Raw genomic sequence first — 144,179 nt, forward strand, 5'->3', positions numbered from 1 at the left:
ATATGCCAAGTTTTCTTTACCCATTCATCCATTGGTAGACACTTAGGTTGTTTGCATATCTTGGCTGTTGTAAATAATGCTGCAGTGAACTGGGGTGCATATTCTTTTTGAGTTAATGTTTGCATTTTCTTGAGGTAAACACTTGGAAGCAGGATTGCTGGGTCATATGGTAGTTCTAGTTTTATTTTTTTGTGAAACCTCCATACTGTTTTCTGCGGTGGTTGCACCAATTTATATTGTCACCAATGGGATGCGAGGATCCCCTTTCTCCACATTCTCACCAACACTTGTTCTTGTTTTTTTGAAAACAGCCATTCTAATAGGTGTGGAGTGACATCTCATTGTGGTCTTCATTTGCATTTCCCTGATGATTAGTGATGTTGAGCGTCTTTTCAAGTACCCGTTGGCCATCTGTATGTCTTCTTTGGAAAAATATCTATTCAGATCCTCTGCCCATTGTTAAAATCAGATTATTGTTGTTTTTTTTGCTATCAAGTTGTGTGAGTTTTTTTATATATTTTGGATATTAGCCCATTATCAGATAGTATTTGAAAATATTTTCTCTCAGTAGGTTGCCTTTTTATTTCACTGATGGTTTTCTTTGCGGTGCAGAAGTTTTTAGTTTGATGTAGTAACCCTTGTTTAGTTTGACTTTTGTTGCCTTTGCTTTTGGAGTTAAATTTTTTAAAACTATCTCTAAGACCACTGTCAAGGAGCTTACCCCTATATTTTCTTCTGGTTTTATAGTTGCAGATCTTTACACCCAGTTCTTTAAATCATTTTTGAGTTAATTTTTGTGTATGGTGTAAAAAAGTGGTCCAGTTTGATTTTTTTTTCTTGCATATGGCTGTCCAGTTTTCCCAAATACCATTTATTAAAGAGAGTGTCTTTACACCATTGTGTATTACTGACTCCTTTGTTATAAATTAACTATATATGCATAGGTATATTTCTGAGCTCTCTATTCTGTTCCACTGATCTGTGTGTGTGTTTTATGCCAATACCCTACTGTTTTGATTACTAGAGCTTTTTTTTTTTTTAAATTAAATCTTTATTGTTCAGATTATTACATTTGTTCCTCTTTTTTCCCCCCCATAACTCCCCTCCTCCCAGTTCCCACCCCACCCTCCGCCCTCACTCCCCACCCACTGTCCTCATCCATAGGTGCACGATTTTTGTCCAGTCTCTTCCCGCATCTCCCACACCCCTTTCCCCCCAAGAATAGTCGGTCCATTCCCTTTCTATGTCCCTGATTCTATTATAATCACCAGTTCATTCTGTTCATCAGATTATTTATTCACTTGATTCTTAGATTCACTTGTTGATAGATGCATATTTGTTGTTCATGTTCATAATTTGTATCATTACCTTTTTCTTCCTCTTCCTCTTCTTAAAGGATACCTTTCAGCATTTCATATAATCCTGGTTTGGTGGTGATGAACTCCTTTAGCTTTTCCTTATCTGTGAAGCTCTTTATCTGACCTTCGATTCTGAATGATAGCTTTGCTGGATAAAGTAATCTTGGTTGTAGGTCCTTGCTATTCATCACTTTGAATATTTCTTGCCACTCCCTTCTGGCCTGCAAAGTTTCTGTTGAGAAATCAGCTGACAGTCGTATGGGTATTCCCTTGTAGGTAACTGAGTTTCTTTCTCTTGCTGTTTTTAAGATTCTCTCTTTATCTTTTGCTCTTGGCATTTTAATTATGATGTGTCTTGGTGTGGTCCTCTTTGGATTCCTTTTGTTTGGGGTTCTCCGCGCTTCTTGGACCTGTAAGTCCATTTCTTTCACCAGGTGGGGGAAGTTTTCTGTCATTATTTCTTCAAATAGGTTTTCAATATGTTGCTCTCTCTCATCTTCTGGCACCCCTATAATTCTGATATTGGTGCGCTTGAAGCTGTCCCAGAGGCTCCTTACACTATCCTCGCATTTTTGGATTCTTTTTTCATTTTGCTTTTCCGGTTGGGTGTTTTTTTCTTCCTCGCATTTCAAATCATTGACTTGATTCTTGCGCTCCTCTGGTCTGCAGTTGGGAGTCTGTATAATATTCGTTATTTCAGTCCGTGTATGCTTAATTTCTAGTTGGTTCCCCAATATAAGATCGAGGGTCTCATTAGTTTTCTTGTAGATCTCATTAAGTTTATCGGCGGCTTCTAAACAGTTCTTGAGAGACCTTAAAAGTGTGGTTCTGAACTCTATATCTTCCATTGACAATTTTGTCCTGTTTCTTTGTCTCCGCAATTTGTTATGCTTCCTTGGTGCACCCCCTAGTGGTCTTTGTTCGCAGTCTTATAGTTAAACCTTGATTGTTGTAGCTAATACCAGGGAGGGTTTGACCTCCAGGCCAAGTGGCTATGAGAATCAGCTGTGTCTGCAGAGAGAGAACTTCTGTCCTCTAGGGAGGTGCTAATCTGGTGCTAATCAGGGGCTCTGCCTCTCTGAGTCCCAGCACCCGCTGCGAAGCTCGGGGAGAAAGCTGCACTCGCTCTGACCGAAGCCAGACAGTCCCGCTTCTCCCATTTGAGTCTGGGTCCCTAAAGACTCGCCTGTATCTGGAGCTCAGAGTCTGCGACTCCCTCCCGATTGAAAACGCCAACCGCCGCCAGCCCGCTCCGCGCACTCCGCACCTCAGAATTTGACTTCAGCACTGCGCCTCCTCTGAGTGTCCGTATGCGTTTCTCTTTCCTCCTAGTTGTAGGACTTCCACTCAGCCAGCGTTCCTGTGGTTCTGGGTGATGTCCGTTCAGTCTTTTAGTTTCACTTTTGAAGTAGTTGTTCAAGGCAGCAAACTCCGGCGTTAACCTATGCCGCCATCTTGGTTCTCCCCCTGATTACTAGAGCTTTTAATATAGTTTGAAATCAGGGAGCAAGATGCCTCCATTTTTGTTCTTCTTTCTCAAGATTGCTTTGGCTATTTGGGGTTGTTTGTGGTTTCATACAAATTTTAGGATTGGTTTTTCTCTTTCTATAGGAAAAGCCATTGGAATTTTGATAGGTATTGCATTAAATCTGTAGATTACTTTGGGTAGTATGGACATTTTAACAATATCAATTCTTCCAATCCACAAGCATGGGATATCTTTTCATTTATTTTTATGTTCTTCCATTTCTTTCATTAATGTCTTATAGTTTTCAATGTACTGGTCTTTCATCACCTTGGTTAAATTTATTCCTAGGTATTTCCTTCCTTCCTTCCTTCCTTCCTTCCTTCCTTCCTTCCTTCCTTCCTTCCTTCCTTCCTTTCCTTCCTTCCTTCCTTCCTTCCTTCCTTCCTTCCTTCCTTCCTTCCTTCCTTCCTTCCTTCCTTCCTTCTTTATTTATTTTTATTATTTTTTTAAATCCTCACCCAAGGATATTTTTCCATTGATTTTTAGGGAGAGTGAAAGAGAGAGAGAAAGACAGAGAGAAACATCGATGTGAGAGAAACACATCAATTGCTTGCCTCCTGCATGTTCCCTGACCAGGGCCTGGGTCAGGAGAGGAGCCTGCGACCGAGGTACGTGCCCTTGACTGGAATCTAACCTAGGACCCTTTGGGCAGGCCAACGCTCTATCCACTGAGCAAAACCAGCTAGAGCGGTATTTTATTCTTTTAGATGCAATCGCAAATAGAATTGTTTTCTTATTTTCTATTTCTGATTGTTTAGTATTAGTGTATAGAAACACTACAACTTTTTGTAAATTGATTTTGTATCTAGCATCTTTACTGAATTTGTTTATTGATTTTAAAAGTTTTTTTGTTGAGGTCTTTAGGGTTTGCTCTATATAATATATCATCTGCAAATAGTGGCAGTTTTATTCATGCCTTTCTGATTTAGATGATTCTCATTTCTTTTCTTGCCTAAAAGCTTTGGCTAGGACTTTCAATACTATATTGAATAAAAGTGGTGAGAGTATACATTTTTTTCTGATTCCTGATCTTAGAGAAAAGGCTTTCAGCTTTTTGCCATTAAGTATGAAGCTGGCTGTGGGTTTGTCATATCTAGTTTTATTATGTTGAGGTATGTTTCCTCTATACCCACTTTGTTGAGAGTTTTTATTATGAAATAAGGTTGAATTTTATCAAGTGTTTTCTCTGTATCCGAGAAGATTGTATGATGGTTACCCTTCATTTTTGTTAAGGTGGTGTATCACATTGATCCTTGCAGCCCTGGAATAAAACCCACTTGATTGTGGTATATGACCCTTTGAAAGTATTGTTAAATTTGTTCTGCTAATATTTTATTGAAGATTTTTACATCTATGTTCATTGGGGATATTGAACAATAACTTTCTTTTCTTGGGGCATCCTGGTCTGGATTGGGTAGCAGGGTAATGCTGGCCTTATAAAATGAGTATGGAAGTGTTTTCCCCTCTTTTATTTTTTTGGAGAAGTTTCAGAAGTATTAATATTAATTCTTTGAATGTTTGCCAGGATTCACCAGTGACGCTGTCTTGTCCTGGAAATTGGTTTGTTGGGAGGTTTTTGATTACCAGTTGAATTTTCTTACAAGTAATTAATCTGTTCAGATTTTCTTTTTCTTCGTGATTTAGTCTTGGAAAGTTACATGTTTCTAAGAATTTACCCATTTCTTCTATGCTGTCAGATTTTTGGTGTTTACTAGTTCATCGTAATCTCTTATTATCCTTTGTGTTTCTGTGATGTCTCTTCTTTCATTTCTGAATTTATTTGAGTCCTTTCTCTTTTTTTTCTTGGCGAGTATAGCTAAAGGTTTGTTAATTTTGATTACTTTTTCAAAAACAATTCTTAGTTTCATTGATCTTTACCATTGACTTTCTAGTCTCAATTTCATTTATTTCTGTTCTGATCTTTATTTCCTTCCTTCTGCTAACTTTGGCCTTCATTTGTTCTTTATCTCGGTGTAAAGTTAGGCTGTTCATTTGAGATATTTCTTGTTTCTTGAAGGAAGCTATGAACTTCCTTCTTAGAGCTGTTTTTGCTGCGTTCTGTAAGTTTCCCTTCTTTGTATTTCAATTTTGATTTGTCTTAAGGTATTTTAAATTTCTTTTAGTTTTTCTTTCACCCATGTTTAGTAGGTAGCATATTGTTTGATCGCCACATTATTTTCCAGTTTGCTTCGTGTAACTGATTTCTAGTTTCATAACTTTGTAATCAGAAAAGATGCTTGTTAATGATTTTAACCTACTTGAGCTTATTAAGACTTGTTTTGCGGCCTAGCAGGTGAGCTACCTGCAGAATGTTTCATGTGTGCTTGAGAAGAATATGGGAAATGTTGCACTGGATGGAATGTTCTATAGACGTTTGTTAAATCAATCTCTTCTGATGTGTAGTTTAAGACCAATGTTTCCTTATTGATTATTCAGGGGTGGGGAACATTTTTTTCTGCCAAGGGCCATTTGGATATTTATAACATCATACACGGGCCATACAAAATTATCAACTTAAAAATTAGCCTGCTATGTATGGTCAAACATTTAATTAACCCCTAATGCCCTGGCAGGGCCAGATCAAATCATTTTGAGGGCCATATATGGCCCATGGGCTGGACGCTCCCCACCTCTGATTCTAGATGATCTGTCCGTTGATGTAAGTGGGTACTAAAGTCCCCTACAATTATTGTACTGCTATCTGCTTTTTTCTTTAGGTCTGTTAAGACTGGCTTTACATATTCAGGTGCTCCTATGTTAGGTGCATAAATATTTACAAGTTCTAATATGTTATAAAATTCACATATGCCCTGTACAACTCTTATTATCTTCTTGTTGGATTAACCTCTTGATCATTATGCAGAGCCCTTCTCTCTCTCCTGTTACAGTGCTTCTTTTAAAGTCTGTTTCTTTCTCATCGTCATATAGCTGGCCCAGGTTTCTTTTGATTCTCATTTGCGTGAAATATCTTTTTCCATCCCTTCACTTTCAGTCTCTGTGTGTCCTTACATAGATGGATCAGGATTGCAATTTTAAATGGAGTGGGGGGGGGGCCTTATTGAAAAAGTGGTATTTGAACAAAGATGTAATTGGGGTAATTTCAGACTGGTAACGTAATTTGCTTTGATATTAATATTATTTTTTTAAACATGCTTACTTAACAGGTACACATCATTCTTATGAATGAGTATAATTTTATTTAATCTTATGGTTGGACATTTATATCAACTCCACTTATTTATTCTATAGTAGAAATTCTTACATATAATATTTGTGGCAAGTATTGCAAATAATAAGATAAAGGTAAGATTTAGCTCAGAAAAGATGAGGCAATACCAAGACAAGAATGTTAACTTTCTGTTAAATATGTTGCAATAGTTTTCCCAATCCTCATTTAACTTTAATCAGTTTGTATGTGTTTTTAAAAGAACATTTGTTAAGATTTGGGTTAAAATCTATATATTAATTTAAAAATTTTAAAACACAGGAAAGCAAAAGAAAAATTTAAATACATATAATTACATCTTTCAGAGTTAATTTATTTTGTCAAAATATACACTTAAAGTTTGTTATAATTTTTTTTTAAAATATATTTTATTGATTTTTGACAGAGAGGAAGGGAGAGGGATAGAGAGCCAGAAACATCGATGAGAGAGAAACATCAATCAGCTGCCTCCCGCACACCCCCCACTGGGGATGTGCCTGCAACCAAGGTACATGCCCTTGACCGGAATCGAACCCGGGACCCCTCAGTCCGCAGGCCGACGCTCTATCCACTGAGCCAAACCGGTGCTGGCAAGTTTGTTATAATTTTCATTAAATTAGAAGTGGATGTTTTCTAAGTATTTAAGTATTTAATTTATAAGTATATTTTGAGGGTAGTATTTTTAAAGTATTAATTCACAACCTAATTTTGTAATAAGTGTATGCTATTCGTTTTTGGTCATTCCATAAACTTTCCCCGTTTTATAAACTGAATTGTCTAACATCACTATTATAAAATTCACATTCGCCCTGGCACACAACTCTTATTTCTTTTTATAATAAAGACATAAATCTGTCATTTGTGTTGCAAATATTTTCCCTAATTTGTTGCTTTCATTTTAATTTTACTTACGTTGTTTTTGACATAAAGAAATTAAATTTATCAATCCTTTCCTTAAGGGATTCTTCCTTCACCTTTATGTTTTAGAAGACCGTTAGCACCCTGAGTTACTGTTTTTAAACTCTTTTCCCCGGTGGGAATTCTTTTGGCCTAAGGTATGACATTTACTGAACCAACTTTATTTCTTTTGGAATAGTTAGGGTTTAGCTAACCTTTTCTAGGCCTTTTTTTCTTTATTATTCTGTCAGTCAGGACTGATTTTAATACTACTTCAAACCATGTGTAAAAGCATAAGTGGTGCTTCTATTGACATTCCAAGTGTTGACATATTGAGCATAGGAAATGGATGGGTTGGAAAAGGCCAAGGCACTGTAACAGGCTCTTCACATGTGGTATGTTATTTACTCCTCACAAGGCCCTAGAAGGAAGGTGCCATTAGGATCCCTCCTTTACAGATGAGGAAATGGAGGCCTAGCGGAGTAGAAGAAACATCCATGGTTGTGTAAGAGGACTTCTCAACATTTTCCCAGCGAAATTCAGTCAATGCGATAGAAAATAAGGATAAGGCCCTAGCTGGGTTGGCTCAGTGGATAGAGCATTGGCCGTTGAAATGAAGGGTCCTGGGTTCAATTCTGGTCAAAGGCACATACTTCGGTTGCAGGCTTGACCCCCGGCCCCAGTTGGGGTACGTGCGGCAGGCAACCAATCAATGTGTCTCTCTCACATGGATGTTTCTCTCTGTCTCTCCCCCTCCCTTCCACTCTCTAAAATCAATGAAAAAGTATCTTCAGGTGAGGATTAACCAATAATAATAAGAAGAAGAAGAATACTTATTGGATACATCATATGGCATCTTTAACTTCTCTTCTCTAAGCTAGTTTAAGTCACAACTGACTAGTAACAACCACATTTTATGATGATACTAGTGACCCAGGGCACGGATTCATGCACATTGAAAGGAAATTAATTAGAAGATGGCTGGTGGGGCAGGACTGGACGAGACAGGCTGGACATGCCTTGGAGCCAACCTCCTGCGGCCCCTCCCCGGCATCTATGGAGTGAGCAAGGTCCCTCTGGCAGGTGGGGTCCCTCGGCCTGGCCTGCGGGATTGGGCCCAAACTGGCTCTCCGACATCCCCTGAGGGGTCCTGGAGTGCAAGAGGGCACTCTACAAAGTTGCTGTCATACAAGATATGGAACACAAACACAGGTGTGCAGTAAACTAGATTCGGGGCCGACAGTAAACAACATAATCCATGGCCGAAGGTGGAATTGCACAGCTCTGTGAAGAATAAGGCTCCTTCCTCTCTGGTTTCGGGGTGCGTCACCAGAGAACTGTTGCTGCCAAGTCACTGCAGCTCAGCAGCTCCTGCATTGAGCATCTGCCCCCTGGTGGTCAGTGCACATCATAGCGACCAGTTGGATGGGCAGAGGGACACTTAGCATATTAGCCTTTTATATATATAGATGTATTGTATAAATCACATTCACCCAACAACTGATGCTTGCTTACAGCATAATCCTTTGAGAGAGGCACGGTCCAGGTCATTGCCATTGGGACAGCTGAGAAAGCAGAGGTGCTGAGGTTAAGTAAGTGGCAGAACTGGGATTTAAAACCATAACTTCTATCTCTGCCATCAGTGCCTCCCCTGAGCTACACGTTGCAAGTTTGGTGTTTCTCTTTGGGATTGTATTTTATTCAAACCTCAAAGTATGATGACGTTATTACTGCTGCTATCTGACCATCTCTGACCTTTTCAGCAATGAATATGCTACATTTTAAATTCTCATTACTGTAATGATCTGGGCCATCTGATACTTTATTACACATATTGAACATGAAATATGATAGGTGTTCTTTCATCTAGTAGTCCATCTTTTAGTGAGTGAGTTATATAGTTTGGACTCTTCCATTTAATGTGTCCCTTGAGAAGACATAAAATTATATTATGGCAATAAATGTATCATTACAGATATGATTCTTTAACACTTCATTAAAACTACCTTCATCTTTTGGTAGTGCATATAATTACCCCAAAATGGCTTCTCTTTATGTAGAAAAGTAGAATAATTTCAACAACGGCATTAAAACAACTCCTGAGCATTTCCCAGAGAAGAGCAGTAATTTTAAGGGGAATAATTAATATAAGGGCAGTTTTACAGTTTTCATCTTTGATGTCCTATTCAAATGCTGCCTCTCCTTTGACCTTCCACTCTGAAATAGTTTTCTCCTCTGAGCACCATGGTAAGAGTCTTTAACGTTCTGTTAGAGCACTAATCCCACAATGTACCTTATATAGCAGCTATTTGTGCACACGTCTATTTAGATTACAACCCCCTTCAGGGGGGGATCCATATCTTAGTCTTTCTCCCGTCATATTTAGTCAGTTGCCTGGTACACAATGTTGAATTGAATAAGAGGTCATCAAAGTTAAAATAGTGAATAAACATTAATTTAAGGGCTTTGGGTGGATACAGGCAGTCCTCGGGTTACGTCGGACTATAGTATGTCATTTCGTGGTTACGTCGCCACCTCCCATTTATTTATTAAAAAAAAAAAAGTTCTGTCATTTCAACGTATGTACATATGTGCATTATGTTTTTTATTATTTATTTGCCACAAAGAAAGGTCAGGAATTGTTATCTTTCTTTTAAATTTTTTTTACTGTTTCACTTCATTACTGCTGTGTATGTGCTCCATGTGAGTGACTTATGTAGGTGCTTATGTAGGTGGGTTCCGACTTACGGCAAAAGTTGCGTTCCGTCGTGCATAGGAACGGATCTCCCGCGTAACCCGAGGACCTACTGGATATAGTTATGTACGGAGCATGCCAAGTCAGATGCAAGCTAACCTGAAAGCTAGTTCTGAAATAGAAAGGATACTTTAAGTATTTTTAAATAAACAAAATATTAAGAACAGAATATTGAATATGTTATGGTAGAAACAGGATATGTGTAATAACATGAAATATCTGTAAGTAAATTAATACACATTTTCCACTATTTTAAGATTTCTGTGATACCAAAGTATCTACAGAATCCAATGCAATGGCAACAAAATGTGTATTTTTTCATATTCAGTAACTTTAAAATTGACTGTTAATACATGCATAATGCTGGCTAAAGGGTCAAGGTGATATTTATGCTTCTCCCTTCAGGTAATTTTAATAAAATGTTACAAGTGAAAATATGTGTGATGCAAAATTGTATCTTCAAACCTTAGAAGAAAGTCCTTTCGGAAAGCTCTATCCTATGATAGCATATCAAACCTGTGAATACCTTAGAGATCACATCATCTAAGCGACTCATTTAATTATATTATTAATAAATAACACTGAAAGGAAATATTTATTACCAAAGGTTAGACAGTGAAGTTAGGTTTTTCCTATTCTAGAGGCAATGATGAATAACAGTTTCTTGAGTGTTCTAAAATTTTTCTATTCACAAACACCCAGTTAAGCTATTTAATAACACCAAAGCAAACGAGCTATAAAATTATGATGGCTTGCAGTAAGTCTTTGAGATAATTTTCTGTTAATATATAAAGGCCTATATCACTTTGCTTTCTAATATGAAATATTTTAGACAATGGTAACAGCATAAACATATAATAAACACTCTTAAATAAGAGTAAATCAACCCCATAGGTTTAACAAATATTAACATTTAAAAAAATATTTGTCTTTTAAGAAAAAAATAAAGTTGAAGACCTTTGTTATTCCTCTTAATCCCATTGGCCACCCCCCTCCTTTCCTTTCCCTTTCTGACCATTCTCCTAAATGTTTACTACATTGTTCACATTCCTGTTCTTTTTTTTAAAAAAAAAAAACTTTTATTACATATGTATGTTCCATAAGCAACTTGCAGTACCATTTGATGTGTAACTGAATGTCACATAATGAAATTGTAACTGGTTTGTTGATCTGTCTCTATTCCAGAAGATATAAGCACAACTTCATTTCATTTTCTTCACTCACTTCTTTTACTCTGTTAAATCATTCCTAGACTTAATTATATTCTGGACAGATGTCAGAACTTTTCAGTCATTTCAGCTTATTAAAAATTCTTTTAAAAAATCTTAATTTTACCCTTTTTAAATCATAGCTCTTATATTTTATTAAGAAATAATTTTTATATAGTAAAATCCACAAGTATTAAGAATAATACTAAGGATATTAAGAATTCCACTGCAATGGAATACACAATACAGAGTGTAAATTGTAAAAGTATATTTCTACATATGTATCCATCTATGTGATCACCACTCAGGTCAAGACAAAAAGCATTCTGACCGCTCCCAGAAAGGTCGCTTGTGTATCTTATGTGGTACTATCCGCTGCCCTCCCCACAAACAAAAAGTAAACACTATTCGGACTTTGGTCATCATAGCGTAGTTTTGCCTATTCTTATATTTCAGATAAATGGACTCCAGTCCATATAATGTCTGACTTCTTTCACTCACATAATGTTTTTGAAATTCATCCATGTTGTTATATATGTCAGCAGTTCTTTTTCTTTTTAGTATTATTTCGTGGTATTTTGTTGTGTAAATTTCAAGTGTAGAATAGAGTATTAAATATAGTCACCATACTGTGCATTAGATCCCCAGAATTTATTCATCTTATAACTAAAATTTTGTACACATTGACCAACATCTCCCTGTGTCCCCACCCTTAGCAATCACTATTTTACTCTCTGTTTGAGTTCAGTTGTTGTTGTTTTTAAGATCTTACATATAAGTGATGCCATTCAGTGTTGTGCTTCCTATGGCTGAATAATATTCTGTTATATTCATACTACTGCCCCAGTGCATGGACTTGTGCACATTGAAAGGAAATTAATTAGAAGGTGGCTGGTGGGGCGGGACTGAGCAAGATGGGCCAGACACGCCCTGGAGCCAACCTCCCACAATCCCTCTTGGCCGGCTGCACCTGGGGGGTGCCGCAGCTTGAAGGGTGTCTGTGGAGTGAGCGGGGTCCCTCTGGCAGGTGGGGTCCCTCTGGCAGGTGGGGTCCCTTGGCCTGGCCTGTGGGAATTGGGCCAAAACTGGTTCTTTGACATCCCCCAAGGGGTCCTAGATTGCAAGAGGGTGGTTCTCAGGTGACGCACCCCGGAATTGGGCTCCCTCCTCTCTGGTTCTGGGATGCATCACCCAAGAACCGCCACTGCCAAGTCACCACAGATCAGCAGCTCCTGCATTGAGCATCTTCCCCCTGGTGGTCAGTGCACATCATAGCTACCAGTCAGATGGTCAGATGGTCGCTTAGCCTTTTATATATATAGATATCCCAGTTACTTTATCCATTCATCTGTTGACAGACACTTAGGTTGTCTTGGCTAATGTGAAGAATGATGCAATGCACATGGGAATGCAGATATCTCTTCAGGATACTGATTTTATTCCCTTTGGTTATATACTCAGAAGTGGGATTGCTAGATCATATGGTAGTTCTATTTTTTAAAGACTATTGTGATGATCATATGAGTTTTACCCTTCATTCTGGTAATGTAGTATATCACATTTATTGACTTGCATGTGTTGAACCATCCTTGCATTCAGGGGATAAATCCCACTTGATATTGGTATATGATCCTTTTAATGTGCTCTTAATTTGGTTTGCCAGTGTTTTGTTGAGGATTTTTGCATCTATGTTCATCAGGGATATTGGCCCGTAGTTTCTTGTAGTGCCGTTATTTGACTTTGGTATCAGGATACATGCTGGACTCATAAAATGAGTTTAGAAGTGTTCCATTATTAATTTTTTGGAAGAATTTAAAAAGGATTAGTGTTGATTCTTCTTTCAATGTTTGGTAGCATTCACTAGTGAAATCATCTGGCCTTGGACTTTGTTTTTTTGGGAGGCTTTTGGTTATTAATTTAGTCTCCCTTGGTAGGAACCAGTCTGTTCAGATTTTCTATTTCCTCCTGATTCAATATTAGAAGGTTATATTCTTCCTAGAAATTTATCAGTTTTTTCAAGGTTGTCCTTATTTGTTGGCATATATTTGTTCATAGCAGTCTTTTATGATCCTTTGCATCTGTTTAGTATCAGTTGTAATGTCTTCTTTTTCATTTCTGATTTTATTTGTGTTTTCTCTTTTGTTTTTCTTACTCTAGCTAAGGATTGGTCAGTTTCATCGTTTAAAAAACCAGCTCTTAGTTTCACTGATTGTTTCTTTTGTCCTTTTAGCCTCTATTACACTTATTTCTACGCTGATCTTTATTTCCTTCCTTCTGCTAACTTTGGGCTACTTTGTTCTTATCTTTTTAGTTTCTTCAGATGTAAGTTAGGTTGTTTACTTTAGATGTTCTTTTTTTTCTTAATGTACATATTTATCACTATAAATTTTCCTCTTAGAAATACATTTGCTGGTACCATAACTTTTGATATGTTGTATATCCATTTTTGTGTGTCTCATAATATTTTTTATTTCCCTTTTTATTTTTTATTTCTTCTTTGACCCATTGGTTGTTCAAAAGTGTGTTGTTTAATTTCTATATACTTGTGAATTTTCCAGCTTTCTTCATGATACTTGATTTATAGTTTCATATTATTGAGGTCAGAAAAGATACTTGATATGATTTCAGACTTCATAAATTTATTAAGACTTATTTTGTGACCTAACATATGACATCCTAGAGAATGTTCCACATATACTTGAGAAGAATGTATATTCAGCTGTTGTTGATGGAATGTCTATAATATCTGTTAGATACATTTGCTCTAAGGTGCAGTTCAAGTGCAATGTTTCCTTATTCATTTTCTGTCTGGGTGATTCATCCATTGCTGAAAGTGGAATATTGAAGTCCCCTACAATTATTCTGTGGCTGTCTATTTCTGCCTTTAGATCTGTTAATATTTGCTTAATATATTTAGCTGAACTAATGATGGTGCCTGCATGTACTACTGTTATATCCTCTTGATTAATTGACCCCTGTATCATTATACAGTGACCGTCTTTGTACCTTGTTGCAGTATTTAACTTACAGTCTGGATTTTTGTTTTGTTTTGTTTTTGGTTTTTTTCTGATATAAGTTTAGCTACCCCTGTTCTCTTTTGGTTTACATTTGAATGGAATATCTTCTTCTATCCCTTCATTTTCAGCCTCTGTGTATCCTTAAAACTGCAGAGCCTTTTGACAGCAGCATATAATTAGGTCTTGTTTCTTTTTTTTCCCCATTTAGTTATGTCTTTTGATCAGAAAATTTAATCCATTTACCTTTAAAGTAATTATTGATAGGTAAGAACTTACTATTGCCATCTTGTTAATTTTTTCTGACTCTTTTATAGTTCCCTTGTTCCTTTGTTGCCCTTTGGTTGTCTTCCTTTGTAATTTGATAGTTTTCTGTAGTGATATCCCTCCAGTCCTCTCTCTGTATCTTTTATGTATCACCTGAAGGTTTGTGCTTGGTGGTTATGATGAGGCCTACATAAAATATCTTATAAGTCTATAATCAGTTGATAACAACTTTAATTACATACAAATACTCTGCCCTTCTACTCCCCCATTTTGTTTTTGATGTTATGATTTATATCTTTTAATATTGTATATACATTAACCAATTATTGTAGCTACAATTATTTTTAACACTTTTGTCTAGTGTTCAGTGATTTATACACCACCATTATAATATTAGAATATTTTGAATTTGTGTATTTACCTGTACCAGTGAGTTTTGTACTTTAATATGTTCTCATGTTACTAGTGTCCTCTTGTTTCAGTGTGAAAACTCACTGTAGATTTCTTGTAAGACAGGAATCCTTACAAGATTCCTTGTTATAATGAATCCTCAGCTTTTGTTTCCTTGGGAAAGTATCTCTTTCTCTTTCATTTCTGAAGGATAACTTTGTTAAATATTCTTGGTTGGCAGTTTTATTTTGTTTGTTTTTTTCAGCACTTTGAATATCTTATCCAACTTTCTCTTGAGCAATCTGCTTATAGCTTTAGGGGGCGGGAGTTGGGGGGGGGGGGTGGCCACGACATTTCCACTGTATGAAATGACTTTTTCTTTTCTATTTTCAAAATTCTCTCTGATTTTTGAGATTCTATTATAATATGTTTTGGTGAAATCCTCTTTGGATTGAATCTGTGTGGGAACCTGTGAGCTTCATGTACCTGGATGTCCATTTATCTTCCCCGATTTGGGAACTTTACAACCATTATTCCTTTAAATAAACTTCCTGCCTTTCTCTCTTCTTTGGATTCCTGTAGTGCAAATATTGTTTCACTTGATGGTGTCCCTTAATTCACATAAGCTTTATCCATTCTTTTTCATTCTTTTTTCTCCATTGATTGGATAATTTCCAATAGCCTATCTTATAGTTCACAGATTCCTTTTTCTCTATGATCAAATCTATTGATACTCTCTATTGCATTTTAAAATTTCTATTATTATGATCTTAAACTCCAGAATATGTTTCCTTTTTTTAAATGCTTTATATATCTCGGTTGAACTTTTCATTTTGTTCATGTACTGTTTTTCTGATTTTGTGTTATCTGTGTTCTCTTGTAACTCATTAGGTTGCCTTAAAAACAATTATTTTGAATTCTCTGTCATTTAATAGTTCTTTATTTCTTTGATGTCAATTACTGGAAAATTATTGCATTTCTTTGACAGTCATGTTTGTTTTTTAATTTTTCATGTTACTTGTAGCTTTGTGTTGATGTGTGTGCATTTGATGGAGCAGTCACCCCTTCCAGATCATAGACTGGTTTGGGGAAGAACGGTTATTGTGGGCGGGTGCCAGGGTGCTGGCTGAGTGGGGTGTGGTGGTTCCAGGGAAGTCCGAGTGGTATAGTCTCCGTGCAGCTCTGTCAGCTCAGATCTCTGAGGCCAAGACCGTGGTTGTCAAGACTATTGGTGAGGTCTGTGGGGTCTTTGGTGGTAAAAGCCCCTGAGGACCTCCTGACCTTTTTGTCTCCCACTGGCAATGTCATGGCTGAGGGGATCCTCTTGGCTTCAGGTCTGCTCACAGGTGCCCTTGTGGTGGAGGTGGCATTGTGTCTGGTGCACAGGTGCCCATCAACTGGCCATGGAGTCGAGCTCTAGAGCATGGGTGCTTGCAGAGCAACAGTAGCTCTGGGGTCTGGGGCACTGGCTGGCTCACAGCACTGGTTGCTCTGGTGTCTGAGATGCAGGGTCATGCCAAGCAGCCATGAAGCTGGGGGCTAGAATGAGGCACATTCATAGAGAGCAGTTCTGAAGTCCGGGGCCCTCCCTTGCTCTTAGTGGCATTGGCTCTGGTGTCTGATACGCGGATGCATGCAAAGCAGCTATAGTCAGGTCTGAGGTTTGGGTGCATGTGGAGCAGCTGTGGCTCTGGGGTGTGGAGCATGTGTGGGCTCTGGTCCCAGCGTGTGAAACAACAGTTCCTTCTGGAAGGAAGCAGACCCTGTCTGAAGGGTCCTTGTGATGATGATCATTGGCTACCTCAGTGGAGAAAGCTGCCCATGTCTCTGTGGAGGCCTCTGGGGATCCTACCCATGAACACTACAGTGGGGTCTCTGGCTGTCATGGGGGCTGTCAAGGTCCTCAGTGGTTGCCAGGCTCCACAGAGCAGGCCATGGGGGATGTGGTGGCGTTCACCTTGTGGCTGATGCTTTTGTTCCCAGCTGTCTCTAGTTGCCTCAGCTTTGCTGGTTTCCCCGGAGATCTTTTCTGTGTGGTCAGAGTCCACTTTTGCTACACAGTATTGCTCTAGGTTCTTAATTGCTCTTCACTCTTTCCAGGGCTGTTTTCATTCATGGATAGCTGTCTACTTGTTGTTTTTTGTTGGGGGAGAAAGATATCTCCGACCCACTATCTTGTTCTTTTCTGCTTTATTTCACTGGCTATGCACCTCCCATGCAATGTTGAGTAGAGACAGTATTGTGTTGTTCTTGATCTCTAGGGAAAGTCCTGGCTCTTTTACCATGAGGTATGTTAGCTGCAGGGTTTGTATAGATGTCCTTTATCAGGCTGAACATGTTGCCTCCTATTCTCAATTTGCTGGGAGTGTTTATCTAGAATGGAAATGTTTTCTTCTCATTGGTCCACTATTATTACTTTTAACCAAAATTGGTTATTGCTGCATTATTTAGAATGCTTTGGATCCTATGGATTTTCAGGCCATTCCAGATGAGTTTACCTACACACACAATCACACCCAACCTTTGTTAGCCAACATTTTGGAGCACAGACTTATAAACAGATTGATTTCTTCACTTTCCTCATATGTTTACCTCTGAAGTTTCAATGGGACTGGCAGCTCATCTCATGTAGTTTATGACATAAATTGTTCCTCTGGTTCAAACAGGTTTTAATACTTTTAGTAACCAAACATTCTTACTGAATCTGAGAGAAGTCTATTTTAACATAACTAACATGTATTATCAGAGCTTTTATTCACAATGCTGTGATTGGAAACTTTTTTACTTATTCTGTATCATAGCATCTGAGGCTATCATAGGCAAGATAGAACAACGGGCATAAAGGATGACAAGAAGGAAATGTAAAAATGCTGTTTTGTTTATTCTTTGCTGTTGACTACATGAATAGATTGGGGAGTCCAATTCACCTACACTGTCCACTAATACCCAAGAAGGGTATAATCTCTCTTCAATATATCATAATAGGAAGATTATTAACTTTATAAGTAACTACATACAATTTTATACTGAACAAAGTACTGCCACATAGTGTGTGTGTGTGTGTGTGTGTGTGTGTGGTGTAGTGTGTGTGTGTGTGGTGTGTATAGTGGTGTGTGTTTTGGTGTAGTGTGTGTGTGTGGTGTAGTGTGTGTGTGTGTGGTGTAGTGTGTGTGTGTGTGGTGTAGTGTGTGTGTATGTGTGGTGTAGTGTGTGTGTGTGTGTGTGTGTGGTGTAGTGTGTGTTTGTGTGTGTGGTTGTGGTGTGTGTGTGGTGTGTGTGTGTGTGTTGTGTGTGTGTGTGTGTGTGTGTGTGTTTGTGTGTGTGGTGTAGTGTGTGTGTGGTGTAGTGTGTGTGTATGTGTGGTGTAGTGTGTGTGTGTGTTTGTGTGTGTGTGTGTGTAGTGTGTGTGTGGTGTGTAGTGTGTGTGTGTTTGTGTGTGTGTGGTGTAGTGTGTGTGTGGTGTAGTGTGTGTGTGTGTGTGTGTGTGTGTGTGTGTGTGGTAGTGTGTGTGTGTGTGTGTGGTGAGTGTGGTGTGTGTGTTGTGTGTGTGGTGTAGTGTGTGTGTTTGTGTGTGTGGTGTAGTGTGTGTGTTGTTGTGTGTGTGTGTGTGTGGTGTAGTGTGTGTGTATGTGGTGTGTATGTGTGGTGTATGTGTGGTGTCGTGTAGGTGTTGTGTAGTTTGTGTGTGTGGTTTCGTGTGTGTGTGGTGTAGTGTGTGTGTGGTGTAGGTGTGTGTAGTGTGGTGAGTGTGTGTGTAGTGTGTGTGTAGTGTGTGTGTGTAGTGTGTGTGTGGCTGTAGGTGTGTGTGTGTGGTGGTTGTGTAGTGTGTGTGTGGTGTAGTGTGTGTGTGTGGTGTAGTGTGTGTGTATGTGGTGTAGTGTGTGTGTATGTGTGTGTAGTGTGTGTGTGTGTGTTTGTGTGTGTGGTGTTAGTAGTGTGTGTGTGTGTGGTTGTGTGGGTGTGTGTGTGTGTGGTGTTGTGTGTGTGTGGTGTAGTGTGTGTGTGTAGTGTGGTGTAGTGTGTGTGTGTGTTTGTGTGTGTGGTGTAGTGTGTGTGTTTGTGTGTGTGGTGTAGTGTGTGTGTGTGTAGTGTGTGTGTGTGGTGTAGTGTGTGTGTGTGTGTGTGTAGTGTGTGTGTGTCGTGTGTGTGTGGTGTGTGTGGTGTAGTGTGTGTGTGTGTGTGTGTGTGTGTGTGTGTGTGTGTGTGTGTGTGGTGTAGTGTGTATACAGCTATGTGCTGCTTCCTGATGGAGATCTGAGAGATGCGTTGCTAGGTGAGTTCATCATTGTGTGAACACCATGGAGCGCACTCACACAGACCTGGATGGCACAGCCTATTGCCCCTAGGCTGCAAGCCTGTACAGCATGTTACTGTACAAAACAACACAAGATAAGGCAGGTGCAAAAGGAAGTGGTGATACAGTTAAGAGACGCAATAAACAAAGATGTATGAGGCTGTTGCCAACACGGCACACTGTTTCACCCCAAACTTGTTTTTTGGGTAGAAAGAGTACACTCTACAATTATAAAAAATATAGTATAGTAAATACATAAACCAGTAACATAGACATTTATTTTCATTATCAAGCATTGTGCACTGGACATAACTGTATGTGCTATGCTTTTATCCAGCTGGCAGCATAATGAGTTTGTTCACCCAACATCACCACAAACGTATATGTGCTGTGCTGACATCACTCGGTGATAGGAATTTTTCAGTTCATTACAGTATACATAGGGTGTCCCAAAAAAATGTATAAACAACTTTGATTATAAAGTCAGTATTAACATACAGGTTCATTCTCAAAATTTAAAAGAATCTACAGAAATGCAAAATCATTTTTGTCAACACCTGTTTTCAAACTGATGACCGTCGGGTCCAGGCACTGCTGATAATGCGAAGCCATGGAATTGCAAACATCAGAATCATTTTGTATTTTTGCACCCTCAATTCTTCAACTGTTGCCAGTTTTGTACCATAAACTTTATCTTATGTATCCCTATACAATTCTTGTGGATACATTTTCTTTGTTCAAAGCTTAGTTTGGTTTCATCCATTATTTCAAATAAAACCTGAAAAGGATGAAAACTAAGCGAGTTATCAGCTGTTAAAGTGTGTGTACATTTTGGGGGGAACACCTGTTCAAAATGTACACACACTTTGAATAACTATAAAGGTAGCATTTGTATTTCAACTGCATTTTCAAAATTCCAGTAGCACTTTAAGGTGAATTTCCTTTGTTCAAAGCTTAGTCTGGCTAAAAAGAAATATCAGCCCTAACTGGTTTGGCTCAGTGGATAGAGTGTCGGCCTGCGGATGCAAGGGTCCCAGGTTCAATTCCAGGCAAGGGCATGTACCTTGGTTGCGGGCACATCCCCAGTGGGGCGTGTGCAGGAGGCAGCTGATTGATGTTTCTCTCTCATCGATGTTTCTAGCTCTCTATCCCTCTCCCTTCCTCTCTGTAAAAAATCAATAAAATATATTTTTTTAAAAAGAAACATCAAATGAGCTATCTGCTATTAAAGTGTGTATACATGTTTTTTGGGACACTCTGTAAGTATGTGTGTGTGTGTGTGTGTATATATATATATGATTAATTCCTTAATTTAAACTCCTTCATTTAGTAGAAGGGCACACCATTGGGAATTGCAACATATGTACATTTAAAGTTTGGATTTGTGCCAAACATACCAGATTGACATTGCTTCTCCTGTGTATGTGCACTGCTGCAATCATAGACATGTTCAGATAGATCCACACAGTAACACTGAAGTTCAAGTGGTAATATAAGAGGCAAAGGATAATAGCAGAGCCAGTGAAACCACCTGGCAACTCTATAGACTTTAGTAAATAAACGGTAGCCCTAGTCGATTTTTCTCAGTGGTGAGAGCATCGGCCCTCGGACTGAAGGGTTGCAGGTTCGATTCTGGTCAGGGCGCATGCAGGAAGCAACCAACTGACGTGCCTCTCTCACATTGATGTTTCTCTCTGTCTCTCCCTCTCCCTAAAAATCAATGAAGTTTTTCTAAAGAATCTTTCAAAGACAAATTGTAGATGTCATTTGTTCCAGGCAAACATCCATTCACAGGGAGGTAAGAGAAAGGGGTGTGCATTGATAATAGAGGAAGAGATGGTAGGCCAAATGTGGACTGGCAAATACAACTTTCATTGGTGAAAAAAAGACTGTGGGCTAAATTATTTCTGAAGACTATTTATAAAATTAATATCCTTTATGCAAATTTATCAAATTTCAGTTAGTTACCTAAAAATCTTGTTAGTAACCAAGGCAAGACCATTAACCTCATCTGCCAACAATGAAGCTAACTCGGGAATTGAAATTTCCTTCTTCAAGGCAATGATCAAATGAATACACAGTCAGCTATACCATCTCATTCAGTCTAAACAGGATGACAGTGATATATACTGGACAATGCCTCTAATTCACTAATTGACATACCACCTCAGGGCATCACTTTCAAACTGCACTCATACATTCTGAACTGAATTCAAGTAATGCAAATATAGTCCTGCTGGAAATTCAGAATTTCTCAAAAACAAAACAAAAACCCCTGAAATGTTTAGTAAGCAAATCTTTCTCCATTTTTCAGATTACAGAAAGAAGGTGTAGAAATGAAACCAGTTCTTTAATGCCTAATCCTGCTCACTCTATTCACTAATCTGGTAATTTGCTAAAGAATTGAGTAATACATTGCAAACCTATAAGGCATAGACCAGTGATGGCGAACCTATGACACACGTGTCAGAGGTGACACGCGAACTCATTTTTTTGGTTGATTTTTCTTTGTTAAATGGCATTTAAATATACAAAATAAATATCAAAAAAATAAGTCTTTGTTTTACTATGGTTGCAAATATCAAAAAATTTCTCTATGTGACACGGCACCAGAGTTAAGTTAGGGTTTTTCAAAATGCTGACACGCCGAGCTCAAAAGGTTCGCCATCACTGGCATAGACTCTCTCACTATTAAGCTGGCATTCACTAAAATTTACAATAATGTGAAAGTAGGATTTTGCAGTAATATTTCATTTGCTCTAGCCAAGTTTTACTCTAAAATATTGAGGAAAATTCAGCACTTGTCTAACATGTCTGTATGCTTTTGACTGGTTAACATGTTAATCAAGAAAAGGGCTGTGCTGTCCAACTATTAGATAAGCTATTTGGAAAAGAAAAAATATTTGTCTATGAATTTGTGGATGAAATGTTTCCAAGAAGAAATTACCAATGGGCCCTATTTTAGTTCTTTCCTATTTTGAATGACAGACCTAACATTCTCAGGAACCTTAAGAATATAATGACTATATCTTTCAAAGCCTCCAGGGATTATTGTACATTAACGTATCAGAGTCAGCAAATTATTTATCTGTAAGTTAATCTAATTTCCACCCCCTTCCATTTGAAAGCTAAACTTCTGAGTCTCCACTTCAGCAACTTTATATCTGAAGCGCCTACATCTGTAAAAACATTTCTAATGAAAACACAAAGACAACCCCCCGAGAAGCAAATAAAATGAGATTTAAGTATATAGCAGCCTTCCTACAATTACATTCCTAACAGTGGATTCTAATTGGATGCCAAATAGAGGTTATATAACAGAATCAGTGGGCACTCTAGTTCTTTTGGTTTCAGTGAAAAAATGTAGATGCTCACACAAATCTGCATTTCCCCATTCACACCAGGCTAGGTATGACATCTTTCTCTGAGTAATGGAAGCGGAGGGCCCACTGGAGAGGAAGAAGCGGAATTTGTGCTCTAGGGCAGGCGGCAGGAAAGTCCATGCTGAGAAGTCTGGGCTCCAAGGCCTATGTCACAGTTGCCAAAACACAAATATCAAAGACAGATTGAAATTTCAAGTCATAACATATTAAAATTATTCAACCAGACTTTATTCAGCATCCCCACAAAAATCATTTTATCAGTTAATAAGACCATCAGACAACAATAAGACGATAGCCAACAAAAAGATACTAAGGGATCTAGTAATTCATTGTGAAAAAGTCTAACTTATATGCATGGTCTGGGCCAGAGGTCCTCAAACTTTTTAAACAGGGGGCCAGTTCACTGTCCCCCAGGCATTCCACACATGCGCACTGCGGGCCCGGGACGAGTCGCTGCTAAGCAGGACAGGCAGCAGCGGCAAAAACACCCGGCGGGCCGGATAAATGTTTTCAGCGGGCCAGATAAATGTTTTCGGCGGGCCGCATGTGGCCGTAGTTTGAGGACCCCTGGTCTGGGCTATCTGCTATATTAAGCAATCAGTGGTTTTGTTCTTTTTTGAAAGGTTAACAAGACCTTGATTTTATAAACCTGAAAGCAGTACAGTTCCACATTTCAAGGTCCTCCAGTTTCCTTTAGAGGACAGGATGAAAATGTCGCCATTAATTTTCACTTATTTCATATTTTGTTCACAAAGGTGCTACAAACATATAATGAAGTGTCTAAGCCATTCATTCCTGCATTGAGGACTGAGAAGATAACTATCTTCAAAAATGGATTGACAGGCAACTCGTCACAGAAAACTTTTAGCATAAGAATAGTGGGTAGCAGATTTGAGGCAGAGTTTGAAGCAAACTTTTCTTTTTGTGGTAAAAGAATATATATGACATAAAATGTTAACCATTTTAAGTGAATAATTTAGTGGCATTAAATATATTTACAATGCTGCAGAACTATTTCCGCTATCCATAATCCAGACAATATACAAGCTTTTGTTCATTTAATTTTTCCATCACCATTTATCCCCTCTATGTCCTCTTCTACCTCCACCCACCCTTCTCCCCCTCACAATCCCCACACTGTTGTCCATGTCCATGAGTTTTTTTTTCTCTCAATCCCTACACCCGCACCTCCACCCCCAGACCTGTCTGCCTGCTATCTATGAGTCTGTCTCTTATTTTCCTTGGCAGTTCAATTTGTTCATTAAATTCCACATATGAGTGAAATCATATGGTACTTGTTCTTTATGAATGCAGCAAATAATGAGTGCCTACACGAGGCAGGCACTATTTTATTTTAGTCTTGTCATATAGCAGAAAGTAAGAGACCTCACTTCTGTCCTCAGGAACCTTCTGTTCTGGTCAACTATGCTTCTCAGTATCCCCAAACTCTATGAAACATGTGGGAAAGTATACCATTTTGATAAGAAACCAATGGCGCATATCTGGTGTCAGTAACCCATTTTCAACATTACAGGACTGCTCAGAGATGTTGCAGCAGAACATTATCTTCTTTCACTATTATTTTTGGTCACTGCTTTATTAGGTAGCAGATGGTAGAAGAGTTGGGCTATATTCTTACCTGATGGACAAACGTTATATCCTTATGTCAGCCTCCTGCATCTCTATTATTTAGTTCAACATCTGATAAAATGTTGTATACCTTAGAAACTTGTCATAAAAATACTTTGTTTTCTAATATTTCCCATTTTAAATACCAATTTGAGATTTCATATATATGAAATGTCTGGAATAAGCAAATCCATGGAGTCATGAAGTAGATTAGTGGTTGTTGGGGGTGGGAAGGGGGAGAATGGGGAGTGATTGCTAATGAGTATGGGGCTTATTTTGGGGATGATGACAATGTTCCCGAATCAGATAATAGTGATGGTTGTACAACTGTATGAATATACTAAAAACTACTGAACTGTGTATTTTAAAATGGTGAGTTTTATTTTTGGTATGTGGCTTTATTTTTTAAAAATCAAGTATTCAGTCAAGCTGGACATAATAGTAGTGAGAGGTCAAATTTCAAAAGTCCACACATCCTAGCAGAGGACCCTTCCTATAGAATGCAAGAACCAGAGCAGTCCATTCTGAGGTGGCTGAGGACATGCAGTATGCATTGGGATTATCTGAGAACTCAGATTCAGGCAGGGCAGTATCTGGACAGAGCGGTGAGTGAACAAGAAAGTCATCTGATCACACTAGATGATCTACTCTTAAGATGTTCTGGGCCCCAATACATCCTTAAGTCATCCTCAAACTCCCACATCTGCTAGAAGCAACAGGAATCGGCTGTCGATAGAAAGTCCTGGATATACCTATATAGGAACTCTTCAAGTTTATACAGACATGGCACCACGCATACCTGGTAGACATGGTACACCCCTCCCATACAGTGTGTGCCAACCTTAGACGTGGAAACTAGACTTTCTCCATGAAAAGGGAATCATATTTTAAGGATGAATTTTATTTCACATTAAAATAGTTGATGAAAGATCTGCAGTTATATGTAGTAATGAGGAAATTTATACATTCACCACTCACTTGCTCAATTCATTCATCTGCTGTGGTCATACTCGACTCCCAGGGAGTCACTACTTTTAAAGCAATCAGTATAAATATGTTCAATACCACATCCAAATGAAGTGGCTGTTGCTGAAGGTGTTAAAATTTCACACTTCCAATTTTAAAAAAAGACTTAAACATATACAATGTAAGCACTTACAAACCAAAGATACAAAATGACTTGATAGGGGAAGTGTCAAGCACTGGCCCACTTGATTTAGAACAAAAGTAACAGACTGCTCAGAAACTCAAACATGCATACGATTACCATTTTATTTGTTAAAATACATAGCCAAAAGATAGCTTTACAGCAAGCAAAATAAACCACACATCCATTTTAGCAAAGTCCTTTTTGTTTCTTTAAATCTAAGGCCCCCTCTAGTGTTTGAGAAGAGTCACACACAGTACACAATGCAATTGAAGGCAGTCACTGTATTTTACCCGAGACTTTCCGAAACAAAAAGAATACTCTGTTCAATTCACGTGGCACGGAATTCGGTAAGAGATAATGCCTAACCATAATTAATGTTTCAAATTCTTGTTATGATTCACATATTCATTATTTTCTCATTCAGTAATTTCTTTCTCTGTTATTTACTGCTGGGTTGTTTTCAGATTAATACTTTGTTAATAAAGAAAAAACCATATAATGCATGCAGGGACTTTAATTTCCCAAACAAGAAACATACCTCCTTGGAAAGCAACAGAAAATTAATTTAGTGTTACCAAATGGCCTATTCTGCTTTTACAGAAGTTATCAGTAAATAGTATGTATCCCACCTGAAGTACATACTTAAATTTATTATATTTGGGAATCAGAAATTTCAAACTATATATATTTAAAGACTCACCAAATTGGGAAATTTCTAATAAGCCTTTTCAGTACCCTTTAAAAGGACGTGGGAAGTGCTCTGAGGACAAATGTTGGCTCTGAAGAATATGTAAAGGAATTCTTAAGTTTATACAAACATGGCACTATGTAAATCCAATGATTTAATCTCATGTACTTTTTAAAAAGACTGATTAAAATTAGAGGGAGAAAAAATTTTTTTTCATTCTACTTTTCCAGCTAAAGTCTTTTTTTAAAAAGTACCTATTTCTATATTACAGAGTTAACTAGTCATACTATTACTGAAAAACAAAAAGAAATCTCTATTTTCAACAAAAGAAAATGATGCAATCTTGAGCAAGAGGCTGACAAAGACCTTATTAAGCTGCTACTTCACATTCTTAAAAGTTAAGAGCACACTGAAAATTCGAAAATTCAATAGGGCTTGAAACAAGTTTAATCTGTGTGAACTTTAAATAAAGGACTAACTTGTCTCTCAATATTACCATATGGCTTCTTTGCATTTATCCTGTTTCCTGTTTTCAAACGTGTCACTTGCTAATGTTAGAAGTAAAAAAGACAGGACATCTAAAACAAGTTAAATAAAATTGTTTACATTTGCAATTGGTCTAAACAATTAAGATATCTATATTCAAAATGAATAGGACACATTTTTAAAGTGCAACATGTACTCTTTTGGCTCAACATGAAAATATATAACTGCAGTCATTTCTCCTAGGACAAATTTATGAAAAGCTATTTTGAAATCTCAGCCATGAAATTATAAATTACAAGGAACACTGACTGAAAAGGCATTTAAAATGAGTATATAAAATGCAATTACAAATAAAACCAGAATGGGAGAGGTAGCACAAAGTAAATAAAATCAAATAAATACTATACAATAGCATATAAAATTTTTGCTTATAAAAAAACTGAAAATTGCATCTTAAAACATCCATTTTGCCCTTCATTTAAGGGTTTTACAATGAAATTAAAATTTAGACCTGAAGTCTGTAAAGATTTTCCAAATGTTATTAATTACTGGTATTGCTTTTTGCCAAAACCTCTCTGATCTGTCGGTCAAGTTCACTTATTATTCGATCCTCGTGATTATACACACCCGTCCTCATCAAAGTATCCCTCTCTTCTATTAGGCGAGTCAAATAATCATCCAAACCTTCTTCCAGGGCATCGCCATGTGGACCATCCACTTTTCCACTTGCAATCTCTCTGGAATCCTGGCACTGTTTTTGTTCTTGTTGCCTTAACCTGAGAAGTCAAGAACAAACACTACTCTAGTAGGCAACAAATATTGTTTTGGTTTTCTTAACAATGCCATTTAAAACAAAATGATTTAATGGTAAAACACGTTTTTAGTCATATTTTCAGGAAGAAAACGAAAACCAGTGTTACACTTGGCAAGTCAGAGTTAGCACACTTATAAAAGACAGTTTTAAAAACAATACTTGTTTTTCTAATAATAAAATACATGAAAACTGTAGGAATTTTGAAAATGTTAAAAAGAAAATAAAATCATCATAATCTTATCCAGGGATAACCAATCTGAGCAATAATTTTTTCAATAAAAAAATGCATATATATTTTAAATACATATTTTTCTGAAAAAAGTATTACATGCAGTGATGTACACTATTTTTTTTCACTTATTAATATAATGAATGTTTTTGCCAGGGCATCATTAAGTGTTCTTCTAAATGGCTTCATAACATCCCATCATTTAGATGCCCCATTATTTAACCATCCTTTATTGTTGACCTTTAGCTTGTTAAACCTCTGATATTATTACTATTCTGACATAACATTTCCTTCTAAATTCACTCAAGAAAACTTTTATATGTACCAAACAGTGCTGGTTTTGGGGGATACTGCAATGAATCAAGAAGAAAAGACCTTACTGTTATAAAGTTTATTTCACTAATTACTATAGGAAGTGAAATTCTATAGATGTGAATGCCTGATTCAAAGGGATTGTACATTTTAAGACTTTTACAGTTATCTTCAAATAATGTTTGTGATGGCACAATTTGTAAAGGCCAGGATCATGTTCTAATTAATTTGTAACATCTTCCAAGTCTGCAACATAGCAAATAAATATTTGCTGAGTTAAAAAGCCTTATAGCATGGCCCTGTAGACCTTGACCTTTTCCAAATGATACTTATATATTAATACTAGAGGCCCGGTGCACAAAATTTGTGCACTCAGGGGGGCCCTCAGCCTGGCCTGCTCCCACTCGCAGTTCGGAAACCCTCAGGGGATGTCTGACTGACTGTTCAACTGCTGGTTTAGGCCCGCTCCTCCTAAGCCAGCAGTTGGACATCCTTAGCGCTGCTGTGGAGGTGGGAGGCTCCCGCCACCGCTGCTGCGCTCGCCAGCCATGAGCCCACTTCTGGCTGAACGATGCTCCCCCTGTGAGAATACACTGACCACCAGGGGGCAGCTCCTGTGTTGTCTGCCCCCTGGTGGTCAGTGCACATCATAGCGACCAGTCATTCTGCCATTCAGTCAATTTGCACATTAGCCTTTTATTATATAGGATACTAAATGTAGCTATTTAATTCAGCTATAAACCTACCTAATATAGGCCTGAGTTTTCCCTGCATCATGGAGCTGTCATGGGATATTTCATCAAATTTGGAGGAATACAAATGAACTCAATTGTATTCCCCCCAATTAATATGCCAAGCCCTATTCCCCAATGTGATGGTCTCTGGCTTTGGAAGATGATCAGAATGATCAGGTTTAGATGAGATGATGATGATGGGATTAGTGCCACTGTGAAAAGAAGCACCACAGAGCTTGCTCACTCTCTTCCCACCAGGTGAGGACAGTGGGAAAGCAGTTGCTTGCAAGGCAGGGAGAGTCCTCACCAGAAAACAACCATGCTGACCTTGAATTCTGTCCTCCAGAACTGCGAGACAATACATTACTGTTGTTTAAGCCACTCAATCTATGGTACTGTATGGCACCCCAAGCTAAAACAGTATGCTTTCCTGAAACAAAAATACTATCTCTTGAAAAACTAAGTTAAAATGTCTTCCCCCAAACTCATCTCCAAAAAGATTATAATTTGTTCTTATGCTGCTTCCTAAAGATGATTTTTCTAACATGAAATACCACTGAAATTCAAACTCAGATGAGCAGGCCTCAGAGAGAAGAGCAGTGTAACATAGTATTTAAAAATACAACCTCTGGAATCAGATTTGAACTCTGGCTCCAATGACTTACTAGCTGTGTGACCTTGGAAAGGGTACTTAACTTTCTTTAATTCTTGGGTGTCCTAATCTCTAGAATGGGGATAATATCTTTCTCAGAAAGTTACACTGAAGATCAAAGAAAATGAGACAGGCATGTGAGGCATTTAAAATAGCTGCTGCCATATGGTTAGGGCTCAATAAATAAGAGCTATTACTTACATTAATACTATAAATCTGAAATGTCATATACTTTTGTAATTAAAAAATCAGTATAATCAATTACCTTGAAATAGTAGCAATAATCCTGAACTAGTGACACAAAAATAAAATTTAAGACACCAATTCTATGAATGTAAATGAAAAAGCTCAATAGATTTAGTATAGCTTTATTCGTGACAAAAATTTTGAGTATAATAATGGTCTTTGGCATAAGTGTTCTATTGTACAAATCAGCTACATTTTATAGTATATGATCTACTTTATTCTTGAAAGACCTGACATAATTTCCCTGGACCAATGACCAATTAAAAGGTTGCTATTAGAACTTTCCTTTTGTGTGAAAAAGCAATGTAATGTCCTAGTTACTATACCTGTTTAATTCATTTCTTATATCCAACAATTCTTGTCGCTCGGTTTTTACTGTATCTTTTTCCTCAGAAGCCAAGTAACGCAGTCTCATCTGTTCCAATTCTTCTTGCTGTTTTTTAAGACGAGCCATTTGACTTTCTTGCTCCCGCTGGAAAGAAACAAACAAGCCAGAACCCAAATATTAGGAATAAATATACTTCATATGACTTTAACTTGTGATTATAATCCTACTTGACAGTACCCATGATATAACCACACACTGACAATTCTATGACACACATATTATCCAGAAATGACCAGTTTTAAAAAACCCCCACCTCTTTCCATTCCTTTTCTTTCTGTTATAAGCCATAATCTTTAAAGGCCCAATCAATGAAGTTAGCTGAATAGCATAAGATAAAAGAAGTTGAAGGCAAGAAAAGAGTCTGCTGACAACACAATAAATTGCTACAAGGATCAGTGGCAAGAGCAGCATCTAAGAAATGGTTAATTATACAAAGATGTACCAAGAAAAATTCAGTAACTGTCACTATTTCCATTGTCACTAATTCCACTATCTTAGGTAACAATACGCCTTTTCACTCTTTTCTCCAGGCTCATACAAAAATCTATGCATTTGACATAATTTCTTTAAAATACATGTGTAACATTCCACAGAATGAATATTCCATGATTTTTTCAACCACGCTCTCAGTAACAGACTTTTGGTACAATAAGCAATGCTGGAATAAAACACCCTATCATCTAGTATCACTCACAAATATTTCTATATATATATTTTTTAGGGATGGGTGCTTTTCTTTCTTTAGGACACAACCCCAAAATGGGAGAGGTATGTGTCAAAGTAAACATTAAAACCAACCACTCAACTACCATCCAGATAAGAAACAAAAAATTATCAGAATCTCAGATGTCCCTGTTTCCATCCTTTCGCAAACATAACCACTACCTACTTTCTAACACCACACATTTTGACTGCTTCGAACTTATATAAATGGAATTGGACAGTATGTACTACTTTATGTCTGGCTTCTTTCACTTAACATTATTTTTAAATTCATTACTATTACGTGTAGTTGATGATTCGTATTACTATTTGGCATTCCACTGGATATACAAATTATCCATTCGACTGCTGAGGAACATTTTAGTTAGTTTTGTATTATAAAGCTGATAGAAACAATATTATACATGCCCTTTGGCACATATTTGTATGCAGTTCTATTGGGTATATAATCTAGGATTCAAACAAAGGGTATGAAAATTTCAGTAGTAGTATATACTGTCAAACAGTTTTCAAAGTAGTAGTACAAATTAATACTTCCATGTGAGCATTTCAGTGTTCAATGTTCTTGCCAACACTTGGTACTATCAATTTTTTTTTTTTTCATTTAAGCCGTTCTTATAGATTATGTAGTAGTATCTCATTGTGATTTTATTTTGCATTTTTTCAAAGACAACTGAGGCTGAACATGTTTTAATATTTTTATTTTATTTTATATATTTTATTGATTTTTTTTACAGAGGGAAGGGGGAGAGATAGAGAGTTAGAAACATCGATCAGCTGCCTCCTGCACACTCTCTACTGGGGATGTGCCCGCAACCAAGGTACATGCCCTTGACTGGAATCGAACCTGGGACCCTTGAGTCTGCAGGCTGACGCTTTATCCACTGAGCCAAACTGGTTAGGGCATGTTTTAATATTTTTAATTGTCATTTGGGTATCTTCTTTTACAAAGTTCCTGTTCAACCATTTGGCACTTTGCTCTACTTTGCTATCCATCTTTCTTTATTAATATGTTTGTAGTTCTTTATATACAGGGTAGGGGAAAAATAGGTTGTTTGTGTGGGAAATAGTACAATAACTAATAAATAATATAAGAATAAACTCTATGTCCAGTACTTACAACTGTAAACCTACTTTTGTCCCACCCTGTAAACTAGATAAGTCCTTTATCATTTATTTAAATTCCAGATATTTTCCACTAGTGTTTGTCTTGTCTTTTCACTGCTGTAATGGTATTTTTGACTTAATTTTAATACAGCCCAAATTTATCTATTTTATTTTGACTAGTGCCTCTATGTCCAAGTTTTTGCCTGCCTCAGTCTTAAAAATACTCTTATGTTACCCTTTTAAGTATTCATTTAGATCAGTAATTCATATGCAATTGGTTTTGTGTGTGGTATCAGATCAAGTTTCCTCTTCTACCCATATAGAGCTCAAAATGACCTAGCAATATTTACTAAAAGACACCCCTTGCTTGGCAATATCACCTGCCATATGTCATCTCTGTCCATTATATGTATAGGTTTGTTTCTGGACCCTGTAACCTGATTTATTTCTCCATCCTTTCATTAAAAGTACACTGTCTGTTACTATAACTCATATAATAATAAATCTTAATATTTGAAAAAGTCTTCTACCTTTGGCTATTCTTCAAAATTCTTAGTTATTGTTGACTCCTGCATTTTCATATAAATATGTTTCTAGGCCTGGAGGAAAAAAAAAGTCCTGCTGGGATTTGATTATGCTGAATCTACAGATCAATTTGGCTAAAACCATTGATTCTTTAATCATTGAACACGGTTTATTACCTCTCCCATTATTTAGGTCTTCTTTAATTTTGTTTAATACTTTATCCTTTTCTATAAACTAAGAGTAATTGTGTTTCAAGATGCTATGGAAGAGTTTTAAAAATTTCCTTCTCTAATTGTGTCTGTATAGAGAACTGAAATTGATCTTTTCATATGGACCTTGTTTCCGACAAACTTACTAATAAATTCATTAATTTTGGTAGGTCATAGACCCTTGGTTTTCTGAGTATATAACAATGTCATCTGTAAATAGTAGCACCTTTACTTTTTCCTTTGCAACTGATACACCCTTTCTTTCTCTTGTCTAATTATACTGGCTAGAACCTCTAATACAGTGTTGCTAATGGTGATAGAGGGCATCTTTCTCTCATTCCTGATCTCAAGGAAAAACTTTCCTTAATTTAATTGGAGAAAGATAAATATCACATGATCTCACTCATTTGTGGAATATAATGAACAACATAAACTGATGAACAAAAACAGATCCAGAGATAGAGACCCATTGATCAGATCGTCAAACCTCAGAGGGAAGGCAGGGGAGGGTGGGGGGAAAGGAGAGAGATCAACCAAAGGACTTGTGTGCATGCATATAAGCCTAACCAATGGACACAGACACTAGGGGGTGAGGGCATGAGTGGGGAGGTGGGGGGCAAAGGGGGGATAAAGACACGTGTAATACCTTAATCGATAAAGAAAAAATTAAATTAAAAAGATAGGTTTTATGTAAATATCCTTTTTTAGATTAAGAAATTTCCCTTACATTCTTAGTTTGCTAAGAATTGTTATTATGAATGGACATTGACTTTTTCTACATTTTTATATGATTACTTAATTTTCCTCCCCTTTAAAGGTGGTAAATACCCAACTTTGCCTTTGTTTAATAAATAAAGTTGATTGTGATGGTTACAAGTTTTATATCTATGTTCTTGAGACTGATCATTTTTTTGTTCTTATAATACCCTTATCAGGTTTTGGGATCAAAGTTATGCTGGTCTCATTAAAAAAAAAAAAGAGAGAGAGAGAAGTGTTCTCTCTTCCTAATTTCCAAAACAGTTTGTATAAGATTAGTGTTATTTATAAAATGTTTACTAAAATTCAAATGTGAAGCCATCTGGGTCTGAAGACTTCTTTGTGTGAAGGTTTTTTCACTAGTTTTAATTTTTCTGATAACTATATAACTACTTATATTATCTGTTTCTTCTTGTGTCAGTTTTGTAAGTTCTGTTTTTTCAAATTCAAATAAAAATTTTTGTACCATCCTCTTATCTCTAATGTCTGAAGAATGTGTAGCCCAGTCCCCCTTTTTTATTTCTATATTAGGACCTAGTAATTATTCTCCTTTTGTCTTTGAACACTTTTTGCCAAGGGGGAGGTTCCTTTAAAAAAAACATTTTCCTCCTATTTCATTAAGTTCTACTTGTCTTCATTATTTTCTATCTTCTTATTTCCTTTACTGACTGTTTGAAAGGGATATTTAGAGAAAACTTTATGCTTTTCTTGTTTTCTAAGTGAACTTGAGGTTACAAATGTCCCCTAAGCAGAGCTTTCATTAAGTCTCGTGTCTTATGTCTATTTCATTATGAAAAACATTTTCACTGGGTACAGAATTTTAGGTTGGTAGTTATTTTTTCAGTACTTTGGGGCAGTGGTCAGCAAACTGCAGCTCGCGAGCCACATGTGGCTCTTTGGCCCCTTGAGTGTGGCCACGAAGTTTCAATAGCACTGTACGTGCACACCCGCACATGGTATTTTGTGGAAGAGCCACACTCAAGGGGCTGCAGTTTGCTAACCACTGCTTTAGGGCTATTATTCCACTGTCTTATGAATTCCTTCACTTTTGTTGAAAAGTCATCTGTCAGTCTTATTGCTGCTCCTATGAAGGTAATGTCTCCCTCCACCCCCACAGCTTTTTGACAATTTTACTGTGATGCATCTAAGATATGATTTACTTTAAACTCTCCTGCTGAGAGTTAATTGATATTCTTAAGACAATATCTTTTTCACTTTTACTAGTATAGACTTCTCAGCCATTATCTCTTCAAATATTGCTTCCTTCCCCCATTTTCTATTTTCTCTTAAGTGTTGCTATAGGCTGAATATTTGCATCTTCCCAAAATTCTTATGTTGAAACCTAATTCCCAACATGATGTTGTTAGGGGATGGGGCCTTTGGAAATTGCTTAGGTCATGAAGGCAAGCCCTTATGAATGAGATTAATGTCCTTATAAAACAGGTCTGACAAAGCTCCCTAGCTCCTTCTGCCATATGAAGACACAGTAAAAAGATGGCCATTTATGAACTGGGAAGCAGACCCTCACCAGACACAGAACCTGACAAGTTGTGTACCTGATCTTAGAGTTTCAGCCTTCAGAAGAGTAAGAAACAAATTTTCGTTTATAAGCTATGGAGTCTGTGGTATTTTGTTATAGCAGCCCACATAGACTAAGACAGGGGTCTATAGTTAACAAAAGGTAGTCAGTCTCATGTACTCTATCCCCGTGGTCGGCAAACTTCAGCTCGCGAGCCACATGCGGCTTTTTGGCCCCTTGAGTGTGGCTCTTCCTAAGCCTTAGGAGTACCCTAATTAAGTAAATAACAGTGTACCTACCTATATAGTTTAAAAAATTTGGCTCTCAAAAGAAATTTCAATCGTTGTACTGTTGATATTTGGCTCTGTTGACTAATGAGTTTGCTGACCACTGTTCTATCCCATATGTTTTTTGATGTTTTCCTTTTTTTTTTTTCATTTCTGCTTCAGCTTACACATCTTTGCTTCTGCTATGCCTACTCTCAATTCATCTACTGAATTCTTACATTTCACTCACAATACTTTTCAGTTCCAGAATTTCTACACGATTCAAAAGATTCCACTTCATTAATAGATTTCTCTGTCATCATCTACTTTCTAGAACATAGTGATAGTAGATACAAACTTTGTATCTGGTGATGCCAAAATCCAGATAAATCAACAAGTAATTTCTTTTGAGCAAAAGCCATAAGAATGCACTCCACAATAAGGACATAAGTGGTTAATAAACATGAAAAGATGCTCAAAGTCGGGGAAATGAAAATTTAAGCCACAACATACTATTTTCACACTCACCAAACTGGAAAAAATTAATACATCTAAATAGCCATTAGACACGGTGTGAAGAATAACAATTATACACACTTTTGGGAACTGCAAATCTGCACAACCACTTTAGAAAGTAATCTGACAATATTTAGAGTAGGAGAAGAGATGAGCAAACCCTACTAACAAAAATTCTACTTTTAGATATAAACACTACAGAAATTCTTACATGTTTCTACATGTCCAAAATTTCAGTGTTGTTTACCAATACTTTAAATATATCTTATAAAGAAAATATGGTAAGGGACCTACATCCTACCCAAATGAATAATAAATACTAAATTCAGAAAAGTAATTACCTTAAGAAAGGATGTAGTTAAGAAAGGTACACAGGCTTCCAAAGCATCAATAATGCTCTGTTTCTTAACCTAGGAGGTGGGTGTTGTAGTGCATAAGAATCTTTTGTTCCTTTTTGGAATGTACAATATATTTTGTTAGGAAAAGTACACCAAATTTTTATATCTGGCTGAGGAGGGGTTAAGGTTACTGGTGATTTTTATTTTCTATGTTATATGTGCTGTCAAATTTTCAAGCAGAAAAAAATAATAAAAGGTTGATTATTTTTAGGTTCCTTTATAAAATTTTAGCTTTATAAAACTTGAAACATTTTAGTTCTAAAACGCAAGAAAAACCTTGAATTTTTAATCAAGGATCCCAGCATTTAAAATAATCACACATGCACACATAAAAATTAGAGGTTAGTGAAAGAAATCCTCTCTGCTGCCAGGTGCTCTGGGTTAAAGGCTCCTCAATCAAGTGAGTATAATCTTTATTTTGCCTTGGCTGCCTATAAATCCAGAGAGGAGATGTAAACATACATACACTAGACTAAACAGCGGCTAAAAAGTGGCCACTACATACTCTCCCACTCACACATACCATGTAAGTCTGTGGGAAAAAAGCTTACAACTAAACTAAGGAACTCAAGTAAAGTTTTCTGAAAATAACCCAGAGCTGACAAGTCAGGAGGAGGGCCTGGATGGTTTCAAGACACAGTTTTTAACCAAGACTTGGACCTCCAACTGTTTTCTTAAACAAAGATTTACATCCTATCCTTGGCTAAATTACTTATAAATTAATCAAATTAATTACTCTGAGTGGATAAGCAGGAGGCTGGACAAGATAGTGCTGATGTCAGCCAATGAAGTCTGTGTTGTTTTAACTAAATATATCAGCTTAGTTTTAAACAGATCTACTGTGCACAAATATGGTAAGGGACCCACATCTTACCCAAAATCTTAGTTCTTAGTCCTGTACCCAAGGAGTAAAAGGTTAATCTTAATTTGAATATTTTTAGTACAATTTAAGTATTTGTTTTGATTTAAAAATATTTCTGTACTATATCTTCATGGAGGTGGCAGAAAAAAGAAAACTAAGTTACCCCTTAAATATCTCACAACTAGAACTTCTTAGAGTCAGTGTTACACAGTATACCAGAGGTATCAAATCCAGAATGTATGGGTATCACTTTCTTGTTTTCTAAGTTATGAACCATTTTATGTGACATTTACTTATTTTTACAGCTGTCAATTACCCATTTACTAAAAAAAAAAAAAAAAAAAAAAAATTACATCTTGGAAACACAGACTTTAGTGAATGTGAAGGAAATATATTTTTTCTAAATGATTAGAAGATTATGATTTTTTAATTCACAGATTGACTACACTAGATCACCTCTGAGTAATGGAAATCTCTGTTTAAACATTTTTTTGGCAATAGGCACTAAGCATTAGATCTTATTTCCAAGCTTTACCAGCTGGGTTTTGTCATTAACATTTATTAACAATCTAAGATATGGCTTTTGCTGTCTAATCCGTTCTTCACAAATGTTTTGTATGGCCCTCCAGAGGATTTTGCTGTGACAAATTACTGGCAGAGATTATAGTCCCGTGGCTATTCACCAGAGACAATGTAAAATTAACATGGTACTAATCCAATTTAAACAAAAAGTTGCACAAACAAGTCTCTGATCAAAAGCAGAGAATTCAATTTTTACATTCAAACACCATAATGTTTTTAATAAAACATTTTAGAAAAAATTGAAGTAATTTTCACATATATGAATTGTGCCTATTTGGTAAAGTTATTAATGTTAACCTTCCAAAAACAGTTTGTGGCAGAGCACAATTCACTATGGTAATCTCAAGGTCTATTACATTTCTTCTTAAAGTATTGCGTCTCAAATGTGGTCTGTAGAACATCAATGATTCCCAGTGAACCTGAAATCTGTTTACAGAGTTGTTTCTAAAGCAGAAAGTTAGTGGGACAAGGAATAGAATTGGTTTGCAATGAAGATCACTGCACTCAAAGAATGAGACTATAAATGATTCTATTCAGAACATTATTTGTTTACTTTTATTTTAAAAACGACCTCAGTGAAAACAATGCCATTTGTCAATATACACCTATGAACGTAACTTAATCAGCTTACTCAAACTAAAAAGGTCTTACATGGATATTTCTTAATAAGAAACATGACACTCTGATGAAATTATCTCGTTTAATAATTATTGATTACTCATTTCTATAAAGGAGATGCCCTAATCAGCAACTGACACATTTCAATCTTTTCATTACTAGCTTTCGTAATGCCTTACAATTATCATTACATTAGTTTCTTCTCCTTCACTCTGCAACTTCAATAAAAGGCACTATGTTCCATATCTTCTCCATCTACTCTCTATTTTACAACTTTACGTATTTCAAATTTGATACTTGAAGCATTATCTTTGAAACATTTCTCCTTTAGCCTTGAGTGACAAAATGGAACAAGCAGTTGTCTTCTTGTTTTTCTAATATTTTATCTTCATTTGCATTTCTCACCAACCTGCTATGTTCTTGTTAAATATCAGATGAACTTGAAGTTCCCAGGGGAGAAAACTGCTGTATCTAGAGCATCTACCAGTGTGCAAGGTACAGACTCGGCTCTCAATAAGTACTTGCTGATGAATGAAGTAACTATAGATGTTTCTTTAGACTCAATGCACTCTGCACTCTCATCTCTCTATACCCAAACTTCAGGGAGCATACCTACCGACTCTTGCATATCTGCACATTGAACCCTTACATGTTGGGGTGTTTTTTTCCCCTTCAGTGCTATTTTCTACAGAACATCTATTAAAACTACCATCTAAATACAAAGTAGTTATTATTCAAACTATATCCTATCTGACTCCCTTACTATTCAAACTACCAATATATCCTACCCAACTCACTTACTGCTATCTATAATAATAAAAGGGTAATAGACTAATTAGACCAGACATCATTCCAGACGTCCTTCCTGACAAAGCCAGGGCCGGAGGGAAGTTGGTGCCGGCAGCTGGGGGAAGGAAGGCCTACTCTTGCATGAATTTCCATGCATCGGGCCTCTAGTTACTATATAATATCCTCCTGTTCTCTAAACTTAAAACTGTTGGTGCCCATCATTTCTTTGAACAGCTAGTCAAAAATATCTCCATTATTTGTTCATCAATATCCAAAACTACCATCTAAATCAGTGATGGCGAACCTTTTGAGCTCGGCGTGTCAGCATTTTGAAAAACCCTAACTTAACTCTGGTGCCGTGTCACATACAGAAATTTTTTGATACTTGCAACCATAGTCAAAGACTTATATTTTTGATATTTATTTTACATATTTAAATGCCATTTAACAAAGAAAAATCAACCAAAAAAATGAGTTCGCGTGTCACCTGACATGCGTATCATAGGTTTGCCATCACTGATCTAAATTATGTGCCCATCAACTAAAATCAAGAACACTACACAATAGCTTTATGGCTCATCTTCTTTCAACAATTATCATTTATTGAGCATGTACTACTTACCAAACATTGTATTAAATGCTTTTAAATCCACTTATTTAATTCTCAGAACAACCTGTGAGGAAAAATTTCACTGAACAAATAAGACTAATCAGAGAAGTTAAATTACCCAAGTTGGAGAAGTAGTTAAGAGCTAAGCCAAGACCCAGCTCTCTTGACTCATATTCTAAACTACTATATATGCTTCCTCTGATAGAATGTGTATTCTGTTATTTTTAACATCTATTCTCATCACATTATTTCATTGTTCCTAACTCCACAGACTTCTCCCTATTATACAATATATAACCTAAATATCTTGGCATCATGACTCTATATTAGCTTCTTCTCTCTCAAAATCACTTTCTCATTATCAGAACTAGTTTATCTAATAGCCAACAATACCGTTTGGCTAGGATATGCCAAAGCATGACCTCTTCTGCGTCAATATTCTGTCAGCAATCCCTAATGTCTTCCATGGCTCACTTTCTTCTCTGGGAAATTTGTTCATTATTTAGCTTCTATGGAATAAAGCTGTAACATTATAAAGGGGGAAAAAAACTCAAGCCTGGACTCTGGTCAAATGGTTCCAATCCTAAGCTCTATCACTTGGTATCTGTGTGATTGTGTGCAACTAACTTCTCCATGTCTCAGTTTCTTTCATGTATAACATCTACACTAATAAAAGATAAAGATGCAAATTGACCGTACCTTTGTGATACCCACCAATCAGGATTATGCAAATTAACCCAACAAAGATGGCGGGTTAATTTGCATATGCAGGCACCCAGCGCTGGGGTAGTGTGGAACACCTGCCTTGTTGCCATGGTGACAATGCAGGCATTCTGCACCACCCCAGCTGCTCAGGGCCTCTGGGCAGCGTAGGAAGGCGGAAAGGCGGCTCTGGGCCGTAGCAAAAGCGGTGCCAGCAGCCAGAGGAAGGAAGGCCCATTCTTGCACTAATCTTCGTGCATCGGGCTTCTAGTGTAAATAATAATATTACTTACTACATAGGGATCTTGGTTACGGTGAAATGAAAAGACATGAAGCACAACACCTGGCATGTAGTGAGACTAAATTTAATGCTAACTGCTCTATCAGTATTATTGTAATTATCCTCCTCTTTTTCTCTAGTTGTTATTTCCTTTACCCGTTTCCCTTTCTCTTTCTTAAACATAAGAATTCTAAATACCATCAGTCACAGCAATCACCTCTGTAAAGGATTCTTTCATCTGTTTTTAAGCCCAATCACCCTCCCAACATCAGATTCACAATTCTGTTTGCTGAATTTTTCTGTAAAAATTAAAATGTCCAGACTTGCAAGTCCTATCCCTTTCCCACCAATTCTTTGTCTTAATAACCACATTTGTAATACTCTGCAGCTCAATCAGGTATATTGTGCTACACAAAATCTACCAAAACATGTCTTTTAAAATAATCTCTTATCCTGTTTCCACCATTAACACTGAAGTTCCTGTCCTTACGATATATGCACCCCTATGTTCATAGCAGCACAATTCACCATAGCTAAGATTTGGAAACAGCCTAAGTGCCCATCAGCAGATGAGTGGATTAGAAAACTGTGGTACATATACACAATGGAATACTATGCTGTGGTAAAAAAAAAAGGAACTCTTGCCTTTTGCAACAGCATGGATGGAACTGGAGAGCATTATGCTAAGTGAAACAAGCCAGTCAGAGAAAGATAAATACCACATGATCTCACTCATTTGTGGAATATAGAGAACAACATAGACTGATGAAAAGGGACAGACCCAAAGACTGAGAAACAGCGATCAGGCTATCAATCCCCAGAAGGAAAGTAGGGGAGGGCGGGGGTAAGGGGAAGAGATCAACCGAAGGACTTGTATACATGTATATAAGCCAAACCAATGGACATGGACAACAGGGGGATGGGAGCATGAGTTTGTGTGTGGGGGGGAGGGGGGGGTTAATGGGGGGGATGAGGACACATTTGTAATACCTAAACTAATAATAAAAAAAAATAAAATAAAATAAAAAAGTTCCTGTCCTTACTTCCTGAAATGACTCTAAAATGGCCCTCCTCTGATCTCCAAGTAGAGTCTAGCATACTGAATTCATGTCTGTTATAAAATCATTCTAGCCATTGTATTTATAACACCCCCATCTCCAACCTGCTACATTCCTAAATCACAACCAGTTCCCTAGAGGCCATCTCAAATATCTTCTCTCCTATGACACCTTTTCTAAGTCCCATTAAATCAGTGGTTCTCAACCTTCCTAATGCCACGACCCTTTAATACAGTTCCTCATGTTATGGTGACCCCCAATTTCATTGTTACAAATTGAACATAATTAAAGCATAGTGATTAATCACAAAAACAATATGTAATTATATATGTGTTTTCCGATGGTCTTAGGCGACCCCAGTGAAAGGGTCGTTCGACCCCCAAAGGGGTCACGACCCACAGGTTGAGAACCACTGCATTAAAAGATGTACTCTTATGGCTCTTTTCAGGGCTCCTAATATTAGGCAGTAAATGTTATATTTATACTTTTCTTCTCTATTACTAAATTGTAAGTTCCCTGAGGGAAAGACTTTTGTTTTATTTATGTCTATAAATTTAGGGCAATGCCTTGAATATAGGAGACTCTCAATACAAAATATTATTCACTTATCTACCCTCAGTCTTGTGAACATATAAAAATTTACTATTGTTAACAGAGTAGTCCCTCCCTTCTCTGTGGTTTGTTTTCAGTGATTTCAGTTATTCATGGTCAGGGTCCAAAAACATTAAATGGAAAATTCCAGAAGAAAAAAAACACACACCACAATTCATACATTTAAACTGCCCACCATTCTGAGTAATGTGATGAAATCTCATCCGTCCTAACTCTACCTCACCCAGAACGTGAATCATCCCTTTGTCTAGCATATCACACTGTATACAGTACCCACTCACTAGTCACTTAGCTATCAGGTCAACAGTTACGGTATTGCAGTCTTGTGTTTAAGTAATCCTAATACTATAGCATAGTACCTACTCATTCACTTTACTTCCTCTCATCACATAAGCACTGTATCTCCTCACATCACCACAAAGTGAATAAAATACAGTAAGATATTTTGAGAGAGACCACATTCACATAACTTTTATTACAGTATATTGTTATAAGTGTTCTATTTTATTATTAGTTATTGCTGTTAATCTCTTACTATGCCTAATTTATAGGTATGTAGGTATAGGGGAAAAAATAGTATACAGGAGTGGGCAAAAATAGGTTTATGGTTGTGAATATGCAAAACACAAAGCTTATTCTTGCATTATTAATTATTGTATTATTTTCCATATTAACAATTATAAACCTATTTTTGCCCATCCCTGTATATAGAGCTCAGTACTATCTGTGGCTTCAGGCATCCACTAGGCGTCTTAGAATGTAGCCCCCACGATTAAGGGAGGACTACTATATTATTTTATACTTATAATCGCAACTTACCTACAAGCTATGTTAGCATAATTTTCTTTATTTATTCTCATGCAGTTTAGTACATACTCCTTTATGATGGTTATAAGCATTTAGTACAATATCACAAAGATATTTAATAGCATTTGATGTTTATGGAGATATATAAATCTAAAAGACCTTCTTTAGCTAAAGCTAACCATTATTGATCCTTATGAGTTTTAGGTCAAAGTAGATTAGATTAAAAAAATCTTGCTAATGATTTATTTGGTCTTAATCACTTGAAGAAATTATACCTAACATTAAGATATATTTCTCATGAAGCTAATAGCATATGCTATCTAGCAACAGGAGGGGTAAAAATTCAATTAAGAATTCAGAAAACTATCACTTTTAAACTCATAAAATTATGCAAATATTCCCTGTGATTCCTTCCTTAATTGAATAAGTTACCTGTGTCTTCCTAGGAATAACATTTAAAGTATGTTCTTAAATTTGAGAATGTTAAATTTAAGTTATCCTGAAATTTCTCCCCTCAAACGTACTCACAATAGAAAGAAATTAATGCTGAAGAAAAGAATGGTAGTTGTATAAGTAAAATAAATTATCCAATTTCTTTTAGGAATGAGGACAGTTGGCAATTAAAGAAAATAACCTAAAAGTTTCAATTTTTAATTAAAAAAAGGAGGATCTTATATATATAACACACACACAGCCCAATCTCAAAAATAGCACTGGAGATTCAAATGCAGACATTTATCTGACATAACAGGTATTGCCAAATATGCAAACTTGTAAAGAATCAAGGGAAAAAGACATAAAAAGAATAATCCATCATTAATTATAAACTACATACCTGTTTAAGTCTGGCAAGTTCTTTCAAAGCTCGTCCCCATTGCTGCTTGTAATGCAGTTTAGATTTAGTTGCAGATTCCAACTTTCTTTCAAGTTCAACCTAACAGTGATTAAAATCATATCAAGTGAAACACTATACCACTGTGTACAATCACTGAAAGATAATATATACAAAGAGTCTGGCTTAAGAAAAGAGTTTATGTAGTGTAACATACGACATCATCTAAAACTGTTATATAATTTACTATAAATATTATGGCACATGAACATTTTCTTGTTTAAAATATAGTCGTATTTTTACTGCCTAACAGCCCATACTAAAAGGAACTGAATTAGTCTTAACCTCCAGACAGTTACTATAAATGTATTTAAAACATGTATATTGCATAAAGATGATAGAATGAAAAAAAATTTTTTTTTTTTAACAAAAAGCAGTTCTGTTAGCATTCCAATTTACTTGGTACTCTAAATCTTAGAAAACAAATTATTCCTTTTGGAGGCCTTTCATTATGTGGAATTTTGTCTTATAACAAAGAAAGCTATTAGATTCTTTTATAACTATATTTTGGCAAAAATCATAGAATGCCGAAAACAGTGAAATGTTTAATCAGAAAGCAGTTTACTAAGAAAGAGAACAAAGTAAAAAAATATTTTAAGAATGATAAACCAAATGAAAGACAAATAATGCTCCTAGTAACACTTACCTAACATTTATTTTCTATTTTTCCTCAAATATATAAATAAAAACATGAAAGTGATTCAATTAAAAAAATAAGGTTATTTATACTTGCAGCAGGCAGTGTGTTGTGCATGAACTGAAGCCAACTTGGCTATGTTTTGGAATGTCCTCTCTCAGTGTTTCAACCCAAGTACCAAACAAATTGATGTTGCCAACAGACAGTTTTACTAGTGAAACGATAATGTAATAATGGGCCTGAATTAGAGTAAAATACTGTTACTCTAAACTGGTCTAATTTTTTTATATGAAGTCGACTTTTTCCCATACTCACAATTTCTAATGTTTTGCAGAAAAATAAAACTAAAGACACTATCCAAAAATTCAAACTTCAAAAAACTCATGAAAATAAAATGAAAGGAAGAACAGATTGCCAAATTCCCTTCACAAGAGCCCAGAACATTCTCTGCAGTAATATACGACTTAATGGAGTCAAGGTCTTTACTGCTTTACAAATCCCTAGTGCTTGGATTTAAATGTGTTGACATTTCACAACTAGACTCATGCCTCTTAAATTGAATAATACGCTAAGATTGTCAAAGATGATCTCTTCCACTTACACCTAAAGATTTATACATATTAGCTGGTAATTTAACAAGGACATAGGACATAGGTCAGGAACAGGAAAAATCATTTTATAGCTGTGAGGTAAAAAAGTAGCCTTTAGCAATAAAAGTGATTATGTCCATAGGTCTTAGGTGGGCCCAAAGCTGAGGGTTAGAACAGGGATGAACCTAGAGGGAATACTTATACCCAATGGACTGACTTCATCAGAAAAAAGCTGTCTGGGTAGGTTACATTGGCTTTGCCATGATTATCAAAATAATTCAGATTTGCATACCGGTAGTTATTCAAACTAATTTAAAACACATGTATAGTCAATACATATAATTTCTTTACTTTTAACAAATAAAAAGACTAAAGTTAGCAAATCTGAGACACACACCTCGCTTTTATGATTTATTCCTATTACCAAATCAATGATTATGAACTTACGAACACAGATGCTTCTGTAATTCTAAATAGATGGACCCAAGTGCCAGAAAAATGCACACAATCAAAGACCTAGTTAAGGGCCCTATTGTGAGTAGATTTGAGGCTTGGGGAAGCATTTGCACTGATATGTCATATATATTTCTCCCTTAAAATATTTCCAGCTTTATCCTTTTTTATGCCATTTCCTTAGCTCAGGCTCTTCTCTTTTCTCCTCGGCCTCAAATCTACTCACAAATCTTGCAAACCACTATTAGATCAATTCACTCTCCACTAAATAATCTACAATAGCTACTTCTTGCCCACAATATTGAGCCTAGACTCTTCTGCTAGGTTTCAAGGCACTCCAAAATATCACTTCCATCCTACTTGCTCAACCTACTTTCTTGGTATTCCTCAAGGAAATACCAAGGAAATACCAATTCCACAGGAAACCCTTTATTCCAACCACCAGGTTGGGGTCCCCTACACATCCCTTTTCTTTGCCCAAATTACTTCCTGAGCCTATCAAGTCTTTCTTTTTCTTCTCTGCTAACTTAAACTTCAGGTTCAGTTCAAATACTACCTTGACCCAGAGCTTTCTTAAAATTACTGTATTCTGAACACCAAATAATTTCTCTTTTCTGAACTGCAAAGTGTTTCTATTACATTCCTGCTGTTTTATTATACACATTTGTTTAAGGCTCTCTGAGCCATTTCTCCAATTATATTACAAACTTTTCCCCTCATTTTCCCCTTTGTCCTAAGGGGTAAATACACAGCAGATACTAATCAAATACTCTTAAATTTTAGCTTCTGTCTTACTTATGTATCTCCTACTGAATTATAATGCTTTCCACATTTTATTTTTAAAAGTCCCAATTATTTGTAAGCAATCTAAAAGACATTTCCTAGCTAAAAGCAAATCAAACTATTCATTTCTTATATAATAAAGGGAATCAAGAATTAAATGTACCTTAATTTCTTTTTAGGCCATTTCAGTCAAAATGGGAAAATCTGTGTTATACTGAAGAGCACAGGTAATCACAAGATTATAGACTTAATCAGATACTTTTTCACTATGTCTTCCTTTTTGTACTTTTATGTCTTTGTTACTACTTAAGAAATAAGATTCTGCCCTCTTCTGGCTCTAATAAAATTTACAAAGAACTTTCAGAACAGCGGGGAGGCAGGGCGGGGAAGTAACCTTGTTTTACTAGGCAATGAAATATGCTGAATGAAATCATTAGGTCTGATATAGAGGCAGTTAAATTATGCATTTTTTCTCTCTCAAATTTATGGTGCTGTTTATATTTTTAATGTGTAGTGACCTTTACTTTTTTGGTAGAAGTGTAGTTGGAAGAAGGAATTTAAAAAATCACTTAAAATGTATTTCTATATTATCTAGTCTATATTCAGAAGAGATTAAAAGTTAATGCTTCTCGCCGAAACCAGTTTGGCTCAGTGGATAGAGCGTCAGCCTGCGGACTGAAAGGTCCCAGGTTCGATTCCGGTCAAGGGCATGTACCTGGGTTGCGGGCACATCCCCAGTAGGAGATGTGCAGGAGGCAGCTGATCGATGTTTCTTTCTCATCGATGTTTCTAACTCTCTATCTCTCTCCCTTCCTCTCTGTAAAAAAATCAATAAAATATATTTTTTTAAAAAAGTTAATGCTTCTCCAATTTTGAGATATTTGGTCTCTGAATTTCCCAAGTAAAATGGAAATATTCTTTGACATCTACTTAACAGCTCGAGAGAATTGATGAGATACTGTCTGAGTGCTTCAAATATCTCTGGTAAGTACCACAGAATTCATATTTATAAATACAGAAATACTTTAATAGTTATTTTTTTCATAATAGGGGTGGGAAATGGCTAACTGGATTCAAGTTCATTGGTAGAGAAATGAGAAGGCCAAAAATGGAAAAATGAAGAAATCGCCTATCTATGTAAAAAGCAGAATCAACAACACTTTGCAATCAAGAAGAGCAAGGCAACTGATAGGCTGCAGAAACACTAGAAGAAACCAGTTACAAGGCTTCTTAACTCAAAAGATTTATTTTACCACTTATTCCTAGCTCCACATCTTCTAGGCATTCATGCGTTTTGTCTCTTGGTGTTTCTTTTTCAAAGACTAACAACCATCAGTTTCTCCTTGCTATTAATCCCTTATCCATAAGCTTTTCTCAACATTGGCAGTCCCGTGGGCTCATTTTCTTTCAATGCCACATTTAACACTCTGTAATTGGGCTTATTACAAGGTAGTGACTTAAACTGTCAAACCCATGACCTTTCCTCAGCCATTCCTGACTTTCCTTCCATTCATAAGAGATTACTGTTACTTCCTCATTTTTAAAACTCTTTTTTTTTTGGGGGGGGGGGGGGTGCCACACTAGACTACATTTATTACTTCTCTAAATCATTTTAGCCATCTTCCCTGACTTGCTTTTTGTCTAGGAAGCTGAACTTTCCCTTTAAAGTTATATGTTCAGTTTTCCTTACTAAACGCTCCTTGAACAATTTCATCTAATTCTAAGGATGTTACTTTATTCAAATGACTCCCAAGTCTGTATGTCTAACCCATTTCTCTCTTCCTACTATATTTTCTCATTTTTAATGAACTTCTCCACTTAATCGGCTAACATCTCAAATGTAATATGTCTAAAATCAGAATTCTCTATAACTTCCACCAAAAGTTCATTAAAATTCATTTCTATTAATATTTATTAAGCCAATCTTACAAATGTGAGCATAATCTCTGACTTCTATTTACAGATAAAATACAAATTCTTTAACTTAGCATCTAAGGTCTTCCCGCATTTTCTTATCAGTCTTGTTTTTATTTTGAAACCACTACTATATTGATTACTGATTAAACTCTAGGTTCTAGTCAAGCTATTTTACAAGTATGCAAAAGACTTTTTAACCTAAGTACAATACCTCTCCTTGGGATACCCTTACCCACATATTTACCTATTTAAAATTTCACCTATCCTTTGGGTTCCTTTTCATTTCTTTGTTATACTTAAATTGCAGAGTTGACTTTGTTTTCCTTTTGCATTCATAACATTTATTAAGAGAAAGTTAGATGATACTTGCTACCATTTGCCTTTCACTATAATTATTTGGGTAAGTTCCTTGTTTCCTTTTGTAACCTCCTTGACTCTATTCTGAACATTTCTGAATCATTCATAATAGCATTTAGCATGGTGTCATAAAGAGTTCACGTCTTTGCTGGTAAATGAAAAATCAATTATATCAATCAGTATCCTGCCAAGAAACCAGAAATCACTTTAGGCCAGGAGTCCTCAAAATTTTTAAACAGAGGGCCAGTTCACTGTCCCTCAGACCATTGGAGGGCCGGACTATAGTTTAAAAAAAAACTATGAACAAATTCCTATGCACACTGCACATATCTTATTTTGAAGTAAAAAAACAAAACGGGAACAAATACAATATTTGTATTTGCATGTGGCCCGCGGGCCGTAGTTTGAGAACCCCTGCTTTAGGCCATTTAATATAGGCATCTGGTTATACTTTTAATGAAAGACACTAGAACCAGGGAAATAGAATCTAGCACCTTCAGTAGACTTTTGTGATAGAGCAGGCCTTGCCTTGCTCACCCTGGTTCCTGCCCATATTTTGAAACTGCTTCTTCAGCCTTGAATTCTCTGATGTGTTATCTGGTGTCAGAATACTTCAGTGAAATGTTACAGTGTATATGTAAGTGTCACTACTGACTTCGTAAGTTGATTGTTAGGACTAGTTAAGTGGGTATAAATTGACATGGGTACCTTTTCCAAGGTGAGAAGGTTTATTTCAGATTGTAGGCGGATTTCTGGTTTGTTGCTTTGCTGATCCTTGAACTGCTGGAACTCTTTTTCCAAAATCTTATACTTATTTTCAGCATCATTAAGCTGTATTTAAAAAAAAAAAAAAAGTATTACAGCCATTAAAAAAAGATGTAAAGTTTAATATTACAGAATTTAATTCAACAATCTCATTTTTTCTTATTCTAAACATGTTTACAGTACAAAGATCTCTAGTAATCCTAAAAATTTAATAAATCAACTGACAATATACAAAACTTTTTAAGAGTATGGAATTTCTTATAAAACCAGTATCATGAGACCATTTTTGTTAAGTTACCTTATAAAAATACTGATACTTAAGATGTTACATGTAAGAAATGATGACAGATATAGCAGATTATTATCAATGAAAAGTTTAATTTTAATACAGTATTTATTCTTAAAATTAGATACTATATGAATTTCATAATTCAAACACTCTTACAACTTAAGGTAATTTAAAGATTATAACTATGAAGGGGTTGGGTCAAATATTTTTTCCTACCATTCAGGGACATTATTATACACCATTACTGTGGTTACAATCAGGTTGTAAAGCAATAAGCTATTAGGCATAGTGGGCTTTTTTTCCTTTGCTAAGTGGTCCATAAACTACATTGATTTTTTGAGTCCTGGTAAATACTATCAGTCCTTCTACCTGTCTAGTTAGAATTATACATATAATACATGAAAGCTGGTTCAGAGTAAGGGCCTAAAAATTTTGTTTTCATACGAAGAAAATATAATATGTGTTATAGTCATGAGCTTAGCAACATGGGCATCTCAGAAATTTCTGCAGTCCCCACAGTTTTTCCCCAGGTCTTTAGATTATGTTTTAAGAGTTCCCTGGGTAATTCTTCTAAAATACCAGTTCTTCCCTTAAGCTCATTATAGCAGTCTGGGACAAGGTAGAGACCGAGGTTTTTTTCAAGAACTCCGCTGGTGATTAACACGTTAGGAGCGATGGTTCTAGATGGCTGAATCTTCCTGACAAGTGGGAAAAGCATTTGGTAAATCCCATCATGATTGCCTACTTTTGCAACTTTATCTTAAATGAGATCTCCATAATAACAATCAAATTCATATTTACAACCACTAAATAATTGACCTGAACTGCTATGGAAGCTATTCTTCATGTCAGAATTTACTGAAGACTTTGGAGGCATTCATCATACATATCTAATCTACAATGAAATTTTTCAAGAAAGATAAGCTTAATATTTAACATTTAACAGCTTGATTCTTTTTTTTTTTTTTTTTTTAGCAAATATTTATTAAGCCCCAATTATTCGATCAAGACTAGCTGGGCTCTAGGTATACAGATTGTTAACTCCATAAAACTGTTTTGATTTATAATTGACACTGATTGAATTATCACACCAATGAAAATAATAAAACTGCTCTAACATGTCATAGAGAAAAAGAATGAGAGAATAATATCCTATGAAAATATATAACAAAAACTTAGGGAAATTGTCCCTGATCCCTGCTCCCCGAGTAATTGGTGCTTCAGCTGAAAACTGAAGGATGAGTGTAGCACACACAAAGATCCTATGGTGAAGCTCAGCATGCTTGAGAACCTGAAGGGAAACCAGTGTGGCTGGAGAGCACAGGACAAAGGTGAGAGAGATAGGCTGGTTCCAAGCTCTGCAGAGGCTTGTAGGGCAAGGTAATTATTCTGAGCAGTGAGATGACATTGAAAGGTTTTACAGGAGGGTGTCATGATTCCCAAATTTTAAAAATATCACTCTGGTTGCAATAGGAAGAACAGAAATAAAGAACACTTACAGCAAGCATGTCAAACTCAAAGTCTAACACGGGCCAAATAAACAAGGCATGCGGCCCGTGAGTCTGACATGCTTGACTTACAGAAAGCTCAGACATGGATGGGAGGATCATGTTGGGTTTTAAATGACTTTAGACATCCAATTAGAGATATCAAAAAAGCAGATTTATTGGTCTACAGTGCAAAGGAAAGGTCTGGGACATACATCTGAAAGTCCAAGAGGTACAGACTGTCTCCGTTCCCATGGACATTAATAAGATTGTTTAGTACAAAGTAAGTTTTGAACTTAAAGGAGGTCTAACATTTACTAAAGGAAAATAAACCTGCAAAGGAGCCTGAGGGGTGGCCAGAAAAGTAGAGGAAAGCAAGGAGAGTGGTGTTAGAGAAGTCGAGAGAAGAGAATATACAAAAACAAGGACAACAGTGTTGATGTTGTCAATAAGTCTGAGTAAGATAAGAATGAAACATGCCCACTGAATGTAGTGACTTCTTTGACAACTGGCTGGCTGGAGCAATGGGGATGGGTTGTGAGGTGAGTATAAGGTGAGGAAATGAAGAGCAGAGACAATTCTCTCATGAAATTTGATTCTTAACTGAATTCAGTCCAGTGATATGAAGTTTATGCATGTTTGCTAAAAGGTGATTTATCAGAAAATAATTTTAAGCTGAGATTTATCTGAAATATAGTACAATTTCATGCAAATAATTGTAAGGGAAGAAAAATTATTCCAATATGGTCCTTAGCTTTGACTTAGGAAAAGAAGATCCAACTTAAAGTATATTTGAAGCTCTGCAATAAATATTAATCATCCAAATTACTGTGAGTTTTTATAACTTTTTAGTGAATTATACCAATTATTTCTAGATGCAAATAAACTCTAAGTGTAAAGAGATGATAGGTATTTCATCCAACCTGCTGCTGAAGTCGGTGTTTGTCCTCTTCTAGCTGCTTGATCTTTAACCTTTCCAGTTCTACTTGGTGAACACAATCTTCCTTGGCCCTACGGATAGAGTTCTGAAGTTCTTGCAGGTTCTGTTCACGTTCTGATTTCAGTTCCCTTCTTTCTCGTTGAAGCTTAAAACAAGTGCATCTTTAAGAGGTTGGCCTATTATGAGCTACATTATACCGTTCAATATTCTATTATCCATATATATATAAAGTCAAATGTTCAGAATACTTACATTATTTTCAATCATTTAATTCTTATACAAAGTATACACAAAAATCCATATATGACCTCTATAAATTCAACTGAAAATGCCCTAATCACTTAAAATTCCTATTTAAATAAACCCATTTTAATATATAAGCAAAAGTTCCTTTTCTTCTTTTAGAAATGTTTTATTTTTATTTTCCACCCATTCACACAGAAGATAACAGATTCTAAGTATTAGGAACAAATATACAAGTTTAAACGTCTAACTCAAATCCCAGAAAATGAATAAAGATAAGGTTAGGGTGATATGCTGAGGAAACTTTAAGAAACAAATTTGGGTAGGGAAGGAGCATATAAATTGAATGTGGAAGAATATTATTTTGAAACAACTTTTACAATAATTTAAAAAAGTATTTAGGTTAAAATTTAATAGGACCTAACAAAAATGTTAACTAAGCCTAGTACTCATTTATTTTTGGATCTAATCTTTAATAGGCAAGAATGTGGGATATTTCCTTCTTACTGAAAACCAAATCAGGATTCTAGACCCCTGAACCTATGCTACATTTTCTCTCTTCTCTAGGTAAGGTAACTATCCATTTAAAGTTTACATAATGGGAAAGTTAACCAAATATCTCCACTATTGTAGGAGTTAACCAAACTGGGTAAATAATAGTTAACCATTTCAAACAATAAGCACTTTCTATTCCTCACCTTCTAAAACATAAAACATTCTTTACCCAGTTGTTCTCCATAATGTCTGGAAGACAACTTCTAAGAAATACATTTTATATATAAGTACAAAGAAAAAAGAAATGAAGCCCCGCCTACATGGCTCAGTGGTTGAGGGCTGACCCATGCACCAAGAGGTAGCTGGAATGATTGCCAGTCAGTGCACATGCTTGAGTTGTGGGGGCATGCAGGAGGGAGCTGATTAACAGTTCTCTCTCACTGATATTTCTACCTCTCCCTCTCCCTTCTTCTCTAAAATAAATTCAATAAAAATATATTTTTTTTAAAAAGGAATGAATGGTATTAACCTAACATGGATTCTGTGAAATAAAGGTATTTGACAAATACAGTACCTCTGATTCTGTAATGGCCAGCTGGTGCTCTCTCTTCTCTAAATCAATTAGGGTTTTTTGAAGTTTTCCTTCCAGAAGAGTATATTCAGCCACCTAAAATAATAAAAGCTACCTTATCTTTTTCCCAAACTCAAAACACAATTTCAAAAATACATATACAAGACACTATAATTTTATTCCTTTCCCCTTCAATTTCTATACATGTTACTACCTTTTTCTTTACTAGTGATTCTCTCTCTCGATCCCTTTTCTTCCATTCCTCTGCAAGAGCTTGCATATGAGCTAGTTCTTTCTGCTTTAGCTACAAAAGGAAGAAAAATAAAGTCAGACAAAAATCCTAAATATTTCAAGTAAACAAATCAGTTGTCATCAGTTAAAAATTAAATGATCACTGATATGTTTATGTCAGGTGTTCTATTTTATTTTTTAAAAGATGCCTGAGGCAAGTAGTACCCATATAATTTAGGGGAGTACATGGTAAGTTGTGTTTTCTAACTCTCTTGTTCAGAGACTGATAATTCCATGTTCCAGGAGGGTACACTAAATGAGGACCGGAATGAAAAGAAACATTCAAGTCAATCTCTGATCTCTAACCTTCAGTTCTAATTTGCTTAAGATCAGAGACAAAGTTGAGGGAATCCTTCTTAGTGGCTTCTGTTTTTTGTTTTTTTATTCTCAATTTTTCTTTAGGAGTAAGGTATTCTTGATATTCAAAGGGACTAGTAGGGGACCATGGAACATAGTAAAAGCCTAGTATGGAGAAGGAAAAACATACTAAGTAGATAAAAATAGAGGCTTAAAGTAATGTTTAAAAAGTAACCTGATTTTCAAAAATGTCTTCTTGCCTCTCCTTCCACATTTCTAGCTCAAGTGCTGCTTTGTATTCTAAGGTTTCACGAGGCTCTGTCTGGACTTCTGAAGGACAAGGTGCGGGAGGAAGACAAGATGAGTTCTGTTGTACAGCAGTTAAACCCTAACATATGAATAGAAAAAAGCATATTGAAACAAATACACTCACACACATACACATTAGATCCGTTTTTAAAGAGTAATTTGATAACATTCAATGATACTTACCTGAGATGAATCAGAGACAAAAATCTCACGTGTTTTTAATATTCCATAATCTTCTAGAGTCATGGTGTAAGAAAGATTTATTATCCTGTTATTTGACCTACAAATGAAATCAGAAATATACTGAAACTCATGGAAACATTTTATGTTATTCTTCCTCTTAAGTCTCCAACACTATAGCATTGAGTAGACAACATTTCCTGCATCTGGCACTTGCTACTGAAACTGCAGCAGCTTCTAAGGGCTTCAAGACCTTCCATATACATGATTTCATTTGATAACTAACACTCTATTAAATACATACCTTTGTTTACTATAAAAGGACCTACAGATTACTTGGAAAAATTGAAAAGTACAAAATAAAGAATTTTAATCTCCCTGCCCATAGCTTATTACTGCTGAAATTTACTTACGTCCCTTCCTCTGTTTTATGTATATGTAGATACACATGTAATCATGCACATTAAGACCATACCGTTTTGTCCTCTTTTCCTATTTTTTTAAAATATATTTTTATTGATTTCAGAGAGGAAGTGAGAGGAGGAGAAAGATAGAAACATCAATGATGAGACAGAATCATTGATTGGCCGCCTCCTGCACATCCCCCACTGGGGATCGAGCCCACAACCTGGGCATATGCCCTCGACCAGAATCGAACCTGGGGCCCTTCAGTCTGCAGGCTGACACTCTATCCACTGAGCCAAACCGGCCAGGGTCTCTTTTCCTATTTATATCAAAATCATTTTCTCTGTCATAAACATTAATTCAAAAACATAACTTTTAATGCCTATAAAATGTACTAAAGAATTTATGTAGTAAAATAAACTTAATTCCCCTATTCTTGACTATATACAAGTTATTGTGAGTTGTTTTTCTACTTTTGAACACACTTGTACATAAATCTTCTACTGGATATGAGCATTGCCTCAGGCTAATTTCTATAAGTAGGTTAACTATATTTTTATTGATATGAGTACCTCTCTGTAGTATTAATTAAATAAATAAATAAACAAAATGTTAGAAAAAAATAAAACCTTGGCAATAAAAAACCCATGGCTTTGTCTAAGTCAAATATATTCTATAAACCCTTGGTCAAACAAAACTTTAAGAGTTCTAATTGTGTAGGATCCTTTTAGTAATCAACTAATCTCACAGGTTTTAAAAGAAATTAAAGTGTAATGAAGCACTGCCACATCTGAAGTTTTCACTTAGGTAAATCTAAACCTCTCAGTCTACAGAGCAGGGCAATAAAAGTTAACATTCACAACAAAAAGAATTAAAATAACTTCAAATAGTAAGAATTTGATTATTTTCATATTATTCTACTTATGACAGTGTTAATTTTTAAAAGAGATTTTCAATAACAGGAGTTGAAACACAAAGAATTTTCATTTACCCGGAATATCTGGTTCTCTAAAACACCTGTTCCCAGATCTTCCAAGTAAATAAAAATTTTAATAAACCTTCATTCTCTGGAAGTGGCTATTGATGGGGAAGCGTAAGGGAAGAAATTTCAATACAACTTTTAGATTTCAGCTTTTTAATGAGCCTTTTTTCCTTCTACTTTCTTACTATGCTTTAAAAATAAAGGCATGTTGTATAAAATATCAAACTGAATTTAAATTTCTATTGTTAAATTTTTAAAAATCATGCAACAAATATATTATTTGTCTGAAATATGTGAACTCCAGCTTTTCACTGTGACAATGAATTTTAGGACCAAAAAAACACAATTGTGCCCTAGCCGGTTTGGCTCAGTGGACAGAGCATCGGCCTGTGGACTGAAGGGTCCCAGGTTCGATTCTGGTCAAGGGCATGTACCTTGGTTGCAGGCACATCCCCAGTCGGGGGTGTACGGGAGGCAGCTGGTCGATGTTTCTCTCTCATCGATGTTTCTAGCTCTCTATCCCTCTCCTTTCCTCTCTGTAAAAAATAAATAAAATATATTTAAAAACAAAAACAACAACAACAACAAAACAATTGTCTTTGAAAGTGCAAAGCATCCTCAGACTTCAACAATAAGGTAAAAGTTAAAACATTTTTTAAGTAGAAAAATAGTCATTCCCAATGCAACATAATGTATAAATACATTCTAATTTTGAGATTAAATTAGGAAAGGCAAGGGTGGGTGGGTAGGAAGAGATAACCCACTTGTTTGCATTTATGCATAACCCATGGACACAGATAACAGGGTGGTGGAGGGTGAGGCAGGTTAGGAGCCAATGGGGTAAAAAAGAGGGCACATGAAATACTTTCAACAATAAAGTTGAAAAAAATTTAAAATTGTCAGGCTAAACAGAGGAGAGGGAAATATTCACCAGTCTGAGTAAATATTGCAGTACTATAGCAGCACAGATTCTTAACTTTGTGAGGGTATAATGGGTATCAGAAAGCTAAAGAGCAAACTAGGATACAGTTCCCACAGGTCATGAAAGATCAGAGAAAAAATGATATGAAAAGATAAGGTTATAACTAATGAGAATAAAAAGCAAAGCTAAGATCAATTTTGCAAAATGCATTACCCTTGTGCTGCTATAAAAGGCACACTTTCACTGTAAGTTTGACGCCAACACTGTTCACCATTAGAACCTAAAAAGCGAGTTTTTTCTGAAGATAAGATGTTTGAAAGCTGGATTCTAGCGATTCCCAGAAGTAAATCTTTACTCATTTTATCCTTGTGCCATAATTCAATCAGCAATGGAATCCTGAGGAAGAGAGACACATATATTCATACCTATCAACTCAGAACAAAGTCTTTTTTGGACTAAAATCTTTGAATTTCCTTAATGTAGTCAAAGATTACAGTGTTTGTTACTGGAATGTAAATGCTCAGTTCCATACATAACAATCAGAAAATTCAATTACATCTTCTACACCTCTTTCTATGCAATAAAGAAACTCTTTAAACCAGTGGTTCTCAACCTTCCTAGTGCCGCAACCCTTTAATACAGTTCCTCATGTTGTGGTGGTCCCCAATTTCATTGTTACAAATTGAACATAATTAAAGCATAGTGATTAATCACAAAAACAGTATGTAATTATATATGTGTTTTCCGATGGTCTTAGGCGACCTCTGTGAAAGGGTCATTCGACCCCCAAAGGGGTCGCGACCCACAGGTTGAGAACTGCTGCTTTAAAACCTATTATTCCCACAAATAAATTTTAATTTTCCTTCATTCTTCCTTTTAAAATATACATCTTGAATTTTGATACTCTGAGCACGTAAAGTGACACTTCACAGATCTCACCTTCCTTCACAAGTCTATTTCAGATAGCTGAGCTAACACCTCCACTTCATATAAATAAAAAAATAGAAATAAAATAATATATACAGTCATTCAGTGAATCAGCAATAAAAACTCGTAGGACAAACTACTTTTCAAAGTTCCTTCATTACTTACATTGTTTTAACAACGTTCTAATAACTAAGTTAAGATAAAACTTTGTGGCGGAAGCACAAATGTCACAGACTTTGTTAGTATATTTGTTTCTAGATTCTCAAATGCATAAACTGCTATGGATTTAAACCTATAGAAATTCCTCTTGTTTATAAGATAGAAAATTTTAAGAGCTGACTTGAGAAGATAATATCATACACATAGTGTAGTGCATATATTACCTTAAGAAGGTATCTTGCAGCTGATGAGGCATAGTTGCGAAATCAAATGCACAGTAAGATTGGGGAAGAAAAACTTCCATGTTTTTCCGAACTTCAACAGGAGGATTAGTCATAATAGGAGCTGCACTTCCAAAGAATGGATATGAGTACCTAGAATTTCAGAAAAACAAAATCTTAGATAAAACTACAGATAAAACTTATAGTATGTTAAAATGAATGTTACTATGAATATTATGGGCAAACAGAATTTTTAAATAGATAAATGATACAAACACATTATGATTTTGTTCTTGTCACCAACAAAAATTATACAAATGTTTTCAGTGTGGATATGAAAATTATAGAAATTATAGAGCAAATGCATTAATAGCATAGAACTATTTCCCAAGTTGCTTTACAGATCATTTCTTAATGAGGCTCTGGAGGAGAAAGAGAATTCTGGTATTTTGAAGGCAATGACAAAAATAAGAAAGAGAGTCATTTTGAAGCACTCCAAATAAGACTCCATTAAACAAAGACTGGGTTCCCATTTTAGATGGTCCCTGTTTCTCTTCTCCTGCCACAGTCCTCTGTAGGTATTCTGAGATCAGATTCCCTCTAGCGGCAGCAGAGAGATCTCAGTTAAAGGAGTAAAGACAAAAAACAGAGGTAAAAAATAAGTAATAATTCTATTTCTAAAAATAATTTTAAGAGATGTTATACAAACTCTGAAAAAAGCTATGGCCGTGAGAGAAAACCTTTTTCTTGCCTTCAATTTTCAAATAAAAACAACACTTTAGCAATGACTCTCAGCCTCCAACATGGTAAAATGCACAACTTAAGCTGCGATGAAAGATTTCCATTCTATGAATTCACCATCACACTACACGCTGGGTCCCTTTAATTCTGTCCATTATTCACACCAAAGCTCAGAGGATTTTGGAAACAACTTCATGAGAAGTCAAAGAGTTGAAAAATTACATGCAAGTATGAGTTGATTTATGCATCTGAAAAGCAGGTCTGCTCCAAATCGCGGCAGGAAGCAATATGCATTTGCTGACTTCCTGGGAATGGCAATCCAGGGGACAGAAAGACTTCCTCACTTTAATCACATAAAGACCAACACCTTTATTACAAATGCCACTGCTTGCTCCAAAAAAAAGTATGAGGAGAAATTACTCCAAACTAAAACACAGTATTGTATATTTAATTTATATCTTAGCCACAAGAATCTATGAAAATGTAATATTACTAAAAACAAAATACTGTATAAAGCCATTATACTGACTGAAATGTACATTTTCAACTTTTTATATTGAAAAGTGTGGACACATTCCACTTACAGTTCACAAAGTATGTTTTTTAGATTCACAGCTATAAAATGTAGTTTTGAGGAATATAACCTCACATTATGATAAAGTTTTTACAGAAAAATCAGATGCCTTCCATTATTTTGACTTGTGGCACTATTTCCAGGAACAACACACTTTAAGTTCAAGAGTCACCGTATTTTAATAGAACCATTAATAAATTACTATAAGTTCTTTCAATTATTACACTAGCATAGTGAAGACTGTTACCTCTCACACCACCAATACCAGCCTGGTTTAACTCTGAGGTCACTGGGACACAGCCTTACCCCCTTCTAATACTCTGATTCAACAAATGTTATAACTTCTCTGGTGGCATTTCTTTCTCTGCAACTTCCCCAATAGAGAAAAGGCATTTCTCCTTGGAAAATACTTTGAAACCAAACCAAATCATACCTTAAAATACAGTTGATTGGAAAACCAACTTCCAAGTCATGGATACTCCGTAGGTCTATCGAAAAGCAAAAATGGTGTGATGTGGCTGGAACAGCAATCTTCTGTCCTGAAGCTGTTTCCGGAGCACTGGATGCTGTCACCGGCTGGGCCGGCAAAGCAGGTACAGAAGAACTGATGGCTAAAATAAAGGTAAAAATGTTTGGTTTGGTTTGGTTTTAAATTCAATTTGCTAACACTTTCTCTTAAGTTATCTAAATAATTTAAAGATATCTCGACCTTCAAGCAAGGAACTTGACTATCTGGTTTTATAAACGTAGGAATTGAGGCATAAATATCTTAAAGTGACTTGTCCCAAATTATGCAAGCTTTAATTCCCATTGTAGAACTGTATAGGAAAAAAATGTCCTCTTTATGTGCATCTATACCAGGGGTCCTCAAACTTTTTAAACAGGGGGCCAGTTCACTGTCCCTCAGACTGTTGGAGGGCCGGACTATAGTTTAAAAAAAAACTATGAACAAATTCCTATGCACACAGCGGCGGCAAAAACACCCGGTGGGCCGGATAAATGTTTTCGGTGGGCCGCATGTGGCCCGCGGGCCGTAGTTTGAGGACCCCTAATCTATACTAATAAAAGGGTAATATGCTAATTAGACCAGGTCGACTGGACATTTTCCAGACGTCCAACTTCCTTCCAGAAAGTTAGGGGGCAATCAGGCTGGCAGGGGGCAGTTAGGGGGTGACCAGGCAGACAGGTAGAGTGGTTGGGGTGATCAGGCCTACCGGGGGGCAGTTAGGGGACAACCAGGCCAGCAGGGGTGTAGTTAGGGGGCAACCAGGCTGGCAGGGGACCAGTTAGGGGGCAATCAGGCCTGCAAGCAGAGGCAGTTGGGGGTTATCAGGCAGGCAGGTAGAGTGGTTAGGGGCAATCAGGCAGGCTAGCAGGGGAGCAGTTAGAAGGCGGCCAGCCTGGCAGGGGGGCAGTTAATGGGCAACCAGGCCAGCAGGGGAGCAGTTAGGGGACAACCAGGCCAGCAGGGGACCAATTAAGGGGCGATCAGGCTGGCAAGCAGAGGCAGTTAGGGGCGATCAGGCAGGCCAGCAGGGCAGAAGTTAGAGGGCAGCCAAGCCAGCAGGCGGGGCAGTTAGGGATGGCCAGGCCGACAGGGGACCAGTTAGGGAGCAATCAGGCAGGCAGACAGACAGGTGAGCGGTTAAGAGCCAGCAGTCCTAGATTGGGAGAGGGATGTCCGACTCCCAGTTTAGGCCCCATCCCTACTTTTTAACACATTGTTTGCGGGTAGTTTTTATCGCGCGGTAACAGGTGGCGTGGGCCATTTTTGCAGTTGAATAGATTACCTACCGTTATACCTGGATGTACATACATAATTCACCATTGTATGTGTTAAAGACCCAAATTTTGTCTTTTGGAATTCATATATCTGCATGTTAGCATCCCTTTAGAGCAATAAAAAAGTATAAAAATAAACGTATTTATACGTTACCCGCATTCTACCGGTAGTCTATAAAAAACGTATTAATACGTGTCCTGCGCTCTACTACCAGTCAACGTAAAACGTATAAATACGTTTCCCGCATACAATGTGTTAAAGTAGTTTTAGTTATTTTAGGTATATATGACATAGTTTAACAAAGATCTAAAACTTGAAAAGACAGAGCTATCTAGTTTAATCCTGTTATAGGCCAGAGATGTTTTAGTGAGTGGCCCAAGTTGTAGTTGCTCAGTGACAGAGCTACAACTCACTCCCAAATTTCTAACTCATAATCCAGCACTACGTTACTTACTTACGCTACTAAATATGATTGTGGATCTTTATGTAATGGGTGGAAAATTTTTATAAAGCCAGATAAATGTGCTTTCTCAGACTCTCTCTTAACTGTTAGAATAAAAAATTATTACTACAAGGTTACTTTAAGAAACAGCAACTCTTTCATCTAAAATTCCAATGTATTCAAGATATTTGAGAATTTGCTAGTTAAAACTATCTGAAAGAACTATATTCTTTAATTTCTTTTGAACAGGCTACTATTTCTAGTGCAAAAGTAAAAGAAAAATTTTTCTTACCTTTTTGCAAGTTATATAGTGAAGTTAAATAAATTGCAATTACTTTAAATTGATTTTTTTTTACATTGCCACACATTATTGGTTCTTTAAAAAACTAAATTTTTACGTAGATCCCATGGAAAGTCTCAAAGTCATTTATTAGATGGCTACAAAATCTATATTTAAAAGGTCTGTAAAAAAGAATCTTACCCTTTGGGTTTGGTTTTGTGTCCTTATCATACTGTAAGCTTTCCACTTCACTTTCTGTTGCATCATCTTTTGTTGGAGGTGACTGGTTGTGAGGCATAACAGGGGACACACTTGGTGACTTTGGCTCAGTAAGTTTCTCCTTTATGGGAGTTAAAACTCTCTTCTTTGAATGCTGTGACTCATGTTCATTCTGGGTCTTTAATTCAATTAAAGACTAAAAACAATTTTTAAATAAAGTATAATTTGCAAAGAACTTTCCTTCATAATTAAGCAAAAAAATGATGTTGTTTTTTAAAAATATAAGCTTCCTTTCCCAGTCTGGATATTCCTAGTCTATTTTTCTTCATAATTTGCAAATATCCTTATAGCATCTAGGACCAGAAAAAGGAAGATGAACAGGAAGGAAATATATCCAGAGCTAAGAACCAAAATGTATCCTAATGGGTAAGAGGAATACCGGATAAAAGAAGTCAGACATAGGTGTCCCTGGGAATGGTTATTTCTACTAAGGCCTAAAGTCCTTTAAAAAACACACAAATGTCTACTAGGATTTTCTTCCTCTCCTTTGGTCTACTATCCTCTAAAATATATATATATATATTAGGCTCTCACTTTAGTTTTTCAATCTTTAATTCATAAACTGTATAAAGATCAGTTCTTTAAAAGAACAGGATTCTAAACTTGGTTGGGGGATGTATACAATAAAAAACCATATATGTTCAAATAAATGCCCATCTCTGTTGCCTAAAGAAGAGTATAGGAACTATAAACCCCAATTCATCAAGAACATTATGTTAGCTCAGGTGAATTAACCCAAATAAATACCATTAATGCAAATTTCCAGAAAACGTTCTCTTTTACTGGAGCTCCTTTTACTGGAGCTGCCATAGTCATTGACTATGAGTTGGGGGCAGGAGAATGGTTTCCACTCCATGAGAAGACTATACCCAAAGGCTCTGGATACAGTCGCTATACTACAGCAGTGGAAGCAACAGTGCTTTTCAGAAATGTCTTTTCCGAGAGGACCTATCAGAAAATGTAGGCTACCAATTAAGAGTAGTAAACACTTTCTTAATGCTGGGAAACTCTTCTGAAGTTCGACTTGTGTGAAGAATCATGAGTGAAACCGGAGAAGCTGCCGTAGGGGAAGGAGGGTCACTACTTGCCTGTGCGTCTACGCCTTCTCTCTGCAGAGCCACAGACACTCCCACAGTTGGGGCCAGCTCCACAGGAATAGGTGCAAGCTTTTGTTTGGCTCGGTTTGGAGGGTCAAGGGTAAAAGCACCCTCAACTGTAACTGGGCGCTGGTTGATTTCTGTACTACCCCTTTTCAGTAATCCTGCTAAAGGTATTTCTGTACTTCCAAGTGACTGGTCTCCACAGCAGAGATGGATCTAATATGAAAGGGAAAATCAACACAGGGTTTTACGTTTTCTTCTTTCTCCTAAAATACAAACTTAAAAAGTTATAAAACTTAACAAAAACTTACCTTCCATATAAGGCAAGTATAATGCAGGTTATACTAACCTGCAGCAACTAAGAAATAGATTCCCATGAGATTGTTAAAACTACTGATCAGGCACACAGTTTACCAAGAACTCAATAATAAAACTATTACTTCCTTTTCATTTTTTTTTCTTTCAGTACTGTACACATCTGATACAACCTTTTCTTTTTTTCTGTCTCTTTCGTGAGTTATGGTAACTTTAATATTTTACTATGCTATTTTACATATGCAAATTGTATCATGTGTACATGAATTTAAATAAAAAACAAATACCTCAACATTTTTTTCTATTTCTATTTCAACATTAATTTAAACACAGCTCTAAAAAATAAGTTAGTAGATCCAGCCACATTTGAAAATTAAAGAACCTCAAATAATTTTGTTTCATTCACCCATAAAATACATGGAATGTTTTTTTCTCTCTTTTCTTGCTCTTCAGACTTTATTTATAAAGCAAGTGCTTAACAGTAAAAGGTAAAAGAGAATACCCCTGGATGAAATGTACTGTTAATCACTAATAACCACTAATAGCTAATCAAAACTTCAACATTACCACCTTTTGCAACAGCAAAAAGGCAATTTCAGGTAAATGTTACATAACTATATTCTTTTCCCTTACTATATCAAAGCCTTGGCAAGCTTACCATTCATATTGAACAATAAGCAATCACAACATGAAAATATTTTTAGTTCTAATATCAGAAATTACCTGTAACTTAGTCTTAATGTTGCTAGGTGTGATGATTTTAATGAGCTGAAAAGAATGAATTTTTATGACTTCAATGTCCATGAGAATCAAACTAACAAGTCAGTACTTTAGATAAGGATTGATATGTTAGATACAGAATAAAATTATATGTGCTTTTTCCTGCATTTTATCATTTCATAAAGCCTTCAGCTTTCTAAATATCTTGAATTTAGCAGAACAACCTCTAAAATTTAGTTCTAAAATTCCTTAATGTCTCTTTTCACCTCCCACCCAAAACACACATCTGATCACTTCACTATAAACAAATGACTATCTAGCCCTATAGATGGCCACCCCATGTCAGTCTGATTTAAAGCAATTGTAATAAAAATAAAACAGTAGTTTTCACTAAGTAAGGTTCACTTTTAGAGTCTACTTTGAAATTCGTTTAAAACATAATACTCAATTCAGGGGCAGATTTTTAAAAATTGTTATCTCTTTGCTTTTAATAGCAATAGGAATATAAATTCTGAACTCTAAAGTGGGATCTGTGTGCCTATGGCTACTATCTCCATCAACAGTAACAAAACCTTCACTGTGCTCACAGCTTTAGGCTCCAGGTATAATTTTTTATTATAAAGGACTGATAATTGACACAATTCTTTTCACAATAACTAGGAAAGAGGCATATCTCTTAAAATTCTAAAGTAACTACTATGCTATGCTATGTATGACTTTACAAGTCAGGATAATTACTAAAAAGTTTAAAGATGTAGCACAAAAATGACCTTCACCACTGAAACAATATGGTTGAAGTACCTCTCTAGTGCTTAAAAAACTCATCTCTAATAAAAAAACAATTTTCTGCAGTACGTACCTGTAGTTTAGATTGAAAAGCCAAGTAAACACGAAGAATTTCTACACTGCTTCGTATTCGAACGGACGCTCTCTCTGGCTCAAAGTTTGGGTTGATCAAATCATTGAAGGGTTCATTTGTAACATCATTTCCCAGTAAAGAATAGTAAAAGAAAAACTCAGGCTGTCTTTCTGGAAGTTTCATGGTACATGGAATTAACTAAACATTTAAGAATAAAAATAAAAAGGATTACTTCTTAAACTACCAAACATGCTCAGTATGTCTGATAAACTCCAAAAATATTTGCAAAAATGTTACTGCTTTTTTTAATTTCACGTCTTAAATGAATCACTCAAGGCATTTAAATCTCTGCCAAATTGCATCCAGATTATTAATTTACTTAATTTTGAGAAGTTTATCTGAGAAAAGAACAGAGACAAAAATAATTTTATAGATTTATATTGTCTTACATTTCATTAAACTGATCCGTGAATACATCCAAGTTCTTTTAAAAGAAAATGATTAAGTGTCTTAAATTAAGCTTTCCTTATTTCCACATATCCTATTTCATCTTTTCCTTACTCTGTCATCCTCTTCATAAATGAGAGGAGGTTTTAAAAAATTATTAACCCAGGCTATTCAATATAACACCTTGGTCCAGGCTTTTGATTAAAAACATAAAAGCTTTTTAGCTACTATATCAAAATTTGGAGACCTATAAATTAATAATTGCCAATGGATGCCTTCTGCACTAGGAGTGTTCTCAAAGTTGGTAGTTTCATGGACACATAGGATGAAGAAATAGGATTTTTGTCCCATAAAATATAAAATATCTCCTATCAGACCTTTAATTGTTCACTAGAACATTGTTGAAAATAACAATAAACTATAAACAACTGATATGTCCATTATTAGGAGATGGCTTAAATGTATTATAGCAATCATACAGAGTGTCTGCTAAATGATGATACAGTAACATGAAAAGTACCTGAGATATACCGTTAAGTATAAAAAAGTTATAGGACAGTTTGGACAGTTTATATGAAAGTACTATAACCATTCAGATTAAAATGAATAATAGTAAATATTCAGTAGTTGTTTATTTTTTTTTATTTCATACTAGAGGCCCAGTGCCCAAAATTCGTGCATGAGTAGGGTGCCTAGGCCTGGCTGGCAATCAGGGCCGATCGGGGCCTTCTGGCTGCCGGCCAGGGCCTCCCTTCCGGCTGCTGGCCATGGCCTCCCTTCCCTGGCTGCCAGCTACCGGCTGGGACCTTCCTTCATTCTGCACCGCCCTCTGATGGCCAGCACATTTCATAGCAAGCGATCGGTCTCCCGGTTGAACTCCCGCAGGGACTATTTGCATATTAGGTTTTTACATATATAGATAAAGCGTAAAGTAATAGAGGTGGTCAAGATGGCAGGATAGGTAAACTTACTGCTCACCTCCTCCCATGACCACATCAAAATTATAGAATAACCATTACTAAGAACCACCCAAAGAGTAGCTGAACAGAATTCCTATAACTAAGGATATAAAGAAACCATGGCAAGACTAGTAGGAGGGGCAGAGATTATGAAATAGACAGGTCCCAAACCCACAGGGTGGCAATTCAGAATCAGGAGGCATATCTCAGCTGCAGAAGTCTGAACCAAGGAGCGAGAAGTCCCAGCCTTGCACCGGGTTCCCAAGCCCAGGACACCAGTGCTGGGAAGAAAAGTCCCCATGACATCTGGCTGTGAAAACCAGAGGGAACTGTGTCTGAGAAAGACAACGGGTTGCTTGAGACCTAGGAGCTTCAGGTCTTAAAGGGTCCAGGCCAGACTCCCTTTGAAACTCACTTGCTCTGAGCTCCAGCACAGGGGGAGCAGCTCACACATCATTAGGGGCATACAGGGAGGAACTAAATGATTGGCTTCAGGGCCAGGGCTACAGGCACAGGTGAGGGCAGCTCTTTCCAAGGACATAAGTGTTGGTAGACATTACTGTTTCTTTGTTGAGTCTTCCCTCCACTCAGCCAGCAGACACCAAATCCAAGCTCTGCACTAACCGGGCTAACAGCCTTCGCCCCTCCCCGGTGATCCCGAATTCCCACCCTACTCCCAGGCCTGGTCCAAAACACTTTCGGCAGCTTTTCCACACCAGTGGCTTGCCTCACTTCACACTGGACTTTCCTGAAACCTCTCAGAGGTCCACCAACTCCAAACAAGTAGCAGCTGGCCTTGGCAGGCCCTGTACCTCCACCTAAGTGACCCCAAGCCCAGCACTAGTGGCAGACAGCCTCGTTCATGGCATAACCTCTCCCAGGAGCCTCCAAGCCCAACAGAAGTGGCAATCAACTGCATATCAAGTTGTAGCTGCTAACAAGTGGCCCCGGGGTCAGGCATAGGTCAGTGTCTGACCTTGGCTTGCATCAGAGCCCCTCCCATGAAAACTCAGAACCAACACACCCAGTAACTGGCTTCAGAGCACCACTGAACCAGCTCCACAAACAACAAACACAAAGGGCAGACTTGGTATGCATCACAACCCTACTAAAGCAAATCCTGCTACATGGGGGTCAACCCAAGCACAACAGCTCATTTACTAAGTCATGGCCAGTCACGGGCAGTCCTCAACCAGTCCACATAAGGGTCCATTGATGTGCCAACCACAATCAAGACTCAAATACTTCAGGAGGGCACACACAACCCACAAAGAAGACACCCCTGGAGCATCCAGCTCAGATGACCAGGGGGACTATGCCACTGGGCCACATGGGACACCTACTATATAAAACTACCCTGCCAAGACTGGGAGACATAGCAGATCTACCTAATAGATAGAAACAAACACAGGAAGCAAGCTAAAAATGAAAAGACAGAAACATGTACCAAATGAAGAAATAGGACAAAACTCTAGAAAAAGAACAAAATGAAGACAAGCCATCAAACAGATACAGAGTTTAAAACACTGGTGAAAAGATGTTCTCAGTGAGAACTTCAACAAAGAGATAAGAAACATAAAATAGATATAGAAAACAAATCAGAACCAGTCAGAATTAAAGAATACAATGAGTGAAATAAAGAATACGTTAGAGCAGCAGTTCTCAACCTGTGGGTCATGACCCCTTTGGTGGTCAAACGACCCTTTCACAGGGGTCGCCTAAGACCACCCTGCATATCAGATATTTACATTATGATTCATAACAGTAGCAACATTACAGTTATGAAGTAGCAATGAAAATAATTTTATGGTTGGGTCACAACATGAGGAACTGTATTTAAAGGACCAGAAGGTTGAGAACCACTGCGTTAGAGGGAATCAACAGTAGATTAGATGAAACAGAGGACTGAATCAGTGAACTGGAAGACAAGGTAGCAGAAAACACCCGATTGGAAGAGCAAAAGAAAAAACAATTTAAAATATGAGGGCAATTCCAAGGGACCTCTGAGACACTATCAAGCTTGCTAACACTTGCATCAAAGGGGCACAAAGATATGGCCATGTTCTCAGTGGTTAGAGCACTGGCCCACACCAAAGGGTTATAGTCAAGGGCATGTAACTGAATTGCAAGTTCGATCCCTGGTCCAGGTCAGGGTGCATGCAGGAGGCAACTACTAGATGTGTTTCTCTCACATCAATGTTTCTCTTTCTCTCTTCCCTCTCTCTTTCTCTTTCACACTCTCTCTTCTCTTTCCACTTGCTTTCTCTCTCCTCTCTCCTCCCTCCCTCCTTCCCACTCTCTAAATATTAATGGAAAAAATATCCTTGGGTGAGGATTAACAACAATAAAGAAGGGGTAGTGTACAAGAAGGAGAAGAGAGAGAGCAAGTGATTGAAAACCTATTTGAAGAAATTAATACAGAAAACTTCCCCTACCTGGTGAAAGACAGAACTTACAAGTCCAGGAAGTGCAGCATCTCCCAAACAAGAGGAACCTAAAAATGCCCATGCCAAGACATAGCATAATTAAAATGCCAAGGGTTAAAGACAAAGAGAGAATCTTAAAGCAGCAAGAGAAAAGAAGTTACCTACAAGGGAGTTCCTATACGACTGTCAGCTGATTTCTCAACGGAAACTTTGCAGGCCAGAGTGAGTGGCAAGAAATATTCAAAGTGATGAATAGCAAGGACCTACAACCAAGATTACTTTATCCAGCAAAGCTATCATTCAGAATTGAAGGTCAGATAAAGAGCTTCACAGACAAGAAAAAGCTAAAGGGGTTCATCACCACCAAATCTGTATTATATGAAATGTTGAAGGGTATTTTTTAAGAGGAACAAGAGGAAGAAGAAAAAAGAGATAAAAAATATGAAAAAATAAAGTGGCAATAAATACATATCTATCAACAATTCAATCTAAAAAATAAAAATAAAGGAACAAGGAATCTAATGATGAAAATAAACTGATAAATAAAATAGAATCAGAGGCATGGAAACATGGAACAGACTGAAGAAACTCAGAGGGAAAAGCAGGAAGAGATTAACCAAAGAACATATATGTATTACCTACGGACACAGCCAATAGGGTGGCCTGGGGTGGGGCGGGAACTGGGTGGAGGAGGGACAATGGGGGGGACATTTGTAATACTTGCAACAATAAAGATTTTAAAATATATATTAAAAATAAAGTGACTATTTAAAATGTTTCACAGATATTTAATAACACAGTAAAAATACAGTAAACTTATTATCTAATGTGTGTTCTGATGTGGTTAATGAAACCAGAGTGGACTTGGCTTTCCCCAACCAGAACAGCATATTGTTCTTGGGTAATCCATAAGCACATGAAAAAAAAATGAACAAATTATTTTCAGGGGAAAAATTATTTTGGGGGAAAGGACAAATGTACACATATAAAGTGTCAATGAGAAAAATGAAAATACAAAATTAAGAGAAAAAGAATAAAGTTCTTAAAATTAAAGTGCTTTTTGTAGTGGGCTTGAATTGTGTGACAAAGTTAAACATATTTCCTGAGAAAAATCTTTACCTGATAAATCTTACAAGTCAGATAAATATGTGGTCACTAACCCATTTCACTTGTGAATCTGAACTATGTAGGAATTTTACAACTCTGAGAAAGTGATAATCTAATCAAAATTTCAGTCATAAGCCGTAATCTCTACTAGAGGCCCGGTACACGAAATTCGTGCATGGGTAGGGTCCCTAGGCCTGGCTGGCGATCAGGATGGATCGGGGCCTTCCAGCTGCTGGCCGGGGCCTTCCTTCGTTCCACGCCACCCCACTGGTCAGTGCACATCATAGCAAGCGATCGAACTCCCGGTCTCCTGGTCAAACTCCTGAGGGGACACTTTGCATATTAGCCTTTTATATATATAGAAGGTTTTTGAAAATATTAATTTCTTTCAGCTGCTCTAGGTCAACATAATTTCATAAAACACTGGGCTTGATCCTGAGAAGGACAATGTATGGAATAACACAGAATTTCAAGGGGAGCCATTTGGACCGAGGCAATCTGCCATGGGCCCCAAGCACCCCTGCACATTTTTTCTGACTGTGCCAAGACTGCAAGGCCCTGACCAACCTCGCCCATTTCCTAGGGCTGTTTATGCAGCTAGTAACCTTGAGCTGAGGTAACATGTCTTCCGGACAAAGACCAAGATTACAAACAATAAAAGTGGTGTATTCCCCAAGTTCTATGTCCCTCAGCTGTGATGCAAACTGTGTTCACAGAGCAACCTGGGCCCCTGTGTCACCTACATGGGACTGAAGAAAGTATACAATATTCAGGTTGCTTGCTGTGCTGTATCCAAGAAACACTAACAGGCTAATCTGTAAATACCAGACCCGACAATTATTAAGCTATGACTAAGAAAAAGTGTCACCTGCTCCAACTGGGTGGCAAACGCTATGGTTACTGACATAAGGAAGAAGTCAGTGCAAGACTCTGCTGGTCCGATCTGATGGTAGCCTCCTTCCTCATTCAGCACGGCCACAATGTCCTTGGGGTCAAGTCCAGGCAGGCTAGCAGGTACTTTATGGAGAAAGACACAATTAAATTACATTGTAGTTTGCCATAAACCATTAAAAGATTCTGAAAGCCGAGCATACTGTTTTATTTGCTTGCTAGTTTTCTGGATACAGTTCACATCTCAGTAAGGTTTCCATTGATTTTTATATATAACCACCATTTTCTTTCTGCACATAAAGTCATATTTTGAAATAAGGCAACATTTTTTTAAAATATACTTTTATTGATTTCAGAGAGGAAGGGAGAGGGAGAGAGAGAGATGGAAATATCAATGATGAGAGAAAAATCATTGGTTAGCTGCCTCTTGCACGCCCCCCACAGGGGATCGAGCCCACAACCCAGGCACGTGCCCCTGACGGGAACTGAACCTGGGACCCTTCGGTCTGCAGGCCGATGCTCCATCCACTGAACCAAACCAGCTAGGGCAAGGCAACCTTTTTAAAACTTCAATTTAATAATCCACACAGAAAAGGCATTGCAGGTTTTCTGACAGAAGTGAATCTAAAGTGGAACTGAAAAATAAGCAAAATTTGGCTAAAAAGAGACAGGTGACTGGATAGAGAATAAGGAAATGAAAAGTGTTCTAGGCAGAAGGAGCAATATGTACACTCAGAAGCAAGAGAAAGCATGTGGTTACAGACTGATGTGCTGGAGGACTGACATGAAAGAGGTGAGGCTGGGGGGATACATAGAGGCCATATCAGGGTCTTTTGCAATGCCATGTTTAAAAAAACATCTGGATAGTTTTCTAAGAATAAGAGAAAAACATGGAATAATTTTGAGAAGAAAACCGATATAATCAAATAGGTTTCAGTATGGAGAGGGCGACCTATATGCAGATTCAAACTCATGTTGTTCAACTGTCAACTATATTTTAGATCCACAACTGGGAATCCAACTATGCTGAAGACCAACTATGCTGAAGACCAACTATGCTGAAGACCAACTTAGGTAAAACACAGATTTTCTATGGCATGGAGGTCGGTGCCCTATCCCCAACAGCATTGATTTTCAACCAGAGTGCCACAAGAATTTTTATAACATGCAATACCTGACTACTTAGTCAGAGGCACTGATCTTTTCCCTTAGACGGTAAAAAAAAAAAAAAAATGATAACAGCCAACACAATAATAACCGCCCAGTGTGAAAAAATAAAAAATTTACCAATTTTTTTTTGTCAGATCAACAAAAAATACATTTTTTGGTGTGCCACATAAGTTTAGTAATTAGTTTATGTGTGCCATGGGATGAAAAAGGTTGAAAATTGCTGCCCCAGATTGTTCAAGCATCAACTAGATACCAACTGTCTACCATCTTTTTCAAAAAATATAAGCAAAGGGAATACTTTCTATCATTGAAACCAGAAAAACACATTACAAGAAAACAACAGACCAGTATCTCTCATAGACGCAAAAATCCTTAACAAAATATTAGCCAATCGAGTCCAGCAATGTATAAAAAAAAATATACACCACCACCACAAGGAATTTCAAAAATCTATTAATGTAATCCATCACATCAACACGCTAAAAAAGATAAACTACATGATCATGTCTATAGATGCAGAAAAGCATTTGATAAAGTTCAACGTTCATTCATGATAAAACACTCTCAGAAAACTACAAATAGTGACTTCTTCAACTTGACAGAGAACATCTATAAAACATCTACAGCTACCATACTCAATGGTGAGAACCTTTCCCACTAAGATCAGGAAAAAGGAAAGGAAGTCCCCTTTCACTGCAACTTTTCAGTATTATAAAAGAAGTCATAGCTAATGTGCATGCAAAAGAAATAAAAGGCATGCAGACTGGAAAGGGAGACATAAAACTGTCTTTATCTACAGATGATATGACTATGTAGATTATTCTTCTATGGAAAGACTCAACAAAAAACTCCTGGAACCAAAAATAAGCTATTAAAAAGGCTGCAGGATACAAGATTAATATACAAAAGCCTACTGCTTTCCTATAAACCAATAATGAACAAGTGGAATTTGAAAAAAAACCAAAAACCATCATTTACTTCAACATCCAAAACAAATAAATCTAACAAAATATGTACATAATCTATATGAGGAAAACTACAAAACTCTAATGAACAAAATGAAAAAAGAGCTAAATAAATGAAGGGATATTCCATGCTCATACAAGACAACTCAACATTGTCAAGATGTCAGTTCTTCCCAACTTGATCTATAGATTCAATGCAATCCCAATACAAATCCCAGCAAGTTATTTTGTGGACATTGATAAATTGATCTCCAGCTTATATGACAAGCAAAAGACCCAGATAGCAAACTTAATACTGAAGGAGAACAACAAAAGCTGGAGGATTCATACATACTCAAATTCAAGACTTACTCTAAAGCTACAGTAATCAAGACTGTGGTAGTCAAATAATATTTGACAAAGGAGCAAAGGCAATATGAGCAAAGACAGTCTTTTCAACAAATGGTGCTGGAAAAACTGGACATCCACATGTAAAAAAAATGAATCTAGACCCAAACCTTGCAGCCTTCACAAAGATTAATTCAAAAAGGATCATAGTCCTAAATGTAAAACAAAATCCTGTAAGACTCCTCCTGAAAGAAAACACAGGAGAAAACTAGATGACTTTGGATATTGTGATGATTTTTTAGATATAATACCAAAGGCACGATCCATGAAAGAAGTGATGAGCTGGACTTCATTAACATTTAAAAAAACTTCTGCTCTACTAAAGACAATATCAAGAGAATGAGAAAACAAGTCAGAGACTGGGAAAAATATTTGCAAAAGAGATATATGATAATGAACTATAAATTAAGAACTCTTAAAATACAACAACAACAAAATAAACTGATTAAAATTGGGCAAAAGACCTGAAGAGACACCTCACCAAAAAAGATACACAGATGGCAAGTAATCATATGAAAAGATATTAACACTATATATCATTACAGAATTCCAAATTAAAACAATGAGATACCACTACCCATCTATGGCCAAAATTCAAAACACCAACAACACAAAATGCTGACATGATGTGTAGCAACAGAAACTCTTCTCATTCATTGCTAATGGAAATGCAAAATGGTACATCCACTTTGGAAGATAGTTTGGCAATTTCTTATAAAACTAAACATACTTGCCCTGGCTGGGTGGCTCAGTGGGTTGGAGCCTTGTCCCCTACAGCAAAAGGTGGCTGGTTTGATTCCTGGTCAGGGCACATACCTAGGTTGCAGTTTGATCCCCAGTTGAGGTGCTTACAGGAGGCAACCAATCACTGTTTCTCCCTCACATCGATGTTTCTCTTTCCCTTCCTCCCTCTCTAAAAACCAATAAAAACATATCCTCGGGTGAGGATTTAAAAAACAACAACACATACTCTAATTATATGATTCAGTAATCATACTCCTTGGTATTTACCCAAATTAAATGAAAACTTATATCCACACAAAAACCTTCACAGGGTTATTAATAACAACTTTATTTCTAATTGCCAAGGAGATTAAAAATGGCGGCAGAGTAGGTGGATGCTGCACGGACATGCTCTAGGAACAAGCTGGAATTACAACTGAAATACGGAAAGGCTTCCTGAATAACCAACGGAAAACTCACAGGAGAACCCTGATACCCAAGGACCGAAGGTGGAGGCCACACAGAGACTGGTAGAAGGGGCAGAGACTCGAAAGGCATGGCACCCACAGACAGCAACTGAAATCCCGGAGAGATATCTCAGCTGGGGGGGCAGGGGGGTGCCAATGAGAACTCTGGGATCTAATCCTGAAGCTGGGCTTCCCAGCAGAGAGCACCAAACTGAGGAGGGTACCCACATAACATCTAGCTGTGAAAAGCAGTGGGGTACTATCTGCCAGGCAGTGGCAGCTGAAAGTTCAAGCACCCTCTTGAACAGTGATGAGAACCTATGACACGCGTATCAGAGGTGACACGCTAACTCATTTTTTTGGTTGATTTTTCTTTGTTAAATGGTGTTTAAATATATAAAATAAATACCAAAAATATAAGTCTTTGTTTTACTATGGTTGCAAATATCAAAAAATTTCTATATGTGACACAGCACCAGAGTTAAGTTAGGGTTTTTCAAAATGCTTACACGCCGAGCTCAAAAGGTTCGCCATCACTGCTCTTGAAGAACCAATGCACAAAAATTCCCTGTGGAGCCACCCACCTTGTGCTCTGGCAGAGGGAGGGTGAAGGTGACAGGAGCTGTGAGAGCAGAACCCAGGACGGGACTCGGGGGATAGAGCTCAGAAAGCAGATGCCCCAAGTTTTCTGGGTTAAGTCATTCCCTCACTCAGAGGAGGACATCTTTCCCACACAGACATCTGCCTTGCCTGGCAGGAAGACAGTGGACACACCCTATTGGAAAACACCTTGTCCTGAGGCCACTTAAGAGATTAAAAGTAACAATTAGTCTCCAGGCAGAAGCAACTGCCCCACGCTGTTGAAAAAATTCTCACCTGAGGACGACTGCGTGGGGGTAATTGAAGTTGGAATACTAATAGTCTGTAGACAGAGGCGGTCTCTGGAGGCTTTGAGTCTTTGCCTGATCCAATTAGTCAGAAACAGCCTTTAATACTGTCCTGCACTAGAGATTGAGAGGTGTAGAGGATCTACCTAAAACATAGTCACAAACCCAGACAGACAACTAAAATGACGAAGCAAAAAAACAACTCTCAAATGAAAGAACTAGAGAATTCTCCAGAAGAAGAGATAAATGAAGCAGAGATAAGAAATTTAACTGAAACAGAGTTCAGAGTAATGATGGTAAAAATGCTCAACAGTATGAAAAAAGATATAGTAACTATGAAAAAAGAACAGTCTGAGATAAAGAATGACATAACACAAATAAAGAACACATTGGAAGGAATACACAGCAGATTAGGGGAAGCTGAGGATTGAATCAGTGAATTAGAAGACAGAGTAGAAAATATCACTCAATTAGAGAACCAAAAAGAAAAAAGTTAAAAAACAGGAAGACAGCTAGTTAAAAAATAGGAGGACAGCTTAAGGGAGCTGTGGGACAATGTGAAATGTAACAATATTAGATGCCAGATGAGGCAGAAGGGAGAAAGGAATAGAGAAGGTGTTTGAAGAAATAATGGTAGAAAACTTCCCTAACCTAGTAAAGGAAAAAGTCACATAAGTTAAGGAGGCACAGAGAACCCCAAACAAGAAGAACCCAAACAGACCCACGCCCAGACACATCATAATTAAAATGCCATAAATTAAAGACAAAAAGAGAATCTTAAAAGGCAGCAAGAGAAAAGAAAACTGTTACCTACAAAGGAGTTCCTATAAGGCTGCCACCTGATTTCTCATCAGAAACTCTACAGGCCAGAAGGGAATGGCATGAAGTACTCAAGGTAATGGAAAGCAAGGATCTGAGACCAAGATTACTATATCCAGCAAGGCTATCATTCAAAATAGATGGTCAACTAAAGAGCTTCCAGACAAAAAAAAGGCTAAAGGAGTTCATCACTACCAAGCCAGCATTACAAGAAATGCTAAAGGGACTGCTGTAAGGGATTGCTGAGAAGAAACAGAGAGAAACCTAGCCATGCAGAATTAAAATGTCTATAAATAAGTACCTCTCAATAATAACCCTAAATGTAAATGGAGTAAATGCTCCAATCAAAAGGCATAGGATAGCTGAATGGCTATTCCTAATTGCCAAAACTTGGAAGCAACCAAGATGTTCTTCAGTGAGTGAACAAATAAACTGTGGTACATCCAAATAAAGCAATATTATTCAGTGCTAAAAAGAAGTGAGCTATCAAGGCATGAATACACATGGAAGAACCTTAAATGTGTATTACTAAGTGAAAGAGTACAATCTGAAAAGGCTAATACAGTATAATTAACAATGTGACACTATGGAGATAAAAAAATATCAGTGGTTGCCCAGGGTCAGAGGGTAGGAAGTGATGAACAAGCAGAGCACAGAGGGTTTTTAGAGCAGATTATAGTATCTAACAGAATAGTTATGTCATTACACATCTGTCAAAACATATAGAATGTACAACACGAAGAATGAACCCTAGCATAAACTATGAACTCTGGGTGATAATGATGTGTCAATGTAGATTCATCAATTATAATGAACGTATCACTCTGGTGAGGGATGCTGATAATGTGGGAGGTGTTTTGTGTGAGGACAGAATTATATGGGAACACTCTATACTTTGCAATTTTTCTGTGAACCTAAAACTGCTCTAAAAAATAAAATTTAGTAATTAAAAAACAAAAATGAAAGTTTTGTTAAACTATAGTTAATAGAGAAGAGCATAACTATTTTTGGCTTTCCTGCACTCATCCCAGGAAGAAAATTTCCCAATTTTTAAAAACAATGCAAAATTCTACTTTGTTCTGTTATATATCAAATTTAAAAAAAGAAAATACTTCCTAATTTCTAAGCTATGTGAACAAGAGCTAAAAACAACAACAGCTGCTTGTGTAACAATGTCACAACATTTGCCTGATAGATTAAAATCAGTTTACACTCCTGCAAATATCTTCCTGCATATACCCCCACCACCCTTCCTAAAGTTCTAATCCACAGATGTGACTTCTCAGAGAATGTCCTTAGAAATAATGCACAAACCTCTTCCATCTCGAGGGGGAGCTCCCTTTGCCTTAAAACTATCCACTGGTGCCTTTGAATCTGTTTCCAAAGCAATGCTTATCTGTATCTCAGACTTGAACCTGGTGTATTTATTGCTCAGCAACTGGTACCATTTTGGTGCCTGGAGAATAATAGCAAAACAAAACAATATAAAACATTAATAGGGAGTAAACAGTAGTGGGAAATATTCTATAAGGTTCTAAATATATTTCCTGTCATTTCTCAGTACTTCCTCCTCTATTAAAATATTTTTTTCCACATTTTCTTCAAAAGAAATTAATCCTGCTTATGAAGCTAACAGAATTTCCTCTTGAAGTAAAGTTTAGGGTGTCTTTCTTGCTCCTATTCCTATGCTTCAACAGGTAATATATTGAAGAAAACTATATTTCTTTCTATCTTTACTCTTATGTCCCCAATCTCCCATCCCTTAAACAATAAAAAAAAGACTACCAATTTTGCATTTCCCTAAACCATAATTTCTCACTTTTTGTATTATACCTTTTCTGCCTGGCACATTTCTGCTTTGTTCTGTTTATATCAAACAAGGAAAAGAAAGTTTAATATTAACAATAACAAAAAATTAACAAAATACTAAAAGTCTAATATACTATTCAGAGTTCTGAATTTTGAACCATGTATTTGACTGACATTAACACATTGCGCACCAGTAGTTTTATTGCTAGCTTTACCCAGTGGCCAGATAAGTTTCTATTGAATGAGTACAAAAAACGTTTTACGAAGTATCATACTTTAAAAAGACATTAGCTTGTAAGAGCATGTAATAAATAACTTCAAAATGCAATGGGTATGTAATTTTAAGACGTGCCTTTCACATTTATGTAAAACACTGTGTAATATGAAAACATGAGAATGTCCGTGATCTGCCCGCAATGTGTTAACATATAAAGTCTTTCTCACAAGATGAGGTATCTTAAATTACCTGAGTAAACCCCCAAAGTAACCTCAGAAATTCTAGTACCAACACCAGCCTTCAAAATTTCATGGTCCAGGACCACGTGTATCATCAGTGCAGGAACCACTGGTCAGCAGGGCACCATCTCAATACCTAGAAACAGCATTCTTACTCTGACCACTGTTCTATCAAGGCATGGTCTGGTGCTTACACTGACCAAAACCAAAAACTGCTGTTTTGGTTCAGTAAGTTGTTTGTAAGCAAAATAGGATTAACTAGGCCACAGATTTTTAAAAATTCACAACCAAGTTGAGTTTTTGGTTTTTTTTAAGACAAAAATACCTATATTTGTTGAGGTACTTTCATGTGGTACTTTTTAAGAAAAAATTTGTTATTATCCTTATGACAAATATTTTCTAATTTTTAGTACAAGCCTGAAAAATAATATTTTTAACTACTTGCAGACTTTATGATCTATTTTTATTATATAACTCAGAAAAACAAATCTGGATTTCTCTGTTTACTAGAGGCCAGTGCATGAATTCATGCAAGGGTGGTGTAGGCCAGCCCGCCCCGATGGGGGCCAATTGGGAGCGGGGCCGTTGGGGGGAAGGGCTGCAGAAGGTTGGGAGGGTCAATCGGGGCCAGGATCAGCCGATTGGCTGCTGCACTGCGCGTCATAGCCACTGGTTGTTCTGGTCATTCCACCGCTGGGCTTTTATGTATATGGATATTTATTTACAGAAAATAACATTACTTTTAATTTCAAATATTTTACTGGCCAACTTCATATATTTCTGCTGGCAAACAAAAGAGTAAGCAAGACAACAATTGGTTTTCCTAAAAATAATATAATTTTAAAACACTTCTCCTTAACTTCCAATCACTAATATGATGACGAACTATCCTCAAGAATGAAATAAGGTGCCCTAGCTGGTGTGGCTCAGTGGATAGAGCATCAGCCTGCAGACTGAAGGGTCCTCTAGGTTCAATTATGGTCAAGGGCACATGCCCGGGTTGTGGGCTCAATCCCCAATAGAAGGTGTGCAGGAGGCAGCCGATCAATGATTCTCTCTTTTTTTTTTTTAAATATATTTTTTATTGATTTTTTACAGAGAGGAAGGGAGAGAGACAGAGAGTCAGAAACATCGATGAGAGAGAAACATCGATCAGCTGCCTCCTGCAAATCTCCCACTGGGGATGTGCCCGCAACCCAGGTACATGCCCTTAACTGGAATCGAACCTGGGACCCCCCAGTCCGCAGGCCGACGCTCTATCCACTGAGCCAAACTGGTTTTGGCCAATGATTCTCTTTTATCATTGATGTTTCTATGTCTCTCTACCTCTCCCTTCCTCTCTGAAATCAATAAAAATATATTTAAAAAAAAAAAAAACACGAGATGAGAAAAGAAATGCCAAGAGGATTCAGAAGCTCTTCTGAATGACCTCCTCTCAGATACCTTCCTCCTAAAAGGAGTTACAGTGGGGCCTTGACTTACGAGTTTAATTCGTTCTGAGACCAAGCTCGTTAACTCAAATTACTCTGTCAACTCAATGCAAAAAATCGGCCGAGAGACAGCTGGTATCTCAAAAAACTCATTAGTCGGGACACTCGTAAGTCAAGGCCCCACTGTACCTTCTCTGTAACCAAAGTGATTATAGAAGTATCTTCTGGACACTTGCAAGTTGCAACAGAGAAGTTGGGTAAGAGAAACATTGGGGCACAAGCATGGCCCCTGGTTCTGAGTTCAAGACTAAAATAGGAAAACCTTTTTAGGACCGAAGAGCAGATTGGTAATGAGTAAGGATCGAGGATAAACAATTCCTCTTTTAAAGCACTTTAAAAGTTCAGGTTTTTTTTAATGATCCTGAATTTGGGCCAGGTTGACTGGCTCATTTGCAAATATCAATGCTATCAGTAGCAAAAATGTTAGTAACAGATAAATTTTTCTTCACAGAATCCTAATTTAAGATTCAAATCAAGAATAGAGAACTTTAAAATAAAATAGATATTAATTTTTACTTTACTTTCTTTAAAAAATTGTGACAAAAAAAGACATTAAGAAAAACTAAAAATAAATATATTTAAAGTCAATAATGTACAAAAAGCTAAAAGATAAATAGACATAAGAAAAAATATTTTCAAAAACAAAAAGCACTAACACAGAAATAAGGACCCAGAGTTCTCTTTATTTCTTTTTATTTTTTTTAGTGGGGTGGGAGGAGGCTGCTGTTTACATTGCATTAAGTGGGCTACAATAAGTTCACTCTATTATGTAGGGAAGGCAAGGAGCAAAAAGCAGGGAAACCAATTAGAAGGCTAGTATGACAGCCAACGTATGAAACGATGGTGGCTTAGGTTCAGCAGGGAAAATGCAGAATAGTAGGTGAATCAGGAGGGAAAAAACTAACTGGAAAGAGGCAGAAAACTAGGGTGACAAGGAAGACTTCTATATTTCTAGCTTATAGAACTGAAAGGAGATGGTGACCATTCACTGAAGCAAGGGACAGTGGAAGAAGACCACTGTTGAAAGCAAAGCCCAGGAGTTGCAGATGTCAAGCTCAAGGTAACATAGGTTTGAGCTCAGAGACAAGTTTCTTTGAGAATGATAGCTCTAGGGCAATGAAATTATTAGAAGATCAGGATTTTCTAAACCAAATTCACAAACTAGAACATAAGAACTGCCTTTCAAACCCATAATCCATCAGGCCCAGTATTCCTGCCCTTTTCATCAATCTGACTGATACATTTTGAAAAATAAACAACTGCCTAACATAATCAGTAATAAACATCAAAAGGGCAATACCTGCTTTGTTTCTTGAGCAGTTCTTAAGTCTAGAAGAACGTAACCTATAGTTTCCTTGGCTGAAGTCAAAGCATCCAAGGCAAAACACTGGAGTTTGATAGGAGTACGCTGTAGCCTGTAACATAACAATTCAGGTGATAAGTAAAACAGCTTTCACTTAATACTGAACTGATTTTGTATTACCCCTGACAAAGCTGCCTACTACTATCAAGATTCCATAGTTTGTGAAAAACTTTTCAACTGGCACGAACTATTAATTTTATCTACTTACCTATATAACAACTATTTACAAAACATGTCAAAATCTTAGTGTCTCATCTAAGAGGCTGCCCTAGGTCAATGTGTTTCACACTTCTGTAATGTACAGAAATCTTTTAAAGTAAAAAATTACCACTATTCATTAAGATTGATTTTAAATTGTTTTTCTTATATTGTCACACACATATCACTACAAATATATATACAGGCTTACAGTTCTTTTGATAGCTAAAAACCAAAATAAAGGAATTAGATACCATAAAATCATAAGCTATTAAAATCAACAGTAACGTAATGTAATACATGACAATGTCCTGTAAGCATGGCCCTGACTGGTACAGCATGGGCTTTTTGCATCTGGAATCTCTATACTGGCTCTTGGGGTAAGCTGATTCAATTTTGTCATCATGTTTATCTAGTGAGATGACTGTGAAATCTGCACTTGGCACAAAAATCATCATTAATATATTCATTTTATCTGTATTTTTTTTCTTACCCTATACATTCATTCAGAGTGGTACTGGTGAGCACTAACAAAAATGTAAAGACAATCACCAATGTAGGCACGAATATCTTATATCAGGACTCTCTCTAGGTAAATATTCCAGAAGTCACTGAAAGCAAATACAAAATTTTGATATTCTCTAAGAATTTAATTCCCTTATAAATAAACCCATGGACTGATCTAGCAAAAAAAGGGAGTAAATTTCTTATTGCTCTAATTTTTAACTTTGAATTTTGTTCTGATTTAGTACCAAGTACTAAAGTGACTGTGTGGTTCCCAGAGGGAAATATATTTTAAATCCTTTTAAAAATAAAAGTATCTGTGTTCTTGCCTGCTTCTGTTCATCAGAGTTCATGAAATAAATAAGAGACTATTAGCTTATAGTCTGCTTTATATACTAATAAAGTGTTGAAGTGTCTAAAATTAAGTATAAAATTAATTAGAGCGTCCTTTATATAATTATACTATATACATATCTATATGTCCTTGGCAAGCCAGGTAAAATATACCATAAATGAATAGAAAATGCAATGAATTCCAAAGCATATTTAATATTGGGTAGGCATTATTATAGCACTTCTAAAGTATCTATTCTCTCAGACATTAGCAAAAAAAAAAAAAAAAAAAAAAGCCAGGTATAGTGGTTAAAAACTTAGGCTCTGGTGCTGGATTGCCTGGGCTCTACCACTATCCAGCTGACTCAGGACAAGCTACTTCACCTCTTAGGCCTCAGGTTTCTCATCTGTAATGTGGGGGGATATAATATCTACTTCAGAGAGTTGTTCTGATTTTTATTATTTTGTTTATTTTTGAGAAAGAGCTCGCTTTATTGGGAATGGAGCGCTGCACATTGGGCTCCTACACGTGGTGCTCAGAGAGGTGCTCAGGGCACAGAATGTGTTGCTAATGAAGAGCAACTGAACGGGCTCCTCTGGGCAACTTCCCACCACCTCTCCCGGGGTTGGCATTCCTGACCATTTCCTTTAAGGCAACTGAGGTTCCCTAGAGATAGAGCCCCTTAGGGGTACCTTCTTGTTTTTTATACAGAACATTTTCTTTCGATTTTTTGAAGTCTTCATTTGTGACTTTCATTCTACATTCTCTCAAGGCCATGAGACCAGCTTCTGTACAGATTGCCTTGATGTCAGCACCAGAGAGGTCATCCTTAGCCATGACCAAGTTGTCCAGTGTCACATCATCAGCCAGCGTCATTCTGCCTGTGTGGATCTGAAAGATGCACTTCTTGGTCTTTTCATCAGGCAGGGGGAACTCAATCTTCTGTCGACGCTGCCTGGTCTGATTAGTGCTGGATCCAGAGTTCCTATTCAGTTTGTGGCCATGGTAACTTTTACGCCTCCCCTTGAATCAAATCCATCCAACTGGTTCAACAGTTCCAACATTGTTTGCTGAATTTCTCTCTCACCACCGGAGTTTGAGTCTTATCTTTTTGTCCCAATGCCTTCAATTTCATCAATAAACACGATGGATGGTGCATGTTCTTCAGCAACTCGAAACAATTCCCGAACGAGCTTACGCCTGTCGCCTAGGTACTTCTGAGTAAGTTCAGAGCCAACCACTTTCAAGAAAGTGGCTGAGGTTTGGTTTGCTACTGCTTTAGCCAGTAAGGTTTTACCTGTGCCAGGTGGCCCATAGAGAATGACCCCCTTACGGGGCTTTATACCCATCTCTTCATAATACTCAGGATGAGTGAGAGGAAGTTCCACAGATTGCTTAATTTCCTGGATTTGGTTATCCAACCCCCCCCAATGTCGGCAGAGGTCTCCTGCGGGGCCTTTACCACCTTCATCACCATGACCAAGGAATCCGTATCATCCATCAGTACCCCAATTACAGCACACACCTGTGATTGAGCAGGATGGAGCAGCCTGATTCCACCAAGTCCTTGTCCACAAAGGAAAGAATGCTGACGTAGTGTTCTGAGCCCACAGATGTAGACACGATGGTGTGATTGTCATCAATGATCTCTTCCAAAGTCCCCACTGACTCTGGGGTTCCCCTCAGGTCATCCACCTTTGATCTTTCCTCCTCTTGCTTTTCTTCTAAAAGCTTCATTTGTTCCTGATTTCTAATGAATTCTTCCTCCATGAGAAGACAGTCTTTAATTCTTTCTAACTTCAATAATTTTAACCGGCACTGAGTGTGAGATGTCACCGGTGGCAGTTTGCTGGCAGCATCTGGTCCCTTTGTTTTCTTCTTCTTTTTCCCCACTCTAATTGGTGTGGGAGGTTCATATTTCTTCTTCTTGTCCTTGTCATCCTTCTTGCCACCTCCAGGACCATGACCACCACTCTGACTTTTACCCATCTTCCCTCGGCAGCACAAGCCGCCACTGCCGGAAGTGTGTTCTGATTTTTAAATGAATTACTGTTGCAAAGTACTTTCAAAATTTCCTGGCACATTAATAATAATATTTGAGGGTTGTTGTTTTTTATTACTATAATTTATACATATATAAATTTATTTACAATAGCCTGAAAAAGAACAGAACAAATTGAAAATAACAGCCACCTGTGCTGATGGAGTGCTTTCCTGTCAATTTCCCAGGCTAACTCTGTAGCAAATTCTGGCTGGTCAATGTGGTCCACGGGATCAGTAGCCAACTGTTCTCCATCAAACTTTGCTTCTACTACAAGCATATGCTTTGGACGTTTGGGGAAATGGCGACCTGGGGAAAAAAGAGTATATAGATTAATCAAAAGTATACAAAACTCAGCCCTGGCTGGTTGGCTGCTCAGTGGTTAGAGCAATGGCCTGCGCCCCCGAAGGGTCCTGGGTTTGATTCCTGGGCGTGTGCAGGAGGCAACCAATTGACATGTCTCGCTCACACCCATGTTTCTTTCTCTCTCTCTCTCTCTCTCTCTATATATATATATATATATATTCCCCTCCCTCCCACTCTCTAAAAAAAAAAAAAATATCCTCAGGTGAGGATTAACAAAACTAAAAAAGCATACGAAAATCAAATATTATTATTTAGCATGTACTTTAAAAAGTGATATATAAAGAGTAGCTGACTTTTCATATATTCAATAAACTACCTTGCTAACACACATATGCACATATGCACTCAAAATCAGTGTTCATAAAAAACATTAATCAAGTTTAAAGCTATAATTTATAAACTAGTGCTTCTCAAACACTATGAATGTACCTACGAATCACCTGGGACCCTGTAAAACTGCAGATACAGGTTCAATAGGTATAGGGAAGGCCTGAGAGTCTGCATTCTAACAAGATCACAGTTAATGTCAATGCTGTTGCCCTTTGTTCACACCTTGAGCAGCAATAATCTCAACATTTAGAAATAAAGAATTAAAAACTGTCATTACACCAATTTCAAATATTACTATACCAGTACTTAATATAGAACAAAGTCATCTGGAGAGTTAGGAAATAATCAAATTGGCAAATAAAACAAATTTATCTGTATATTGATTTTTTTGTTAACAGTTAAGAAAATTTTGCAAATTAGCTAAGGAAAATAGACGCATGTATTCATTCATTTTGTTCTCAAGGACAATGTTGTATATTTGCAAGAAATATTAAATATTCTATCTATCTACACATCACATTTCATTTGTACTGCCTGACCCTGTTTCTTCACTGTTTACCAAAGGCATATTCAGACACAGGTATTATGTCAGATGATGGGATGCAAAAAAAAGTAAAACAGAGTACTTGCCCTCAAGGAATGGAAGGTCTAGTGGAAAGAAATAAAACACTAAAAGCAGGAAGCTAAAGAACTAAGGAAGCAGCAGCAAGAATCTACAGTCAACCTGTTTGTAGGTCTGGTGAGGCAGATCTTGGTTAAGGGTCTTTTAGTCACTGTGAGGAAATTCATCCCTGCTGCTACTCACCCTGGTACAAGCTTAGTTAGCAATTAAGCTAAGACCTTGATTGAAAACCTGTGAATTTCACCTGCGACCCTCACTGAAACTCCCCCATTAGGAATCTTGCTACATATGGCCTGGCTCTCCCAATTAGCACTCACAGAAGTTTCTCTCTGGACCTCATTTTCAGTTGCTCTAAAATATCACTAGGTTCCCCAAATGAATTTCACATGTCAAAAAACCTATACTTTCAGACTATCATGAGGATGACCTCCAATAAGCTTGAGAACAGAGGCTACGTAGTATAATAACTAGGTGCCTGCCTCATCCCAAAGACAAGGAACACCTTGAGAACAGAAACCCTGTCTTTTTCATCCTTAAAATTCGGTACATGGCCCAAATTCTGCTCGTGGTAGAAACCCGATCATTTTCTTTTAAAGAAAGGGCATTTCCAGAAGTGTAGTCAAGAAATTGCAAGCAGTTCAATCCATATAGTTGAAGGGCTGGGAACGCATGAATAGGTGGCAGGAAGGGAGAAAGGCTGAAAGGCATGCAAGTGGTCTCCCATAAAGGGTATGCTATTCTAAGAAATACAGACATTATCCTTTAGGACACCGGAGGATTTTAAGAAAATGGGATGTGCATTTCAGAAAGAGCATCCCCAGATAGTAACGTGGACGGGAGGTATTTTCTAGAAAGGAAGAAAACACTTATGAAATGTTATTACAATAGATTAGGTAGATAATGAGGACCCCAAAGCAGGGCACTCACAATGGAAGCTCATTCATATAAAGTTTCTCTGAACCATCTGCTATTACTTTAAAAATGAAAGCAACAACTCTTGGTGACAATTTGGAAGTTGGGAATAGAAAGGAAGAGGAGGACTCCCAGGTTCCGGGCTTGAGGCAATGGCGTGGTTATGATGAATAGAAATACAAACACCAGAGGAGGGACAGTTTGGAGGGAGGACCAAATGCCAGCTTCAGGTTTGTTTGTGGCAACACCTAACTGACATCCCTGATTCCAGGTTCTCCACCCTGCACGCTGCTACTCAACTTGCAAAAATACTTTATCCTGCCTGGGAATGTATCTCGCCTCTCTGTTATTTAGCACATTCAACTATTTGTCTTTCAAGAGCCTCCAAGGCCTGTTCACTCTAGTTACACAAGCTTATGTCTCACCACATTCCTAAATATCCACCTTCCCCTACCTACCCTGCTCCTCTGCTACCTCTTCACCGTCCCACCTACCCTGTTCCTTTGCCCACCTCGCCCTCGTTGTCCATTGCCTGGAATGACTCCCTTCTGTCCACCTATCTAAAGCTTGCTTACCATTCAGAGCACTTCCCACCCATCCCCAAAACCTACGTTTATAGCTCATATCCTACACGTTCCATATAGTCTACCCCAACATAGTGGGTGCTGCCCGCACGCTGACTTGATACTCCCAAGTGGACAAGACCCACATCCTTGAATGGAAAGGGGGTGCCTCCTATTCCCATTTCCTCACAGCATGGGATACGGCGCCAAGTCCAAAAGCTTTCGTTAACAACATGACAATGGGCTTTCAGTCCTGTGCCTTCCAACAATTAGCGACCTGACAGTTAACGCCATCACAACTCTTGCAGTGGTTCTCAACCTTCCTAATGCCGCGACCCTTTAATACAGCTCCTCAGGTTGTGGTGACCCCCCACCATAAAATGATTTTCGTTGCTACTTCATCACTGTAATGTTGCTACTGTTATGAATCGTAATGTAAATATCTGATACGCAGGATGTATTTTCATTGTTCACGACCCACAGGTTGAGAACCGGTGCTCTATGGGTTCTTGTCATTCAACTGTTCCAAAACTCAAAAAAATAGGGGTTGACCGTGTTTACTTCCCCCTCGCCCCACACACACACAAAAAAAAATCACAGAACATGCCTTGCTTTTCGACACCTTACGTGCACTTGGCGCTTCCCTTTGCCCGGAAGGCCCCCTCCTCCCTTTTGTCACCTGACAAGTCCCTAACCAGCCTTTGGGACCCAAATAAACTTCACCTGCTCCAGGCAGCCTCCCCCGGCTTCCCCCAAAGGAGGTCACCCCTCTGCCTGACCCCATGAACTGTTTGTGGACACATCCGCCATCCCCAGCTGTTAGAACCAGCACCGGGGTACCCCTCCATTCCCAGCACAGAGCCTGACCCTCCAGGGCTCTCCCACAAACCCCAACGCCGGGGCGTGCGGAACAGGCCCTCCTGACAACCCCCCCCCCCCCGCCCTCCGTGCAGCCTTGCAAAGGCCGTGGCCTCCACACGCCTCCGAAACGGCAGCAACACGTATTCGAGTGCAAGGAGAGTTCTTGCAAAAACGCCTTTGCCGGGAGGCGGCTGAACAGAACGTGCGGAGCAGGCACAGCCTCGGCTCCTAGCGAATGTCGTCGACAGGCTGCGGCTGGAAATCGTTTCTCCACCCCCCACCTCCCGGGGCTGCGCTAAATGCCACCTCTCCTTCCCGGCGCCCCGACTCCCGGGAGACGTTCAAATCAATTGCCCAGCAGGCCTCCCCGCGCACGGCTCTGAGCCAGTCTTTGGGGACCACGGAGGCGGGGATGACAAGGTCCTCGGGGTCCGCACAACCCCGGTGAACACTCAGGAAGCAGCACTTGCAAAAGGAAGTCCCGGGCCGCTCACCTTCCAGGATGGACACGACGATGAGCAGCTGGTCGGACTTGGAGACCATGGTCGCGGGCTGCGGCCCGCAGGCGGGGTCTGCTGGAGGGAAGGGGCCCGGGTGAGTTTCGGGGGACCCGCGACCCCCGGCGGGGCCCCCACCGCTCGCTCCCGACCCCGCCGCCCGCCCCCCGCTCCGCGGCCCGGCCCCGCCGCCGCCGCCTGAAGCGCGCCCGGCTCCCCGACCCCGGGCCGCCAGCCCGGCTCCTCCTAACCCTGCCCGACTCAAGGCAAACGGCGGCTCTGCCACCCGCCGGGCCAGTCGGCAACCCGGAGCGACCCGCCGCCTGAGGACCTTTTGCCGCCTGCGAAGCCGCTTTTCAAACGCCCGGGCCGCCGCCGCGGCCACCGCCGCGCCCCGCTTCCGCCTAGCAACCAGGCCCGCAGGCCCAGTGCCCCCGGGAGGCTGGAGGACAAAGGGTGATAGAGACCAGCGCTCTCGGGGATAGAACGCCCCTCAGCCCGCCTCGCCTCCTGCCCTTTTGCACTCGGTTCCGGAGCCCTAGGGAGAGGCCTGGTGCATTGCGTCACAGCGCCCCCTGCTAGCCGGACGGGGAATGGCGGGCGAGTTGGTGGGAACCAGCTGCGCAGGCGCACTGCGGCCGTAAACGCTGCCAGTGGTTCCCCTACCGGGGGTGTGAGTGTAGCGCTTGCTCTGCTTTATGCCCGGGACACAACCTGGGAAATAGATCAACTGGGATCTAAAAAAAGAAATCCAGCTCTTTTCAGGGCTCCAGGGTCAACGCTGCCCGAAGATCAAATCACAGAAAAATAATGACTTAAGTCTGAACTCTGAAACTGTCCTGACGCGGCACCGCAACTTTGTAAGCTTTGAAAACAAGTAGCGTCAATACAGTAATTACTGTAACCGGGGGTGGTGACGTCAGCTCTCCGGGAATTTCCTGTACAGCAGAAAGGACCCTAAAACAAAAACATTGTCACGTGAGCAGAAAAATTAAAGGTATACGTTCGTTTGCTCTGTGACCACAAAGTGATTAACTAGCAAAATCAAGACCAAAGATTAAACAATGCTGTCAACCGACATTTTTCCCTATACATCTACCCCCTCCCTCACCCCCTAATTCAGGCTTTAGTTTAGGAAAGATTAGAAATCTTTTGGAGGTTATCCAGCTTGCAACTGGACCCTGGAAGGGGGAGGAGGAGAGAACAACCCCCCTCCCCCACCCCCATCACCACTCCCTCACCTCCCACTCTGTGCCCAAAATTAAAGGAAGGGGACGTGGAGATTGGATAGATTATTTCTAGTGCCCTTCAGAGGCATTCTTGAAATGAGGCATTATACCATTTAAAATCAAAGGAATGTTCTACTCTGGGGTCATAGTTGAACAATACATTCTTTTAAAAAAAATATTTTATATGTTTTTATTGATTTCAGAGAGGAAAAGAGAGGGGGAGAGAGATATAGAAACATCAGTGATGAGAATCATTGATCGGCCGCCTCCTGCCCGCCCCCTACTGGGGATGAGCCTGCAACCAGGCATGTGCCCTGACCAGAATTAAACCCCTGACCTGGTTCATGGGTCCACTGTCAACCACTGCACCACACGGGTGGGGCTACAATGCATTCTTTTGTGGAAGATGTGAAACAGACTCAAAAGTAGGCAGGATAATATAATGAACCCTCAGGTGCCCCAAGCACAGCTTCAACAATTACCAACTAAAGACCAATCATCTCCACCTGTTGCACTGTTTTGAAGGAACTCTCTAACAGCATATTAATTTATCTCTTTAAGTATGTACTTCTAATAAATAACGATTTTTAAAAATATCTTTACATATTAGATACTTAACCACACACAATACCAGCATCATGTAAAAGTTAACAATTCCTTAATACCATTAAATATCCATTGTTTAAATTTTCCTGATTGGTTAATAATGTTTTTTTTCAGTTGCTTTATTTGAATCAGGATTCAAACAAGTTTCAAAACACAAAGCATTTGGTTGGTCTGTCTCTTGTCTCTTTTAATCTATAGGTACTCACTCCCATTTAGTTTCCTTAAAACTTTATTAAAGCAACTGGTCATGTAGAATTTATCACAGTCTAAATTTTGTTGATGCCGTACTAGTGTCGTTATTTAACATGTCCTTTGTTGAGAGGTCTGATAAATATGTCCACATTGACAACACTAAAGATTAGCAATAAGCAGAATACAAGGATATCAGTGGGTGTAAAACATTAGTTGGCAGAAGCCAAAGCAATGAGACCAGTGTCTCCAATGGAAAGAATACTCCAGGAGATCAGGGTTTGGGACCAACCTCAGCCAGTTACATGCTGGGTGACGTTAGGCAAGTCATTTTACCTCTCTGAGCCTCAGTTTCCAGTATGCAATGGTAATATATATGAATCCTTAGTTCAGGACATTAATGTAGTAAATGCCATTTAGTTATTATCCTATATAATAAAAGGCTAATATGCAAATTGACTGAACGGAGGAACAACTGGTGGCTATGACGTGCACTGACCACCAGGGGGCAGATGCTCAATGCAGGAGCTGCCCCCTGGTGATCAGTGCGCTCCCATAGGAGGAGTGCTGCTCAGCCAGAAGCCGGGCTCACGGCTGGTGAGCACAGTGGTGGTGGTGGGAGCCTCTCCCGCCTCCACAGCAGCACTAAGGATGTCCGACTGCTGGCGTAGGCCCACTCCCCATGGGCTTTCAGACATCCCCCGAGGGCTCCCAGACTGCGAGAGGGCACAGGCTGGGCTGAGGGACCCCCCTGAGTGCACGAATTTCGTGCACCAGGCCTCTAGTCTTTTTATATGAGCAATATTAGACCTTAAGTAGTAGTTGTAAAAGAACTAGGAACTGCCATCAATAGACCTTGTTGTTTGGCTTTAGGATATCTGGCAGGGTTTAAAATCTAGATTCGCTGAATACCAGAGAATAACCTCAGTCAGAAAAAACAACAACTGACAAATCATTAAAATTAACTAAGGAACTGTTTCACATAGTAAAATTTCACAGGTTTTTTTCCTGGGTCCCCCAACCACCAAAAGGAAACACTATTACTGTGTTTCTAAAATCAACTCATTATAGCTACTGAAAAATCAATCTAGTTGTCAGGGTTAGGTTGTTGTTGTTTTTTACAGACTGTACAAAATTAATTGCATGAAGTTTCCCATCTATATTATCTAGAAATGGAATTATAATTCCATCAGCATCTATAGCCTCCTTATCTGTTATTCAATAATCTAATTTTCTTTCATGTGTGATACTAAACAGTTGCACTGTTTTGAAGGAACTCCCTCACAGCATATCAATTTATTTCTTTCAATATGTACCTCTAAAAAAAAACCAATTTAAAAAATATCTTAAAACATTACTTAACCACAACATAGATCATTATATTTTTAGCTTGAATTCATGAGAGAAAATTTCATTATAAGTTTATGAAGCATCAATTATTGTTTCAAAATATATAACTAAATGCTAATAAAATATAAATTTTTACTCTTATTAGACAATGTGAAATTCATCACACTATACATATGCAAATTCAAACCTACAAGTTTGATTAAATGCTTGATTCTGAATTCATTAGTTTGTCAACCTTAAAGTTTATCATATTCGGTAGTATTCTACTTCTATGAATTTACACACACACCAAAAAACAAACAAATTAAAAATCTCAAAGCTTTTTGTTGTTGTTAACTCTCACTCTCTATCCCTCTCCCTTCCTCTCTGTAAAAAATCAATAAAACATATTTTAAAAAAATAAATAAATAAAAAATAAAATTAACACATCTATTGAATAACTGCTGCTCTTCAAGAGGTGTTTAGAAAATAGCCTCCTTCTGGAGGGAGCAGGAGTGGAGGAAGGCACTGGTTTTCACTTCGTGCCAAGGTGATTTCACCTCTGATTCAGGCTGATCTCATTAAACTTGGCAGTTAATTTCGGTGCCTTTAATCCCTTGAAGAAGGGCCACAGATGTCCATGTACCGAAAGGCCATATAACCCAGTAGCAGAGTCACATATACTTGCATTTCAAGGTCTACTATTTATTAGTTTTGTGACTTGGCCAATTCATTTTTCTCAGAACCTCAGTCTTCCCATCCGTAAAATGGGATTAATAGTCCTTCTGTCACATGGTTTCTGCAAGGATTAAATGGCATTGCTTCTGGGAGGGGCCTAGGCTTCCATGCAATCCCTGAATGTGGTAGCTATTTTTTATTGTGAATGTGGAGCAAAGATAACCAGATTTTATACTCCCTCATCTTGGCCTATACATACTAGTATGTTCTAGGGTCAATATCCTCCCAAGCAGCCCCTCCCCCTGGCTTTTGTGAAAGACCACCTAGCACCCCAAAGTCAATGCTCTTCAGGTCAGGCAGGTGCTGTTAACTAATTGGTGAAGTGGGCGGGGCTGGGCCTGAGCAGAGACAGAGCCCCTGGTGGGACAGCCCTTCTCTGCCCCAACTGGTAATTGCCATGCAGTAGAAGCCCGTTTTTGCCAAATTTCCACAGGAAATTAGAATTATAGATTTTTATGTGAACTCATCCAATTTTTAAATGCTGGTAACTAATTTCATTTAAACAAACAAAAAATACTGCATGAGTCAACCCAAAACTTCCGCCAGCCACAGGTTAGTGAGTCTGGCCTAAATTCATTAAAGTGGTTCTAACAGATGTCCTTGAAGGGTAAAGAAATGAGAGTAGTAAGGAACGAAGTAGAGAATGCCTAAAACTGGGAAGGAGCGGGATAAAGGAGAGGGATGAGGACCCACATTTCACTCCCTGGCAGAACATTTGGGAGGGGACAGAAATAGGTACTGGCCCCATGGGATCCCTAGGAAAATGAGATTTTAGATAGGTTCTTATGTCCCTAATTTGACACAGAATTCACAGACGCAGTAGACTTCAGGGGACCATGGTGGCTCGGATGATGGGCAGCTTATCAGTGATAAGCCTGGGCAGAAACTTGTAAGGCCTCCCCAAATATTGGCTCCACATTAGACCCCAGCACCTTGGAACAGCACTTGGTGTGTGGAGGAGGGAGTCCCATTGATGAGTGGGAAGCCTGGCAGAAGAAGCTTGGAGTTGAATTTAAGAGTGAAAAGAAAACCAGCATTTATATATACTGAGTGGCCAGATTATTGTGACCACCCCATCAGTACTTCGTTGGGCCACCTTTTGCCTTCAATACTGTGGCGATTCTTCTTGGCATTGACTCCACGAGATGTTGAAAGGTGACGTGAGGAATCTGATACCATGAATAGCACTGTCCAGTTCTGTGAGATTTGATGGTTGTGGAACCAGCTGCCTGATGGTTCTTTTAACTTCGTCCCACAAATGCTCACTTGGATTGAGATCTGGTGATTGTGGGGGCCACCTAAGCAAGGTAAAGTCTCCCTCATGTTCTTGAAACCACTCCTGCACAATACGAGCACCGTGGCATGGCGCATTGTCTTGTTGGAAGAAGCCATCTCCATTGGGATACGCCATCAACATGATAGGCTGAACTTGATCAGCAACGATACTTAGGTATGTTGTGCTATTCAGACATTGTTCCACACGAATTCAAGGGCCCAAATCATGCCAGGAAAACATGCCCCAAACCATAACACTGCCCCCACCAGCTTGAAGGGTTGTACTCATGCATGTGGGGTGCATGCTTTCATTCTGTTTTCGCCAAATTCTCACTCTGCCATCTGCATGATGCAACTGGAAACGTGATTCATCGGACCACATGACTTTTTTCCAATGCTCGACTCTCCAATCCTTGTGTTCCTGTGTGAATTGGAGACATTTTATCTTGGTAACTGCAGACAGCAAAGGTGTTCGAACAGGCCTTCGGCTTCCATTTCCCATACGATGCAGAGTACGGCTAATTTGCCTACAAACGTCAGGTGGTCATAATAATCTGGCCACTCAGTACGTGTGTGTGTGTGTGTGTGTGTGTGTGTGTGTGTGTGTGTGTGTGTGTGTGTGTGTATTAGAGAAAGGTAGGGAGAGGGAGAGATAGAAACATCAATGAGAGAGAAACATCAATTGGCTGCCTCCTGCAATCCTCCCACTAGGGATAGAGCCAAAACCCAGGCCAGGAATTAAACTGTGACCTCCTGGCTCATAAGGTCAATGCTCAGCCACTGAACCACACCAACCAGGCAGAAAAGCAGCATTTCTTGCACTCCCTCCTCTGTGGCCTAAGCTTCATGGGGTTACCTTAGACTGGGATGAGCTCTTAGCTGCCCTATCAGTGTGTCACAGTGGCTCTCCCTGAGGCCAAGTACAGAGTAGAGGGTGTGAGAATGCCTCCACTCCACAGAGAACAGACAGGGTTGGGGACAATTCTGGAGCTGTGTCAAAGGGCTGCAGGCCATCAGAAAAGGCTGCTTTGCTGCTTTGGAAAGACTAGACCGTGGGTGCAGGACCTGCAAACTAGAGGCAGGGGCTTTTGAGAGGGCTTCATTTTAGGGGTAGAAGATAGAACTGACAGCAGATGCTAAAACAGAAGACCTGCCACTGTGACACTGAGAAACACTGTGTGACATTGTGGGACTTTGATTCACCTATTATGTAATGTCTGAAGTGTGTCGATTTTTCCCCCCTTTAAAAAGCTTCCCTTTGAAATACTGAAGCCAATGGTGGAGGAAGAGCTGGTGCCCGCCTACTCAGCTGTCTGCCGGGGAAATTCCCCAGCGTCTGGGTGAGCGTTTTGGTGCATGGAGGTCTGACCCCACAAAATGGAAACACAGAGTTCGCTGTAAGGCAAGATACCTCTGGTTCTGTTTAATGCTGATATTCCAAGTACATCCAAAGGGCATAAAACGCTTCCTTACCCGTATGTGATAACAAGAAAAGTTACCACAACAGGCAATAAATAAAACAAACAACTTCCCTTGAATTCAAAGACAGGCTCTAAATATGTGGCCCAGACTCAGAGAAGATAGAGGCCTCTCTCAACTTCTCACTCACTTCCCCTCAGTGATAGCACTACCCGCCCCCCTGCCAGCACCCAGCAAGCTTAGTTGCACATTTGGACGAGTGGTACAAGGAGGCCAAGCCGTTACACCTTGAGGGTGGCGTACATCACAAAACTGTCTTTCCCAAATAATTGCATGTGTTTGTGCTGCCAACATAATACTTTTTATTTCCATAAATGTGTACACTTCCAAGCGGGTTTTAGCAAGTGTTAACAGGCAACAGGATGTTGGATGTGGACTTTGTTGCCTTGGAGTCATCACCCATGACCCAAAGGATGAAAAAGAGGTGTCATGTCTTCCTCATTAGGAAGAACACCCATGACCACTAAGGCCCAGACACATCGCCCAGGATTTGTAAAAGATGACCACACTGGCTTTGCTACCTACAACCAGCAGCCCAGTACTCACTTAACACTATATAAGGTGATAAGCCTGAGGTTCTTCCTGTTCCTGTTACATGTGTAGAGGACAAAGGTGAAGACATAATTTGGTACAGATCAAGAAATATAGCTTCAAGATCGGCTTGTTCAGACCCACTAGCCATTCTCTGATACATTAAGAAGTACCTTGTAATCTATTTGATTTTAGAAACTTCTTAACAATAGTAAAATAAATGATTTATTGGATTAAAGGGGAAAAGGACGGTTTATGGTGATGCTTTGGGAAAAGGCTCCAAGATTTAGATGACTATAAACAAATGGTTTTGTATTGGATATCAGAGAAGAGAGTGAGTAGGTTAATCTTCAAAAACATGATTATCCTACAAGAGTTAAAGGGAGAAAGAGGGAAAAATTAAAGAAAAGAAAAAGAAGAGAGGTATAGTATTAAGTTTCTATGTTTCATTAGTGTTCTCATTGACTGTGCCACAAGTAGCCTGACAAAGAGGATTACTCTATAGGGAGAGAGAAGAAAAAAGTAAATATTTAAAAATCTAGACATCTGAAGAATTTAAATCAATACTCATAGACACAATGCGAGGTTTTTTAACAAATAGGATTTTTTTATTTGTCACCATTAAAAGTCTGAATTTTAAACAGATTCTTGGACCGGAGGTGTATATCTTTTAGCTCATTTAACTTTTAGTGCCTGTCTCATCCCCAGCAGCTTTTCCAGAACTGCTGCCCTCACCATGAAGCGCCATGAGTTTTCCCAGTTCAGTGTTGGGCTTCTCCAACATTTTGACTTCTAACAAAAAAGAGTGGGGTAAATATATTGATTGGCAAAACTTTTCTATGTCTCTTCCAATGCAATCCGGAATCAGGTTATTGATCACTTTTTGCAAGTCATTTGTCTGCACCTCTAGGGTCATGATTTCCATCATCTTCTGGATTCAGTGGGCCTGTTAATGCTGAGCATAAGACGTCTTCCTAATCTGATTGTTGCATTTTTTTTTTAGTAAAACCAACACAAAATAGATGACACAAATAATCATCGATAATCGGCATTCACATGAGCTTCAGTCATGGTCTGCCATTTTTTGACCATGGAGCACATTTTGTCAGGGGTAAGATCCAGGCCATGGAAATTAGTCAATTTTTGTCCTGAACCTTCTCAGTAATTCGCTTGGATTTTCTAAATGCAACTTTATTATTCTGCAGTTAAGGTAGGCTCATTTCAAAAACATGGCTCTTGCCTGGCTGGCATGGCTCAGTGATTGAGCATTGACCTATGAACCAAGAGGTCTCAGTTTGATTCCTGGTCAGGGCACATGCCTGGGTTGCGGGCTCAATTCTTAGTAGGGGATTCTTTCTCATTATTGATGTTTCTATCCCTCTCTCTCTCTCCTTCCCTTTCTGAAATCAATAAGAATAAAGGTTTTTTAAAAAAACAAAAACAAAAAAAACCCACACCACCTTTGAGACCTTGAGTCCTCATGACTAATGTTTTTCCAATATTGCTTATATTGAACATAGCTGGTGCTTTCACATTATACCAATCTTCCTTGGGAAATGGATTAACCACCCAGGCGGTATTTATTAACAAACTGGTTTTTGTTATCTCTAATGGGGAATATCAACACACCAAAATGAAGTCTACTCAGCAGGATGAAATTAAAAATACATTTTAATACTTGTTTGTTATTATTTTCTTATTGGAAATTTTAACATTGTTTTGATCCAAAATTCTTGTTTAAATTAACCAGTCATTATGTTAATAGCACAAGTCCAATGAAGTACAATCCATTAATTAAGTTCCATGAGATAGGGGCCTTTTTTGTTCAACTCTATCCCCAGGGTCTATAGTGCTTGGTACAATAGGCATTCAATAAATATTTGTCAAATAAATGGATGAAACTATAATGGATTTTAGCCAGTAGATGTACTCTAAACCTAACATGATTTGATATGTTTGACTAACATACTCTATTATTGAGTAGATTTATCAAAATATTAAATAATTTCTTGGAATATTCATTTCTTTAAAATAAAATGCTATAATATTATTTTGTTATATTTGGCTAGTAGCCTTCTACTTTTGTCAAACTCTATACTTCAATTTTTTTTAAATGTAGAAATCAGAACTTTTCAAGGACTTTCTCCTGTTTCTTACCTGGACCAAAATAGAACCATAAATTCCTAGGAGTTTCTTTAAATTTCAAATACCCAAATTAGCCTTCCTATCTACCTTGGAAAATTTACCTCCAAACTTAATAAGAGGAATTGAATAAATTTATCATATATCTATGTTCAGTCAAGTTCACTGGTGATTTTTCTTTTCTTTTTTAAATTAAAGTAAGCTTCAAAGTTTAGGACAACTGAGCAGACATTCCAGGACTTAAGTTTGCTTCCATTTAAAAAGTATTAAATGATATAACAAATGCATTGAACCCAATTATCATCCCATCTAAATAGGTAACTTGCCACTTCTAAGAGCAGAGCTTAGGGAGTGCTCATTTTTCATACATGGTCAGGTTTCTTTTCTTCTTGTCCTTTTCCCTAAAGTGTTTCTACCTAGATCAATTAGCTTTCTCCCTACCAAACCTGGTTCTCAAGAGTATGGGTGCCTAATGTTATCATTTTGATATGGAAAGGTGGAACCTCATAGCAGTTCCCTTGAATTCATTAACTTTAAATCCATTTAAATCAAAGAACATACTTCAATCTGGTACCCAGTAATCAGACAGTTATTTCATGCTCCTTTTTCTCCCAGTCCCCTCAAACCAACCATGGCTATATTCAAAGATATGTCATTTATTTTGGTCAAAATTTCACTCATTAAGATATTTTGTTTATGAGTCCTCTTCCCCCCAAAACATTCATATTGGATTAAAATGTTTTAAATTTTTGAAAATAGAACCTACAAATTGTCTCATATTGTTTGTTTGGACCTTATCACATACTAGTACTCCTTTGCCATTCTAAAATCTCAAACATAAACATCCACACACACAAAAAAGAAGAGAGTTAATTTAATACATTTTCCCTTAATTTAAGAGCTTTCTATTTTGCTATATCTATTTCTCTTTCCTATTTTCCTATGGAAGAGAAATAGAAATAACTTTAAATTTAAATGACCAATTATTTTCTCAGTGGCCACATGCTATTATAATGTGTAGGAATGTATGAAAAAAGCAAATTAAATATAAGTAAATAATGGAGGATGGGTAGCAAAGTTCCTACGGATCTGTAGTCTGCAAAATAAATACTGCTGAATTTAATGGAGAAAAAGTAGAAACCCCAAAATAAACATCTTTGAAGGGCAGCAGATTTTCTATCAAAATGTAACACAGGTTTTCCAAAATTATTTTGGTACCTAAGTAATCTTCAGAAACATTCACTTCCAATGCAGTTACATTTCTCCTAGAAAATAATCATGTGGATTATCTTGTATCTGTTTTTATATCCAGCCCCTCTCCCTACACCCTTAAATGTATTGATTTCCTAGACATACCAGCTATAAAACAAAATATGAAATGATTTCACCAGAGAAGAAAGAAGATGAGTTTTTTTCAAAGTTGACCTGCTTTTATTTTTATAATTTTAATGTTGTGATTTTAAAATTATTCAATTTATTTAAAGGAAGGAATTGTCTGAAAAGGCACCACTTTTAAAAAGTATTGTGATTATTTTTATGATACTGTAAATAGTTATTGAAATCTCTCTTCAATGTCATTCTTCAACCTGATAATATGATACATAAATTATTCACAAAGAAATGTATCTTGATTACATTTTATCAGCATTGATATTTTAAGATTAGATCTCAAGGACATTACAGGTAAAACAGTTTAAGCACAAATTCTCTTATTGAAATTTGCTTTAAGGTCATTGGCATTTTGTGATTGCTGAAAGCCTTCAACTCTTGTAACCAACCATATTATTATGCTGTATTTAATGGAAACTTTAGAATTCATATTTAAGATGCTATTTGAGGCAATTCACTTAAATCAACAGTTACAGAGACTAAAGTAACTTTTTTTTCCCTATTCATTCCAACCTATGAAGTGAAACTCAGTTCACACTGAGATCATGAATTTGTATTTTGAGGAAATCTTTAATATAACACATGTTGTGTCAGTATTAGTATGCTTTCAGCTGCAACAAATGGAAAACTTTACCCCAACTGATTTACTGAATAAGGAAATGTATGCACTTGGCCCTTTAGAAGTAGGAAGGGTTTCACGGTTGGTGCAGTCTCTGCAAAGCCCCCATTTATATGCTATACTTGGAGTTGTTTCATTCTCAGGTCAGCTTCCCTCATTGGGGAGAGGCTGTGACAGTCCCAGGCTTCCCAACAGTACAAAGTGACGTACAGAGAAAAAGTGTGTCTCTTGGGTGCGGGGGGGGGGGGGGGGGGGGCAGGGGGGAGATTTACCCAAGAAGCAAGGACTTTTCTTTCTAAGTAGCTGGCATCTCATTGGCTCCCATAGATGCTCATGCTCAGTTCTGAACAATCCTATGGCCATGGGAATGCTAGGGACGATTTGCCTGGGCCCTGTTCCAAAACCAGTCATTGCTGCAAGGGGTTGAGATAGCCTGTACCTAGCTCCGAAGCTGAAGAGGAAATATCTTCCTCTGAAGCACATGGGTTTTAAAAACATAAAAGAAAGTTAGGATATGTTTAGGAAGGGAGAAGGGAGAAGGGAGAAGGGAGAAGTAGCTCTATCAATGTTTAGCAGAATATAGTAAAGCTGTTTTGTTTAAGTACATAATTGTCTATGATGTTGATCTAAATATTCAATAAAAAGCAATAAAATATTATAGAGCAGTAATTAGCAAAGGGTGTGTGGGAGGGTACTGGAAGCATTGAGGAGTATTTTTATCCAAGTAAAATTCCCTTCCCCCTTCTGATTTGCACCTGCATGAGGCTAGCTTTCTTATCCCTTTGAAAATTAGTTCCCTTAGGAGCCATGCTGGATCTGATGGGTGATGGGGTTAAAAAGATTGAGAACCATTGCCATACAGAAAGCTTTATAATTGAGAAGCCAAAATAAATGGCTGTAAAGGAATAAAATAAAGTATCCGGTTATTGAAATTCCAACCTGGTGTCAGCCTCTTTTCACTTGCTGTTTTGGTTTCACAATCCTGTGAGAAGAACTATTGTTTTTCAATCTCTTCAAGGTGGGGGCAGAAGGGGTGGGGGGGTCACTACTCTAGAACTAAGGAAATCAGCCAAACTTGTTTTGTTGGCCCTGTATCTCACCTAGGACTGTGTCCCTTGGTAGAGAATGGTTCAGGAATAATGTAGCATTTCTATTCCTTTCTCAGCACCTCTGCTGAGGACAAAAGGAATTTCTCTAAGAGTCCTGGGCAGCAGGGGTCACTATTTTATTTTTTTATTTATTTTATTTTTTTATTTTATATTTTTATTGATTTTTTTACAGAGAGGAAGGAAGAGGGATAGAGAGTTAGAGACATCGATGAGAGAGAAACATTGATCAGCTGCCTCCTGCACACCCCCCACCGGGGATGTGCCCACAACCAAGGTACATGCCCTTGACCGGAATCGAACCTGGGACCCTTCAGTCCCCAGGCCAACGCTCTATCCACTGAGCCAAACTGGTCAGGGCAGGGGTCACTATTTTAGATGGCAGAGACTCATCTTGGAAACATTTGAAGAGAACTTTTTTTTTAAAACATGAGCTCTATTTTAAATTTTAAACAAAATAAAAAGTAAATGTAGACAATTAAGAGCATATAGAAAAGTATAAAGCCTAAATTAAAAAATGTTTATAATCTCTCCAGCTAAAGAACCATTGATAACATTATAGCATAACTTCCAATTATATATGAATCAATTGCAATGCTTTTAAAAAGTAGTACTTTACTAGAATGCTGTCTTGTAAACTGCTTTCTTTGTTTAATATTAATATGTATTAATAATTTTTCTAAAACCACCATGTAGTTATACAATAGATTATTTAACCGATTTCGATTGGGGATATATTTTCCTCTTGGGGATAAAACATCTTACAAAGTTAGAATGTCCAACACAAATATAAGCCTAGCCTCTTGTTTGAGCTACCTGAATCCTACAGTTAGCATTAAATCAGAAATTCAGTAGGGAAGCAAGGAATAAAACCTTAAATTATAAAACTGTGACAAAGATAGAGAACAAGACTGGGAAGTAACTATGAGTCAGATATGCGCTGGGATTTCCTGGAAGTTTTCAGATCCAAGTCAGAAATGTTGTTTTGTCTACGAGTGCCTGGACTAAACTTCTGTTTAGCTGCTCCTTTATTAAGATGAAAGCCTTACTCATGTCAAGGTTGGAACTGAAGTAAAAGGGAAAGGACTCAAAGAGTGAGCCCCTGCCCTGTGGATTGTAGATACTTTATCTGGCATTTTTCAGGAGAACGAAAGGGGAAGGCAGCTCTGCCCCACTCTTCTCCTCATAGTGGAGAAGGCCTGCCACTCTGGGAGTGAACCAGGTTCCTGGAAGCAAGGTTGACCACAATAGTACTAGAGCCTGGCCAGTGTGCTCAGTGGTTGAGCTTCAGCCTATGAACCAGGAGGTCATGGTTTGATTCCCTGTCCAGGCACATGCCAGGTTGCAGGCTCAATCCCCAGTAGGGGGCGTGCAGGAATCAGCTAATCAATGATTCTCTCTCATCATTGATGTTTCTATCTCTTTCACCCTCTCCCTTCCTCTCTGAAATCAATAAAAATATATTTTAAAAAATAGTACTGAGAGTGATGGCTCAGGGTAGACTTAGAAGTGTTATTGCTCTGAGGAGTGAACAGCTCAGAGTCCGTAAGACCAGTATTTCTGCTTATCTTACACTCAAGAGCAGTATTTCTAAGACTTCAGATCCCTTGTAGACCACCTTCATGATTTTTCCATATCTGCCTACTACTCATACTATCATTAATACTATTCTTTCAACTTATTTTTTCTTAACCTAAATATTTCATTTTAAATTAAAAAAGAAAACATATCACAATTTTAATTGACAAACAGAATCACCGCAAATGGAAATAGTGGGTGACCTCGTGAATTCAATGATAACAAACATGCAACAAAAATAGTATTTAGTTGGGACTAGATGCTGTTGCTTACCAAAGGCTCTTGAGCATGGGGCCTGGTTGCTGTTTGCTTAGTTTGCTACGGGGCGGGGGGGGGGGGGGGGGGGGGGGGGGGGGAGTGGGTAGGGAGGAATTAGCAAGTGTTAAAAACATTACCAGCGAATCCAGACTGCCCAAGGACTTCCTCTGAAGAACGGCAAGGGAATTAAATCACTTTCACTATGAGACTCAATGTTATTTATACCACCTAGCTTCCTGTCCAGTGGTGTACACCCCTCGCTAGCAAACACTGTGCTAGAGGAAGCTGCCGTCTGTAAAGGGGTGGGGAGAAGAGCCCAGTTAGGCCAACCGTAGTAGCTATTAGGAGTTGAGACGTTACCATAAACCTTTATACTCTATAAATGAATGATAAACTGGACACGGAGGGCTCTCATATGTTGTAAACGCTCCTGTTATGGGGCATATTGTGCTCCCCCTCCTCATTCCCAAATTCATATGTTGAAGTCTTAATTCCCAGTTCCTCAGAATGTGACTATTTGACTATTTTTGGAGATAGGGATTTTAAAGAGGTGATTAAGTGAAAGTGAAGTAACTATGGTGGATCCAAATTCAATATGTGTCCTTATAAGAAGAGAAAAGTAGGACACACACACACACACACACACACACACACACACACACACACGGAGATGACAGTCAGTCTACGAGCCAGGACAGTTGCCTCAGAAGAAACCAATAGTACCGACACCTTGCTCTTGGATTCCAGCTACCCAGTCTGTGGCACTTTGTTTGGCAGCCCTAGCAAACTAATGCATCTCCTAAGTGGGAGAAAATTCAAAAGAGACAGATTTTGTACGACTGTTTTGACTTGTTTCCTGGAATATTACAAAGGAACTAATGTCTAGAGCACATGTAGAAACCATTTAAATTTGGTTTCTCAGTGGTAATGGTGATTTTAAAGCTACGAATAGAGACACTCTTATATACACATATGGGCACCTGATCAAGTCAAGTGATTAAAAACAATCCCATGTATCTGATGTGTACTTCAAGGGAAGAAACAGCCTAACAGTTTAGGTTAAAATGGAGCCATGAGTCTGATCGACAGTGTTCTGAGGGGTATGGGCCTGCCACAAGATGCAATTGGATCTTTTTCCAAAATGAGCCCCTCCACCCAAAAAATCATAAAATAAGCAATAAATAATATATTAATCAGGTTGTCCTCACCAACTGATAGCCATCTGTCCTGGTGTACAAATTTCAAACTGACCCTGTCCTCCAGGTGGGTCTGAGACCCAGTCTGGCCACTTGGAGGAGTAGCTTGACTCCTGAGGCTGACAGCAAGCTTCCCTTATGGAATGTGGATCATCCCTCCAGGCATATCTTCCTCTGCCTTCTTTTAGGGTTGGAGGGATGATCCAGCTGATAGATTTGTTGGTAATACAAATAAAAAACTTTTCTATGTTCTGCTACTTCAAACTCCTTGAGACTGGGGCAGTGCTGGGCTGCGGAATATCAGTTAGTACTGCATGAACTAGATGACCCAGTGGTGTGAGGGAGAACCATCTGACTCAGCAATGTCCCATTCCCAGGAGGTATACTAGTATACCTGTGCTATGGTGCTTCACACAAATGTAATGACTTTTGTCACTTGTCTTTTTAATTTTTTGCTATTAGTCTCTCTTGCTAAGTCCCATGGAAAGCAGAAATTTTCTAGTTGACTACTTTATTCTTGGCATCTAGCAGGGTGGCTGACATATGGCATATGCCCAATAAGTATTTTTTTTTTTTTTGCAGTGATGAGTAAGAACCACAGGCATAAGCTTTGAAGCTAGAGCAGGTAGAGCTAAATCTCAGCTATGCATTCACTAGCTCTGTGACCTTGGGCAAGTTACTCAATCTTCCTAAGTCTCAGTTTTTTCATCTGCAAAATGGCTGTAATCATGCCTATGTCATATTATTGTAAGGATTCGATGAACTAACATAGCACCTGGCACATACGTATTTAGCAAATAATGTAATTATCTTAAGAGAACTGAAAAACTGAATTTGTTTACTTAATTGACAGAGAATGGACTGTTTGGGCCAAAATAGGTCATGCAATTCATTGGTTTTATTACTACATATTTTTTCTGTATAACATGTAGATTGCCATTAAAAGAATTCTGACCACCAAAAATATGTTTGGAAATAATCATATTATACTATAGTAGTAGTAAGAGTCACAGTCTATTTTTTTTATTTTAGAATTTTTGTACTCAAATCTGGTCAACCTATTTTATGCATAATTGACTCACAACTCATTTTGTAAATGAATTCAGTCATTTATTAAAAATAGTCTATTATAGAATAAAAATGTATTAAATGTATTTAACATTATTATGTATTTAACAGAGCATTCCACATCTTCATCCATTATTAAATGTCCATAAAGGCTAATACATTAGGGCAAGTCATTATGAAAACTTCAGATTATAACTGATTTATATAACCATCTGCATGAAACACTTCTTTAAAAAAATGCATGTAGTTAATGTTTTTAATCACCTGATATCTAGAAGCTAGTATAGGTGTGTGGGTGTGTATTTCAGGAACACAGCTGCACCTGAGTCCTCTGAGTATAAAGAATTGTAGTTAAAAAGGGAGGATAACAAAACTTGAAGTTCCAGTTTAGCCTTAAAGATATGTCTAATGACAGCCTGTTGTTGAAGAACAAAGAGCCGATGGCCAATTTTCCATTTCAATTGTTATTTTTGCGGGAAAAATACAGGTTTCTAAAAGTGTATTCTTATCTAGGAATCAGCCTTATAAAATGCTGTGTTTCTAGTTTTGATTATTTATTATTTCTGGGACGAAAATTGATTTTCCATGGTAGGTAATTCACACACACAGTACATGCAGAATATGCATATAATGGTCTATTTTCAGTGGAGATTCTACACTCTGTGAAAACCCTGAGACATGTCTTCATTTAATTATTTTGAAGTAAACCCTGTCTAGCACAATTTTTTAATATCGTTTATAAGGCCCTGTTTTATTATGAATCCATTGTGTGACACAATCGTAGATACGTTAAGCTCATTTTCCCAAAGCCTTGCAAAGCAATCTATAAACAAACACTCATTGTATATGCGGTAAGGGAATACAAAAATATGAGATGAAGTCCCTGCCCCAAAGGAGTTCAAAATCTAATTGGGAAACAAGATATCCTCGTAAAACCAGTAGTGAACATATGAACAAGACAGGATTTTAGACACACACGCAAATCACATTTTATTCTGATTTTATACAAATGTTTGGTATGTCCCACCCTTCCTCTCAGAAATGACTACAGTTAGAGGAAGAAGAGATTTACAGTTTTATTTTCATCCTGCATTAAAATGGATAACTGATCCCATTCCTTTCATGAGCAGAGTACTGTGTCACCGATATACACATTGAGTGCAGAGCTCATGCTTTCCCTGGAAGGAGTGAAGGGGGAGCCAGATTACATACGATGCTTCCTCTCTCCTTGAGAGGCGTTCTTCCTGCAGTTAATAAAAGCTAAGAAATTCTGGTGTGGATCTGTTTCTTGATGACCTAGAATTTAAGCCGAAGTCTCTATTCGTTGTTTCCATACGTACAGGAAATCTGCACATATTGTATTACATCCTTGATAGCTTAAAAAAATTTAGCCCAAACAATCTATACAATAGCGACAAACCCACATGTGACATACTTTCGCTCTCTGATTTTTTACTCTTCTCTGCAAACCTGAGCAGGTGGCACCTACTTATTTTCTAGACTCAGAAAGAGTAAGAAAAGCTATCATCTGCCTGAACATCACATTCTTTAGAACCCCTGGAATAATGCGAAACCTGGAAACTTAGTTGAAAGTCTAAATTTGCCATGTTCCTAAGGAAACAATGGAAAAGCATTCATTTAGGGTGACTTGCTCTCCCCAGTGTGATGTGGAATACCTAATTAAAGCATAACGGGGACACAGGTGGCTACATGATTTTCACAAAGGGAGCCTGCTATGTGCCAATTTACTTCCCGAGTTCCAGTTATTTTCTGTAAATGATACAGAGAGCGAACATTGTATACTAGCATTTTAGAGGGCACAAGAAGAATTCACGAGAATTATAAACTAAAAGCAGCGTGTATACACTCATAAATTAGTTTTGTGTTCTTTGGTTTGCCCTGATTTTCCCTGCTAGTGAATAACCAAATTTGTCAGATGACTATTAGAAGTTACTTTTTCAACTGTCATTTGAACTCTCCTTTAAGAGTAGAAAATAATCCTTTTGTATCATTTTGTCCGAGCAATATGTATTTTTTTCTTAGCAGAATTCTAGTAATTTGCATGTACCTTTAGGGATAAGACTTAAAATTTGAGGCTTCCAAACAGAAATGTGAAAAAGCAGTTTCTTTAGAAATTCAGTAAACTCATCTTGCTTAGTCTAATATATAGTGAGATCTTCATCTAGTAAGAAAAATATTATTTAGTAGAACTATGGGCAAAAGACAAATTTAATACAAATAGCCAATAAATACATGAAAATATTTTAGATGTAAAGAAATATAAGTGGATACAACATTGATATATATTTTCTCACCAAAAATACTTTTTTATAAACCTATCAAATGCCCACGGTTGGTGAGTTGGTGAGAAAATGCTAACTCTTTTGTAATGTTGGTAGGAATTAGGTTGATACAAACCTTTTGGAGGGCAATTTAGCAAAATATAGTAACCTCAAAAAAGTACATAAGCTTTAATTTTATAATTGTACTACTAATAATTTATTGCAAGAAGATAATAAAAATAAATCCTCAAGAATATTTTCTATAACCTTTACATATTAAGCCAAGAAATTAGAATAACCTAATTGATAATCAATAAAATATTTGTAAAAAATATGATATAACTACACAATTGAATACTATGCAGCTATAAAAAATGATGGTGATTAATTAGTTCTGTATTTAAAAATGACAGATATACAGAACATGATGCAGGTTTAAAAAAAAGATTTTTTAAAAACAGTGCGACGTACAGGGGCTGGCAAAAGTAGGTTTACAGTTGTGAGTACACAAAATACAGTTTATTCTTATATTATCACTTATTTATTAACTATTGTATTATTTATTATTGTTGTTAACCCACTTTTACCCACTTCTGTATATAGTATTATTTTAGTTTTATAAGCCTTCATGTTGAGAAACACCTGAAAGTATATTATTCAAAATATCAATAGTAATTATCTTTGGGTGCTGAAATCTGGGGTGGTTTTAATCATATCATTATATTGTCTTGTGTTCTTAAAATTATTACATTGACTATGCTTTACTTTTATAGTATGAACAAAAAGCAGTAGATCTTTCCTTACTTTTTTTCCCTAAGATATCATTTATTGGGTAAGTAACAGAGGTGGAAAAAGTAACTCCCTGAAGAAATGGACTGAGGAAATGAGTTACAGAGGCAAAGGAAAGGCCCTTGGAGCTTGGGAGTGAGGAAACCAATGGTAAGGTGCCTGGGGCAGGGACGGGGAGGAGGAAGGTAAAGGGAAGGCAGGGCATACTCCAGGGAGGGAGAGTGCTTTCCTTGTTTTTGAAGTAAAATCTGCGTCTATTAATGGCAATGGTTCTTAAGGAAAACTGGGAAACACTCAGTTCCTTTACTCTCGGGAGAGGGACATGCATATTATAATTACGCGGCATTTTAGTAAGTCAGGGTGAGTCTGTGTGTCTGAAAGCTTTGTCTGACAAAGAGTAACCAGTAAAACAGGTGTGCTAGGCGGGGTAGACCATCTGTTTCTCTTTGCAGAAGTTTTTTTAAAGAGGATGGAAAAGGATTTAAAATCTATCCTCATTGAATGAAAAGCTAGAAGAAAATTAATACCGTCTCTACAATCCAGCATTACCTTCTGTTGTTATTTTCAGTAAACATATATTTAGAAACTACCAACAATATTGTTCACAAAGTTTTGGAAATACAAGCTTTGACTCCAGCCAGAGTCTCAAAGTTCACTTATCAAAAGAATGTTAATTAATAGCTGAGGTTCAGGTGGAAACAGCCATAAACACTAAGTTATTTTCAGAAATTCCAACTTATGATTAAAGCTTTGTTTTGTACTAGAAAGGTTCCAGGATCTCTAGTGCTGAGTAGAGAAAATCTCTACCTGTCCTCCCAGCTTTATTATTTTCTTCTTCTGGCTGAAGAGACAATCACCTTTGGCTCCCTCATAGGGGAGCTGATAAGATTTCACGAAGGTATTATTTTTGCCTTTTAAAGGAGCCACAAAATAGCTGTCTTATAAAAAGAGTTATTAATGTGGTACAACCACTTCCTAAGACATTTTGGCAGTTTCATACAAAACTAAACATTCTCTCAACGTGTAATCCAGCATGCACACTTCTTGGCATTTATTCAAGTTTGTGAAAACCTTAAAAATGAATGGTATTTACCCAAATGAGCTAAATAAAAGACTATTGCATGAATGTTGATAGCAGCTTTATTCATAATTCCTTAAACTCAGAAGCAACCACGGTGTCCTTCAATAGGTGAATGGGTAAGTTAACTGTGGTACATCCATACAATAAAACAAAGAAATGATCTTTCAATATATGAAGAACATTTAATGTATATTGAAAAGATATGGAGGAAACTTAAATGCATATTCCTAAGTGAAAGAAAGCAATTTGAAAAAGCTACTTACTGTTTGATTCCAACTATGATATTCCAGAAAAAGCAAAACTATCAAAATAGTTAAAAGACCAATTGTAGCCAGGGGTTTGTGGGGAGGGAAGTAGTGGGGATGAATAGGTGGCACGTAGGGGATTTTTATGGCAGTAAAACTATTCTGTATGATATTGTAATGGTAGAGACATGTCTTTACACATTTGTGAAAACCCACAGAATGCACAACACAAAGAGGGGAACCAAAATGTAGACTATGGGCTTTAATTGATGATAATAATGTGTCAATACTGGCTCTTCAAATGTACTATACTAATGCCAGATATTAATAATAGGGGGAACTTGGAAGGGGTAGTTAGGGAAAGGGGGTATTTGTGAATTCTCTTTACATAAAGTCTATTAATTAAAAACAAACAAGAAAACACGTCATTAATGGCTGTGATGTGCACATCTGGCTCCATCATAGAACGTTGAAAGGTATCTGTACCTTTGCTCCTACAGGCACTACCATACCTGAGTTGTGGCTTTATGTCTGTCAGTGTATAGCATACCATGTGAATAATAGAATCATGAAAGAATTACAATGTATGCATGCAAGCTATTATATTAATTTTTATCACATGATACATTAGAATAGCAACTTTCAACTGGTGTGCCACAAGAATTTTTTAAACTTGCAATGGCTGACTATTTAATCAGGGGCACTTCCCTCCTTCCCCTTAGATTGTCCAATACAAAAATAACAACAGCCAAGCCAACAATAGCCATCTGGTGTGAATGAATCAAAATTATACCTATTTTTTTTTGTCAGACTGGCAAAAAATAAATTATATTTTTTGGTGTGCTGCAAAATTTTAATAATTAGGTTATGTGTGCCACGAGATGAAAAGGATTGAAAATTGTTGGGTTAGAATATTCTGGTCTCATATTTTCAAAAATTTCAACACTGAATTCCTTTAAATATCTTAGTTACCATTTGTTGTGTCATTTAAGAGATTTCCAAGTATGAGAAAGATAATTTAGAAGATCTAAAATATGACACCATTATGTCGTGATAGCGACATAGTTTGAATAGGCAGAGCATATACTGTTTTTGTAATTATGTGTTTTATGTTTTGAAATCACTTGGTTTAAAACTCCAGCAGCCTTGAAAATGCACCCACTCAGATCTCCCACTGCAGGGTGCGTAGCTGGTTGGCAGCCCAGCCCTCTGCGTCCACCTTAGTGCTGAGCTGAGGCTGCACTTCCCCTGGGCTTCTCCCAGCCAGCGACTAAGTACAGAGGGACAGCTAATGCTGGCTTATTGCTGTCAATCATGGGACTAATCTATAAGGCAACTTTTCACTTAAGGACTTCCCCCTTGGAATGGACAAAACTTACTTAGACTCCTGCAGTCTAGGACTTCTTTCTAATTCTCTTTCCTTCCCCCTCACCTTTCACAGGTATTAGACCTACACTGTGGTCTGACAGCTTTCCTGCCCACTCATACTTCCTCCTCTTTACCTTCACCAGCATCCCTGATAAATTTCTTGCATGTCTATTCCTATCTTGGCATCTGCTTCCCAGGGGACCTGAACTACCACAAAGACGTATCTCTAACACATGGTAATTTTTTTATCCTTTGAAGCATAATTATATCAATGAAGATCTATAAAGCTTATACTTCTACTTTGATGAATTAAGCTCTGATATCCATGAACAACAAAACGCTTTTTGTTAACTCTGAGAACATATTCTGAGTAATTTTTTAATTTGAAGGATATCAACTTAACTGCTTATTGTGTTATGCTGTTCCCAAATAGACGTTGTATCTTTGGAACTCATGTGTTTCTCTCTTCCTCTCCCATTGGTAAGAAGAACAAGAGTAAGAGAGAGATTTCAACATGAAACAGGTTGCTTAGTAAGGGTTGTTTCCTTATTTATGTGCCATGAAAACATCTTATCCTTTCCATATAAAAGTAAAATTCTCTTCACTATAAAAATCATACATTTTCAAGTTTTTAATAGAACTTTTTATTTTGAAATAACTATAGATGCACAGCAAGTTATAAAAATAGTAGAGAGGTACCCTGCACCCTTCACCCACTTTCCCCCAATCACAAAGATTAACATCAATTTTTGTACACACACACACACACACACACACACACACACACACACACAAAGCAGTTCAAACTCTAGTCAATGGTTAACTTATTTTTAAGTAAGCAAATTGGATATTTTTCAATAATTTTAACAACCACCTGGAATTCACACTAATTATCCAATGGAACGTATCTTTTGTAGTGGCTGTCTGTGTGTATCAGAATCACCATGAGAGCATGTTAAAACAGAGATTCCTGGGCTTGTCCTGAGAATTTTGGATTCTCTGGATTTGGATCGAAGTCCCAGAAGTTGCAGTTCTACTAAGTTTCCAGGTGATGGATGTCAATGATGTCAGGGACCTCTCTTTGAGAACCAAAGGATGAAAACCCCATTGACTACAGCTAATTTCACACACTCAGAATGTAAGGTGAAGCAACTCAGAACTATTTGAGAGTGAAAACACAACTCATGAAACTAATCTGAAAATGTGTAACAGAACATTTGAAAACAATGAAGTTCAGTCAATGTGGAAAGATTGTATCTTCAAAAAAATTAATTGCTAGAAAGGGATTGTGACACAGAAAATTGAAGCCTAATTAGTTGAATTGCAACCAAGAGAGAGGACTGTATAGATTCTGGGAAAGGAAAGCCTTTAAAGTAAAATTTGCATTTATTCAGAATTACCCAGAAGAGAGAGCATCTTAACTAATTGATATGAATATTCAACCTCAAATATAACCTAAAGTGGTCATGAATGTATCAGACCTGGTGACACTAACCACTGAGAACACTTAATTATCTACTAATAATTATATTTGACTTGCATATGAAAGAGAGATGGCACTTACCTTTATTTTCTGACAAACTTCTGATCTGGTCAAAAATGATATTTTTTAATATAAATAAATCAGATTATGGAATATCTATCAGTCTCATATGAGTTTTGTTAGTATCTCGAGCTGTATCAACTCTAAGGACCCAGGTAATGCAGAATTTCTGGATCTGTAAGTACTGGTACCTGTAAGGGATTATGGGGCTGGTCAAGTCAGATTCCAAACACACATTTGTATGTCTTCTCTATAAGTCAGTAAAACCACTGTTTACACGTCCTTAAAAAATCATCCATTTAAAACCTGGACATGATGTTTTTTTATTCTTACCAAAACTCCAGAGAAGTGACCACCATGTTTCCAAAGTAATTGCAATGTAAGTATTATCAAAAACTATGAAGGTTCTGAAATATTTACCCTAATGGCTCATTCACAAGTTAGCCTGCTATAGTTTCATAGTCAGTGCCTCACTTATGATATTACAGGAGTGTGAAAGGCCCATGGAGAATTGTCTGCCAAAAGTATCTACTGCAAAAGCTCTCAGTCCTGAAAACATTAACTCAGTGGTTCTCAACCTTCCTAATGCCGCGACCCTTTAATACAGTTCCTCATGCTGTGGTGACCCCCAACCATAAAATTATTTTCGTTGCTACTTTATAACTGTAATTTTGCTACTGTTATGAATCGTAATGTAAATATCTGATATGCAGGATATATTTTCATTGTTACAAATTGAACATAATTAAAGCATAGTGATTAATCACAAAAACAATATGTAATTATATATGTGTTTTCTGATATATGTCTTAGGCGACCCCTGTGAAAGGGTCGTTCGACCCCCAAAGGGGTCGCGACCCACAGGTTGAGAACCGATGCATTAACTAATAAACTAATGGTTTACGTCTAGAAATGTTGTCCTTCCATGACCCTATTTATATAAATTAGAGCTAGATAAAAGTTATTACCCAACCTAGTCGACTTTGAGATAAAGGCAGATTGGTTATAATATGCAATATACAATGGCATATATATTTTTTCAATTCATGCCCTTTCCAATACTGACTGTTTTCCCCCTTGATATTTCTAATAATTTCTATCATTGCAAGTTTTCATAATGAGTATCTGGTTTCTGTTCTTCTCTCCTTTGAATTGTTAGAAAATATTCTGATTCTGATTTTATCCTGCAAAGCAACTCACTAGTTTAGAGTCATTCCTGAATCCTGGACAGTTTGAAAGGTTTGCAAAATATTATGTTGTTTCACTGTGACAATGGTGGTTGCAGTTTTTCTCTCCCTTCCGCTTTCTGTGCTTTTGTTTGTGTTAGGCTACAAAGAACATTTGATCATCCCTTGATAACTTGCAGGAGAAATAATGTTTCCTATCAGAGATCTGAGATGCAGTAGAAAAGAAAATATCTATTGCTTGTTTATGCTAATTGAAACATACTGTCTTATTTTCTTTTTCTCAATGAGATGTAGGAAATGATCATTTTATCACATTTAATTTATAAAAAGGCATTTAGCATTTTACACAGAATAAGAAAGTGGTTGTCTTTAAAATACTGCAGGTAACCTTGAAGGAATTTCCTGTCACTTATGATTAAATTCTAAGGGAAAAATTATAACAATCATTTCTAATTTTTGCAATAATAATTGTCTATGGCAGATTCATTTGATGTGGATATCAGATTTATAGGCAATGGAACACTCTTAACTTGGAGTCTGCTATCCTTTTATTACAAGCAGGCTGCTCACTATAAGAATAAAAACAGTTTTAGCCTCTTCAGAAGCTCATTATTTTGAGGGGCAGGCTTTGGCTTCATAAGTAGAACCAGTTCTGGCTCATGGCCAGCTTTGTCTGCTTCCTCAGAAACATTCAGGGATGGACTAGAATCACAGAACTGTAGAGTGGAAGATGCATTAGGGATTATCTAGTTCCATTGGTTCTCAACATTTTATGTGGTATAAAGCCACGCGTTCTGGGATCCCATCCCAACAGATAAAAAACAAAACCCCCAAGTAAAAAATTTCCTCCAAGAAGTTTCGTGCTTTCTACCATTATAATACCTTCGAAATGGTTCAGAAGACTCAGGCATGCCATCTATGCTACATCTATGTTTATCTTAGCTGAGAGCCACTGCCAGTTTTAAGATTAGGAAACAGGCCTGATTGGCTGAGGTCACACGCTGGCTAGTGGCAGAGTATGACTGGGGCCCATGTCTCTGCCCTCTCACGTGTGTTTTTCTGTATCTTTCCTCCTGGGGTGCTCACCAGGAAGATGCTTAATTGCCTCTGCAGTGATCTAACCCTCTTTGTGCCTACACTCTGGGCAGGACTTCATCTGAGGAGTGAATTAGCCTCAGGCATAAATTAAGCAGTTTTCATTAATGCTTAAAGGTCATTAGGGTACCATTAGCAAATTAGAGTTTTAGTTTAACTAAAAGGCAGCCTAATGGCCTGAAATAATGTATGTACCTCTAAGAACATTACATCAGAATTGAGGACATTTAATTTAATAATTTAACAAATACTTCAAAACTTTTGTCCTCTCAAAAATTATTTCAGAATCTACATTTTAACTTGATGAAAATGCTACCATATTTTCTTCACACAAACACTTTGGTGACTACTAATGAATCATTGATTGGTTGTATATTCGTGCATCTGTGTCACATACTTTTATTGAAATGAACTTAAGAATAAAGATAAATCCAATAGTCCCTGAACTCAAGTCACTCAAAATCTAGGAAAGAATAAAAAAGATCTAAACACAATGTCACTTGGCTTGAATAGTACAAAGTATTATAAGTATTGCAAGACCTTTACTTTCTAAAGTATGTAGAAAATCCCTGCTTTTGCTACCGATATAGAATCCTATTACAGTTATATAATCAAGACTATTAATAGAAAATGATAGCATACAAATATTAAATCATATTTCAATAACTGCTTTTTAGTTCAAAACAATATTTTTGTAGTTTTCTAAATAGTATAAACACATCATGTTATTTAATCTTCAAAACAATTCTAGGAAGTAAGTAGGGAATACTAGTATAATGCTATGATCTGTCAAAGATGAGACACTGAGACTCAGAAATTCGGCATCTGACATGCATTGTGTGTCATCAAGATTTATCCTCCTTCTGATCTCTGCCCTAGCATAACGTCCTGTGTGCTGGGGCTCAAACTTAATGCAGCTTTTAGTCTCAGACAATGCTCTGCTCCATGAGTCCCTTCTCCTTTTGCCCATCATGGGAAGCCAGACAGAAATGTAAATTCACTTTTGCCTCTGTCTCTCAAGCCTGGGGTAAACCTTAAGCAGAATGTAGCCCATTGTGTGTTCTAGGCACCCTCTACAATGATCAGTTCCCTTAATATGCATCGGTTTATTTCCGGGCTCTGTGTTTTGTTCCATTGGTCTATATGTCATCGTTATGCTGGTCCCATCCTGTTTTCAACAGATAAATGGATAAAGAAAACGTGCTCTATACATACAATGAAATATTAGTGAGCCTTAAAAAAGGAGGAAAACCTGTCATTTGAGACAATGTGGACAAACCTGAAGGACATGATGCTAAGTGATAAGGCAGTCAGTCACAAAAGGACAAATACTGCCTGATTCCACTTATTTGAGGCATTTTAAACAGTCACACTCATAGAAGCAGAGACTACACTAGAGGCAGGAGGGTAAGAGGAATGAGGAGTTGTTATACAGTGGGTATACAATCTCAGTTCTGCTAGACCAATAAATTCTAGAGATCTGTTGTACAACAAAATACCTGTAGTTAACAATATGCTATTATACACTTCAAAATTTACTAAGAGAGTAGACCACATGTTAGATATCATGTTAAGTGTATATATATCCACACATACCTACACACAAGCATAACGCACATGAGAAGTTTGAATAAAAAGGTCTTAACATCTGATAGGCTACATTCTCAAAGACCAAAAGTTGTTGTTGTTGTTTTTTTTAATATATTTTATCGATTTTTTACAGAGAGGAAGGGAGAGGGATAGAGAGTTAGAAACATCGATCAGCTGCCTCCTGCACACCCCCCACTGGGGATGTGCCTGCAACCAAGGTACATGCCCTTGACCACAATTGAACCTGGTACCCTTGAGTCCGCAGGCCGATGCTCTATACACTGAGCCAAACCGGTCAGGGCCCAAAAGTTTTTTTTAAAACTACATCTAAAAAATGTCTCTAGCATTCCTAATGATCCAGCAGAACTTTCTTTTCTTTTCTTTTCTTTTTTTTTTGGATACATGATCTTTTAGTCTTCTAAAAACTTTCTTTCATTAGCTGCGAATACCACGCTCAAGTTTTAACTCTTCTACTTTCTGAAAGTAGAATGTTATTCCCTAGAGTTTGGTATTATTCTACTTCTCTCCATCATTTTCTAACTAGCTTGCTACCCTGAACACTATTGGCATGGTACTGTTGTGCTTTTTGGAGATTTTTCCTTTCTTATCATCTACTAGAACCTCTCATAGAGGAATTTTGAGTGAATATGATAAAAATTGTGGCTAAAAGAGTCAACATGGAACTGTGGGGGTTTTTTTGTTTGTTTTTTTTTTTACATTATGTCCATCCCATACATTAAGCTGCCTCAACTAGCCTCTTTATATTTTTAATTTTGCTTCACTGATTTGATAGTTATTTGTGAGTATTTAGACACAGTGCTAAAATTAAGAAATAAATACTTCCAGTGTTTTTATATACCGATTAGCCACCCCTAAATTTAGAGCCATTTATCTTTCAAATAAAAATATAATTGTAAATCTTTCAATACTAATTAATTTGTAGTAATATAAGCAGTCTCTCTTTTTTAAAATTTATCTTTATTGTTGAAAGTATTACAGATGTCCCCTTTTTTCTAGCCCGCACCTGTTCCCCACCCCAGGCCTCCACCACACTATTGTCTGTGTCCCTGGGTTATGCATACATGCATACAAGTTCTTTGGTTGATCTCTTCCCACCCACAATCTCCGCCTACCCTCAGAGATTGGACATTCTGTTCCATGCTTCTGTGTCTCTGGGTCTATTTGGTTCATCAGTTTATTTTGTTCTTTGGATTCCACATATGAGTGAGATCATGTGCTTGACTTTCTCTGACTGGTTTATTTCACATAGCATAATACTCTCCAGTTTACTTAGATTTATGAGGACTAGATGATGTTCCTCAAATTAAATAGAAAATCACATATGTAACCCGATTGTTCTCAGATCCGTGGGGACAACATGGGAAAACAGTATAGTAAAGTGGCAAAGGGTGGGCTCTGGAGTCAAACTGCCTAGCTGGGTCTTATCTGAGGCTTTACCATTCATGCACTGTGTGATCTTGGGCAGGTCATTTAACATCCTTGTGGCTCAGTTTTCTCATGTAAAAAATATGGGGATTATAATAGTATCTGTCTCCTGAGGTTGAGGACTTAGGACATGTAAGATGCTCAGGAGAAATGTTGTCTATGGTCATTATTGCATAAGAGCTAATAATAATAGGAGAAAAGCCCTAGCTGGTTTGGCTCAGTGGATAGAGCATCAGCCTGTGGACTGAAGGGTCCCGGGTTCAATTCCAATCAAGGGCACATGCCTGGGTTGTAGACTCAAACCCCAGTAGGGGGTGTGTAGGAGGCAGCTGATCAATGATTCTCTATCATCATTGACTAGAGGCCCAGTGCACGAATTCGTGCATGGTGGGGCCCCTGTGGGTGGCCTGTGGGGATCGGGCAGAAACCCGCAGTCCAATGCTGCCTGCAGCTTCTACCTGCCACTCCTGCTCATCCTGGCCCCACTACGCCTGCTGTGGGCTTGCGCCCATTAGGGAGAGGCTCATGCTGCTGCTGCAGCGCTCGCCAGCCATGAGCCCTGCGTCTGGTGCCCTCCCAAGGGGAGTGGCCTGCAAGATTGGGCTGAAACAGGCTCTCTGACATCCCCCGAGGGGTCCCGGATTGTGAGAGGGCACAGGCCAGGCTGAGGGACCCCACCAGTGCACAATTGGGTGGGGAAGGACCATGGGAGGGCTCCAGGGCGTGTCTGCCCCCTCTCGCTCAGTCCTGATGGGCAGGACTCCAGCAGCAAGCTCAGAGCATCTGCCCCTTGGTGGTCAGTGCATGTCAGAGTGAGCGGTTGAGCAGCCTTAGCATATCATTAGCATATTATGCCTTGATTGGTTGAACACTTGACCGGTCACTGGACGACTGAATACTTAGCATATTAGGCTTTTATTATATAGACTGTTTCTATCTCTCTCCCATTCCCTTCCTTTCTAAAATCAATAAAAATATATTTTAAAAAATAATGGTAGCACTGGTTCATTCCTAAAAAATCCACGGACCACCGGTTGGTGACCACTGGAAGCCACACAAGGGCATCTTTGGACTCTGGTGCTTCTAGCCTTGGCACAAGGTTGATGTCTAGCCACACCAAAGGTGCCATCTTTCATCGCTTCCAACAACAGATTCCCACTGCACCAGAGCCAAGGTCTGTTCTTCCTGGAAGGAAAAGTAATACTTCTCCTCTTGCTTCCTGAGGTCATGTTCTACCCCCTTGAGGGAATTGGCTTCTATGCCTCATGCCTAATGCCACTTCCTTCATAGCCTCCACACTTGGGGCCTTGGCTGGGGGAGCAGTGATATCTTAGGTTAAAAACCCCTGGTTCTCTCTACTACTGTTCAATGCAAAAGTCTCCTGCAAATGGACTCATGAAAGTCCTTCCCAGCAGTTCCTTAGATGTGCTTAGGTTGGCTGGAATAATGCCACAGGCTCAGCCCAGGGACTCTTCCCCTACCTAATAAAATGAAGATGCTAATGAAAGCCTGAAACCTTCTTTGAGCAACGAGTGGAAAGAGTCTCCTCTTAGTACTCCCTTTAGAGAAATTGTACATCCCTATACTGTTTTCAGTAAACATATTTTCTAAACAATGTAAAGATTTCCATATGTTTTTGTGATTTTTAACATGCCACTGAGTGAGTAAGTACACTAAAAGCCTGAAATATGTGCATTGTTGGTTAGACAGTACAACCTGAATATACTTCCTTAACAACTTTCCACCAAAAGTCTTAAATTTCTCCACAATGTCAACAATTAACAATGTTCTCAGCTCAATGTTGTATCAGTTGAGGCTATTAACTGATTTAATGTTACCTGGAAGGCTTTTTCTTGGAGATTCAGAAAGGCAGACAGAAAGGGAAATTAATATACATATTGCTCTGGGAAAAAATCTGAAGGCTTTTATGATAGCAGGAGTGACAAATTGTTTTTGCTGCAGAGCATTCCTAATGGATAATTTTTAAATGCACAAATATGCATACCGACTGTCTAAAAGCTTAGCGGAAAAACAATTGGCTGGAGGCAGTACACAATAATCTGAAGGCTGGTGTAAGCCCCCTCCTCATCTCCCACTAATCTGCAGAGCACTGATGATTAGAAACCACTGGTCCATCGTTAATCCTGTCCACTAGGAGCATAGTGCCACACAATTTGTGATTGCAATTGCTAATATATCCTGAAGTAGATCTAACCTCCAGTTGATGTTCCATCTGATGGTGTTTCCAGTTTGGTGAGTTTTATCTCTGAAACAACTTTAATAGAAAATGGCAATATCCTGAACATTACTAATAACCTGGTTCTGGAACTCTATTTACCTCTCTACTTCAATAATGCACATTTTTACTTAACTCTAATGAGCTGGAATGTTGAAAGCATGCTTTACGTAGGATTCCTAATATCTGCCTGATAGCAGCTTCTATCTGCATGTCAATTCAAGTGTATATCATAAAAAAAAGGGAATGAATTAGTATCATGGAACAATTGGAAACAAAGCAGCTTGCCTGAAACAAAGGCTAAGGAAAGGTATGAAGAGCAGAGACACGTGCTTACAACTGTGTAAGCCTGAAAAAAAATGATATATACAAGTGGAAAGGACTACAGATCATGCACACATTTTTCAAAATTACTGCAATCACCCCATCATAATTGTCACTAATATCATCTTGAAAACATTTATGTTTAAAAATAATCTGCATGTAAGAATCAGGATGCTTGTTGTAACATAAAACCAGATTTTGTGATATAGTAAAGTATATATTGTTTATAGGTTTTAAAAGGAAGGAGAGAGCCCCTAAAGCAAATACCTCAGTCTTTCAGAGAATACAGATGTTCTTGTTTGGGTCATCCATCTGCTCTAACACAGGTCACAGGGATATTGGCAGCTTCAAGTAGCCTTTCTATTGCTAGGAACTAGAGCACATAAACCAACATTCACTTAGCCTCCTTCAAATGACAGTGCTAGTGAGCAGCTTGAAGTTTCACAATTTTAGAAGAAAATAGTCACCACCCTGGAATACCATACTGCATCCGAATATATGCAAGGAATACAATTATAATCATTTTTCAATCTTGTGTAGCTAGAAACAGAGACACCACACCAGGCTTGCAAACTTCATTATGGTGCCTCTAGGCTGTCCATCAGTGTCAAATTCCTTTTGGCATTTCCATTAAACAGGAAGGAGGGGGAGGGAAGTGCAATAAAGACAAAATTCTTAGCACTTGCAAGGAGGCTCACATTTGTGCACTTAGTATTTCCTACGCATTGGTGATTTGACAGGCGCAATGGGAAAGACTAATGTCAAACTTTCTTTGGAATTTATCTCAGCTCAATCTTTGTCCCCAGACACAAACTCAACTGGAAGCACCAAGAAAAACACTCCATGATGTAAGCACCTTAAACCAATGGGCTATGTTGTATATGAATATGTCCCACCAAATGAATAATTTATTACATATTGAGGTTTTTTTTCTCCCCCTAAATGATTAATAGATTTTCACCTAGCATCTATGTACACTCATTCAGTTCCTGCTGGTGACAAAGTCCAATCTTCTACCAGGTGATTGATTACCTAAGGCATGGAGTACAATGTATAATCATATGGACAGAGATTATTCTCCATGGAGAGTGGAGAGGCCCATATAGAGAATGAACCTTTGACCCAGGACTCATAAATACAATGAAGGTACTTGCCAACTGAACTCATTGGCTAATGGTAACACACACACACACACACACACGCACGCACACACACGCACGCACGCACCACACATTTCCAACCAGAAAACAAACCTGGCTGCCCAGTAGTTTTGTTAAATATTGAATGATCCCCAGCACTTTTGTCCCAGGTTAAATAATCCTATTCATTTTATTCTTTACTGAAAGGGCTCTCGTTTCCAGAGACCTAACAACCAAGCACATCTGTGAACCTTGAATGGACCCTAATCTGAAAAATATATATGTAAAGACATTTTCAGGATAATTGAAAAGTATTATATTAGTGAATTAATGTTAATTTTCTTAGGAGCAATATGTTATTATAGTTTTATATAAAATATCCTTATTCTTAGAAGTTGCAGATGAAATATTTGGATTGATTGTAATGTCTGCAACTTTCAGATGCTATAAATGATGAAAACACACACAAACAGAAAATATTGCAAATTATTAACAAGGTAGGGGGTATTTGGTTATTTATTGTACCATTTTTTAAACTTTTCTACATTTTTGAAATTTTCTGTAATAAAAATTTGGGAAAAATAATTTATCTTTCACAGCTTAATGAAAACAAATATTCCAGGCAATGACTGTAAAAATACAATACAATAAAATAGAGATGAGGCCTTCTCCCCCAGTTTGGGCTGCAAAGGAAAATAAATTTGGCTGAATTTGTGTCATTCATTAATTTATTCAACAAATATTTATTGAATATTTACTCTGTGTTATATAATGTAGGGCAAAATGATAATCAGAAATTTCTATAGGAATTTGAAATTTAAGAGAGAAAAATCAAGAGTTAATATTGTCTTTTCTGCCTCCAACATCTTCCCCTCCCCATCAAAAACTCTAAGCCCTGGCCGGTGTGGCTCAGTTGGTTGGAGTGCCATCCCATACATCAAAAGGTTTGGGTTCAATTGGTCAGGCACAAATGGGAGGCAACCAATTTATCTCTCTCTCTCTCTCTCTCTCTCTCTCTCTCTCTCTCTCTCTCTCTCTCTCTCTCTCTCTCCCCTCTCTCTCTCAAATCAATAAAAACATATCCTCATGTAAGGATGAAAAAAACCCCAAACTCTATTTAACCATTATCTCATGCAACTACAACCTCTGCTGAAAATCTTCATCGTCCTTCACCTGGGTCACTGCAATTGCCCCAGACTTGATCATGCCATTCCTTTACTTAAACTCTACTGCCTGCCCATTGGCCTCAGACTTCTATGATTAATTAGGTCTCTGCTTATCTCTCAAGGCTTATCTATCACCACTTCATACCTCAGAATCTACACTCAATGTACATAGCTTAAATTGCTTTCCATTTCCAGATTGTCATGCTCTCGCTCACTTTTAGGGTTTGCACATGACATTTCCTCTGCCTGAATCATATCCTTCACCCTACTCCTCTATCTTTGCTTGTCTACCTCTTTAAGTCTTATTTTATGTCACTTCATGCACCTTGATAATATCACCATCTGCTTTTTCTATCCTTCCACTTAACATACCACATTGTAATTATCAGTTTAATAGCTTAGTGGGTGTTTAAAAATTAGGATGGTGCATTTTTCACTATGAACACTGGCATCATTGACAAGATGAGGATAATAACAGTGATGGAAAACATCAAATGGATATCAGAAGATTTTTTGGTTCTTTGTATGTGGATAACCTGAAAGTAATGGCTATTATCATACGATGCCATGGGGAAATTATCTACAGAATTTCCAACAGAGACTAGATAGCAATATATCAGCTGCCTTTTGTTTGGAATTATATTATCCTTATGAGCATGTAGGAAGTAAAAGCTCAACCCCTTTAAAGCTGCCTGTATGATAACATGTACCTTTAAAAGGCACACACACACACCCCTAAAATGAAATGAAATTAGTGAAAAACTCATAATCTGACAATATCCGTATCAATCCCCCTAATTATGTGTTGAAATATTCACTGGAAAGCCTTTCCTGGGTCCTCTGGAAATATAAATAACTACTTCTAATTATAGGAAACTTTAGGCTTTACTGTGTATCTTGTTACTGAGTGCTCTCTCTTACCTTTCTCTTCTCTTTCCTTTCTTTTTTCCCTTCTGTCATGGATTATTAATGATGGTTGGCTGTATTTATTAGCCTTCCTACACAGTGTTTCTTAAGTGCATCATTGACATTAGCTAATTGCCAATGCCATAACCCTGCCATAACCCCTGTAACACTGTTTTCCATTTAAACATGTGCTGCTTTGCCCAACCTTCATTCATTGCTAATATCCATCTAAAGACTAAAAAATTCAATACTAACTATTCTGCTCTGTGTATAGTAGTGCTTTGATTTAGTATATTTAAAATGTGAAATTTGGCTTAAAGGAAGCCCAGATATAACATACGACATTGTCATGCATGTATCTTTAAATATTCTCTTTTAAACTTTAACTAACTAGTTCACATAATATAGAAGTTACTAGGAAGAAGTCACCCTGATTTATAGTTTATGTATCACAAAACGATGTCTACCCAGCATTCCAAATATCTATAGTAAATGATGTTCATAATGATGAATTTGAAGAACCTACAAGATCCTGAATATTAAATTATGATCATTATGCTTCTGGTGTTGAGTACATTTAATTGTTAATCCCTCTTGAAATGTAATACAAAAGTTGTCTAGGTATTCTAGGGAGTATATATATATATAATTATTTATTTATTTATTTATTTATTATCGGGAGTATATATTATTAATTAATTGTCATTAGTCTATTTTTCTTAACAGAGTGCCTGGCATGCACAAATCTGTTGTGATGAACTCTAGGTATTTGCTCATTTTCATTTGCTTTTTTTGTTTGGGAATGTTAACTGAGTCATTTCAGAATCCAGAAAAAAATCCCATATAATACATAGTTATAAAAGTTATTTCTATCCAAGTATTACCAGGAAGAGTCTGATATTGAATTTCCTACCAATTGCCCTGTAGTTGTGTAGTTTAATGGTAATAAATGTGAGTGTTGCTTGCAGTAGCTTTAAACAAAGATTCCCAACCTACTTCTATACTCTGGTGGCCAATCCCAGTCTCTGCCATCTTCCTTTGTACAAAGTACTCCTGATTCTATATATGCAGAGCATAAAAATTTGGTCTTGAATCTTTGAGTATCTTAACTAGTGCTTATTTTCGAGGCCTCCCATAAATCTGTTCTTTTTTATTGTTGCTAATCCTTACCCAAGGATATTTTTTCCATTGATTTTTTAGAGAGAGTGGAGGGAGAAAGGGAGAGAGAGAGAGAAAGAATGAGAGAAAGAGAAAGACATGGATGTGAGAGAGAGATATCAATTGGCTGCCTCCTGCACATGCCCTGACCAGGGCTGCTGTTTGAACCCTCGAACTCTCAACCCATGTACCCTTGAACAGGAATTGAACCCATGACACTTTGATGCAAGGGCCAATGCTCTTACCACTTAGCCACACTGGCCAGGGCTAAATCTATTCTTTAATCCAGATAATATTAGGATGTCCAGGATTAAATAAAAATCAGCAACTCCCATTGACTGATCCAGGAAAATAATATGCAACTTGACTTAGTTTAGATGTTAGTGTGTTTAAAATAAGCTTTACATTTCTGAAGTTGTTGATTAGAATTGCAAGAAATGAAGCAAGGCCAAAGTACTTTGTTTGATTTTTTCCTCTCAGTGAAAGTTGTCTTTTCTATCAACAAAAGTCTTGGTCTAAACAAAAAGTTTGGAAAATAAGAAATGAATAGGGGAAACTATAAAATCACTTGTAGTATTTCTTGATTTTGGATTATGTCTTTCCCTGCTACACATCCTCATATCACCAGGAATTTCCCCCTTTGTAACAGTTGTCACACTTAATAATATTAGTTTAATGTTTGCTTTTCCCTAAAGACTTCAATCTTCTGGAAGCAAGACTGCCTCTGTCATAGTCGCTGTCATGTCCATACTGCCTACAATGTCTGGCTCATAGCAGGCACTCAACAAAGATTGGCCCATGGAAGGATGGCTGTTTTCTATGCAGCTTTATATACATATTTTTTGTTTCTAAAAACCACTACTATACAGCACATATGGCGTGTGTTTTCAAATAAAAATCCTTTTTATACACAGTTTAAAATATTACCTCAGGTGATACAATAATTGATACCTTACTCCACTTCAAGTTTGAAAAACATGTATATACAATAAATCTTCAAGTAAATACCTCCCAACATAGTCCATGTTCCAAGCCAGATCACACTCACACAGCAAAAAAAAATCAATAGAGCCAAGCATAGATATTTAGCAGGATACATTTATCTAAATATTGATAATGATGTAGTGGCTTTTCCAAATTTATAGTACCACATCTTTTAAATTTGTGACAATTTCTCAATAGGAAAGCAGTTGAATTGCAATGCTCTCATGAGAATAGCTTAAGCTTTAACAAAAAGGCCGAGGGGCGGGGAATAAGACAGAACAAATCACTAGCCTATCCAGAGGAAATGGAGTCTTCTAAGAAATTTTAAAACCAATGCATAATTATAATGGTGACATGTGCTTTAATATGAAAAAAATGATAGCACCTCTCAATGTCTAATAACTATATTTCTTAGAGCTGAAATAAGATATAACATTAAAATAATTGGATTTGATGCCTTGTATTCACTCTACAACTCCCTATGAGTACTGAGAACTTGTTAATCAACAAAGATAATCATCTGTTTTCAACCTTCTTCTTCATTGACCTCTTTTGTTTTCAAATTTAATATATACTAAGGACTGTTATAGATATATCTCAATTACTGTCATTTTCTTTACTTTCAATATTTTGTATTGATTTTCCTCTTCCCTATCTGACCACAACTTCCTGTCCTTTTTCCTTTGTTTGTTTTTTGTTAAGTTTCACCCCCGAAGATATTTTTTCCATTAATTTTTTTTTTTTTAGAGAGAGAGTGCAAGGGAGGGAAAGAGGAATGAAGGGAGGAAGAGAGAAACATTGATGTGAGAGAGAGACATTGATTGGTTGTCTCCCTCAGTGTTCCTGACTGGTGCCGGGGAAGAACCTGCAACCCAGGTACATGCCCTTGACCAGGAATTGAACCCAAGACCCTTCTGTGGAGCCACACTGGCCAGGGATGATTTCCTGTCCCTTTGGTGTACTGGGTTTCCTTTCCGTTCTCTGTAAATTTTGGTAACCTTTCATTTTCTCATGCTAGGTGCTCTCCTCGGGCAATTTCTTATACTTTTATAATTTCAACTATAGCAACATCTAGAACCATATTTACAATATCCTGACCACTTCCCCTGGGTGGTCTAGTTTCTGCTTCACACATCTTCCTTGACCTACATCATCTCACCTCAGCCACCTACTTCTATGTTGTGACCAAAGCTTCCTCTTTTTTTAGTTTCTTCTTACATTGTATTTTCCCCAATATTTTTAAAGTCTCTAGTCCATTGACTCTTTATGTTTTTCCTAATAATCAACCTTTTGACTTTACTTCCTTTCAAATATAGCTTAGTTAGTGTAAATCAACACTTCAGAAGTCCCTTCCCAATATCCTAAACTCTTTTGCTCAATTGTTCTCCTGTCCTACCTCCTCACCAAGCATACTCAGGCTCTGACATTCTGCTGGAGAAAATCCTATACTAGGCAGGTTAATGTTGCCCTGTAGTCATAAGTATTAACCTTAGTCCTCACACGAACTAAGAAGATATTTATGTTATTAGCCAACTTTCTTCTAATTCTTCATCATGATTTTCCTAAAGTGTTTCCCAATATCCTCAACACTTTGATATTCTTTCCCCTCCAAATTCTTAGTCACTCCCAGAAGATTTTCTCATTTCCTACTTTACTGAGAAGAGTATAACCACAAAAGCAATTTCCTCAACTTGTCATTTTAAGACTTACAAACTTACATCTGCACTCACTCTTTCCTCCTTTCATGTTACTATAATTCATTTGAAAAACATTTATTAAACACTGTGCTATGTGCTGGGAATACACCAAAGATTAAGGTACATACAATCTCTTATCTCATGGAGCTTATAGTTTGGTAGAGAAGGGACCCTTTAAATAACTATCCTTATAATTAATTAATTACATTTGTGAAAGGTACAATGATGAAAACAGAGTGCCATAAGATATACATATCAGGGGGGATTGAAAGACAAGTAAAAGCTGTTCGGGCAGAGGTGTATATAAGTAGAAGGAGTTTCAGCCAAGAGCATGGATAAGAGCATGTCATGTCCAAGGAGGTGAGAAATGGTTGATGTGTCAGGACTACAGAGAAACAAATATAAGAGAGACTGAGGCAGACAGATCCTTGTTAACCATACTAAGGATTTTGGCCATTTTTCTGAAGAGAGAAGGACATTTTGAGCAGGGAAGTATATGATTAGATTTGTTTGTATTTTGTTTTATCTTTAAAACACAAGATACCTAATTTTGGTATTTTTAAAAAATTATTCAAAATTGGGTGAGGGCAGTTGTAGTAGGTAGAGCAGAATCCTGAGTGGATTGTACTGAGCAGTGAGTGTGAGAACAGGAAATGGATCAGCAAGTGTGTGTTCATCTTTTTACTTTGGTTATAAAGAAAACAATGGTTACTGCAGGAGAATGTGAAGTCATAAGGAGGTTTGCTTTCCTTTGGGACACATTTAAGTATGGATATTATAGAGAGGGAAAGAGAATATAAGAAAGATGCAAAGATTCAGAGAAACTTAAGAAATCAAACTTCTCTAGGGGAACTTACACTATGATTATGTATATGCATACTTGAAAGATCCCTCCTTATACCAGGAAGGACATATGGCACAATATGTCACGGACATTAAGTTATATTGTTTTAGTGTGTGAGAGAGATTAGGGAGGATGTGGTATATAAACTCAGCCTTCAAAAATGGGTAGAATAAAAATGTCCTGAACTATGGTAATGGAAGATTAGATGCAAGAGTCATGAGAAGAGTCTAATTAACTTTGTTATCAGGCCAGTATAGACCAAGAGAACTGAGGGAAGCTCCAATGTTTCTAACCTAGGTGTGTGTAAGTTGTTGGTAGTAATTTTGGAAATAAAAGGGCTGGTACTCGGCTTGGATCTCAGAGATGATTTTTTTTTTCTCTCCCTCTAATGAAACAAGGAATAAGAACTGGGAGATGGCTGACAAAATAATAATAATATTGATAATAACAATCTGCTTCTATAAAAACCATGGGTGGTGTTCATCAAAACCTGAACTGCCCCTACCAAGCGGAAGGAAGTCAGTCCTGCAGGGGTTGTCTTGGCAACGGCTGTGCCCCCCCCCCCCCCCAGCTGTTTCCTGGAGCTGTTTCTGGTGAGGGCGGGGTTTGAGGCAGGAACCCGCCCTCGGAGCATGGATCCACTGAATCCAGGGTCGTTTTGCCAAGGGCTGCGCCCTTCCCAGCTGTTTCCTGTGTGACCTGAGGGAAGAACCCACCCTCAGAGCACCAGGAGCGCCCCGCAGCAGTCAGTCCTGGGTTGCTGAGGTGGAGGCCATGGCATGGTAGAACTCTGGGTCTGGCCCAATAGGGGACATGGCAGACCTTCAAACCAGACCCTGACAGTAGAAAGGAGGGAGCCCCATTCCTCACAGAATCTGCTGTTGGATAGCTTGCTGTCAGTGGCCTGCCAGCCAGGAACCCCATTCTCCTGCACCCCGGACCCTGACAGGAGGGAGGAGGGAGCCCCTTTCCTCACGAAATCAGCTCCTTTTGTTACTGTTTATTTATTAATAAATGTATATATTATTTTCATATGCATTTTACTAATTTCCTTTAATCTCTCACACTTCTATTATAGAGAAAGGGCAAATAGCAATATTAAAATATCTCTGCTAATTAATTCCCTTTTTTAAAAAAATATATTTTATTGATTTTTTACAGAGAGGAAGGCAGAGGGATAGAGAGTTAGAAACATTGATGAGAGAGAAACATCGATCAGCTGCCTCCTGCACACTCCCCACTGGGGATGTGCCCGCAACCAAGGTACATGCCCTTGACCAGAATCAAACCTGGGACCCTTGAGTCTGCAGGCCGATGCTCTATCCACTGAGCCAAACCAGTTAGGGCAATTAGTTCCCTTTTAATATGCACGAATTTTGTGCACCGGGCTACTAGTAGTATAGTAAAAGTAAAATGATGATTGCTATCAGGTTTGGCAGATACATTGCTCTTAGAGTCCACTAAAAGTGGTACTCATGAATGATATCAGAAAAATGCTGTCTCCATCAGTTTTGAATGCTACAACAAATACCATAGCCTGGGTGGGTTAAACAAACATTTGTTTCTCACAGTTCTGGAGGCCAAAAGTCTGAAATTAGGATGTCAGTACGTTTGGATTCTTGGTGAGGGCTCCCTTCCTGGTTATGTCCTGACATGGCCTTTCCTGGTGTGTGCAAGCAGAGAGATCTTGTGTCTATTCTTTTTACAAGGGCATTAATCACATCATGGAGGCTCCACCCTCATGACCTCATCTAGACTTAATTACTTCCCAAGTCCCCACCTCCAAATATCATCACAATGGGGATTAGGATTAGAGCATATACATTTGGGGGGGGGGGGGCACAATTATTCAGTCCATAGCAAATGCCAACATAATTAAAAGAGGTAAAATGTCTCCTCCATTGTATTATTACTGGTTACCCATCAATTGGTGCCACTGTTTTTATAAAGAAAAAAATGGGTCAACAAAAGCTGAGTCATTAGCACGAATGCCTAGGAAAAAAGGAGACACCACAGAGAAAACTTGGCAGTACCCACTCAACATGTTTAGCTCTACCTCTACCCAGTGCTTGTGGCAGGTGACCCTAGTTTAGAGGCTGATAAATCGGGTTTATAAGGTGATATCATTGTGTGTTGAAATGTTACAATTGTCCTTCCTCCCCTCTCAACCACCACCATTCTTTCTCTCATTCCATGTTCACTGATTGTAATTTGCTTTCCCACACAGATTTCCTACAGGAAGGAATGTGCTGCTCTTGCAGACTTGAAAAGTCCATGGACTAGCTGGCTCATTTATACATACCATCTTCTATGAGCTCTGTCAATCCTCATGGATGATTGAAACATCCATATGGATTGCCCATCTAACTTTCTAGTCTCCTGGTCCTTTGACATGCACATATTCCATTAGCTTTAACTTCACTCCACTTCACCCACCTGCTCCCATGGCCATAACCTAAATCTTGTCACCACCATCCAAACCTGTTTTACATTCTAAATCATTCACTCATATTTCTTGTCTCTGACCATAATTTTTCATCTTTCCAGCTTGCCAGTTCACTACTCTTATGTCAACTATTTATTTAAGGAATCAGAGCAATTCAGAGTTTTCTCACAAATTTTTGTGGTTATTTTATAAAGATTTTTACTTATTCATCTTTCTTTATTGTGGTAAAATATACATAATATAAAGTTTACCATCTAAACTATTTTGAAGTGTACAGTTCAGTGGCATTAGATGCATTCATTCACATTGTGGTGTAGCCATCCATCTCCAAAACTCTTTCATCTTGCAAAACTGAAATTCAATACCTATTAAACACTAACCCCTGTTCCCTTTTTTCCCCACCCTCACCCCAGCCCTTAGCAATGGTCATTTTATTTTCTGTCTCTATAAATTTGAATATTCTAGGTACTTCATATAAGTGGGATCATACAATAGTTGGCTTTTGTGACTAGCCTATTTCACTTAGCATTATGCTCTCAAGGGTCATCTGTGTTATAGCATGTGCCAGAATTTATTTCTTTTTTAAGGATAAATAACATCCCATTGTATGTATAAACAATATCTTCTTTATCCATTTATCTGTTGATGGACGCTTGGATTGCTTCCAACTTTGCCTATTGTGAATGATGCTGCTATGAACATAGGTGTACTCATTCATCTTTCTGTTGCTGTCAATCTCTGAAAGGCTTTATAAAGTACTCATTTATAAAACAAACTAGTACTAAAATATTCCTCAAATATTTGCCATTTACCTTCTATCTTTGCTTTTTCTGAAAATTAGTGTAATAATTCAGACCCACTGAATGGTGGTGTTTTTTGACAAAGCTATTTTATACTTGTGATATACTACTCAGTGATTGCCACACTATCAATGGCTATGAGGATGGCTAACCTAAATTTAGCTAAGGTATGTGAGGCACTTCCTTAAGAGAGTTCAGACTAATGATGTGGCTTTCAAATAGAGTTTTTCAAAGTATTTCTACTTAATTGCATGGCCAGTTCTTTTCCTTCAGATATATAGGAAAATATTACTCCCATATTCTCCCTGTAGTTAGGAGAGGCTGTGAGACTAGTTCTGGTGAATGGGTTGCAAAAAGAGTGTGTGTGTGTGTCTCTTCGGGGCTGAAGCAATATAGGCTTACTTCTGGGCCAAATCTCTCTCTTTCTCTGCCACGTTGACTAAGGAGAACACTTGTTCCAGATGGTACAGCTATAGGGTGGTGAACTGCTAACAAATGATCACTGAGTAGCCATATGGAAGGCATTTGCCCCGAACAGTTGCCCAGAACCACAACAGACATTTTGTAAGCAAGAAATAAACCACTGAGATTTGTGGGGTTATTGTTTCTGTAACATAACCTAGTCCATCCTGACTAATATAATAGTGGACCACTTAAGCAAATTGTGGTATACATCCACTAATCATGCAGCCATTTTTTTAAAAAGGAGAGAATGATATATGTTGAATTGAAAAGATCTTCCAAATATATTAACTTTAAAAAACAAGATATAAAATAGTATATAGTATGTCACTGTTTGTATAAAATAAAAATAATCACTTATACATGCATTGAATATCTATCCAGATACACACAGACAAAAAAAAATGGTAAGGATGGTTGCTTCTGGGAGGATGGGGGGAGGACAGACAGGTGTGGCAAAGAGACATTTTTTACTATTTGAATATTTTAAAATACCTAGTATTTAGAAAAAATAATAAATGTGCATGAGTAAACTGATTATAAAAAAATAAACATTAAAAGCAATAATGAAAGTTTAAATCCAATGGTTAGGGTATCAGGAAGAAAGAATAAATTTGAGAAATCATGCAGAAGTCAGATTGACAAGATTTGATAGTTTGTAAATATTAGAAAGATTGGGAAGAAAGGCATTAGAGGTCATCATAATGTAAGTTCCATAAGGGCAAGAATTTTCATCCCTTTTGTTCATTGATGGTATGTATGGACTGACTACAAAGGATATCATTTATTGTTATGTTCATTGTCCTTCGCAATTTACATTATGCTTAGAAGTAGGTAACGTCTTTTTGTTTTGCATGTAATGCCATTTCAATAAGTAATCACTTTATTTTAATTTGGCCAGCTTGTTACCGTCAGCGGCAGGCAACTATTTAAAGAGAATATGTTAACAAAAGATATAATCAGACCATGGAAATGTGGAAGCAAACACAATTTTTTCAAGTCTATCAGATATTAAATAGTTGGGAATTAAAGGTCTTTATGAGTTAATGGCTACCTAGAAAAATGTAAGCTATTTTAAAATTCAGAAATTATAGACAATAACCTTGGCTTTAAGGTATCATAGCATTTATATAAAGCTTTCTGTGAATTTTGTTGAAATTGTTTTGTCTAGAAGCTTTCACTTATTTGTTTCTAGTTACTACATGTTTTTCCTAACAGATCTAAGGTTTGGTTCCTTTCTCTTCCCTCGTGATTTATGGGAGTTTTGTATTGATTCACTAAAAATAGCATTGCCCATGAGAACTATTGCCCTTCTTTTTCTTGAGAATTTTGAACGTAGTTTAACCATGTAAAGCCAATGGTAGTCTATCAGGTGTCATAGAATAACTTCTAATCTCCCAAACAGGTAACAGGAAGACAAATTGCTTGGCGTGGGAGGAACCCCTTTACATGTCAGCAGCCCAATTCCTTCTTAAATAAAGGTGGAAGAGGTGCTGAGAGTCCTCACGTAACTCGATGAGGCAGATGGCATCACCTTTCTTCTTCACAGCCAAGGGAAGCCCAGTGACCCAGAAAGGGATATGGGAGGCATCCCTCAGTCACAGAGCTCTGCTTCCCAGCAAGTATACTGTGGGCATAGGTGCAGACAGAAAGCCTACCTAACCCTGGGGACAACCAGGTTTGATAATTGCTGACGCCTGGGCTGAAATCAAGAGGTTTTAACATGCCGAGCCACTCCTGTAACTCAGCTTCTCCTCTCTGGCCCAGAAGATTTCTGACTAGTGCCTACTCCTATGTGAGTAACCTCAAGCATTTTCTGGGCTGTTCACATACCACACAGCTAGTACTTTGGCATCTTGTGTGAACTCTATGCAGAAAGCTTTATCCCTGACCCTTCCACTTTTAGATTTATTCCTGCTTTCCCAGCACCTGACCTCATTCATAACTTTTCCCTTGTCATTGGCTTCCTCCCTCCATCATGATTTATACTCATTCCCTTGATGATGCTTCACCCGGCTGCTCAGGGGAAGCATGTCACCCTGCCCTCTTGGTGTCCACCTCCTCTGAGGCTCTGCAGGGGACACCTCGCAGTGAATACCAATCGCTTGAATGGAATTTAGATAAATAAACATGAGATTTCAAGGGACTGCATCCAATAAATCATGCCCTGGAGCCAATCTCCCACAATCCCTCCCCAGCCTGGCACACCTGGGGCAGCACTGCGGCTCAAAGGGCATCTGTGGAGTGAGTGGGGGTCCCTCCAGCAGGTGGGACCCCTCGGCCTGGCCTGCGGGGATCAGGCTGATACTGGCTCTCCAACATCCCCTGAGGGGTCCCGGATTACAAGAGGGCGGTTCTCGGGTGATGCACCCCAGAATCGGGCTCCCTCCTCTCTGGTTCCAGGGTGCATAACCCGAGAACCATCGCTGCCAAGTCACCGCAGCTTGGCAGCTCCTGTGTTGAGCATCTGCCCTCTGGTGGTCAGTGGGTATCATACCTACCAGCCAGTTGGATGGTCACTTAGCCTTTTATATATATAGATTATAATGTACCAATTTTATTAGAACAAGACTTTACTCCCTTGAGCCAAAATTTTGGCATAAAATATATTCAAGATTCCATACTGTAAACAGCATACCTTATATGTGGTAGGCATGACTATAACCCTTTTCTTGCTTGTTGTCCAATAGCATGGGAGGCTAGGTAGAGGTTATTGCTTCCAACTCAGTGAAACCATCTGGTGGAAGAAATCTTTGAGTACCAAGAATTCTAAATCAACAGAGGCCCAAGAAGGAAGAACAAGTGAATCATTAGGTTTAATAGTGAGACATGCCACTCCCAATTCCACCCACTGGTTCCTGAAACCATAAATTATTGCTGTAGGAAAAAAGCACCAAATATTTGTCTCTGGTTCAAAGCACAGCCCTACAGAATAGCTCCCCAGATTGGTAAGATACTGTTTCTTGACCTACATAACTCAATATTCAATTGGCATTCTGCTATTCTTTTTTTAATATAATTCTTTTTGTTGAATGTATTACTTATTTCCCCCTTTCCCCCCATTGACCCCCTCCAGCCCACTCCTGCCCCCTGCCCCAGGCCATAACCACCCTATTGTCTGTGTCCATGGGTTATGCATATATGCATACAAGGCCTTTGGTTGATTACCTCTCCCCACCCCCACCTATTCTATAAGACCAATTACTTTCAAATGATGACACATATGAAATCAGTGATCCTATGAGCATCAGTATATTGCCTTATTTCACATAAAAAGTAAACTTATTAAAAGTAATGTTTTGAGAAAAAAGTTGCTAGTGAATAAAGTGTTCTCTGAATCCATCTAGACTGTGCTGCTTGTAGATGTATGGCAGTGAGGAAAAGCAAATTCAAATCCAAAATAAACATCTATTCCAATGAAGATAAAAACTGCCCCTTCGTAAAATAATGTAAACTGCCTAACACCAAGTACCTTTTGGTCCCCCTGGGGTTGGGTACCATATTGGTAGGCTCCTGTTTGGTTACAACAAATGTCAAGTTGCACATCAAAGCCACGACAGTGGGCAGGCCAGTCTTGGTGAGGGGAAGTCCATGTAGTTGAGCCCATGCATAGGTTCTATCTGTCTCAGCGTGACCACTTAATGAGACAATCAAGCAAGCACAGAGTGTCTCAGGGAATGTCTAATGTTATTGCAAATATCTTATTTATGATGGAAGCGTATGAATGGAGTCCTAAGGACAGATGTTCAATCTCTACCAGCACTCAATAGCAGTCCAAAAGCTATTTCTTAAAAGGAGAATGATTACTTGACAGGGAGGATGTGCTGATGCTCAAACATCCTATGGGCCTCTGCTGTGATTTATTGGAATTTTCATAATGTTTAGAGAACATTCCAATCTGTTACAGAAACTTTGAAATCTGTTGGATTCACTAGGTCATAAAGGCCAAGTAGCAGAGCTGCCTGCACTGACACTTGGACTGCCTAGCCTTCACAGGACCCAGGTCCCACTCAATGGGATTCTGATGTGGTAGCTAAGAGCAGGCCTTTCCAAATCTAGAGGGGTGTTATTGTTGTTACATAAATCAAATAGGACCTCCATGGGCTAGTCTCTAGGGCAGCGGTTCTCAACCTGTGGGTCGCGACCCCTTTGGGGGTCGAACGACCCTTTCACAGGGGTCGCCTAAGACCATCGGAAAACACATATATAATTACATATTGTTTTTGTGATTAATCACTATGCTTTAATTATGTTCAATTTGTAACAATGAAAATACATATCAGATATTTACATTAAGATTCATAACAGTAGCAAAATTACAGTTATGAAGTAGCAACGAAAATAATTTTATGGTTGGGGATCACCACATCATGAGGAACTGTATTAAAGGGTTGCAGCATTAGGAAGGTTGAGAACCACTGCTCTAGGGACTCTAATTATAAGCCTGGAGACAATCAGGGTCAGTGGAGATCAGGCACATGGATTCAGATTTCTCTTGTTTGATAACTTCCTTAGGGAAGGCTATTACAGAATCTTCAAACAAGGCAGTTGAAGCCCCATTCAAAAAGGAAAAAGTGATTACCCTTTTGCTTTATGCAAAAGAACTTGACCTGTCCCAGATGTTGCCCTGCAGAAAGTTAAATCTTTTCCTATTACTATTTTGAAAAGTCCTTTGATAGTTATTTAAATGACTCATCATAGTACCTTTAATGTCAAATAATTGTTCTTTTCTTTTGGATGTGAAGCTTGTTAGACAGTAAATGTTTTTCAGAAAATATATTGTAAAAATAGAAGCCGAAAAAAAGAAATATTTAAAAGCAGATGTCTTACAGCTGCTCTTGTGATTTAGAGGCAGACATGGTTCATCTACTATGTTCTCTTTGGTGTGTGGGGTTGACTCTTGGATTTGATTCATGGGGATTAAAATAATACCATATAAGACCAGGAAAGATTTGTCCTTTGAAAGTCACTTTTATTGAATTGCTCAAAACTACTGAAATTATACTTATCAAGTAAAACAGTGATTTGATGTTTCTTTGGTTTGAATCCAGTTTTCCCAGTAGAGTATGTGGGCTTTGATCTCTATCTGTGAATTACTCAGCATAGGCCTCAACATGTTCAATTTTGTGAGAAAGCATTGTGTTCCACTTCTGGAATGAATTTCCCCAGGGCTGCTTTAATGGTTTGTGCCTTAATGCATGATAGTTTAAAATTTTTCCAATTTAATCAATTCCTTTAAAATTTGAATGAGATTCTGCTTTTTATCATGTACTCAGATAATGCTATTAACTCATGGTCAGTAGGGCATGCGCTTTGAGTAGATTTTGTAGTGGTGGTCATGTGAATTCACTCTGGGCCACTTCTCTTTGTGTATAAAGATGCTCCCCACTAGTTAAGATACTGGCATAGTCCTTTGTTGCAGAACACAGTGAAACCTGGAAGTTCCTACTGGGCCACTCTCAGCCTGGGTCACCTTGGTACCATCATCTGACCAGCAGAATTAACTGACAGCAGACAATTATTTTCATCTCTGAAGTATATCCAAGGTTTTGCTGTCGTCTATTCTCTTTCCATTTCCTTGAGTTGGAATTGCTTTATTTGCTAATATTTCCTAGCATAGGTAGAGTTTCAAGCCAAGGACATTCCTGTCAGGGTAGCAAGAATAGAAAATCAATACCATATTGATTGCCAGTGAAAACGATTATGAATAACTTTAGTTACCTCTTTGTAGTTTAAAGCTCAGTGTTCTGTCTTCCCCATTTGTGGCTGTCTGAGTTTTTATAATTAAAATGTTGTTATCAAATCAAAGACCTGGAAAAACAGGATCATGTCTATATAACTTTGTAAATTCTTAAATGGTGTGCTTTTTAAACATCTTTCATCCTGGACATAAAAAGGATTCTTGCCTGCTTTAGAAAAGTGTCATTTTCTTGGTCACATTTATAATAAATTGGTCATATTTCACCTGATCTAATTTAAGGTAAAAATATTTACCTATACACAATAATTTTCACTCAATTTCAGCTCACTGAAAAATATATTGCTGGGATGATAATGTATTTATTTTAGAGCTGACATTTTTTTTCAAACTTTGAGCATAAAAAATATTTAGCAAACCTATTAACTCAGAAAAGTTTTAAATTTTAGTGAAATCACAGAGAACTAGGTCATGCTTTAAGCATTTTGGGCTTAGGAAAATGTATTCATTACCTGTCAGAAAGTGGAGTGGGAGGAATCTGCCTGGCTTGGTAGGTTCCCGGAGAAAAACGATTGTGCAGATAGAGGGCAGCTCTTTGGGGCCCTCCAAACTGCAGGCTCAAGGAAATTGGTCCTGACTCTACCTTTGGGAAGGCTGATTCAGAAAAGAACTGAAATCTTGCTGTCATCTTCGATACTGAATCATTTACGATACTTTGAACTTAGCAACAGAAATGAACTTAGCTAATTTAACTGAAAGAAGTGACTCACTACGGAGATATGAATAGTTCCAAAATCTAGTAAATACTGAAGACACAGACTTCTGTACTGGAATCAGAACAGCTGTGGTGATCTAGGTGTTCACTGAAGTCCAGACCAAGATATAGAACAGCATCAATTATTTTCCATCCCTTATTTCTTTCCCTTGAGATTCAAATTCTTGGTGGGGGAGGGAGAGAGAAAGGAAAAGAGAAAGAGAGAGAGAGAGAGAGAGAGAGAGAGAGAGAGAGAGAGAGAGAGAGAGAGAGTTTACCTAGTTAGGGTCCTGGACTTAGTGTGGGCAAGACACTTTGATGGGCATACTGCTATGCCTTTACTCATGGAATATGGGGAGGGGGTCTCAAAAGGAAACTAGGAAGCTATTACCAGAAGAAGGGCAGGAAAAAACCCCCATAAGATATTCCCTCTAGGCAGTATTTTTCTCACCCTAACACTTTAGGTCTTGACATATTCATTGTCCCAATACCTTCCTCTTACCATAGTCCTACATTCTTGATACTACCCTCCTCTCTTCATAGCCCTATACTCTTTTTTTTTTAAATCCTCACCTGAGGATATGTTTTTATTGATTTTAGAGAGAGGAATGGAGAGAGAGACATCAATGTGAGAATCATTGATTGGTTACCTCCTGTATCTACCCTGACCGGGGATCAAACCCACAACCTAGGTATGTGCCTTGACTGGGAATGGAACCTGCAACCTTTTGGTGAACTGGACGATCCTCCAACCAACTGAACAGCCAGCCTGGGCAAAGCCTTATATTTTTGATACAATTCTCAATCTTTCCCCACCGATCCCATTATAGGCTCACTCTCTAGCAAGGATGTCAAAACTCTATTTCAGTTGAGGATTTTGCATCAAGGAGCTCTTCCTTTGGTTAGTCTATGCTGTATGATTTAGTTCCAGCATAGGCTCTGCCTTGTTCTTGAGATCCAATCTCCTTGTTTCTGAGATTCCAGTTCTAGTCATCATGACCCTGCCTTATTTCCTCGATCAGAGTTGGATTAGAACCCTGCTTTGCTTCTTGCTAGTCCTTTATCTCTACCATAGGCTTGGATGCTTTTCCTCACTTTCAGTGGGTGCCTGGTTCCTTGTTTCCCATTATCAAACTCCCCTCTCCGTCTGATTGCTTCTTGATTTCCCAGTGGTGCTACTTCCATCAGAACACTTTTGATATTCCTGGTGGGATCCTGCTGATGCCAACTGACTGTCTGCCAAACTTACTCTCTTTTTTAAATTCAGAAACCCCTTATTATACAGATCTGGCTCATCTAGTATTCCCACTTAATTCTACCTTTTAAATTTAATTTAGTAAATATTAAATAGATACAAAATACTAATGATTATGTATAATCATTAAAAAAACAAATAATATTTCTAATGTAAATTTGACCCACTTTAAGAAATAGGATGCGATATCCTTCTCTCTTCAAGCAACTCTCTGCCTGACTGGTTAGAATGGGCCCATCCCATCTTTCAAGTTGAGGAAACTGTTAGTATCTCAACTCTAATATGCCTTTGCGATCTTAAACAGGTCACTGAACCTTGACTTAACCCTCAGATGTTTAAATTAGTTGATAACATAGTTAGCACTCCCTAGAAAGAAATGGGCTTCCCTTACCTGAATGCTCAGTGAGCGTCTTGCATTCAGCCCCTCCTCTTATGCCTGTCCCCACGGCTGTAATCAACATGCTTCAGCCCACTTGTTCTGAGGTAGGCTGTTCACTGTTAATTGAATCAGAGATCCTTAAATCCCTATAAATAGAATACTAGATTGGCCTTAGAGTTGAGTCCAGCAGGGACCTAGGGGTCCTGACTCCTGGGAAGAAGGATGTACAGAGGGCCACACTATTTGAGGATTCATTATCCCCACCCATAAGTTACAAGGTTACATAAGGAACTAAAGGTATCATAACAGGAAATTATTCATGCATAACCTGACCACTTAAATACTGACCCCATTTAAACATCCCTCCAGCCTCAACACCAATGTTTACACCAGCTCATTAAGTCATTTTCTTTGTGGGTCAGTCTTTCCTTGAGTGCATGTCTCAATTATAGAATTTATATGCTACTTGTTTATTATTTGTTTAAATGTCTCCCTTTATTCTAGACAGAGTCCCCTCAAATCTAGGGATCTTCCTTGCTTTGCTCATCTTGTCATCTCCCGTGACCAACTCTTAGTATGTATTCAATCTATGTTAGTTTCATGAAGGTATAGAGAGGCAGGGTTCAGCCCGAATAGCCTTTCTTAACACAACTTTGATCTAAAAATAGCATGTAAGTATTACATTCGCAAAGCAACTAGCTCTGAGATGGCTGCTTTGTTACTTAAAAGGAACCAATAATTAAATTTGTACACATGATTCATGGGAGCAAAATGGTGTCAAATTGCCTTTTTGCATAAATAAAAGCCTTGGCCTGTATTTCAAAATTCTGTCATATTATTTTCACGCTATCTGCTCCCCAGTTCTGTTTGTCTGTTTCAGGCTGGCCTTGTCTCTTCTTGAGTGGGCAGGGAGAATACTTCATATTCAGCCTGAAGCAGTGAGCAGGAGTTCTTCATGGGAACCCTGAATCTCCTCCCCACCCCCATTTACACTCTATGTTCCCCAGCCCCAGTGTGCTAACTATCACATTATGAATGTGGAGAATGCTCTAAAATGTTGGCAGACAGAATCACACCCATAAGTTAGTTAATTCCGAGTAAATGGATATGTCCAAGTGAATTGCCACCCACATCTGAAATTCCCTGATTTTTATAATACCAGGGCTTTTTTTTTTTTTCCCTTAAAAGAAATCCCATTCTGTTCATAATAAAAATTCCTCAAAATTTTAACAATTGTGATATTGTCTTGCAAAGATCATAAAGGGTCTTTTAAAACCCAACTTAGAAAAAGTCTATAAATATGTAAAATGTTGCATTGGATTAAGAACAACAGAATTTAACATAGATTCTAAGGAGGACATAATAACTACTTTAACAGTTACTGTGTGTGGGTTGATTCGGCAGAGGCTGAACAGCTCAAAATATTGAAAGAGCCATACTCCTATGTGTGGGTAGTGGGCGGGAAGGGATGTCCTATATGCAGGCAACTAAGCGTCAAACACATTTGTCAAGGCAGGGGAAAACAGTGGTAAAGCTGATGAGCATAAAAATATTGCACACAGACTTTGTATCGGCCCACATGCATTCAGCAAGGGTCAGTAACCTAGAACCCATGGTCTAATTCTGGCTCATTTTAAGTCTGAAACAGTCCTTTGTCCAGCTCTCACCAGCTCAAACTAGATCTGGCCAGTCCCACGTTGGCAGGATGAGGTACTGCAACTTTTTTTCCCCCCATAAAGTTGTTTGGATCTTACTAACTCAACTCCATTCCAGTTTCCTAATTTTAGAATTCAACTGGAGTTGGGTTTATATGACTAAGAAGTAGCTGACATTTTGATGAGTAAATTCCAAAATTTGTCATTCTGAAAAAGATGAATTTCTAGGCTTTTTAGGCATACTGTGCTTTTAGTTTTTCTTCTGTTATCAGTTCTTGTGTGTTTAATTAAAGGCTTTAGGAAAGTGAAACCTACTTGATTTGGGGAGGTTAAAAACACATGTGAAAGCAATTTGAATCTGGGAGTCATTTTTCTGTGAGGATAATTAAGTGAAGTGTAGTACAGAAAAGAACAATCTGAAAATGAATCAGCCATCACAGAAGAAACACCAATCAAATAACAACATTTTAAATATAAAAATTGTTTGAAAATATATGGAGCTGGGATAAGAAGAAAATTATCCAATGGGAATACTTTAGGAAAAGAGACTATACAATTAGGAAAACGACAATTTGGCATGCCAAATTCATTCAAAGAGGCTATGGCAACAATCACTTTCAGAGTCTGATCCCAGACGTCCTGGGAAGGTTTATCTGCAACATAATTATCACCCACCTTTTCTATCTCTTCCCTTTGAAATTCCTCCTGGAGAGATTCTTAGGGGCAAGGAGTGTGAGGGGTTATGCCTAACAAGTGTCATGATGTAAGTTGCAAATATCCTTGGAAGTGGTAATGTATTATGTTGTTACTTTTTGTTTTTGTTAATCCTCAGTTGAGGATATTTTCAAATTGATTTTTAGAGAGAGTGGAAGGGAAAGGAAGAGACAGATAGAGAGAGAAACATTGATGTGAGAGAGACACATCAACTAGCCACCTCCCTCATGTGCCCAGATCAGGGCTGGAGATCAAGCCTGCAACTGAGGTACGTGCCCTTGACTGGAATCAAACCTGGGAACCTTCAGTCCGAAGGCTGACACTCTATCCACTGAGCCAAACCAGCTGGGACTGTATTATGTTATTATTAATGACGAATTGTTTTACCAAACACCTAAAGAAGCAGAAGGTCAATGAGAATTAACTGAGGGAGATAATTTTGGAGTATGGACCACTGACCTGGGAGTATGAGAGCATTTACTTGGGATTGGAAAGGTGGGAAGGATTCTCATGTGTTAGGGAAGGTGAAGTAAGGATGGTGAAAGTTGGGGAAAGGGGGGAAAGACATTTTATTTAAATCACGTTTCTCCCTAGGATAAGACAATTCTAATTTTAGTTTTTTGAAGTTAGCACAAGAATGATGTTTTATACTATCTGGTAGTTTCTCTGAATACTTGATGCAATTGAAAGTGGAAAGAACACAAGCTTTAGAGTTAGTTTGACACCACTGTCCACCTCAGGCAAGTTAGCTCTCTCTGGAGCCAACAACATGTCTAGTGATTCAGTTCTCTTGTCTCCTTTCCTAAGAAAATCCCATATTTCCCAACCAGTGGCAGTTTGGCAAGGATTTAACCTAATCCTAACTCCAAGAGTTGGCTTTGATGGGTACAAGCCAATCATACATCCAATTTAGGCTAAAGCTGTATGGAGAGATATTGGGGCTGGTGGGGGTGGGGGAAAACACTTCCAGGATATGTGCTGACTCTTCTAAGACATCTGCTATAAGAGGCACTCTCTATCCCTATGCATGTGCGATGTACTGATAAAAGTCTTGGAAAGACTGCAGCCATTATACTACATGCAGGAAGTCAATTGACAATGAATTTGACACATGAAAGGAGGAAAAGCTGAGAGAACTTCAGAGACATTCAGCCAGAACACTGTTAAAATTGTACCTGAAACCTACCTACTGCTGAACTTTTCAGCTATACAAGCCAATAAATTCACTTTCTTACTTAATGTAGGTTTTGATTTACATTTTCTGTTACTTGACACCAAAAAATTGCTAACTGACACATGAATATCTTATGGGTTTTGTGAGGATTATAGCCTAGCATAGAGTTTTGTATATAAATATTACCTCAAGTAACATTTCTCCAGTAGTGCCTTGAAAAACTAATCCAGTAAATATCTGATGAACACCCATTATGCCATTATGTATAAGATATGGTACCAAGTTCTAGGGCTATGTAGATAAATAGGAGGGGATCCTTGCTTTCAAGGAGCTCACAATCTGCTAACTGGCATACACTAGGTTTTCAATAATTTTTTGATTATCGCTAGAAAAGTGTAAGTACTTTCTGGAATAAGAAGTTAGGTTGCCTAGAACTTAGAAAGGTAATTCATGAATATAGAAATATTGACTTAATAGTGACAGAAATAAGAAATAAGGCAACCCAGTCATTTCTTAAGAAACCAGCAAATAGCATATAGTCAATGTCTGATAGGTTTTGGCTATGCTTTTTACATCTTCACAAATTCCAGTAACTGTTAGGGATCCTCTTGATAGCATTTAAATATATAAACATTTTTCTGTGATTTAAAAATAATCTAGTAAGT

The 144,179-nt window shown here is 37.8% G+C and overlaps 1 protein-coding gene and 1 pseudogene across 7 annotated transcripts; both read right to left on the reverse strand.

Moving 5' to 3' along the window:
* Positions 1-25,180: 25,180 nt before the first annotated feature.
* Positions 25,181-88,848, reverse strand: CEP120 (centrosomal protein 120). 7 transcript variants are annotated; one of them, XM_036308985.1, is made up of 22 exons: positions 88,697-88,848; positions 88,363-88,440; positions 84,367-84,523; positions 81,075-81,189; positions 77,334-77,475; positions 70,579-70,727; positions 64,772-64,969; positions 63,916-63,960; positions 62,866-63,093; positions 61,700-61,781; positions 59,427-59,604; positions 57,682-57,831; positions 56,585-56,767; positions 54,066-54,162; positions 53,809-53,961; positions 53,200-53,289; positions 52,989-53,081; positions 51,660-51,821; positions 48,904-49,026; positions 43,402-43,500; positions 29,566-29,711; positions 25,181-27,028 (listed from the first exon to the last, which is right to left on the reverse strand). In XM_036308985.1, exons 2-22 carry the CDS (start codon positions 88,409-88,411, stop codon positions 26,794-26,796), a joined length of 2,874 nt encoding a protein of 957 aa, XP_036164878.1. In that variant the 5' UTR covers positions 88,412-88,440; positions 88,697-88,848; the 3' UTR covers positions 25,181-26,793. The 7 variants fall into 7 exon arrangements, with proteins under 7 accessions (XP_036164878.1, XP_036164874.1, XP_036164875.1 ...); XM_036308981.1 differs by having other exon boundaries at positions 61,700-61,913; XM_036308982.1 differs by having other exon boundaries at positions 61,700-61,913; positions 88,363-88,443; positions 88,697-88,845.
* On the reverse strand, positions 82,418-84,340 carry LOC118656131 (annotated as a pseudogene).
* Positions 88,849-144,179: the final 55,331 nt, after the last annotated feature.

Source organism: Myotis myotis, unplaced genomic scaffold (genome assembly GCF_014108235.1).
Source record: "Myotis myotis isolate mMyoMyo1 unplaced genomic scaffold, mMyoMyo1.p scaffold_m19_p_5, whole genome shotgun sequence".
NCBI lineage: Eukaryota > Metazoa > Chordata > Mammalia > Chiroptera > Vespertilionidae > Myotis > Myotis myotis.

Coding starts and splice junctions, on each gene's coding strand:
- CEP120 (XM_036308981.1), bottom strand. CDS start 88,411: ATGGTCTCCAAGTCCGACCAGCTGCTCATCGTCGTGTCCATCCTGGAA. Junction 56,768..57,681: donor CTGCAAGATACCTTCTTAAG/GTAATATATGCA, acceptor TCTCTTCCTCAG/GATTCCATTGCTGATTGAAT. Junction 53,082..53,199: donor AATCACTAGTAAAGAAAAAG/GTAGTAACATGT, acceptor TTATTATTTTAG/GTGGCTGAATATACTCTTCT.